Source organism: Cornus florida, unplaced genomic scaffold (genome assembly GCF_030987335.1).
Source record: "Cornus florida cultivar Cherokee Brave unplaced genomic scaffold, ASM3098733v1 CherokeeBrave_3.0.0_Hap2_Chr03, whole genome shotgun sequence".
Taxonomy (NCBI): Eukaryota; Viridiplantae; Streptophyta; class Magnoliopsida; order Cornales; family Cornaceae; genus Cornus; species Cornus florida.
In genome coordinates, this window is record NW_026775573.1 from 1218589 (window position 1) to 1345636 (window position 127048).

The 127048-nt window shown below is 34.8% G+C and overlaps 13 protein-coding genes across 22 annotated transcripts in view; 3 read left to right on the plus strand and 10 right to left on the minus strand.

Moving 5' to 3' along the window:
* Positions 1 to 6104, plus strand: part of LOC132298932 (tubulin gamma-2 chain) — a 12896-nt gene extending 6792 nt beyond the window's left edge. The window contains exons 4-12 of the mRNA XM_059795304.1: positions 1 to 142; positions 2278 to 2331; positions 2408 to 2512; positions 3599 to 3673; positions 3766 to 3810; positions 3950 to 4078; positions 5536 to 5640; positions 5723 to 5796; positions 5890 to 6104. The exon at positions 1 to 142 is cut by the window's left edge and continues 259 nt beyond it. Coding sequence (XP_059651287.1) covers positions 1 to 142; positions 2278 to 2331; positions 2408 to 2512; positions 3599 to 3673; positions 3766 to 3810; positions 3950 to 4078; positions 5536 to 5640; positions 5723 to 5791 — 724 coding nt within the window. The 3' untranslated portion in view covers positions 5792 to 5796; positions 5890 to 6104. The remainder of the gene's footprint in view (positions 143 to 2277; positions 2332 to 2407; positions 2513 to 3598; positions 3674 to 3765; positions 3811 to 3949; positions 4079 to 5535; positions 5641 to 5722; positions 5797 to 5889) is intronic.
* A 1269-nt stretch (positions 6105 to 7373) lies between these two features.
* Positions 7374 to 15300, minus strand: LOC132298933 (mitochondrial carrier protein MTM1-like). Of its 4 annotated transcripts, none has more exons than XM_059795308.1 (11): positions 14675 to 15300; positions 14084 to 14158; positions 13204 to 13329; positions 12328 to 12387; positions 12021 to 12191; positions 11336 to 11435; positions 10495 to 10586; positions 10174 to 10323; positions 9034 to 9089; positions 8572 to 8631; positions 7970 to 8111 (listed from the first exon to the last, which is right to left on the minus strand). In XM_059795308.1, exons 1-10 carry the CDS (start codon positions 14909 to 14911, stop codon positions 8604 to 8606), a joined length of 1095 nt encoding a protein of 364 aa, XP_059651291.1. In that variant the 5' UTR covers positions 14912 to 15300; the 3' UTR covers positions 7970 to 8111; positions 8572 to 8603. The 4 variants fall into 4 exon arrangements, with proteins under 4 accessions (XP_059651289.1, XP_059651288.1, XP_059651291.1 ...); XM_059795307.1 differs by having other exon boundaries at positions 9034 to 9092; positions 14675 to 15299; XM_059795306.1 differs by lacking the exon at positions 8572 to 8631 and having other exon boundaries at positions 7374 to 8111; positions 14675 to 15299.
* Positions 15301 to 16494: 1194 nt separating this feature from the next.
* LOC132298586 (uncharacterized) lies at positions 16495 to 17620 on the minus strand. Of its 2 annotated transcripts, none has more exons than XM_059794986.1 (2): positions 17181 to 17620; positions 16495 to 17093 (listed from the first exon to the last, which is right to left on the minus strand). In XM_059794986.1, the coding sequence occupies exons 1-2, from the start codon at positions 17400 to 17402 to the stop codon at positions 16605 to 16607; spliced, it is 711 nt and encodes a 236-aa protein (XP_059650969.1). In that variant the 5' UTR covers positions 17403 to 17620; the 3' UTR covers positions 16495 to 16604. The 2 variants fall into 2 exon arrangements, with proteins under 2 accessions (XP_059650969.1, XP_059650970.1); XM_059794987.1 differs by having other exon boundaries at positions 16495 to 17075; positions 17181 to 17619.
* A 4290-nt stretch (positions 17621 to 21910) lies between these two features.
* LOC132298587 (ethylene-responsive transcription factor CRF5-like) lies at positions 21911 to 23322 on the minus strand. The gene has a single exon (XM_059794988.1). It carries the CDS (start codon positions 23131 to 23133, stop codon positions 22141 to 22143), a length of 993 nt encoding a protein of 330 aa, XP_059650971.1. The 5' UTR covers positions 23134 to 23322; the 3' UTR covers positions 21911 to 22140.
* A 2448-nt stretch (positions 23323 to 25770) lies between these two features.
* Positions 25771 to 30451, minus strand: LOC132298934 (ubiquitin-conjugating enzyme E2-17 kDa-like). Its single transcript, XM_059795309.1, has 5 exons — positions 30318 to 30451; positions 30131 to 30205; positions 27564 to 27691; positions 26973 to 27077; positions 25771 to 26123 (listed from the first exon to the last, which is right to left on the minus strand). Exons 2-5 carry the CDS (start codon positions 30198 to 30200, stop codon positions 25980 to 25982), a joined length of 447 nt encoding a protein of 148 aa, XP_059651292.1. The 5' UTR covers positions 30201 to 30205; positions 30318 to 30451; the 3' UTR covers positions 25771 to 25979.
* Positions 30452 to 32858: 2407 nt separating this feature from the next.
* LOC132300920 (NDR1/HIN1-like protein 6) lies at positions 32859 to 33704 on the minus strand. Its single transcript, XM_059798227.1, has one exon. The coding sequence runs from the start codon at positions 33561 to 33563 to the stop codon at positions 32859 to 32861; it is 705 nt and encodes a 234-aa protein (XP_059654210.1). The 5' UTR covers positions 33564 to 33704.
* An 888-nt stretch (positions 33705 to 34592) lies between these two features.
* On the plus strand, positions 34593 to 43959 carry LOC132298935 (exosome complex component RRP41 homolog). 3 transcript variants are annotated; one of them, XM_059795310.1, is made up of 14 exons: positions 34593 to 34843; positions 37316 to 37461; positions 37543 to 37631; positions 37754 to 37800; positions 37939 to 37999; positions 39654 to 39692; positions 39758 to 39825; positions 40818 to 40896; positions 41011 to 41047; positions 41240 to 41356; positions 41464 to 41549; positions 42070 to 42159; positions 42346 to 42405; positions 43592 to 43959. In XM_059795310.1, exons 3-13 carry the CDS (start codon positions 37578 to 37580, stop codon positions 42391 to 42393), a joined length of 726 nt encoding a protein of 241 aa, XP_059651293.1. In that variant the 5' UTR covers positions 34593 to 34843; positions 37316 to 37461; positions 37543 to 37577; the 3' UTR covers positions 42394 to 42405; positions 43592 to 43959. The 3 variants fall into 3 exon arrangements, with proteins under 3 accessions (XP_059651293.1, XP_059651294.1, XP_059651295.1); XM_059795311.1 differs by having other exon boundaries at positions 37342 to 37461; XM_059795312.1 differs by lacking the exons at positions 34593 to 34843; positions 37316 to 37461 and having other exon boundaries at positions 39775 to 39825.
* Positions 43960 to 44528: 569 nt separating this feature from the next.
* LOC132298937 (putative glucose-6-phosphate 1-epimerase) lies at positions 44529 to 49460 on the minus strand. Its single transcript, XM_059795313.1, has 8 exons — positions 48596 to 49460; positions 48373 to 48447; positions 47402 to 47458; positions 47147 to 47310; positions 46484 to 46618; positions 46040 to 46142; positions 45395 to 45494; positions 44529 to 45068 (listed from the first exon to the last, which is right to left on the minus strand). Exons 1-8 carry the CDS (start codon positions 48704 to 48706, stop codon positions 44866 to 44868), a joined length of 948 nt encoding a protein of 315 aa, XP_059651296.1. The 5' UTR covers positions 48707 to 49460; the 3' UTR covers positions 44529 to 44865.
* A 1098-nt stretch (positions 49461 to 50558) lies between these two features.
* On the minus strand, positions 50559 to 57294 carry LOC132298938 (common plant regulatory factor 1-like). Of its 2 annotated transcripts, XM_059795316.1 has the most exons (13): positions 56986 to 57294; positions 55963 to 56102; positions 54885 to 55027; positions 54636 to 54680; positions 54398 to 54493; positions 54184 to 54264; positions 53231 to 53391; positions 53003 to 53051; positions 52843 to 52891; positions 52003 to 52250; positions 51563 to 51640; positions 51253 to 51378; positions 50559 to 51141 (listed from the first exon to the last, which is right to left on the minus strand). In XM_059795316.1, the coding sequence occupies exons 3-13, from the start codon at positions 54942 to 54944 to the stop codon at positions 50911 to 50913; spliced, it is 1224 nt and encodes a 407-aa protein (XP_059651299.1). In that variant the 5' UTR covers positions 54945 to 55027; positions 55963 to 56102; positions 56986 to 57294; the 3' UTR covers positions 50559 to 50910. The 2 variants fall into 2 exon arrangements, with proteins under 2 accessions (XP_059651299.1, XP_059651298.1); XM_059795315.1 differs by lacking the exon at positions 55963 to 56102.
* Positions 57295 to 67154: 9860 nt separating this feature from the next.
* On the minus strand, positions 67155 to 68357 carry LOC132300921 (uncharacterized). The gene has a single exon (XM_059798228.1). It carries the CDS (start codon positions 68284 to 68286, stop codon positions 67378 to 67380), a length of 909 nt encoding a protein of 302 aa, XP_059654211.1. The 5' UTR covers positions 68287 to 68357; the 3' UTR covers positions 67155 to 67377.
* Positions 68358 to 71125: 2768 nt separating this feature from the next.
* On the plus strand, positions 71126 to 74540 carry LOC132298940 (uncharacterized). 3 transcript variants are annotated; one of them, XR_009479995.1, is made up of 4 exons: positions 71126 to 71231; positions 71358 to 72131; positions 73592 to 74096; positions 74186 to 74540. XR_009479995.1 is itself a non-coding variant. In XM_059795318.1 (3 exons), exon 2 carries the CDS (start codon positions 71379 to 71381, stop codon positions 72123 to 72125), a length of 747 nt encoding a protein of 248 aa, XP_059651301.1. In that variant the 5' UTR covers positions 71126 to 71231; positions 71358 to 71378; the 3' UTR covers positions 72126 to 72131; positions 73592 to 74540. The 3 variants fall into 3 exon arrangements, 1 of the variants encoding a protein (XP_059651301.1); XR_009479996.1 differs by having other exon boundaries at positions 74254 to 74540; XM_059795318.1 differs by having other exon boundaries at positions 73592 to 74540.
* An 899-nt stretch (positions 74541 to 75439) lies between these two features.
* LOC132298939 (BTB/POZ domain-containing protein POB1) lies at positions 75440 to 84306 on the minus strand. The gene is made up of 6 exons (XM_059795317.1): positions 83881 to 84306; positions 80517 to 80642; positions 79142 to 79263; positions 78979 to 79042; positions 78433 to 78712; positions 75440 to 76569 (listed from the first exon to the last, which is right to left on the minus strand). Exons 1-6 carry the CDS (start codon positions 84125 to 84127, stop codon positions 75756 to 75758), a joined length of 1653 nt encoding a protein of 550 aa, XP_059651300.1. The 5' UTR covers positions 84128 to 84306; the 3' UTR covers positions 75440 to 75755.
* A 29525-nt stretch (positions 84307 to 113831) lies between these two features.
* Positions 113832 to 117393, minus strand: LOC132300922 (uncharacterized). Its single transcript, XM_059798229.1, has 3 exons — positions 117182 to 117393; positions 114156 to 114288; positions 113832 to 113888 (listed from the first exon to the last, which is right to left on the minus strand). Exons 1-3 carry the CDS (start codon positions 117340 to 117342, stop codon positions 113832 to 113834), a joined length of 351 nt encoding a protein of 116 aa, XP_059654212.1. The 5' UTR covers positions 117343 to 117393.
* Between the last annotated feature and the right edge of the window lie 9655 nt (positions 117394 to 127048).

Genomic DNA, 127048 nt, shown 5'->3' on the forward strand with positions numbered 1-127048 from the left:
TGTGATGTCAGCAAGCACAACCACATTACGTTATCCTGGATACATGAACAATGACTTGGTTGGCCTTCTTGCCTCTTTAATTCCAACACCAAGATGCCATTTTCTAATGACAGGATATACACCACTAACAGTGGAGCGCCAGGTAATATATCTGCCTTCACATTCTCCAATTTATAGTTTCTCTTCAGCTAACCATGTGTTGTTTTATTGTTCCAATCTAATCTTGTGATATATGTGTGTGTGTGTGTGTGTGTGTATATATGTATATGTATTCGTATATCTTTGATAAAGATTTAATCTTGTTATATTCTTTATTGGGAGCTTATGAACAATTTGCGTTTCAATGGATATGCATTTTTCTTGTTTATCTTTTTTGGGAGCATGTACTGTTTCATTTTATCAAGTAATCAATACGAAAATGAGGTTTTTTTATTGGCCTGGGCAAAGATATAATTTCTAAGTGTTTTTTCAATTTTATGGAACTTCGGCAATGTCATTGAGATTTGAGACCAGTTAATTAACAACCTCTAATAACATCATCGAATATATAATGCATCTGATTGTTGGATTGCAAAAGCTTATCATTTTTCCTTCCAGAAATGTATTCTGCTTGTCATAGTGGAATAAATGCGAGGAAAGGACTTGTATGACTATAAGTTTTCTTTTATTTCTTAGAATTTGAGTCATTTTACAATGATTTCATTTTTCTTCATATATTGATAAGCTGATGTCTACAACTATGAAGCATGTTCAATTTTGGCCATTCCAGAAATTAGAATGTGACATCCATTGAGCTCAGTACTAATTTGACACTTAACTTTGATCCAAGGCTGTTGAAATCAAGATCCTTTGTTGGAATGGATGATCTTCAGGGCCGGAATGTTTCTGTATTTTAAGAATTCTCGAAAATATACCATGAATAAGTCTAAAGTATAGAAAAAATAAGACAAATATTTGAAATTGGTAACCTTCTGAAAGCTCTTCTAAAACATTAACTTCAAACTAAAGATTTTTATTAGCATGAAAAACATCTATTTGCTTGCACTGATTATGATGGCACATTAAAATATTATAGTTAGTATGAAAATTTTTAATTTCAATATGAAATGATTTTAATTTAGAATCCTCAGAGCACGTTCCATCAAACGATTTTTACCAGAGCCAATAACATAGGGGAGAAAAAGAAAAATGAATCTTTTAGATTTGTGTATATGAGAGATTAATTGGTTTGAAGAACTTACTGAGTTTGAGAGGAATATCAAAGTTGATGACCTGAAACAGTTGCTTTTAGCAAAACTTTTCCCCCCCTTTCCGTTATATATCATAGCAAAATAACCAAGCAAAAGAAACAGAAATTAAAAAACATGAACTCTTACTAGTCAACAGTTGTTATATATCATAGCCTAAAGTAGGTCTTCATCTTCATCCTACAATATTACTTGGCTTGGCCTGAATTTATCAAAAAGGTACACTGCAGTAGTATTATTAAGCTGTATAATAGAATTGTTAGAATCAAAAGTCAGCTTGGGCCGAGGCTACAATCTTAGGGGGATTCTACTGTCCTGTGATTTTGTTTGGGATCTAGATAATTTAGCATTTTTAAATTATAAGATTCGGATCAAGATTTTAAACAACCATGACTAATCTATGCTACATGAACTTGTATCTGTATGTTGCACGTGGGTATATACTTATTCAAAGACTCACAGTAAACTGATGGTTTGTCTTTGTTCTCCTAGAACTTGGTCTCATTTCATTTTGGCACAACCCTGGTTTTGAAACTCGGCAGACTTGTAGTGGACTTGGCCATGTCCGATAGCCACCAATATATCTATTGGAATTGAGTCACATCAGAGTCGTCCGAGTCCCTATGGACTTGGTGAGTCTTTTCTGAATCCCTAAGGACTTAGCCGAGTCAGCACATCTGATGGTGTGTAAGGTTGAGAAAATTTCACTACCACAGTTTCCAAAAATGTTATGTAACACTTGTTGCACCCTACGTCCCTTACACTATGTCCGCTTCTGCGTCCGTAAAGCACCTGCCAAAAAAAAAAAAAAAGAAAGAAGAAGAAAGTTGGTGGAAGCAAACAAGTTTAGTTGACTGAATTGGCTGGTTATGAAAAACTGGCTGAATTTTAAGGTGAACTTAAAAATGATATAAAAATGTCATTGTAGATCTTACTAGTGACTTCTGTTGCTAATTGGCATTATGAAAGGCTGCAACTTTCTGTTGTCACATAAGCTGCAGTCTGATGTAAATATATCTCTTCTTGGCAGGCTAATGTGATTCGTAAGACTACTGTACTAGATGTTATGAGAAGACTTCTTCAGGCAAGAGAAACTGCACTTACAACTTTCTCCTAGGAAGCACTTATAGGCATGATCCTGACATAGGTTTGTTTTGCAGACTAAGAATATCATGGTATCCTCCTACGCTCGAACAAAAGAAGCTAGTCAGGCAAAATACATTTCAATAATGAACATCATTCAAGGAGAAGTGGACCCTACTCAGGTAGTAATTCTATTCTATTCATTATTGTTCTGAAATTTCAAGAGAACGTGTATCCCTCTACTTTAGTTCTTTTACAGTGAACTTATCTCTTACGGGGTCACAGAAGACATGCAAGGTATTAATTTAAATTGGATGAATAGTACTTCATAACATGATTTGCAAAGACACTGCTTTTCTCAGCTGTGTGATTTATTTTCTTGCCAATTTCCAGAATTATTTTTCTTGCCAACTTGTTCTGGAATAGGTTTTAGTACGGTAGTAATCTTCAAATTCAAGTTTTCAATTGTGTGAGTTTTCAGCTTAAAGTGTCATACACCACAGTTTCACTTCCATTAATTCATCACATCATTGCCATTATCTTCTGGTAAATTTATCTGATCATCAGTTTCCTTTTTTTGTTATTTAAGAGAGTTTGTAGTTTCCTTTGCTTTCATGTCCTCCGGCATATGGTTTCACCTTTTTCTTTTCATCTGGGTTCACATGGTCTTCTAAGATTTCTTAATGTGATTATGATATTATGTATGGATGCAACCCTAGATGAAAGGGAGATGACAAAATTAATTTACAGAGGCAACCAGCTGCACGAAACTTATTGTTCTGGAGAGTCTGAACCCAAATTTTCTAGTATTCATTTTCTATATTGAAGGAGTTCAGCAGTCCACGTTAGGCCAAAAATCTCTTAATACTAAGCTTTGGCATTAATTTTTGCCCACTGAATGTTTACAATATTCTAATATTTTAACCATGGGATTGGGCTTTGAATGGTAATAATTTGCAGTCCACTAGAATATGGTACACGGCAAACCTTTAGCCAAACATATTGGGTCAGGTGCACAAATGTTGTTCCTCCTTTTAGCTTTTTATAATATATGGGACTGTAGTTTTTTTCTTTTTCTTTTTCCTTTTAAATGTAGACCAACACATACTCTCTCTCTCTATACACACACCCCTATATTCGGGTAGATTCTCAACAACACATTATGTATCATGTTAATGTGAAGTTGATGTGATTCTTGTTAGAGCGGCAATGTTTGATAATTAACATCAATGGGCTGCATTTTGATACTTAAGTGCTTTTCATATCAGGTTCATGAAAGTTTGCAGAGAATACGTGAAAGAAAGCTTGTTAATTTTATTGAATGGGGCCCTGCAAGCATTCAGGTCGGTCTTGTATGAGTACTTTTATTCAATACATTCTCTATCTCCAAATAATTTGGAGTTTGTGGTATCTTTTGATTTGTTTGCTTTTGCAGGTTGCTCTTTCCAGGAAGTCTCCCTATGTTCAAACTGCCCATAGGGTGAGCTCTTTTTATTCTTGGAAGTTTTACAGGAAATCTGGAAATTGCCTTTTTGTTTGACTTTGGTTGACATTGTTCGATAGTATTTTGTACTTCTAAAATATATGGATGAAAAAAAGTTTATGTTCCATATTATTAGGTTAGTGGTCTTATGCTAGCAAGTCATACTAGTATCCGGCACCTCTTCAGCAAGTGTTTGAGCCAGTATGAGAAGTTGAGAAAGAAGCAAGCCTTTCTTGACAACTACCGGAAGTTTCCAATGTTTGCTGTAAGTTGCCCGCCAATTCTGCCTTTGTTATAATTTCGTTTTAGTTCGTCATTTAACTGAGAACTGCTATCTTGATTAATAGACTGACTTCCATTTCTTCTTCATTGTTTGAACATTCTATGATTATCACACATAAAACAGTATATGATGCATTATATCTTTTTTGCTGAACCTGGTGTGATGTCATTTCAATTTCAATAATATGAATCCCTACTTCTTGTCTTTTATACATTCTCGTGATGTCAATTGTCCATTTTTTTTCTGTCATGAAAAAGTTGATCACGTTACATTGATTTTATATTTACCCCAAGTTTAAATAATATCACTTTGCCACTTTGATGATTTTGTGGGATTCCCGTGTCTTATTATAAGGGGGCCAAACAAACTTCAAACCTGGCCACATGCACCTAACGTGCATGCTTGAGCCCGTATAACATGATTTTAGGGTCATCGGTATTAACAGGAGTGACAAACTTTGTACTAGTACTGATGTTTTCCCTGTAAGGTTCATTTGTAGTACCTTTATTTTACCTTAAGGTGGATGCACATGTTATCAGTTACTCAAAGGATTATTGCTTGAATGGGAGCATACAACTCAAGGTAGAGACAACTAGAGGAATGGCAGTGGTTGGCCCTGGGTCATGAAATTCAAACAGAAGCTCTTAGAAGGGTTGAGATCTCTTCAACCCATTACAACAGGTTGCTTGTCCTTGCATAGTGCTAACAATTGATATGGAGGTTAATCAAGATGTGAAGCCCATATCGAAGATTTTATAGTTTTTATGCACATTGATTATCTATCAAACATGCGCTGTACTTTGCTCATGCTTTGGGAAGTTTTTGGTAACCTTAAGCATAAGTTCTGGAAGACTTTGGGAAGTTTTGATGTCATAGAGCAATTGGAGCCCGAACAAAATAATTATACCCCTAAGACAACACATCAATTGCATTCTCCAATCTACCTGATCCAACTCATATCAGGGGAGGAAATTTTAAGTAGATATCTTACCAAAAGAACGAACTGAACTGTTGGTGGATAGAATGCAGATATAGAATTTGATTGGAAAAAGAAGTTTTACATTGCTGTATTATCAGGTATTTATGATACCTTTAGCTTCCTTAAAGAGAATTTTGTGTTTTTTTTAGGCCGGACCTGTTGAGCAGTGAATTTTTTTATGATAACACAATCTTTTACAACAATATTGTAAATATTTTGAATTATGCCAAGAAATATAACCATGTTTGAAGCTCATGAATCATGATCGAAGACCTGGCCTTGTTTGGTTTCTTTTGTTTCATATAGAAGAAATAAAGACTAGAGCTGATGTTGAAAACTACCCATAGTTTTTGAGCGGCATGTTTATTGTTGTTCTGTGTAGTTGTCCTCTTCTTTTTTTTGGCTGGCCCAGTGTGTGGATTGCCTCAATCTGATATGTTTGATTGTGAAACATGGACAGGATAATGATCTGTCAGAATTGGATGAATCGAGAGACATAATCGAGAGTTTGGTTGACGAATATAAGGCCTGTGAATCCCCAGATTACATCAAATGGGGAATGGAGGTAAATGTTCGAATGTCCCTAAATTCTCCCATCCATGGTTCACCACGGATCTTACTGATGATTTTGTAACTTCTTTATGCAGGATCCGGACCACACTCTAACTGGAGAAGGTAACGCTACAGGAACAATGGATCCAAAATTAACAGTGTGAACCTCGTAAGTTACTATCACTAGCTCTCATGAAGTCACCTTGGCTATATTGGTACTTTCTCATATGAATAAAATAACGCGTATATTGTTTTTCTGCAGGGACTTTATTGACCAAGGAATTGCTTATGTATTGATGCTTTTCGCCCTACTTATTAGTTATTACATGCATACCTCATCCATCCTTTGTATGCCTTTTACTACAAATTCTACGTTTGTTCATCGGATTCTATAATGAGTTCAATGTGTATAAAGCTATAAGTTTTCATTTTGTATTCAATTCGACTTATGTTATGTTATGTTACTGATTTAGTTCACTTTTCTCTTGTCAATTTTATTTGTCTTGGATAGCCGCCTTCTAGTCTGAATTGCTCCACTTGATGTTTTCTTCTTGTTTTATCTTTTAATTAATTTCGTGTCCCATATATGCGTGTATAGGTACTCATTTGAGAAACTCTGCTTATTGATTCACACACAAAGGTTCAAAGTTGTGGCTAAGCTACCACGTCCGGTAGGTTTTGCCATCGAAAGAGCACAAGATTTATTTTGAGATACGCATATGTTGAGCATTTAGTTGGTTTTTAGGTGCAGCAATGATGAATCAATCCATTCACTATAAATATAGTCCAACTCTGTATAGTCAACTATCAAAAATGCTTCATTTAGGCTCCGTTTGGTTAGATGGAAATAAGTTAGAAAAGAAATAGAAAGTGAAAGAAAAGTGAAATGAATGAAAAGAAAAAAAAAATTTCTAGTTTGTATTTGGTTAGCATGAAAATTTATCCAAAAAAATTGTAGAAAAATAATAGTTTGTTAGTTTGGATAGCAAGAAAGTGATTATGCATATCAAAATTACCCTTATGAAGTAAAATGATGAATTATTAAATTTAAATATATAATTGTTTATATTCATTTTTATTATTTATATTTAGAATAAGGCTCTATAATATTTTCTAGGTAAAACTAATTATTAGTTTAAGATAAACAAATTAAAAAAAAAAAAAAAAAATTTGAGACGAAAAGGCAATATTGCTCTTTGGGAGAAAAATTAAATATTTCACCATACATATATATATATATATATACCGGATTATGAATAACTAGAATTGCCACGCCACATAAAACAGAGGATTAAAAAAAAAAAAATTCTATCTAGAAGCAAGATTTATTTTTCATGAATTTGGTTAGTATTAAAGTCTTTGGAGAAAGTTATGATAAAATATAATTTTGTCAATTTAGGTAGGATGAAAGTAAAAATAAAATAATTCTACTTATCAAAATTACCTTTACATCAGTTAAAATTTAAAAAATAAATATTGTGCAATAGATGATAAAAAAAAAATTATAATAAAATAAGGCAACTAATTTTTAAAAGTTGAATTACACATAATTAGAGAGCAGAGACTCAACTAAATATTAATATTTTTTTTCCTTTATTTTTGAACCATACATGGATTACATTAAAAAAGATGCACCTATCCTATTTTATTGAAAGAAAGAAAATTATTGCTTCATAAAAATAGTCGTTGAAAACTTACAAAGTCACAAAAGAAAAAGTTACCCAACAACAAATACAAACAAGTTAGTTAGATAAAATATGAAAGTCAAATAAAATGGACTCCTCTCACGGGAAAATAATATTTTCGTGAAAATTTTTGGGGACAAATAGACAGATGTGGGAAACCAAATTTTCTCTTTCTTTTCTTTTTCCTTCTATCCAAACTCCAAAAAAATTTTAAAATTTTCTCTTTCTTTTCTTTTCTAGTTGATTCCACCTAACCAAACGAAGCCATAACATTAGAGCCAAGAAAACCACATGCATGTTGTTAAGTATGCAATGACAAAAACAAAGTAAAAAATACTTGGGTTTGATTTCTATTTATCAGGGGGGTAGTTTCTAGATTTCTGGTCATCTGTCGTGAAAACTTAAATTTAATCTCAGCAACCGAATCAGATTGGCGGTGCGGACCCGGATTGAATTGCAATGATTTAGTGTCTTCAAATATCTGAACTGAGGCAATATGCCGACTTTGGCCTTGTGAATCCAAATTTTGCTGAATAGGAACTGCAAAATGGTATGTCTGTCTATCTTTGAGATTGTTGATATTCACAATTGTCCAAAAAATAGTTTTCCCCAGAGTGCTGCGCAGGGCACGAGATTTCCAACTGTGATGATCATCTTCTGTTTTTATCATTGTTTTGAGTTTCTGTAATGTATGGCGTACTTGACGACTTCATAAAAGGAGACAACAATCCCGACCGAAGGGCCAGCACGACCAACACGGGGAACAACTCCTGTAAAGAGCCCTTTTATTCCTCCATCCCTGTCGAGTCAGTATTAGCAAACCACACAAGCACAACAGATAAATTAATGACTTTGGCTACCAATGATTGTAGTGATGTGGGAATTACAAGTCTTAATGCCATTTCTCAAACAGTAGCCCAAAAGACAAATATAATATCGAAAAGAGTTGAGCAAGCCAACCGCGTTCATTCATGAGATTCATAGTTGGTGAAAAAAAAAAACATGCTTTTTGGGGGGAGAGACTATTTCACCAATGGAGTCATAAGTTTCTAACATATAATATCAAATCTGCTTCAAAGTAAGGATGAAACTAATGACTGGTGAAACTAATGACTGCACCACTAAGATGGGCAATTACAAAAATGAGGCGAAGACTCATGCCTCAAAGTTCATTCTAGTAGTGCATGATCTTAACATGGAGTTTCCACAAGATAATTATGCTTTGAAACAATCATATGCCACGAGAACAGAGAACTCACACTGGCAAGAGATTTTTTGTAGGACAGGTAGTTCATATACTGATATATCCGGGAGTGTCCCTGAAGTCAGAACAAGGATACAAAATTTAATGCCCAAAGCCACGTACCCAATTTGGTCCCTCTAATGCAGGGTGTCAGGAAGATTTGGTTAATTGCAAATCTAAACCTTGGTCATAAATGCATGAAGCGATTTCCACCCTACTCAAACCGTATCACTAGATAATGTGTGCTATTTGGTACCTACCTGATATACCAGCAGGTTCAGTAGACAGGACCCTCCAAGGAGGTCCATTAAACAATAATCCTCATAAAGAAATCTTAAAATTTTTTTTTTTTTTTTGGAAGTGGTACTCCACTTTTGCAAAGGCCTATGGTTCGAACACAACCAACATGTTAAGTGACCAAAGCCTTACCAGCAACTGATAAATAGTACAAATAACAATTTGAACAGGTTCTACATACCTCCAAATTTCGATCAAGGTCTGTTTTGTGGTCATCTTCAATGCTCGGGCTGGGTCCTTCTAAAATTACAAAAGGAACAACATATTAAGAACCAGAAGGTATAAATAACCAACTAATAACTTTTGCAAGTCAATCCAGTCAATTTCTACGTGTCTAATTATTATAACAATTCCTTGTTGGGTGCTAATTCCACCTATGTCTTACCCAATTAGCATTTCTAGTTTCTCAATCTTTATTATTGATAGGGATCGATATTCACATTAGAAGAATAGAATTATACAATAGATGTCAGTGTTCTAATGGATTCCTTGATAAATATAAAGAAACATACAGTGAATAATATTGGAATCTGTCAGATATTCAATACAAATTACTCAAGAGTCAAGACTCATTTCCAGATAATGATAACAAAGGTATCAAAAATATGGGCTCCTTTTGCCTTCAATACTATACTTGCTGCAAGAAGAATTCATGTATGGAAAATCTGCTGTGCCTTGGGAACCATGACTGATTCCACGACTTGCAGCTGTGCAAATAGAGCACGTGAAATTGGTTGGCTCATGGAAAGTTTGCCCTCATAGATCTCTAGCATTTTCACCAAAAAAAATTGGTATATAGATGCACATGGTGATAACAATATTCTTCTAAGGCACATGATGTGTCATACTGGAAACAACAATTGTTAGATCCTTTACCCCTATGTCATATACCATAGAATGCTCTCAGGTTGACAGATAGCTTCAACAATATTCCTCTTTGGTAACCAAGTTAGGTTCAATATTTTGCAAAAAGGCTCAAAATTGCAAGATGGTATGCACATAGTGGAAAAATGTAGAGGGCCACTCGTTGAATATAAGCTCTCAGAAATCACCTCAATATTCCACATCTGAGTGGGAATTTCATTACATTACATAATTCATTTTTTATTGTACCCATTTTTTTTTTTTCCCCTATTTATATCATTCTTCTTATTCCTTCATATATTTCCCTAGCGGGTGTGCCCGTGTTCGAGTCCCCCCCTCCCCATAGTTTGCCAGGATATAAATTTTTTTTTTTTTAAATGTTTAAATTCATAATATTAAATTATGCAAAACTCAGCCGATATAGATGTTTTAGTGAAGCATGGCTCAGAGAAACAACCTCAATTTGCCGCCGAGTTTTCGCAACATCTAAAGGACATGTTGCAGCTGCTGCAGTGATTCCTGCAAAAAATCCAGCACAGAAGTTTGCACCGACGACATTGGCTGCGCTTGTTTCATCACCCACCCAACGTAAAATTCTTCTCCTGACCTACAAAAAGGAGCAAACAAGATCCATATAGAGTTGGATATTTTTGCTTGAGTATAAATAATAGGATTTAACAAGGACTACATTGAGTAATGACCCTTTGACCTTTTTTAGTAAAATAATGGAAAACCACAATCTATCACTAGAACTGCTTTAGTAGAGATGAAATCTCACCGGCTCAAGGGTTGACCAGCAGATTGCAGAGAATGGGACGTCACGAACAAGTTGTGCTCCAAGGCCGGTCCACAAGATGCGGTAGCTTTGTACTGCCATAAGAAATATGTAATTTAAAACTTGTTAAATCGCTAAAAGTCAGAGAGAAGATAAGTAACCATAATCAATGAGTAGGACTAGGAAAACAGGAAGAAAAAATATTAATAATAATAAGAAAGGAACAAACATGTTTCCGAGAAAGTACAAGAAAATAAATGAGAAAATGTTAGAAGCAGCAGACTTGATGAAAATGGTGTCTTTACTTGTGTACTTTGAAACAAAAGCTACTACTTAACAAAATGTAGATTTAACACCATATTCTGAGCAGTTAAGGATAAAAAAGAAAGAATTAAAATAAAAAAAAATTCCCAAACATGAGCAGCAAAGGACAGGGAAGGATCTAAACAAATATAAAAATGATAAAATATCAGCTGCAAGACAGACTTTATAAATTCTAGACCTCCGCATACTGTTGCCATTGGAAGCTATGCATGGATCTCATGAGGATAATGGGTCTTCCAAAATTGACACTATTTTGCAAATCATAGGTAGTGTTAGCAATCCAACTAGCTTTTCATTAAATCCGCATTGCTTCTCATTTCAGAAGATTCTGATAAAGAATATAAGTTATTAATAAAGAATAAAGGGGCCGTACATTGGAAATATATTGGGAACAAAGGGAAGAAACAAGGCCAATCAATTAGACAACCCAAAGTACACTCATTAATAAATAACAATCAGTTAGGTCATGCATGTGTGCCTTTGAGTGGACAAACCTAGAAATATTAACCAGGCAACTTACAATTTTGAAGGTTGTTTGTGCTTCTAACTGGGGAGATGACCCCCGACAACGTCTTCCATACTCCTGGAGGTTTCTCACCAGTTTGAATCTCTTTAAATGCCTATAATTAAGAAGACTTTGCAATCAGAATCAATAAATTACCTACAAGCTGGTTATCCAACAATATGGTTCTTGCTCGGAATGTACTCAAGTAAGAATGCAAGTACCAAATGTCCGAACCAACTTCATCCAAAATTTAGAAGTCCTACCTTACATATCAGGTATAAATACAAATATAAATCTAAATAAAAAAACTTGTGCAAATTTCTAGTTTAACTAGAAGAGTTGATACAAACAAATATTTTTACCAAGAGAGTGACAAAGTCACCCATTCAACTGATATCACATGTATTTGCTTCCCCAAGCATAACTATGTTTCTGATTCTCATTTTTCACATCGTTGTGAAAATACAATCATTTTCAGACACACTGAATTACCTACACATCAGGTTCTAGATTTATAAGAGATGTCCAACAACAGAATATGTATAACGTTGTTATACCCCAGAGACTTTAAAGTGAATACATTAAACAAATTTGATGCGGAAGAGAAAGACTTATCAAGAATAAACAACCGAGATATGTTACATGATCCAATATCTACTATCATTGTAGTACAAGTCAAAAGATTGAATACATGTAATACCTGCATCCGAGTTCTTGCAAGTTCAACAGGATAACATGTGATACAAGCCAATGAGCGTGCCACTGAGCCGGCAACTAAGGGAACATATGGTGTCAATTTTGGAGTATTCTGGGATGTGAATTCTTCCATCCAGTTGCGGAAAATGTCATAACAAGGCAAGTAGATCCCCACCTGGTTGATTATTTTTTCCATAAATATAAGCATCAATAAAACCCTCATTTAGAAACTGTAAAAACAATTTTTGTATCCCCTCTATGGGTTGGCTAAAACTCTACAAGATCAAGTAATGGACAGAAAAGAGACTTACTGTTGGCACGGCCAACGCTAAACTTGCATTTGTGCCCCTCCAGAGTTTTGTAAATCCTTCCTGCACAATTCCCTCTAGTTAAATACAGGATAACAGTAACGTTATATACATACACATGCAATAACTTCCGTAACGACAGATAGTAATTTAAAAAATGAGGCCCATCTTCCCGTTATTGAAATGGAATTTTTTTTTTTTTGGGGGTGGTGGGGCGGGGTAGGTAAATCACACATGCTGGCTTGTCCCACTGGAGACTCGAATCCCCAACCTTCCATTTGAAGGAGGAGGAGATATCTCTTGGGCTAAGCCTTTCAAGTACCCAACATAATGATGTGAAATAAAAATATCACTGGATGCTTCATGCATTAACAGCCATGACATCTATGCACTTTTCAATTTTCAGTTCATCTACTTGTCCATCTAGTGCAGTGTGGTTTTACAAGGTCACTCCATCTGAAACATCAAATCAGTTCCATATGTATAAGATATAATAGAATTCAGTTTTATATATTCCTTATATTTTGATCTACCTTTAATATGTCTGAAACAGTTCCTCTAGGTTTGAATTTGATGAAAATGAAACATGCCATAAGAATGTGACTCAGAGCAATAAAACTTAGATTGCAAAATCAACTTTCCACAAACCTTTCCTGTCTCTTAGAAATTTAACATTGATGGCAATATTTAATAGATATCTAATTGTATTGAAGTAGATGTTAATAAGCAGCATCCCCAAAAAAAACTCATTTGTGAATTTCTCATATGGTTCTAGATAGAAAGTAAGTCACAGTGGTCAATGGGCTCTTTAAGCATCAAGTTATTTTGCAATCCTAGCATCTCGTGAATAGAAGAATCTAGCTATATTAATTGACCAACCTGACGTATTACTTTGTCGAAGACATCCAGCGTGCCTTTATATCGAGAACAGTTTGAAAAGCTTACTGCTGGTTCAGTACCAAAAACTGCAGTTCTGTGTGGACAACATCTCATATCTGGAAGCATCTAAAACACAATTCCGATGCACAAATTAATCATGGAACTAAGCAAAAGGTATAAAACAAACTCCACTTTTCTAAATCATTCTGTCCAGCCATGCCCATAAATGACCTTGTGCACGCACGATAAACAATAATCATAGTAGGAAACCAATAAAACAGACAAATCGAGAGAACATTAAAAGATAAAACATGAAGGACAAATACTAAAGGCATGTATGAGCACATGCGAGTGGGGATTACCTAACCAATAAACTAACATTGTAGGGAGGAAAATGACATATTGATCAAGAAAATTTAAGAAAGATGGCGACAATTATACATTACAATAATAAAGTTCATGAATTCTGGTAGAATTGAAATTTGGGCCTTATGCAGTATCTACTATCTAGTCATTGTATAGAAGTTGAATGATACAATTTTAAACAACAATGGCAAATTAGACTTCGAGACCTAAATCTCTATATTGAAGATTGAATCCAGTGTAGGTGGTCCACTTATAGTTAAATTGTTTTGGAATAGATCATGTGGTAATGGCAAAATGTTTCCTAGGTAAAATGTTATATCCGAGTGGGTGGACTGCATTAAACTACTAGTAATGTATGTCTTCCAGTACCTTACATTTCTTCCAAGAAATCAACAGAATAATCAATCAGAAATAGCATTAGAAGTACCCTATAACTAATATATTTATATATATATATATATATATATTCAAATAAAGAATCCAGACGCAAGTTACAGAACTACTGTAAACATACCGTGTTTGTTTCAAAACATGCCGTACCACATAAACTGCTATAAGGAACGCCAACAGCCTGTGCTTGCAACCTTGTCTGAAAAAGAAGCACAAAAATTATTCAAATCCATTAGAATTCCATTATCTTGAAGCAGTTTTAGTAGTACACAATAAACTAGACAATTTATATCTCGAGAATTCCACTACTAGTACTACAACAACAAAATAAAGCCTTCTCCAATCACTTGGGAATTATAAGATTCTAAAAATAAATAAAAAATTTGTCAGAGGCAACCATGAAGGATTCAACTGAATTTCATTAGTGATTTCTTGTAAAGATATTCCAATCAAATACTAAGAACGAAAGCAGATAATAAGAACAAAAACAGGACATTAAATTACCATTCCGAGAAGATGAAGAATTGGACTAATCATTACAAATCAAAGTAAATTACATTCCATGATAAACATATAAACTAATTGACAGATCCTAAAATTAACTCAAATTGCATACAAACATCTTCAAATTATGAACATATCAAAAAAATTGGTATTTTCCACAAACATCCAAATTGCATACAAAATTTGAAAAAATGGAGAAAGAAATAAATACCTTGGCAACATCGAGAGGATTAACAAGGACCGCCGAGAGAATCGCAGCACCAGCGGCAGAAAATGCCCTCTCTCCGAAACCCAATTTGAAATCCGATGAAGCCTTAGAATGATGAGATTGGGTTGGAGAGTCGTCGCTGCCCCCTTTCAATTTCGTCTCGGACACAGGCGAAGCGTTTTCAACTCTTGAAGCTGCTGCACTCAACCATGACGGACGACCCTGCCGCGAGCTCACCATTCCCCTCTTTCTCTCTCTAAAACTCTCTCGCCATATATATAAACCGAGATTAGCACTTTAAAATTAAATCTCTGTTTGAAGAATCGGTTATGTTTGATGCTTTGTTAAGCTTATAGAATTAGGAATAGTGAGAATGAATTTGATGAATAGGTTAGGTTCACAATTCAGAAGGTGTGGAGCAGTTTGAAGAAAGAACAGACGGTTATGGATTGATATGGTGTGTGATAGCGTGCGTGTGTGTGTGAGAGAGAGATTGGCCTTTTTCTAGGGCTTTTTCACTTTTCACTTCATTTGCATGGGAGAGAAGAGAACTTGATTCGTGGCGTGGAATTAAGGGCGCCAAATACTAGGAGATTCTTAGAACCAGACATGTATACTGTATACATATAAACTGCTTATATAGATATATACACGTATATGCTCTAATATATTATAGAGAGATATGGATGTGCATGATCCACGTAACATATGCCAGCACTAATCAGCAGACCAGCTGATCGTTCAAGCTATGAACTTCTGTGAAGCTTACAATTTAGTAGGCCCAATTCCTTTTTGGGTTTCTGCTTCAAAAGCCTGGATTTTTTTTTGGCCCAAAAGCAGTGGAAGACAAATGGTTCTGTACAAGGTCTGTCTCTTTTTTCTTTTTTTCCTTTTTCTGGTATGTAAAAATTTTAAGAACTTACATATTCAAGTCACTTGATTGTTTAAATATTTTGTTCTTCATGTTAATGTGAAGAGGAAGTTCTTTCTTTTGGCTCATTCGATTCTTCTATAAACTATTCGATTCTATTAAACCAAGAATCACTTTTGTTCACAAAAAATATTCGTTTTGGAATTGTAATTTGATGTAATTTTGTGGAAAGCAACTGTACACATAGAGAAAAGTTTTTTGTCATTTCTTCTGTTAGCCTACAATGAAAGTCTTTTTTTTCCTTTTGATGTCTAGGATTGGCATATTTTGTTGGGTTAACATTTGCAGGGTAGAGTAGAAATAATGTACTTATTGATGCTAAAGGTTATCTAATCAGTCCTATAGGCAAATCTTAGGATCTCCTCTTATGTGGAGGGGATCTGTGCACCAAAACAGTGCCGTTTACGCTCCAAAGGCATGGAATCTAACACGGTCCTGTATTGGCGCCCCACAAGATACCCTTGGGCTAAAAGACTGTTATCTTATGCTATCTGATTTTGAAAATGGTTGTAATTTTGGCAAGAAGCTATGATCTGTGTTTCTTAGAGCATATGTTATATGATGTTGTTGCTCTGTTGGTCAATAAATGCTGATATTCTTGCTCTGTTGGTTCTTTGATTTGGTTCATTGGATTCTAGAGCTTCTTAGGGTAATGTTGTCTCCTATTCTTTTTTCTTCTGCTGATTAATGCTAAAAAAAAAAAAAACACACACACACACTTCAATCATTAAGTTTCATCTTGTATGGAGTCTTGGAGAGTTGGAAAAATTACAATATTGGGCAGCAGATATTAGCTTTTGTAAGGTAGTACCAACTTCTTGTTGCAACATAACTTTCATCCAAATTCTAAAGACAAACTCACAAGGCATAAACCTCCACCACTCTTCACATGTATAGTTAGCATTTCAAATCTTGTATTTGTGGTGTGTACAAAATACAAATATAGAAGAAAAAACCTTCCATAGACAGACATTTAATTTCTCAAGACAAGTAGTAAACTAATCATCCCCTTCCATAGGAGACATCTAAAGCACTGTTTGGAGCAGTGAATAAAAAATCCTGTTTTCCTCCCATTGTTGAATCCACAATTGAAATAATTTTTCTACGCTCTTCGCCATTTTCTTGCCTGGTTTGATTAAATTTAATAGTTGAGGAAATGCTTGCAATCACAATCAACTTTATGGCAGTTCTGGCCATGCTGTGCCAATTCCATGGATTGATCAAACTCCTAATGCAGCTGAAAAGAGAAGTAGAAATTCTATCATTTCCCAATAAATCGTTCTTTTTCTCCCTTTGCATCTGCAAATTCCAATTAAAAGCAGTTCTTCCATCACCAAAGTATGCATTCAACTCTTCAATTACGCTGTGTGCTCGTCCCCGGTATTGTGTGACCCTTTCCATCAAGATTAATCTGGTTTCCTCCAAATGTGCAAGTGCTGCATACTGATCTTTCATCTGCCATGACTTCAACTTCTGTACATGCAATAGATACTAAAATTATGAAACAGTAAATCATATCCATTTGCAATTAAGTGGACAGAAAATGAAGAATATAATGTTGAGGGGACAAATGAATACCTGTAAAAACACAAGCATGTTCTCAACATCTTTGAGTGAATCTCTAATGGTAATCAATCTATCCCTCTCCTCTTGTGGGGTTTCTTCAATTTCACAATTGCGACCGTGCTGTGAACACAATGTGCAGAAGCTGATGCTGTCCTGGTGTATTATATCACTGATCTTGTCATGCAAAGCCCATGCTCTCTCAGTGAGAATTTGCAGGTTTGTACTCAACTCCATCAAAGCAAAACAATGCCCACCAATCAGAAAAGCCACTTATATTATAGCTTTTGTGCTTTTGCTTTAGTTTTTCTAGCTCATTCCTACTCTTTAATTATTTTTCAGATCTTCCCAGCTTTATCTTTATCTTTGTTGTGGTTGAAATCTTGATACCATTTGGAACAGAAGGCAAGCCTGCCCTTTTGTTATGGTATTCATATAAATTAATCATTTTGGTCTCTTTCTCTTTTATGTGGGCTTGCTTTAAAGGGAAGTTTTATTTGTTACTGTGAATCTTAGCTGTTCACTGCCCCACAACCTCATTCTCATCACATGCACTCATTTGTGTTAAGAGGTAGTACTATCAAAGTTGTGTCTCACCACTAGCCATCAGTTTTGTACAATTGTTTTTGCAACACAGACAATGACCTAATTATATGTTTGATAGCTTTGCATAGCTGTTATGAACATCATGGTTCTTCCAAATTGCAAAAATTGGAACACCATACATTCGATTGCATCATGTTGAGTACTTAGTATCAGATCTATGCAGCCTTACAACCTCTTCGCATACGGATTAAGATTGCTTACATATGATCCTCCCAGATTCCGCAACGCATGAGTCTCGTGCACTGAAGTAACATTTTTATATTGGTATATAAATAAGCCCTTTTATATTTGTATATGAATAAGAGGGTAGCTTAATTTGGTTTGTGATCAAAACAAACTCAGTTATGAGGAATCTAATTCTTCTTTATTCTCTTCTTTCTTCTGAATACTAATGCAATCAAAGTGGAAACACCATTAATATATTTGTATGATTTATGACAACTAGATTTTATACCTTTCTGTCTATGACTCATATGGTGGTTGGGAATCAGAAAAGAGAATAGATTTTGGGGTCCCATAGCAACTAAAATGGTCAGCCAAAGATCTCATCAACAACCTCATAGGTCCTACATGTTCAGAACATGCTACAAATCTGAGTAAATGAAGTTTGTGCTATTTCTCCATCGCAAGCAAGATTACCAAGTCCCGAACTCTGTCCAAATGATTGAAATACAAATAAACTCCAAATCCGGACAGGTTTGCAAGGATTGGTATAAATTGAGTAAATAAAGTTGGCCCTATATCTCCATGCCCAACTAACTACAGCAATTATTTATTTCGTTCACCTGTGAGGGTTCAAATTCATCTGGATTAAGAATCACAAATGTCGTTAAAATAAATTCAACCACTCACCAAAGACTGTAGTCTAGTAGTATTTCTTTAACCTTTCAAATGAGAATTTGAGGATTCTAATCCCAGTAGAGATAAATGGATGAGTAAATTTCTTTTGAAATGCAAAAAAATAATAATAATAATAATAAATCCTCAGGTTCTCAGATTCGAACCTGGGCTTTTAAACGTGGCCCTAGTTGTTGGTCCAAGTCGGTGAGCCAACCTGGGCCTTAAGGTCACGGATTAGCTGGGTTGGGTGAGTGCAGGAGCAAGTCTACTTGCAGTGAAGACCCTACATGTTTGATGTTTCTGACTTTGTGGGGACGTTCTCTGGTGCCTATATGAACTGACCCATAATCAAAAGGAAGATCTAATCTTTCTTTTGACTGACTGGTTGTTCTGCTTTGGGCTACTCAAAAGGCCACAAATATGGCATAACTAAGACTTTTTCTTCTAGTTTATACAGTTCTAGAAAATAAAGGAGCGATAATCCATTTTTAAAAATTCTAAAAATAAAAAGAAAAGTTAAATTTCAATTTACAAGTTAATTTATTAGTCAAACAATGAAAATTAAATTAAATTTTTTACAAATTAAAACAAGTTTAGAGGAGCAAAAAAGTAATTTTATAAAAGAGGGGGTGAGTAAGTTCCTCGCCGATAAAATATATATATATATATATATATATATATATAGTGATGAAAAAGGACCAGCATGTTAGAAGACTAAATCAAATTTTTTGTTGAAGTTTGTGTTTAAATTATCATCTTGTATTTTATGTGTTTCTAGAATTATATATATATATATATATATATATATATACATGTTATGAATTTTATTGTAACCACAAAGAAGTGAGAAAGAATAAGAAGTGATTAAATAGAATGCTATTCAATTAAAGCTCAGAAAATAATATCTCCAAACAGTGAAATGGAATCACTTGTCAAACTGTGGTGGACACAAACCAATCCAATTAAATTATTATTTAAGTTTTCTATAATGTATACCCATATATTTGTTGACACAATTAATATGATATATAATCCATCTATACTTCTATATCTTACTATATATATATATATTTATTTATTTATTTATACTATTCTAAAAATGTAAGAAATTTTTTAATTTTTTAAAAAACAAAATAAATCTTATTAAATACTCTACATTAAATATTTTTTACTAACCATTATTATAGCTGTTAAATGCTACTATTTTGTTTGGAATTTTAAAAAATATCAAATTAATCATTACACCTAAGTATCATTCATTATTATATCGACTAATTTTTAACAATTTTATATCTACATCTACATCTTATGTTTAACTCTTACATGTTTGATGTTTCTGACTTTGTGACTTTGTGGGGACGATCTCTCGTGGCTATATGAACCCATAATCGAAACGAATATCTAATCTCTCTTTTGACTGGTTGTTATGCTTTGTGCTACTCAAAAGGCCACAAATATAGCATAACTATGACCTTTTCTCCTATTGTATACAGTAAAATAAAGGAGCAATAATCAAAATTTAAAATTTCTAAAAATAAAAAAGAAAAGTTAAATTTCAATTTACAAGTTAATTTATTGGTCAAACAATGAAAATTAAAATTGTACAAATTAAGAGTTTCAAGGGGCAAAAAGTAATTTTACAAAGGATATCTACCATTACTTTTATAAATCTATAGAAGTCTGTACCTATTTTCGAGTCAAGCTAAAGGTAAAAATATCTAAAAAATACCATTAAAACAATATGAGAAATACAAAAGAGTGGATTAAGGAAGTGAAAACTGGTCCAATTTGAGGACTAAAACACTGATGATAGAGAAGACGAAGTTTGGAGTGTTGACAGAGGCCAAATTCTTTGTGTTCTTATCCCTTGTGCCTTTGCCACCTCTTTATAGCCCTAAGTCATTCAGGTTGTATATGTTGGGTCTCCGGATAATATGAGTCAAGGTTCATGTTCATTTATAGATCATAATGCCCTAATCCCTATTTTTTCAATTTTGTTGCTAGGTATACGTATCTCCTTGAATGACCTAAACAGAGGGTAGTTGTAAAAGTCTTTTTCTTATTCCCACTGGCCTTAAAGAATCCTTTCATTACTCTTCGTTGTTCATTATCTTGGACATGATGTGGCTTGGACGGATCGAGTTTCAAGGCCCGTTGATCGACATTTTGTGGCCTGATTGGATCGAGATTCAAGACCCGTCAATCCACAATTTGACCTGATCGGAGTTGATCAACAGTTTGTATCCTGGTCGGATCGAGATTCAAGATCCTTCAATCGACAGTTTGTGGCCTAGTCAGATCGAGGTTGAAGGCTGATCGATTTTGCTTTTGCTGAGTTGGATTTCCAATATCAACCGAATGTTGGTCATTCTTTGTTTTTTAATTTTTTTTTAGACAATCACTGAAGTGACGTCAAACGTGGCATAACTACATTCACAAAATCTTATTAATGAATAAAAACATTAGTAATTTTGTTCGTTAGTAAGATTTAATGGTCTTATTAAAAGAAAATTAAAATTATAGAAAAGAAATTTGTTAGAGATAATCTACCATAAAAATAAGAAAAGCATGCAAAGATGTGTCTCATTCTAGACAGCAGAAAGGTTTTGAAAGACTAAACGGATGAAATTCTGCCAAGTCGTCATCATATGCATCATATGACTTTTGTGGCACGCCCTATGTTCCTTAAAACGTGACAAGAAAATCTCACCCCCATCTAACAAATTCATAAATAAATTATTGATTTAACTAACTGAAAAGTAACGAAGCCACTAAATTTCAAACTCTCTAGAATAAAAAAGTCATAATTGAAAGATTCAGACTCGGACCCCCAAAAAGAACTTCACAGTTAAACTCATTTGTTGGAGTTGGTGTACTTTAGTGGTGGTTGCATCAATAAATAGTTTGGTCCAACTTTCTATTTTAGTACGAGGATTCGCATAAATTCTAGATCTATATGTTAAAAATATTTATAATTGCTTTGGTGTGGCCTGTCTTTGAGTTGGCAAAATCGACCCGCATGAATACAGTGGTCCATACTTGGGCACATAAAAGCATACTAGTAATGCTACAACGCCAGAGATAGTAAACTCTCCCTTCTCCCAAATAAATCCGGTCTTCTATTATTTTTTAAAAACATACACTTTGATATATAGAAACACAAGAGTAATGTTACAATGTCGAATCAATTCTGTCAGGAGAAATTGAGAATTCTATCATCGCTACAATTTTTGACATTTTTTAATAAATAATAAAAACAAAAGAGTAATGTTATAATGTCCAATCTCTCTCAGAGGAATCGGGACTTCTATCTTTTTACCATTTCAAAATGCTACAAAATTTTCATATTTTTCAAAATGACTTGTACGACTTCTATCATTTTCCTCAAATACATAATGCTACGAAATTCTTTAACTTGTACGCACATGATCAAAAGGAGTTTAGGATTAAAACTCTGAAAAGCTAAAAAAAATATATATATACATGTACCTAAATTCTTTCCCCAGAACCACTTGAATAACATAATATTTTAAAAGAAATCTTCTACATCCCATTTACAAGAACTCAAATCTCCATCTAAATTCACCAAAGCATCGCAGCAAACTTCGTCCAACGCAATCGGCAATATTGGCAATATTGGAGACCGGAAATCAAAAGGTTCATTCCACAAACATGTATCCAACGGCCAACAGTCATCTGAAAAAATCTTATCTTCCGTAACTTGTTCAAACGATTTCCAATCCTTTTTTATCTCTGTTTCGAAATCCTTTTTTATCTCCGTTTCTATTTCGAAATCCTTTTTTATCTCTGTTTCTTTAACCGACTCTGTTTTTTCAGCAAAATCAATCGGAAGAACAGAAATTGGGGACGATTCCTCGGAATCGCAGTCAGAAATTGGGGCTACATCAATCTCCGGCAATGAAACTTTGGCCGGAGGTTTCGGTTTTACAGTCTCTAGTTTTTCAGTAGGAGCAATCCGAAGAACAGAGGTCGGAGACTGCTTCTCGGAATCATAACCGGAAACTGATTCTACATGAATTTCCGGTAATGAAGGTATGATCGGAGGTTTGATGAAGTTTGTGAGAGCGTCCGGTCCTCGTATTCGAATCGCAGCCTTGTCATAAACCAAAGCGGCCTCTTCAGCAGTGTTGAAGGTGCCTAACCAAACCCTAGCTCGCCGCGACGGATCTCGAATCTCCGCCGCCCATTTCCCCCACGGCCTCTGCCGAACGCCGCGAAACTTTTTGCCGCCATTTGCCAAACACTGCTTGGTTGGTCTCTTAGGACGGTCCGGCCTGATCTTCTTCACACCTCCACTGCGATTTTTGTTTTCTGTTTTGTTGCAACAAGTTTGAATTTTGATCTCAATAACATGCTTCTTCACTATCCTAGTATTATCCTCTTCATCGCTGGATGAATCCGTGGCATCGCCGTCGGCGACGAAAACACGAACAATACGAGGCATTTTGATAACTTTCCGGTGGTCTTTGTATTTGATTCGAGATGAATTGTTTAAATTCATTCCCAAAACGTTTTTGTTACTCACATAAATACGACGTAGTAGTAATTACTATTTTAGAAACGGAATAGAGAGACTAAAATTTCTGAATAACTAAGAGGCTGAAACTTTAGAGAGAGAGAGAGTGGAGAGAGTAGAAGAAATGAGAGAGTAGAGAGAGAAGAGGAAGGTGAAAGGAGAGTTTTGAGCTGAGAGAAAGATGAAATGTTAACAATCACAATTTTATAGGGAGGAATCTCAATTTGTTAATTTCTAATTACTAAAATACCTAATTATATTTTCTTGTCAAACAAGCAACGAAACCTCTTCCAGCTTTTTTTGGGAGTTACAAATCAATCCTAGCCATTCACTTGCCTTAAAATGATTCATCTTCTCTTAGATATATATATATATATATATATATATATACACACACACTAGTAGTAATTACCAACTACTGACTTAAAGAAATAGATATATTTGCTGAGTTGACTCTGTTGGTGGGTTACGTTTGTTATGTACTGAATTTATTTGTTCATACTTGCGCTCCAAGTTCTATTGGATATGAAATTATAGGATAATTTTTAAAGTACTGTCATATATACCACATATTTATTCCATTAGTTAAATTGATTAGATTTGACCAATTTTGACGGATAAACATTCATGTAAAATATTTATTTATTTTCCTTGTAACCAAAAAGTAACCATATACTCTTATATATTTTCTGAGTTGACTCTGTCTGTGAGTTACGTTTGTTGGGTACTGACTTATTTGTTGATACTTGCGCTCCAAGTTGTATTGGATATGAAATTATAGGATAATTTTTAATGTATTGTCATATATACCACATATTTATTCCATTAGTGTATTGCAGGATAATTTTTAATGTATTGTCATATATACCACATATTTTAAATTGATTAGATTTGACCAATTCTGACAGATAAACATTCATTTAAAATATTTGTTTATTTTCATTGTACACAAAAAGTAACCAACATAGTCTGACATGCATTTCTCACACCCGTTTTTCACAATATTATGAATTGACTTTAAAGGAAGTAATTTGTACCGTGTACCGTGTACCGTTTAAATCTTGGGCTCCAAGAAACATCGAGATATGCGTCCAACCAAAACATTCTAGGAAACCAAAAGACCTCTTTTTTGGTCTTCTGTTTTTTTCTGACACTATTTTTCCTTCTCTTCACGTGACTATTCAAAATTTTGATTGTTTACTGGTCAAAGAATATTGTTTCATATAATGATAAAATTTTAATTAGTACATGTTATTTTGATAAGTGATAAAAATTTAATACATACACACAAATTAATTTGTAATTATTCAATTAGTTTGGAAATGAAATGAAAATAGTACACACACACAGATGCATAGCTTTTGAAAATAAAAGGTCCTTCACTTTACAAGAAGCTACTCCAGTTTACAAAATGAAAATTGAGGTCAGCATTGGCAAGTGTAAAATGAGTTGGACAATAGTGGGACGACGGTGGTACATTGAGTCAAAGTCAAAAGACTCAAAATTCTTATAAACCAGACAACTTTCGAGTTTGGTGTTGTTTGTTTGGTCATATGTGGAAGTTCTTGATGGGAGACTACTGAGATAGTGATTTTGATTCATGGACAAATACTGTTGAACAAAAAAGCAAGCAGGAGAATATGCTAATGTCATGATATTAAGATATAAAATGGTAAACCGGTTCAGCATTTGTATGAAATTAAGAACGTGTATTACTCTCTTCACCTACTGTACATTTCATACACTTCACAACTTCAAAACCAAATACACAGATGATCGGCAAAGTATTGACATATATCTTATATACACATACATATATATACACGATCCAATAATTAGGGATTGAAGAAGTGGAATGCCTCACCCTTTTTGTTCCCATCTATTCGAGTGATGTGAAATCTAATTGAGTTTTTGTTCCGGTCTATTCGAGTGATGTGAGACCTAATTCACTGTATCCACTGAATAGAGAGTCTTCGACGAGGAAAAACTATATGAACTGAAGCTCACCATATAACACTAATTTGCTAAATGGTGTAAAATAAAAGATATTGACACTAAAAAAAGTTTTGTTAGCTTTTAATCTTATGTTGAAAATTATTTTAATCATCGTATTAAACTCCTTCAAGTTCAACCAGCCAAAAGCTATCTATACTCCTACTACTAGCACATAGATCCACCAGGTAATAAATAAGAGAATACTAAAGATTAGTGGAGCTCGTTCTCGCTCTCGCTCGGGAGAGCAAGGCATAGATAAAAAGGGTTAGACCCAGCTTCAACTCCTAAAAGAGGTGCTAGCAATAGCTGCAACCTCAATCGTTGGACCTTGACTCCACTTGTGGCCCACGCGGCATTATGCAACAATCAGATAGCAATGCAACTTCTTTTTTTCATGTAGCAATGCAACTACGATGCTAGCATTTTTTATCCTAAAAATCGCGGTATAATAAAGTGAATGTGGCTGTAATGGAGGGATGCTTAGAGAAGCAGGAGCAACACCAAGTGTTATCTCTGACCAAGTAGTTATAATGATTCCACTAAAAATGGTTTTTTTTTTAAAGACTCGGGAGGAAAAGGCTAAAATAGTTCTACCTTTTTTTTTTTGACGAGTTAAAATAGTTCTACTTCTATATACAAACAAGATTAAACATTTTCATGAAACTAACAGTTTACAAATCCCAAATGGTTTTTTAACTACCAATTACCATACAAACAGTCGAAGGAACTATTTTGTCTCTGCAGATGCCAACACCTAGTTCTATTCTACATTTGACCACAGGAGTATAGAGCAGAAAGCACACCATTTTTAAGCGGAGCCCTCAACGCAAAGAACACTAGCCCATGGCATATTTTTGGGTCCAGCTCCTTGCAGTTGTCTCATACTTGGCCCGGTCCGTTTTGTACATTTGAGCAATCTCTGGCACCAGGGGATCATCTGGGTTTGGGTCAGTCAAAAGCGAACAGATCGAGAGCAAAACCTGAAATTGAAACAAGAACACTCTCCACCTTCTTAAGAACAGCAATGATGAAACCAAAGTGAAAGCAATTCACACTTGAATTTAACAGATGACAAACATCCCAAAATTCCATTCTTCAAATAGTTCACAACAAACAGCAGACAGATATGATTCATGATTAATCAGGCCTATCCACAGAAATCTCTTCATAAAAACTACTTAATTAATGTAAGAATGCCTTCACACGCTCATGAATCATCCATCACCTGGAATATTGGCATGGGCTATATACTGGTGCGGCCAAGCACCAGTTTAACTGAGCAATATGTTTCAGTAGACTGCTAAAAAGGCATCTGTTATGTGGGGCAAAAAGTAGTTTCAAAAAATGCAATATCAAGGAGGAGTTGGGGCCCAGCCATGGCAGCCCACAAGATTAGAAAACCAACCCGATTAGAAGACAGGTTACTAGCGAAGTTCTAACTTAGACTGATATGCATTGGTTGAATTTTAATCTATATGATAACTTGGGGAAATATGATGGCATCCCAATTTCCTCGGCCAAGGTCATTTTGGATCCTTACATCATTCAAAACTAATTGTGATAAATGAAAGAAAGCTGATAGGCTAAAAAACAAGAACCTTGGAGATAGTCAGGGAGGGGCTCCACTGCTCCTTTAAGATGTCAAGACAAATACTGCCATTGCTGTTTAACTTAGACTGATATGCATAGGTTGAATTTTAACCTATATGATAACTTGGGGAAATATGATGGCATCCCACTTTCCTTGGCCAAGGTCATTTTGGATCCTTGCATCATTCAAAACTAATTGTGATAGATGAAAGAAAGCTTCAAGGCTTAAAAACAAGAACCTTGGAGATAGTCAGGGCTGGGCTCCACTGCTCCTTCAAGATGTCAAGACAAATACTGCCATTGCTGTTTATATTTGGATGAAAAACCTTGGTCTTGAATGCTACCTGCAAGATCCAACCACAGACAAATTAGATTAGAAATTTGATTCTGAATCATGTACAAGTCTTCAAGGAGAGGTCAGCGTGTGAAAAACTGTACTAGGTAAGCTCTTTCAAAGAGACAATACTACATTTGAACTATTAAAAGTGTTTAAGAAAAAGGAAAGAGGACAAAAAATAAATAAATAAATAAAAGCAACCATAACACAAGATTTTACTGTAAACTTTTTTTTTTTTTTTTGTTAAATTGAAAAGCTTTGTTTCATAAACTTCTCTCAACTAAGATGCAGGCAACCAGTATATTTCCGAGTCTGCAACTACAAGATAGACAGGTGATGACCTGACTTTACTTTCCTTAATTACGGATATAAAGTTCAATTATTTCAAGTTCACATTTCATTTAAGTCAAAATAATAGTATTGACTCTGACCGCAGGTATTCAAGTTTCAAAACATCAACTTCTTCATAGAACAATTCAAATTTATGCCATACCTTTGGGGGTTTGAACGGATAATCAGGAGGAAAATGAATAGAGATTAAAAAGACTCCTCCTGCATAAGGACTCTCTGGGGGACCCATTATTGTTGCTTGCCAGTGAAACATGTCCTCGGCAACAGGGCCTGTTACATACAAATATTACCAGTGAAACATGTCTTCAGCAAAGGAATGGTCATAATACGAAATTTTGTTCAACAACAACAACAAAAATGAATATTCTCTAGTACAAGATTCAATAAACAAATAGATGAGAATGTCATAAGGAATCAAATCATAGTATTGATAAATGGAAGATAAAGTGTATTTGTGTGGTTTTGCGTTATGAAAAGATCCTTATTGCCTAAGATGCCAGGGTACGCAAGCTTAATAATGATAGGTATTTTTCTTTTACTATGTACACCTCTTCTTTCCTTTTTTTTTTTTTTTTCCCCCCTTTTACTTTCTTATTTCAATTAGCCAAAAAGTATCCCAAATAACTCCCTTGCACATACACATCTGTTTTGTAGCCTTTTCCACATCAAAGCAACATAATTTTCCTTTCACCAATCAACAAACACTAGGAATTGTTAGAAAGTATGAATACTCATCCTACGAGTAATAATCATAATTTACTAAGCAAAGTTAAAACTAGTGGCTACACAATGAGTCAATGACACACTACATAAATATTGAACTAAGAGGAATTTAGTAAATGTTCTGTAAATGGCATAGAAGGTATAAGAGAATGACACAGCTTCCTTGGCATTTTTAAGCTGTATGGGTATATATATCAGCAAACGCACAAGCACCAAGCAACATAGCACGATCACAGTCACTTAGCATTTTGGAAGTTTCAAGAACTCTTCACCAATCCCTTAGCATCCATATTTAGGACAGAAAAAAAAAGATGTGCATTATTAGCCTACGGAGGGCGCTGGGAAGGGAAGACAGGAGACAAATCCAATCTTTTGTATTGTTTGGACAATGTTCATTGCTCTCAGACCAATAGCTGAGATCCTGCGATTGTCAGTCCATGTTTTTACCATTACACCAAGCACTGACCCTCATATATATTTAACCGAAAGATAAATAGGAGATATTAATCAGGCCTAGTGATGTGAAGAAATGAAATGGAATGCATGACTGATGAAACCAGCAGCAGCTCAATCATATTCTGAGTTTTGGTCTTTCTTTTAATCCCTACTTAGACACAAAGGGTAATCCACTAAAGGACAGATGTGCGTCCCAGTTTCCTATGAGCAACGGAATCTTTCGTCAATTCAATAAGTCTTTCACAGGGTGAAAGACACCAAATCCTGTATAATTGCATGACCAATCATTAGTAATTCTCCTTTCTCCAAAGTCCAAAGTCAAGGAGAACACTTTGTATAGGTTTAACTTAACAAATCAAACCTAAAAAAACACTATTTTCTTTGGTCACTTAATGAATGTTTTGGTAGGCCCAACAGACCAAGCTAGCACATTTCGAACCACTCTTTTCCTGGTTTTTCTATTTGGTGAACAACTTTATATATATACTGGTCCCACTTTCTGCAAGAAAAACAGGGCATAAATGCTGAATTTCAAACAACGTTAGGTTAGTTTTTCTTTAATCCTAAAAATGTAAAGTCTCATTTTTCCCGGCTGATAATGGCTCCACAAGTAACAGTCCCTTGTAGATCTGAGAGGTCGAACAAATGTCGAATTAGTTTCTTTTTGACACAGCAGCTCTCAGATTACAATTCTGAATTCACGCAAGCACACGAGTATAGCTGAATAAATGAACTATGAAGAATAATAACCTATGCCATTCTAGTATTGGACTATAACAATAGTATTTGGAAATTTGGGCAAATCACAACATCTTCAAAGCATTAAGCTGCAAGATAAAAGTAAACTTTAACCAGTCAAAAGCATTTCTCTTTCTGGATGAAATATTTCCAAATTCTTACAATACCCTTTAGATAAAAATGAAGTAATCTTTTTCCATCAAAATATTTTTCATACATCACATTCTCACATGGAGTGAATGTAAAAATAAATAAATAAAATAAAATAAAATCCAAATTCTTATTGGGATAAAATAAAATAATATTGGCATCAAAATATATTTCATTCATCACATTGTCACGTGGAGTGAATAAGACGCATAGAAATAAATAAATAAAGCAGCTTTACAAATATATAGACTTCCTAATTAATGGAGGACCTCAAATCCTACAACAGCCCTTGCATAAAGCTAATTGAAGAAAAAACCAACCATACAAGGCCATGCAATCTTATCACAAAAATGCAAATCATGCAAATGATTCAGAAGGAAGCTCATAGACCAGAAGAAATCAACCTACACATGCGAAAACACACACACATATATATAGGCATGCATATAGTTCTTTGCAACTTATGTGTCATATATATTTCATTTCACCTAAAATTTCATGCAAAAAGAAAAGCTCAGTAAAACAAATTGAAAGAAGGCGAAATCAAAAACTCCATTACCAAAATCCAAAATCAATAGTACAAAAAATTAAAGTAAATACATATATATGTATATGTATGTGTGTATCTATGTGTGTATATACCGGCGCTGCAAGAGGTAGGAGGATCTTTCTGGAGATCCTTGAGCTCCTTCAAGATCCGTTTCGAAGCCATCCGATCTAATAATGTTCCGAAAAAAAATAGTGTTACAGATCTACGACAATGGCAAACATCAAGAGGAGCTTTTGATCGAAAAAATAGAAGAGGATAAGAGAGCGAAAATGGCCATACCTGGTCTGGTCTGGTCTGGGTACCGGGAGTAGCAAATTGGAGACCTGCTTGGTTTGCTTTGATGCGTCTCGATCCACTTCAGGCGAATCAAATTGGGTCACTGGGATGGGGTCCGCTTACTTGCTTTTATTTTTTATATTTCTTCTTTCAATTTTCTTTTTATCCTTGTAAAAAGTTCATGCATCTAAATTATTCTATGGACCTTCTGGCATCCTCCAAAAGTTAATTAGTAATTGTTTTTCTGTTAAAAGTAGGATAAGTACCACACAATTGGAATTAGGGTAAAGAGAAAAAAAAAATTAAAAAAAAATCTAAATTATTGTTCCTTTGCAAATAAATCATCTAAAACTTTATATTGAAATTTTGGTACTTTTAGACTTCATTTGTTTGGACGTAAAATATTTTTCAGAAAATATTTTTTTTATTTTCTAATGATTGATTGTCCGTAAAATATTTATGAAGAAAAAAAAAATTAAAATTTAAATAATTTATTCATCAATTTTTGACAAGTTATTTTACATGACTCGCGCAATGGACTCGACTTCAACCTCAAAGTAAATCTTTGTCAAATACCGATAAAATAAAAATAAAAGAATATTTTACTTAAAACGAAATATTTTTCGAAAATAATATTTTACGTCGAAATAAACGAAGCCGTAATGCAAAATATTTTACCCTTTATAGTATTTTCTAAAGCACATTTAATTCATGTCTAACATCAATACTGTAGAAATTTTTCAAAAATATGTGTCATTTTGCTTTTATTTTGATGACTCTTTGTTTTTTTATATTTCCTCGTGCAAACATTACTCTAACAAAAGAAAATTTTAAATTAATTATTGGGTAAAGTGTAAAAACTCTCCTACTATATTAAAATAAAAATAAAAAAGTGCATGAAATATCATACTATTTAGTTTGTACATATAAATTCTTATAATTTGAAAGTTTGTAGCAAATTATCAGTTAATTTTGATCAATTTATATAAAATTATCAAAATACCATTAATAAAATTTGTGCATATAAATTATTTTTATTTTTATTTTTGTTTTAAGCACATTTTAAGTATTTCAATCTACAAATTAAACAACTACAAATTGAGTAAACATCCTTATTTGTTCAATTTTAAAAATGCAAGAGGATTTTCTGAAAACCTCTCTACATAATAGAAACATGGCATACATTTGTTAAAGAAAAACACAAAGGGAGTGTATGGGTAAAAATGGTGATCCAAAAACTAAAACTGTTAAATAAATCTACTTCAATGGTATGTCTGATAATTGAATATATGCAAAGCAATTCTTTTAGAAGATACCCACCCTCTTTCGGTAGATAACCACAAGGAAAATAATTAATTACAAAATTGAATTAACAAAAAATCTGATTATATTTAAAAGACAAATAAAATAATAAATAAACTTTAAATACATTAATAGTGTACAACTTGTATGTTATCCCATAGACAAGATAAGTAATGGTATATATACAATCCACATTAGTCTGCTATAGCCTATATGTGATACCCTCCTCACTTTTTTTTCCCTCCTGAATCTTTTTACATGAACAAAAATGTACATATTACAATGAAAAGGAAAATGATATTTGGCCTAATAAAATTCTTGAGACCTTTACAAGGAGTGGATTGTTTAAGATTTTTTTTAGTGTCAATGTGTCAATAACACCTGCCTAATAAGATACATAAAATCAACTATAAATCAAGTATTGTTTAAATATTAGGACCAAATGGGAAAATAAAACCAGCCTTTCTGCATCAATATTCAATAGCCACTTGAATGCATGAACAGGAGTTTCCTCCGCAATAGTATGACTGCACTCATTGCATAGGTATATTGATCCTGAACAAAGAGACAAATACAAATTAAATGGTTGAAAAATGATAACAAAATTATTTTGGGAAGTAAAAATGATTATTTAAACCAACAACAGCCATAAAAATTGACGTTAACTTTACTACTATGGGATAAATAAACTCATATTTCATAATTAGGGTCAAACAACTTAGCTTGCTCGGAATTATAGTAGTCAATTATATACTAAAGTATGTTCCTACAAAAAAAAAAAAAAAAAAAATCAACGCCATACTACAACTACCTTCATATCCTTGAAACAAGAAAGAAAATCTTATAGTTGTTTTCCTTAATATTATTCAGACATGAATATGAAATTTGTAATTGACACTTTTAGACGAATATTCACCGACACTTTTAGTCGAATATTCACCTTTAAAAATCATGTCCAATATTTTAGTTTTATTGTACTATTATTTTAAACAGAGTAAAATGGCAATATAGTGGATATTATTTTATTAAGAAAATAAATAAATATACTGAATAATATAAATATTTAAGAACATTGATGCATTCTGAGAATTTGACTTAGTCCACGTGTGAATATAATGTGTAAACATGTCCGAAGTCCGTCCATGTAACATAAACGAATATTGATTATTGAGCTACAAAATACAAATTTTAAACCCACAAAACCTTAAATTACTATTAGTTAATGTATTGAAAATTAGATTCTTACCAATCCAGCAGAGTTAATTTGCATTTGGGCATGTCACCACTGAAAATCTCCTTCAGTGTCGCCTTACCACATGACACCTTAACCTTCACCGTATCAGAGTTCCACCCGCCCACACCCAACCCAAACATGGTGGAAACCACCGTGGACACCGCCAAGCTCTTGGTCCGGTACCCGGACACCATCTTCGTCGCCGTCCCTGTATCAATCATCATGTTCTTCACCTCAGCCTTGAACCTCAACATGGTCACATTGTTCTTCCCCTGAATGAACCCGGGCACGCTCGCCGTACCCAATTCATAATCCTCAACGCTCATCGTCACCGCAATCCGATCGTAGATCAACCTCAATTCATGATTAGGGTTCTTTGCCTCGACTCCGAGGACGGTTTCGCAGTCGAGGTACGCGCCGTCCGGGTTGTTGGTGATGTTGAACCGCCGGAAATTGAGAGACTTGATGTGGAAGGACGGAAGTTCCGGCTTGAAGAAGAGGTAGACTATGCCGCCGACGACGATGAGGATGAGAATGAGGAAAAGGAGGGAGATGCAGAGGCAGAAACAGCACGTGCGGCAAAAGCTTCTGCGTCGTCGTTTGGGCCGGTACGTGTTTGGGAAGACTCGTCCTGTAGGTGGAGGTTGAACCGGTTGGATAGGGCTTCTGTATCCCGGTGGTCTCTGCAGAACAGGCTGTGTTTGTCCGTGCATTTTAGAACTTAGTATCCTCTTGCAATGAAGGTGAAAATGGGTAATATATGGTAAAAATTTGCAGGAAAATGTCGGAAATGTGATGATGAAATTGAATAAACAGAGACTTTAGGGATTAAAATCGAGAATTGGAGGTGAAAATTTGGCACTTCTTAGTAATTTGTAGGAAATGTGATGATATAATGAAATAAAAAGAGAGAATTTCTGTGATCAAATCAAGAAATAGAGATGAATTTTTTTTTATAACAATTGGAGGGAATAAAAGTTTTTTTTTTTTTGAAAGGGAAATGAAAGTATTGTTAAATGGCAAATTGTTATTGATTAATGAATTGAAATGAGAAGTGATCAATGTTTTGGAAGATATAAACCAAATTCATAAATATATATATGTGTGTGTGTGTGATTTTAATGTGAGAGATTGGATTGGAAATGGCAAGTTACTTGCAGAGGACGTTTGGTGGATCGTGGAAGTGGAAGAAGATGAATGCAGAGACGGAGGGTCGAAGCTACATTACCGGCTTGATTTCTTCAATGGAAGAGAGAATAAGAGATCTATTGGATCCTAAAAATACTGAAATTGCAACCAAACAGAGAGAGAGAGAGAGAGAGAGTTGTTGTTTATGGTAAACTCGTAAGGCAGGGGATGAAAGGAAGGAGTGGTAACAGAAATTCAATTACGAGATCTATGAGCGGTTCGTACATGCTGACATGGCGCCAATTTTTTTGACACTCTGTCTCTATCGAAACTGCTTTTACGGCTTTGCATGTCACTCAATGTATTTTCTCAAGTAAAATGTTAGGTAGGGTATATATTTTTAACCTAGCCATATTTTTTTTTTTTTTTTGGACAGTGATGTGGAGCCTCTTTGACCACCAAACACTACTACGTAACAATTTTCGTCTCACATGGACCGAAAAATTCCAAACTCGTGTGAAGTCCCATAACCTAAAATCCTCAATATGTAGAGGCCCAACCCAACCCAACCCAGAGGTTGTCATATTTGAAGCGGATTGCCTGTGACCCTAGGACTGTTACTATCGTTCCTCGCTCATCATCGCACAGACGGAGAAGAAGCGGCCACCGGCACCAGGGCCGGCCCTGGCCCAAGGCGACCAAGGCGGTCGACTTGGGCCTCAGATTTTAGAGGGCCTCAAATTTTGAGGCCCATAGGGGATGGAAAAAAACATAAAATAAAAATAAGTTAGGGCAAGTTTCAGACGACACAATCTGCTTCGACACTCCGCAGGGCGCAGCCTCCGCTATCGCCTCAGGTGACAAGGTATGTTCATCGTCTCTCCTTTTGCATGAATCGATCTTTTATATATGTTGCTTTCTTTCGAACATCTCAGCATTTGATTTGTTCTAACTTTGGTTCGTTTGATTCGGGCCTTTACCTTTGTTCCAATAGTGAAAAGTAGCTAGGGTTTTGTGTGTGTGTCACTGTGTGTGTGATGGCTATCAAAAGCTGAATGAATATATTATGGTTCTCTTAGTATTTTAATAAATGTGTGCCTTTCTACATGTGTCTTTCATGGCCCTTTTCCTCATAATTTTTTGCATTTTCACTACAGCAGCAACCATAGCCCTTTTTGTCATAATTTTTTGCGTTTTCACATTCAATCCCACGAAAATTAATGATCCCTTCTAGTGGGTTGAGGTAATAATTAACTTTTTCCATCTCTAAATTATGCTCATACTGCCAAATTAAGGGTTTTTTTATTTTTATTTTTATATGAAGATACATACCACCATTATTGATGTTATTTGAAGTTGGCTTAGCTAGAATTTCTGTTAATAATACTGTCAAAGCACTTGCCGTCAGAATGTACAAACACATGGAAATCAAAAGCAGGCTTTAACAAAACAAAAGTTAATGGTTTTTTCTATTAATTTGCACAGGTCTTCTATAGCAATGATCAATCAATCACTGCGGGTAATTGGCTCCCAAAAAAAACACACAAAGTGTAGTGTAATTAATATAAAGAGTGAAAGACAAAACTAGATATGATAGTGGATGCCACATATAACCTAAAAGTCCCACCACTTCTTCGGTACTACAACTTCAGCCTCCTATATATATAGTCACCTCATCTCCACATATTTTTGTCTTCTGTAATCATCATATTTTAGTAGCTATATAAACAATGAATGTAAAAGAAGCTGCAGTTTTCTGTTCTCTAGTAAACTGTTCTCTTCATTTTTTATTTTGTGCCTGTGAAAATTTCGCACTCTTTAATTGATAAATTTATTGTTATTAGTTAGTTGTCTTATGCACACTGCACACATAGTTGTTAAAGGCTCAAGGCGCACAAAAGCACAAAGGCCTCTTGGAGCCTGAGGCGCAAGGCGAGGCGCGTGCCCGACTGAAGCAATGCGCACATTGAAAAAAAAAAAAAAAAAAAAACCACCCAATAAAGATGCAATAGTATATATAAAGATGCAAAAGTCAGCTAAATCAATTATCTTTACATGTTTGATTGTGAGAGTCCACCCATCATCCCCAAAACAGAGGTAAAAAGGGAGCCATTGAAAAGGAACCCCATCCATGGCAAGAGGATTGAAAATGTTAGCAGCTATATTTGGAGCAAAATCCAATTACTAAAAGAATTGCACTGACCAACACAAAAAGCAAACATACCCACATGCTTTAGTGGAACATCAGTACCCTAAAATCAGCAACTAAATGTGCACCATAGACTTCATAAAAATTTAAAAAATGAAAAAGAAAAGCAGAGCTACAACTAGATGAAGAAGAAGAGTAGTATAAAAAAAAAAAAGAAAAAAACATAAGAATCAGAAAGAAGAAGAAGAAGAACAAAAAAAAATATTCTGCCATAGAAGAAGAAGAAGAAGAAGGAGAGAAAAAAAAGAAAGAGAAAAGAAGAGAGAAGAAGAAAGATTTTTGCTGAAGAAGAAGATGAAGAAGGAGAGAGAAAAGAAGAGAGAAGAATCTGCCGAAGAAGAAGAAGAAGAACAAGGAGAGAGAAAAAAAGAGAGAAAAGAAGAGAGAAGAAGAGAACTTACCTGGATTGTTCGTGAGAGAGCAGTCGCAGATTCACTTTGAGTCTTTGAGTCAATCGCAAGCCCTAGCCCCTTCTTTGAGTCTTCTGTCTTCGTCTTTGATTCACTTTCATTTTATTTTTAATTATTTTTCTTTTTTGTTTTGTCTTGTCTTGTCAATTAAAACAATAATATAAGTTATAAACGGTAATAAATATAGCATATCATAAGTTAAAAAGTTATAAAAGTTAATAAAAATAATAAACAAATCTTTTAAAAGAGTCAACTTAAATGAGGAGCGCCTTATTAACGCCTGGAGCCCCTCTCGCCTTTGCATTAGAGGCGCGCGACTATTCTAAAAGCTTCGCCTGAGTCCTTGGCAGGCGCAACTCATGCGCCTGTAGGTGTCTTGGGCACGCGCCTTTGGCACTTTTAACAACTATGACTGCACATGCGCATAATTATTTATTGGTGGTGATAAAAATTTATATTTATTAGTTAGTTGTCTTAAGCACACTGCACAGACGCACAATTATTTATTGGTGGTGATAGATTTATACTTATTAGTTAGTTGTCTTATGCACGCTGTTCAGGCGCACAATTATTTGTTGGTGGTGATAAATTTATAGTTATTAGTTAGTTGTCTTTTGCACAATGCACAAGGGCACAATTATATTAGCTATTGAATTTGAAAACATCGTGTTAAAATTTCGCACTCTTATAATTCTTTTTTGTGTGTGTGAAACTCAAGGGCCTCACATTTGAAAGTTCGCCTAGGGCCTCTCAAAATATTTTGAATCTCAGGGCCGGCCCCGCCGGGAACTAACGTCTAGCTCGGGTTTTTCAAGTTCTAGGGTTGGGGTTTCTTTTCATCTATCTTTTTCCTACTCAATTAAGGTATGCATTATTTTGCGCTATATGTGTTGTGTCGTCGTGTATCATTTACTTCATACCTTCTCAGTCTTCGCTTCAATGCAGGCATATCAACACTCCCTCTCTAGGGTTTTACAGAGATGGAGTTTGTGAGCCCAGAAGGTCTTCGTTTAGATGGACGCCGTCCTATGGAGGTCCTTATTTCCCTTCGTTTTTGAAGTTCTAGTAATATTAGTGACGATGATTTCCTTGCCTTCCATTATCTTTTTCATTCAGCTTTCTTTTCTTTAATTTTATATATGTATATTTCCCACAGATGAGACAGATTCGAGCAGAAATTGGTGCCGTTGCCAAGGCTGATGGGTATTAAATCCTTTGTTCTGCCACCATTGATTTATTAAATCCTTTGTTATGTGCATATAAATATATGTATCTATGTATTTGTATATACCTATTTAAGAAGTTAATTGGGTTTCCATCTGATTTGTGCTGCAATTGTAGTTCTGCTGTTTTCGAGATGGGTAACACCAAAGTCATTGCTGCTGTGTATGGCCCAAGAGAGGTATCCATTAGCTTCATCTAATATGCTCCTCAATTATTAGAAGTAAGATTAGGTAAAGTAAAATTTGGGAATTCTTAGGCTGACTTGTTCTAAGCCACTTAGCTGGACCAAGCAGTGGATTATATTAGAACATTCTATAAACTCTGCGTAAGGGGGTTCAGGAATGATTTACATATATATTTCTTTACAAGTTAGTTTCTTTTTCTTGCTGGTTTCAAATATTCAATGGAATGGAGTATTTAGAATTAGCTTCCACATCAAGTAAGAGTCTATTTTGCCTAGGATGCACTGATGCTCTTTGGAGCAAAATTATTTTTTATTTGAACTTTTTAAGAAAATAATCATTCACAATGATATCGGTTTGAATGGATTATCATGTTCCTTAAGATGTTATGCTGGGAAGATTTTTCACCCAGTTGGTAAAGCTTTATATTGAAAATAATAAGCTACACATATACAAGTGCCTTTCCCTTAGAAAGTTATTTTAGCGAAAGTCATTGTAATTTGTTTAATATTGGATAGGTGAGGCCAGTTTCTTCTATAAAATGTTCCATCAACTTACTTCAGGCATTGGTACTGGTGTTTAATTCTATTGATGTTGGATTGTGGGATGCCTTATTATTGGTATGTCAGTGGTTTTATCATTTGAGTGGTTTCATTGCTAAGACAAACTCTTTATTTGCGAAAATGTCAATATTGTATAAGTGCTATGTTACATGGACTCTTCAAAAGTAGTGAAGTACCCTTATCGGACACATATTGCTCGGACATGTGTATGGGTTAAAAACCATATTCAGTTTATTATATTAATAATTTAAAAGGAGTTTAATGCCTATATTAGATAAAAACATTACTGTACTCTAGAAAATAAAATAAAATAATTAAATAAAATTAATATTTAGCAGTGTCCATGTGTTTGTTTAGATATCTGACACGTCCGACGCATGGATACATACCCGTGTCCGACACACAAACCACCGAGTCCAAGTAACATAGCATAAATGTAAACTGAATTTCCTCTTTATTGAATGCAAATTAATGTATACTGGCCATGATTCAATGGTTGTAAGTTAACTTATCGAAATTCATGTTTTGTACTCTAATGAAAAGTTAGAAGGGTCATTGATGTTGGTCATGCTTATAAGCATGCCAAGTGGGGTGGGTGGGTCGGATGCAGTTCGAACCTTGCATTATTAAAACACAAAAGTATCGCTCTTATACCCCAGGCTATGTTTCAAGTTTGTTAGCTTGGGCTTTTATCATTGGGACCCACTTCTCCCAAATCATAGAGAGCAGAAATTAATATGGAATTGGCTCTGAATTACCAATTCTGAAGATTGTGATGGATTCTCGTATTGAACGACTTCATCACTGAGCTATATTCTTAGGTGTGTTTTTTTTTTTCCTCTCCAGATAGTAATCATTTATAATTGTAACTACTTAGTTATTCCCTGAACAAACAAATCTACATTGATACATAATCATAGATCTACATTGCTACATGTGCTATTGGAAGCATAATTATGCATGCAAGGTGCGGGTATAAATGTGTTTGGTACATTGCATCTTGTCAAGAAGAATAATTTGATGGTTTTTATATCTATTTGAGAAGATGCTTCTTGTTGACACTTTAGTCATTATTCTGTTTTTTCAGGTCCAAAATAGGAGCCAACAACTTAATGATCAGGCACTGGTAATTAGCTATCATTAATTTTCCTGATAATTCTCTTGTCATCTCTGTACTAACACTCTTTTTAGGTCCGCTGTGAGTATAGCATGGCCAATTTTAGCACTGGAGATCGAATGAGAAAACCAAAGGGTGACAGGTTGTTCTCCTTCAATTTGTTCTTTTCCCTTTTGTTCCCCTAAACATTTCACCTCATTTTGTACAATGCTTGTTTCTTATTCTCTTTTGATGAATAATAATCAATTATACTACGAACAAAACACATATGGAGGTGCTATCCATGTACACATGAGGTAGATAGGAGTACCAAAAAGAAGCTTCTTCCAAAATCAACAAATCCTGTTGGAATCTATAAAGAATGTAGATGACCAGGGAACTTCCCTCATATTTAAAGTTGCAATGTGTTAACATCAACTCTTTCCATTTAAATACTGGATTGAACACTTCCTTGAATGCATGCATGTTCCGTACACCATGTCAGACCAACTGCCTCCTATGCCTACCTTCCCTTATTAAAATTCCAATCTCCAAGCCAACAGTAATGGGGTAAAAATTTGTCATTTCCCTGGCTCATTGAACCACAAACAAATCGAAAAGCATGCCCCAACCCTCAACATAAATCTCTGTTAACCTGCATATTAAATTAGTTAACGATTGACAGTCTCCGTCTATAAACTGCACACTAAATCAGCTTTTTTAATTTTTTTTTTCCTCCAGACTTTTCATCGCTCTTCCCCCCACCCAGAAATTAAGACATACACACATATATATCCCTCCTTTTGTTTTTAGACAAAGGCCTATCAACTATTTGGTATTAGTCCTACCTTTTGAACATGGCATGCTCACAATCTTACATATACAGTCATTCTAGATTCCGAATTACATTTCCGTGAAGACTAAGAATTAATGCTCACCAAATCCAGTCTAATTTGTGCCATATGTTATATCAATTATCAGCATAAGAAATGATGGGTTTTTAAATATCTGATTTCAACAAATTATTATTATTATTTTTTAAAAAATAGGGATAATTCGTAGGATTTGAGGAAAAATATGGTTTTAAATCATACATGGGATGATTTTGGTTTGAGGATGTAGTTGCCTTATTTACAACTGTCTCTAATGCTACAGGCGGTCCACAGAGATATCTCTGGTTATTCGCCAGACATTGGAAGCATGCATATTGACCCACCTAATGCCTCGTTCTCAGGTTCTACTAAAACATATTGCAAGACATTGGTTACTTAGCAGGAAATGCTTATTATTATTATTATTATTTTCTTAAAGTCTCTTCCTTTTTCCCTTTTCTTTATGCATTTTGCAGATAGACATTTTTGTTCAGGTTCTCCAAGCCGATGGAGGTAACTTTAAATTCAAATTCTTTTTTATGATGCATATATTTATATTTCTTTCTCTCTGTTTGTGTGTGTGTGTGATCCATACGCCAATGAAAATCTTTTTGCTTCAAATAAATGCATGCTGCTGCTTTACTTCGAGGTAATGAATTACTTCTAAATTGGAGTACCCTGTCCTAACTCTGGAGTTGATTTCAGGAACAAGGTCAGCATGCATAAATGCTGCTACCTTGGCCCTTGCAGATGCTGGAATTCCTATGCGTGATCTTGTTACTTCCTGTAGTGCTGGATACCTTAATAGCACTCCGCTGCTTGGTAATTTACATGTTGTATCTTTGTTTCTTAAATGGACTCCCATGTTTTATGATTACAAATATCGGCAAGGAGGTTATAATAGTTGAGACTTTATATTGAATAAACAGATCTAAACTATGTAGAAGATAGTGCTGGCGGCCCTGATGTCACTGTAGGAATTCTACCTAAGTTGGACAAAGTGACACTTCTTCAGGTTCTTTACTGATCTTCTTTTTTTGTTTATTTTTCACATTTCTTCATATTTTTTCATTTACCACTTTACTTTCAACTCATCTGTGGTAAATGCACAATTCTTGTGGTGGGATGCAGTGTGGTTGTGAATGTTTCCGATCCTGCAAAACAGCTCAGAACCTCTCTCTCACACACACCCATATACCCACACTCTCTCTCTCACAGACACACACACACCACATGACATCTTTTTCCTAGACTATGCATGAGATAAACCCTGCCTAGCTAGCCAGTGATATATACAAATTATTAATTTAAATAAATTTTTTTGAACATGCTGCTATTCTTTCAAATATCTTAACACACTTTCCACAATTTTCATACCACATTGGCCAACACTTTGTGGATATTATATATACTCAACTCAACTAGCCTTTTCCAAACTCCTTGCGTTTAGCTAGTAGGCTATACATGGTTTTATTGATTTAAATTCAGTGAAATTGTTTTTCCTAAATAACACATATTTTGCTTCTTTAATGCAGATGGATGCCAAGTTACCAATGGATATCTTTGAAAACGTAATGCAATTAGCAACAGAAGGATGCAAGGCAATAGCAAATTACATTCGGGAAGTATGAAGACTTCACCTTGTTTTGCTTGTAGTCAGCATGCTTGTGATTTTATCTAGTGTGTTTGTCTTTGAACTATGCTTAGCGGCTTCCATATTTTTGTTCTTGCTGCAAGTTCTTTAGAAGGTGTCATTGTGTGGGTCTTTATCTCTATGGATTTTTAAGGTTTGCTATTGGTTTTATCGGCAGGTATTACTAGAAAACACCAAGCAACTGGAATATCGACGGGGTCTATAGCTTAAACAGAAGGTAGAAACTTGAGGCTTTTTTTCAGTTGTTCTTTAATGAATATTAGATGAGAAAAATACTTCTCTACTGATAACGGCATACTGAACCTCGTTCTCAGTTACCAAAAAGATAGTTAATTTCTAATTCTGTTTAGATAAAGAGGATAGTTCATACTACCTCTTATCTACTGTAGTGTGTCAGTACATACTATTATCAGTTCAAAAAAGCTTCTCCTTTTAACAAAAGGGCAATTACTCAATACTCAGTGTATGTCCAGCTACGCGAGATGCTGATAGAGGCGACCAGAGAGTTAGGTTTAACATGACATTATCTTAATTTTCTATAGCAGGCAAAAACCCTATCAAAAGGCTAGACCTGAGATTCAGATCTATTCTTTGATACTTACAGGTCGTGTTGAAGAAAATATAGCATTTACATCATTCTGTTATGAACAATTTGAAGGGAATGTTGATTAATTTAAAATGTAGCTAGGAATGAGACACAAACCAGCTCTCTTTAAGACGGTTCACGTATCTACAATGCAATAGGAATGCCACCTTCAGGATACAACAAACCAGCCTATAGTTACTGTACCTTCTCAAAGTCTGGAGAAGCAGAAGCTTCACCTAATTACTTATTCTGCTCAAAACTCGAAAAAATATGTAGTGGTAGAATGTGAAGAAATTAGACTAAAGATAACTTGTAGGAAGTTAAAGAGACAGAATACAAGAAATGGAACTTCTGAGAACTGATAGCTTGGCGTGGTGTCGAGGTTGCTCCTGTCATTCGTATGAGTTGAAAGACCCTTGCCTAGTCATGAGGTTCTATTTATAGATGTTATCTGGAAGATTGATTTCAGACCAGAAGCAAAATAATTTCTGAATTTTTAGTTTTGGCATGCTTATTATCTTTCAAAAATCAGATTAACTTTTTTAAAACCCATTGTGAAAAAGCAAAATCTTCTGTGTGGAGGTTATAGAAAGTATTTTTGACACCTTCAAGTCCCCCTCTTCTGCGCACATGGCTAAGTACAAGTCCTTTCATTCAGTAGCGAATTGATTCAGTTTTATATGAACATCTCTTAGTTTTCAATTGGGACATACATATATATGTAAGAAGGTTTAATTTCTTACATTTTTTTTTTTTTTTTAAATTGAAAATTTAAAATATACTAACAGGTAACTAAAACTCGTTATTGTAATTGCAGGGATGCAGTACTGTGCTCTGTTGCCTCTACGAGCAGCTCACCACTGTGCATCCTCGGATCCTCAAATTTTTGTATCTATTTGGGGTCTACCGTCAATTTTTATATCGATTTGGGGTGTACCGTCTTCTCTTAAAGCGCGAAATTTAACTTAAAGAGATGGTTTGCATGGATGGGAGGGTGGTGGGTTATGGATAGCGGTTATGTGGAAAGTCGTTCTAAGCTTGATTTGAAATTGTTGTAGGAAGACACTACCTAGGTTTCAAATTTGGAATACAGAAATTGAATTTTGACGCCAAAATGTGTTTCTTCTTCTCTCTTCTTTTTTATTTGTATTTTCAAATTTAAAGGAAAATTGCTTTTTTCTTTTTCTTTTTCTAGCAATTAAGAGAATGGGGAAAATAAAGCTTCAAGATCTAATATAGGCCCTCAAAGTTGCTCAAAAAGAAGGGTTTGTGGTCCATTTAGACCATAACAAGAGTTTGGTTTTATGTCAATGGAGTGACTGAATACCTCCATCAACTGTCAACAGGTTAGATCCGTATTTGACCATGGCTGTCATCGGATGAGTTTGGATAAATTAAAAGATTAAAATTCAATGTCAGTCATTAAAAATATTAATGTAATTTTTAAATCTGTCACACAAATCAAGAATACAGTTTCGTTTCTTTTATTTATTTTTTCTTCAATAAGGAGGTTACAAAAATCATCCACTAGTTGATATTTGATTCTGCGATAAGATATTGAAATAACAATTTTTGTCCTGGTTAGTTGCAACTTGCAAAACATCATCATTGTTGGTTTAAGAACAAAAATGCAAACTTGAGTTTGAGATGAGAACGTGGTCCCGGACGTCCGACCAATTAACACCCGACACATTAACACAAAGTAAAATAAAACTTACTCCAACACATTTGTAACACTTGACACACATTAACAAAAAGTAAAATAAAACTTATTCGGACACATTTGCTGATGTGGGTGTTGACCGGCTGGGACCATGCAATAGACAGTCATTTTGTGCATATTATACTATAAACAAAAGTAGAGTCATTTTGTACATATAATACTATAAACAAAAGTTGTCTGGTCCATACCTCATATGGGTAAAGCAAACACACCAGACACACACACACACACACACAAAGGGTTGATATCCAGCAGCCATTCTCGAAAAACATTGGCTTCCCATAGACCCAAACTCGATTCCTGTGGCGGTCGAGGTCCTCGTTATGAACTGATCCCAAAGCTGTGATGGTTTTGTCATCCCTCAAAACTCAGCTCCTGTGGCGGTCGAGGTCCTCACTATGATAGCTTGAAGGCACAACTGCAAGTTCCAACCGTCCTGTCCATTCCTCACCCGGCTTCAATATGATAGGTTTCTCGACTGCTGCCCCATCAACGCAAAGCATCTGTTGATACTCTTCGTCTCCAAAATCCACCATGGCTTTTGATCTCTTCTCCCATGGATTCCACACCACTTTGTGAAGGAAAATATAAGAAATGGATAGACAACAAAGCATCAGTGTAATAACTAACATACTATATACAGACAACCAAACACATACATATATGCCTCATCACAGTCCTCAAGGTTGCAGCATAGACATACCAATGAAGTTGTAATGCAATGGCTTACCCCCGATTAAGCTAATTTTTAATAGCGTGCATTGCACACGTCTCATTGTCTCTTTTACTAGTAATTATAGAACTGGCTTGTCTTCTCTATTAGATGTATGGAATGCATACAAGTTCTTCGAGAATTTCTGTACTATGCAAGTTAACAGGAATTCGATGGTATCTTACCCACATCTGGTAGACCTTCCTTTTTTATCACGTAAGTTCGTTTCCTTTCATGATCAAGAACAGCAACAAAATTTGGAGAATGAAGATAAACACGATCAATCTGCAAGAGAAAAAGATTACCTTCTAAACAAGAGCCTTTGATCTACATTATTTGATTTCTTCTTAATCTAAGAACAAAAGCACAAGTCAAGTCTTCTATTTAGAAAGAAACAAAATTAATAAGAAAAGTGAACATTTAAACAAGAACAAAATAAAGATAGGCTGCCACTTAATTTCCATGCATTCCTTGAAAGAATTATGCAGAGACACTTCGTTATGAATAATTTGTATTTCTTTCTTTAACGGTTCTGTCCAATCATAAAGATAGCTACTTTCTTCCTTAAAAGTTTAAAAAATTAATATAAACTGATGAGAAAATCATTATATATATTTCGCTCAAGAATAAATCACTTCACTTCCAATTTCCAACACATTGTCTTAATATTTTCTCATTTTCCCCTGAAAGTCCACAAGACATCTCAAAGTTGTCACCTCTTTCAACTTTGCCGAAGAAATAATGGAGTTTTGCTCATTCATTAATCTAAAGTCTCCATTACAAATACAGTCTTAAACGTCATCCTGCAAATTATATACAAGGTAATTTACCTCATATTCGAAAGTTATGGCGTCTCCCTGTTCTGTAAAACGTTCTCTTTGGCGAAGGTTGTCTAGATAATCGAGTGTTTCCAGCCCTTCTATCCTCACTTCACTGCAGATATAATTAATGTTCATCAAGTCCAAACCATAAATTCAGAATGGCAACATTCACTACTTTTAGAGAGTTAAAACAGGAAACAAATTTTGTCATTGATTAATCCTAGTAGTGCAAAGTTATACATGAAAAATATAAGAGAATAATGTTATTTTAAATTCTCTCTTTGCTTTTACAAATACATTCTCTTAGCAATAGTTATAAAAGATTCACTCTCTCCCTCTCTCTAAATTTAGATTTCTTAATAAAAAAAATAATAATAATAAGGAAAAGGAAAGGAGGAATTTTCATTCTATGCACATGCCAGAAAACAACATTTAAAGGAAAGCACATCATACCTTATGTCAGAGACAGACAAATATGAGTGGTAAGCGAATGAGAAACTAAATGGTTTGCCGTTGATGTTTCTAATGCGCGATATCAAGGTTAAATTTCCATCCGCAGCAAGAGAAACCCTAAGACGAAACTCGAAACTGGAAAAAGTGAACAAGAAAAAAAGAACTCCCATCAGTGACAAATAAACATCTTTATTTACCAAAATAAATATATAAATAAAACATATAAACAGCTTGACATGCCCTAGAATTCACAACTAATGGTCCTGATTTACACTCCACTCCAGAAAGTAAGGGAGAAACAAGAAGAAAGAAAGGAAGAATGAGCTCTGTAAAACATGTACATCAAAACGGAAAAACGGGTTCTGAACCAATAACATATTTAGGTCATAATCAGTCTAAAAGATTCTAAATGGAACAAACAACATTTCATTTTGACTTTGAGCCAATTCAAAGGATATCAGATTCTTCTTAAAGCATCCATCTACAACAGAGAATTGACATAAGAAAAATATGCCCATATAAAGTTGTAAGAAATTAACTTCATTTCAGTATGAAACAGTTCCCATGAAACCGAGTAGAGCACAATGGGCTAGAACATCAATGTATTATTACTTAAATCCTCAAGCATCAACTTCTTGGTACTATTAATTCTTAACGTTATACCTATGTGGCCAACATTTCATATCTTCTTCAGATGGTTTCAGTAGCAAGTCAATGAAGGATTTGCCAAGAGAATCATTTGGATGAAGAGGTGGAGGGTTATCATCAATGGTCCAAATTTTGTTCCTTGCAAATCCATGTTGTTCGAGTGAGTCACAGTTTCCAAACTGCGTAAGCGTTTAGAGAGAAACCATCAGTGAAAATGCAGAAAACCGGTACTCTATTTAGTCAGAATTATAAAGGAAAGACGGATAATACCTGAGGGAAACATACAAGAATTCCTCCCCGTATAGCTTTGGGTGGCTTAAAAAGTGCCTACAATTCATGAAAGAACAGGTAACGTATAATCATTTTATATCTAGCAGCGAAATTGGTATCAACTGTTTAGGAATAGAATCACTACGTGATTGATATTCAGCTTATAAGCCACCTATTAAACTACCTCTTCATGAATAGGTCTCTTTACGGTCATCTAATTTTGCCACTTTACATTGTCTCAAGTTTTACCGCACCTGCTAAGTTCAATTCATACTGCAGGGTGAGGTATGGCCATGCAGGCTGCAGGTAACGTAAGAAGCCATCCAACTCAACAGTAAAAGAACAAACTAACAAAGAGATGATGTAATGTTGCAATGAATGCCACAAGAAGTCGTCCCCTGCTTTCTTTCTGGTCCTAAATGCCACAAGAACGCTCTAATGGCCAAGATTAGTATGTAGTATGCACCACCTCAGATCTTATTAGGAATATACACAACATAGTCCGACTATCATCTACCGCTTTCTAATGAAATTTCAGGTCCTCCTCTAGAAAGAAGCAACACGATGAATTTTGAATCACCTAGGAACAATATGTTATAAACACTTGGTTTTGAGTTACCTAGGAACCACATGTTATAAAAACCACTAAACTGGTTTTGTTCTACTCTTTGATTTATATGTAGTTACTAGTTTGTATTTGATTTTATCTGAAATGGGAATGATTAAATTTCAAGATTTAATCGTTTTCTATATAAACCTAGCCACAAAACCTTTCTACATCGCACACACCACATACTTGTATATTACATTACACAATGTTTTTATTGTTAGTTTGGTATTAGTGTCAACATTAACACTTCATATTTTTATTTAAAATCTTCATGGCAGTTGAGATCTTGATCTTAAATAAGTCGAACATTATAGAACACTACATGGCAACATTACAATGGTGAAATGATCAGAAATCATACCTTACTACTAGTGAATAGGAGTTCTTCGCCTCTATCATTTCTCCAGGAAATGACATGTCCTCCATGTAAGCTAACCTGGATCATCAATGGGGCAAATATTCAGTAAACTAGCCGGAAACCATTTAATATTCCCACAAACATGTTAAACAAGAAAGAAGTACAATTGATGATAGATAGCTGCAAAGGAAAAAAAAAAAACGGAGATGATGAAAAAGGATCGAACCCGGGCTGAAGCACCTCGTGGATTCCGAAGCAGAACCTGCTGAATCCCATTCCAGTCCTCTGTCATTTCAATTGCTGCCCTATGATCCCACACTGCTGCAGAATGACCCATCTCACAAAACACAAACAATAATGGAATTCTGTTTCTCTCCTACCCCTCTCTGTCTCTAACACCAACACACACCCAACGACTAATCAAACCTCACAAACTGACAAACTTGTAACTTTGTGAATCAAAATCAAAACCTTTTTACCAGTTCAACTTCCCAATCTTTACCATAGTCCCTCAGATCCGAAAAAAAAAAAAAAAAAAAACTAATTAATTCCTAAGGGCAATCTTATTCCATAAACCTAAACATTTGCTAACTACAAAGAAATGCTTCAAATTTCTACCTCGGAATTCACTAAGAAAATCCCAGAATTTGCCATTTTTGCATCAGAAAATGACAGATGAAGAACGAAAAAATACTAAAACAAAAAGAAAACTTTAAATGTACTCTTAAACTTTGAGAAGTTTTCCTTACACTCGACTTTTCAATCAAAATTTAAAAGTATAGGAGCCAATTCCCAAATTTGAATCCAACTCTGAAGAGACCCAACAACTACTTTTTAGAAAGCAAAAACTCTCTTTGTAATCACTGAACAGTATAAATAACAAAAGTTTCTGATAAACCCATCTCGATAAATTCAAGCACTTACTGATTGAATTAAAGGTTCAAAGTTCAAACCCCAAAAAAAATGGCCATCCAAGAAAACAAGAAGACAACAAATAAAGAGAAAACTGAAGGAGCTGAAATGTGAAGCAAAAGTGTTATTTGTAGTACATTAATTAGCTTAGATTAAGGTAATCTAGCAGGCAAGATTGTGGAAACATGCGGGGAACCGAATAAATAAATATGAAAATATTATGAGACGAGACGGGAAAATTGATTGTTTTGTATGTTGGTGACGTGGAGATACGTGAAGTCCATGTGAGTGTGACTGTACACACGGTCAAATTATGAAAAACCGAGATTCACACAATTATGAATTTATTCTTAAAAAGAAATTGATATGTTAAATACACAATTAATGAATTATCAACTTCAAAGTAAATGATGAAGGTTGGGTAGAGGAGTATAGCGGTTGCATGAATGATTATGAACTCATAGTTAATCTGGACAAAAGTGGTCTAAATTTGACTTAAAGTGATTTATATTAACGGTTCATTTTGATTGAGTTCATTTTATATTAGTTGGTATGATAGGTTTTGAATCTGGATTTATGGTTAATACGTGTTTTTAAGATTTGACTTGAATTCAAATCCAAATATAAAATCTTACACCATGGGCAGCACCATTTCTTTTTCTTTTTCTTTCTTTTCTTCTCTTTTGAGGTAAGACTGTTAAGAGATTAGAAATTAGTTGTTAGAGACTAGGGGGTGAGACTGCAAGGCTCTAATTCAAATACAGAAACAACCCAATTACTCAGGCAACAGTGACATAAATTTAAATCTTACAAGAGAAATTTACTGGTGCCTCTTTAATAATTTTATTCCAAAAAAATATTGACCTAGATTTTATTTATTTTTTAAATCAAACTACTGAATTATTAATTTGATATGCTTTGAACTTTGTTAAAATGGTTTAAATACTATTATCATCAACATGGATTAATTGGAATAGTCCTAGATGAAATCAAAACATCTCTCATCAGCATTGTAATAATCCACCAGAGCTGATAAAAGAGAGAGATTGTCTCACTGGATCTTTTTAGTCTCGTAGCTGCTGATATCGAGTTACGATATAAATTTAACCTTTTACCAGAATCACCAAAACACAACAAAAATAACCATAGAGTTCAAAACAGTAAAATAATTATATTACCCCTCAAAAGAACTAGGCTTCGCAAAGAGCTTCCATGCGCCATCAGAATAAATAAAAGGAAGCAAAGGAAGGTAATTAAACCAACAATGACAAAAATAATACAAGCAATAAACACAAGGCACAGATTTAAAAAGTAGTTCTGTCCACATACACTCCATAGATTACATGAACCAAATACACAGGTCCTACAGAAATTCTCTGATCTAGATTTCTAAGTCATATCAACTATCGGTGGCCAACCAGGCACTCTGAATCTAACAAAACACCATCTCAGTTCTGCCAAGAGACATCTAGCTACTTCACTAAATTAGTCTTACTTCTTAAATCCGATTTCTGCTATTTCGTTCCTCAGCTACTGTTAGTGACAATTTTGGGCTTGTAATATGCCAAAATTGCATAATTAACTTGAAATTTAAGATGAAAAAGTTCTTCACAATTACAGGTTCCGTGATCAGCCAGCAGCGACAGCATCAGCTCTGGCACTTTTTTCCAGGAGTTGATGGAGCTTCAAGCCAGAGTTTTTCTCCTTTATCTCACTGCCTTCACCAGTTCTATTTGTAGAACCAGAATTGTTGACTCTGGACAGCAGGTTCTCTGTTTTGACAGGCGTGTCACTCTTGTCATTGACCTTGTTCAATATTACCTCTTCGGTTTGTCCTAGTCGAGCAATTTTCAGTTTCTCCTGGGAGTTCAGATTCATTTATAAGCTCCAAGAAGGTATTGGATGAGAAGAATGAGCAAACAATAAGGGATAGAATACGTAATATAATTCAGAAAGCAAATGAGGCTATACCAATAATTTAGCATTTTCAAGCTTCAGTTTCCCTGAATTCTCTGTTAATCGATTAACTTCAGATTTAAGTGTGATGTTCTCAGCAGTTAAGGATTCAACTCTTACAGCAAGTTCTTCAGTCTCAGCCTAGATGTAAAAGTAAAATAAAAATTAAAAAAGGAAAGAAAAAAAAGAGCAAAGAACAAAACACATATATGAGAGTATGCCCATGCCTAGAGTAGAGATAATGACCCAACCTTACTAAGAAGGATTTATGAAAAAAACTACAAATAGATCTAAACCAAACAAGATTTTTACAAATTTCCCATACCTGCTTCCTCAATCTTGATCTTCTTGCAGATTCTCGATTAGACTGTTTCCTTTTCTCACGTTTCAGCTCCCGCTCATCCTGAGCACAAAAGCAAAAGCACAAAATCAGAATGTCAGATCAAAAATAAACAAACACAAAATCAGAAATCAGATTCAAAACAAACAAAAGCTTAAGGCACCATGATACATTTCCAGTTTAAGTATTGAACCCCCTAACAGCATCAATCCAACCGGATCTGACCAAGCTCCAAAATTTTAGTACCAGCAATTAATTCAACTTTTTATATTTCTGCAATTTTCCTCTCAAGAACAATAGTTAATCTTGCGGTGAACAGTCAAGTCCTCAACAGGCTAAAAGCCGATGTTTGTGCATATGCATGCGCACATAATGCGAAAGAGAAAGAAAAGTAACTAAATAAATAGCAAACATGGGCACAATACCGGTAACCAGGCTTCATTTGGGGTCATGGGAGAAGGTTGTGGAACAGTAGTTGGACTTGTCTTTGCATTTGCGCAAGTAGCATTTCTGAGATCCGGTGCTGTGGCCATGCTAGGAGAAAGCACAGTTCCCATCACTTTTCCTGCAACACTAGGAGGAGCTACAGCGACTCCCATCACCTTACCAGAAGTTCCATTTACTTTTCCAGCACGAGTAGGACTGTTCTGTGTTTCAGTCTTCCCATCTCCACCTATTGGTATTAGCAATTGAGCATCAAAGAAGTTAAAAAAATACATTTAAGTAAATAGTTCCAATACTCCACCTGTTACTCTCAAACTTTGCAATCAATGGCATATCAAGAGTTCAGGAAACAACTTTTTATTTATTTATTTATTAAGTCATGTTCATGTCCTCATTTATTCAGTTTGGTAAATTCTAATATTTAGAAAGAAACATTTCTACAGACCTTGCACGAGCTAACTGGAATTCAGAAAAAGAGCACGGCATTGCTACACATAATATTTGTGATGTGTCCCACAGTTATTGGACAATAATATTTGAATACTATAATTGTGTGTAGTATGACAACTGTATTTGTAGTCAAAGTATGTGCAGTGCAAGAGGTCAGTCTTACCATTGCACTAAAAAATACACTTGCCAAAGGCCCATAGCACGCATGCCAACTTGCCAAGTGTGTATGATGCATAGGAAAAGGTTTGATTCCAAAATGAATATTGTTCAATAGCCAGGCGAATTCCATTTTTTAACTAAAAGTCACTTCAGAAAAATAAAATAAAAAATAAAGAAGAAGAAGAAGAAGAAAACAAAAGAATTTTTTTTACCCGCTGTTTGTGTTCCTTCATGATTTCTTTTCCTACCGTTTTGACCCACCTGACACAGATGTGAGATCAAAAGGATTTTATTGAACTGTTTAAAAGTCGGTTCAGATGATGTGAAAATTTTGCTGTGGTACGTGAAAGCATAAGCAGATCAAATCCTTACCCCCGCTGTATTCCCACTACTTCCATCACTGGAACCTTCAGTCTCCTCACTGTTCATATAACATTTAATAGTTAACATCTCTACAAGAGTTCTAAAGGAGAACATGTTGGAGTCATCAGATCTCTTGGAGGGTGGAGACCAAAGATTCCCCATCTCCTAAAGAGTACCATATTGCTCCTCAAACAAGATAGAGACAGATTTTAGAAAAGTGGTGTAAGTTCAACAAACCTCTGAGAGACCCCGTGGTCAGCTCCATCCTCAGCGATGTCAGCATTGCCATTGCCTATTGACATAGAAAGCCCATCAAACCCCTTTAACTTTTTCATCAAGCCCCGATCAGTGTTTTCTGATGTCTTGGCAGATGTTTCAATGCTTGAAGGATTAGCAGCCTACATCACAGCTAATAAATTATAGTTAAAATCTATTATTGTACGCCAATGCAGCTAAGAGGACAAATCATATGTTTTATCTTACCGATACATTTATACTATATTAACTCAGATCCATTAACCGAACATAACAATAAGAATTGAAAGAGTTGTTTGCAGGGGACAATGGAACCCCATGACCATGCGGTTAGAACTATGGGAAAAACCAGAGAACTATTAAAGCCAAATATAATATTCTTACATATAAATTAATTCAAGATTTAAATTACTATGGAAGCACAGACAGAACCTTTTATTGAGAGCTACATTCAAGAATATGATGCACATTGCAGGTAATATAGGAAAGGGTTTATGTTATTATATTACATACAATAATAGGGGAAATGAGCACTGATGTAGGACAACGGAAATGTCAAAATGTTAAATAAATTCCAAGAAGCCCATTCACTTCTCATAGAAGAAGCTGCAACATCCCCTGAACTCGTCTCCAGGACTTTCTAGGATTAGCAGACTTTAGTTTGAGCTGTAATGCAACTCCACCTTGTCATGCTAGTGTCTTGTATTTCGCACAGACAATATGAGCATGTAGAGAGGAAGAGTAGCATGCAGATGGTGAACAAAATATTTTTTATTCGCATCCTAAGAACAAGGAACCTCAGTAAATCCCAGTTTGGCCAACTGGAGATGAGGGATTTATCATTTATGTGTTCAATTCAAAGTAATTAATAGATCCCATCATGTGAAGTAATATCAGTTGTAATGCGAAGTAAAATCCATGTAATGCACACTCACAAGAGGAACTCCAGCATGTGCATAAACACCTCCATGTGCATAGAATGCCGCATAAGGTGCCCCGTAAGGTGGCATCATAGCCTGCAAAAGTAGAGAGTTTCCAGGAACAAATCATTTTGTCAGAGATCCACTGAATCTGTTTGTCACTATACTTGTATGACTCAAAGGTAGATAAGAAATTCAAATGGAGCCTTTGAGCTGCTAGATGACATACCTGTGGCGGTCCCCACATATAAGGGTGAGGGGCATGACCAGATGCATTGGCTGAGTTGAAATATGGTGGTATAGCTATTCTGGGGCCATAATATGCCTGAAGATGTAATGAAACAGCTTGAATTGCTACTACAAATTTCATGAAGAAACAACAACTTAAAGTTTTCTCTTAAAGAGACATGTTTAATCAATTGTACTCATAAGAATAAGAAACCAATATCATGCACAGAGTGAATAACCTGCATGGCTGCCCAATCAGGATACATTTGAACATTTGGTTGATCCTGTTAATACAAAAAGACGAAAGCAATTATCAGCAGCAAACTTCAAGAAGTGACAAAAAAATCATATGTGTGTACTCATGAACTTGTTCAGTTACCCTACAAATATTTTCCTAAAATTGTATGTAAATTTTTCTCATCCATCAAGATCAGGAAGTCCCACATTTTTCATTCTACTAACCAACATGCATAGTTTTCTCAGCTTACCGGCGGAGGTGAGGATGGTTTCTCACGCTTACAAGGCTTTCCTTCTTCACTATTTCCCATGGTTAAGCACCAATCTGGAAACTGTCGATTGATACACAGATGCTGCAGGAAAATACCTCTTTACAGCCGCTTATTCTGTTTTCCTGAAAATACAGTTCGCCACATAAAGTGTAATCAAGTTAATTTGTGACTAGAAAACAAGATTAACAATGAGAAGGAAAAAAAACTCACTATAAAAAATGAGACTAATTTATCATTCAGAAATTGTCTCCAAAATGATGTGATGTTCTCATCATATAATAATAACTGAAGTTAAAATGACATATACTCCCCTATACAGTTCCAGAACAGTAATGGCAACAGGTGGTTACAAACTTATCATTGAGTGGAAATTTGAATAGTCAAACCTAACTGATGACCAGCAGTGTGGTTACTAAGTCTAACAAAGAACATTATTTCGATAACAAGTTTTTCAACAACTAACTGTACAGAATCAATTTCTGAGTGTAGGGAGAGTGAGAAAAGTAACATTCAGTATCTCGCCATCTTCTTTCAGAATCGTACAGAAAGGCATAAAAGGGCATGTTTGGTTCAGTTATTTAGAATCAATTTTCAAAAAATTCTGAAAATAAATCAGTTTTACAACTTAAAAGGACTGTTCTCAAGAATTGTCCTTTTTAACTCCGTTTTTGAGAATATTTCTAATTAAACTGTCAAACTAAATTAATTTTTGAACCGTGTTCTATTTTATTGTTCTCTTAATATAGAGAAATATTGTGCAAAAACTGAATCAAATGGACTTTAGGGAATTATTTTGCTTTTTTTTTTTTTTTTTTTTTTTTTTAATGCAAGGATGGTCTCTTGAACTACCTGGAATACCAGATCCTACTGTACCCAAACCTCACCTTAACTCCCAGCAACCCACTGAATATTTACATATCCCGAGGGTTTAAAATTTCAATCGTTCGATAGCAATAGTAATTATAAGAATCAGCAGATCAAAGCCTACAATCATTTCCTTAAAACCTCGCAACTAAACCCTTTGAGAAAACTTTGGTAAACTTTTTGTGAGCTTCACCTCTCAAATCTAAGAATCATCAGCAGGCAGATAGCATATGAATGAACCCAGAGATGAAGAAATTCCATTGTAATTCTATCTCCAACATGTTCAAAAAAAATTCCTTTGTCCAGAAAGAAAATGTATAATTGATCATAGAGCTGCAAATATAACCTTTTCGTCAGTCGTAATGATCAAGCACAACAAAGAAATTAACTTTCTTATTATTATTATTATTTTTGGTAATTAACATATAAATTAACTTTGCAATAATCAACTCTATAAAGGCCGATTAATCAATGATTTGTTATAATATCTTGCCGATCCTCCAACTATGTAACTCAAAACAGCAAGATCTATATGAACACCCATAATATGTTCAAAAATAAGAAAAGAAAAAAAAAATAAGAAGAAGCTAGAAGGAGGACATTATTGTCTCACCAGCATCCCACCTAACAACAGGAAAATAACGGGCAAATTACGCAGTGTTGTCAATCCAGGAAAAACTATGAGGTAAATGACACAATTATCCTCACAAGTTCACCTAAAGTTTAATTAACAGAAAACTAGAAATTTCAATTTTCTTTTGATTGATAAAGTTGAAATTTTCTTCTAATATATAGTACTATTTTTGTTTTATTATAAACTAATTTAACAGATTATATTTGTCAGAAAACGATGTTTTTAGCCAAAAACACTTTGAATTTTTATAACTCCCCTCTTCTTTTTTCTTTTTCTTTTTAATCACAATCTCGTTCTCCATACGAGGATTTAGATTTGAAGAAAATAAATAGTTCATGAAACAGAGCGAAAAAAAAAAAAAAAACAGCTATAAAAATCATATAAAAACAAACATTCAGAACCAAATCATCAATACATATATATATATATATATATATATATATTAAAAATCAAAGCTTATAGCCGAAACAAAAGAAATTCGAGAGATTAACATGATTTAGACCTCTAAATATACAAATTTCACATACAAATCCGATACTCCAACACTATAATTCAACAAATCAAACTTCAATTAGAACATACCTTCAACTATCGCAACACAGAAGTTCCTCCTCCAAACCTCGAAAACCGAAAAAACAAAATATTAAACAGAGAGGAAATGTGTAAGAGATGAAGATCGAGCTTCGACTATCTTGAATGGTGAAAAAAATGAAACAGAGTACAACCACTAGCTCTAACTTCTCGACTTCTGCATTTTCTCTCTCTAGTTTCTCTCTCTAGAAAACGGTTACAATGGAAAGTGTAGGAATTGCAGAGTTTAGAGAGAGGGAGGGGTGAAGGAGGAAGAGGGAGAGGGAGCGCCAAGGCAACATCCACGTCATGATACACGTGTTCGTACGAAATATGTGTATACACGCATCGTTTGTATATAAGGATGGGCCATCGTGGTTGTTGAGCTGGCCCGTAGATATTCGCGCAGCCCATTTTATTTATTCCAACGTCGAGTCTACCGTACACGTGTCCATTCAAGACTCAATCTACGCGTCCTTGATTGGTGTTACCTTGGCCAACTAATACCACCCGTCGTGTGCCTGACGTGGTCGTTATACCAATTACATAAATAAATAGTAAATAAGAATTTTAAGAATTAACTATATTGAATAGGCCCTTTGCGTTCCGCTACGACCCATTGATCAACTAACTTAATCTTAGTTAATCATATCCTTAAACTCTTATCAAGATTGGTGTGTTGAGAAACTTTTTCATTTTTTTCAACCATCTTTTAAAAATCTAGTGGTCATGAATTTGAAATTTTTTTTTGTCACTTGAAGAATTTTTTTTTTTAATAATATGTTGCATATAAACGACTGCCTATTATAAAATGTTTAATCACATGACAAAAATAAAAAGAAAAGTTTTAATTTTTTCATATTGAGGAGTTATTTTTTTATTTCTAATCTTAGGGACACAATGCATCATATACCATTGCACAGATTGCAACGAGACGGAATTGGGACGGATTTGGTTAAATCCTATTTCTCCTTTATCATACTAACTCCGTTCCTATTCTAAAACGGGTTTGTAATTGTTATACCATCTCCACTTCTATTTCGGTAAACAAAATACTGACTCCGCTCCATGTACTCCGTTTAATTACGGGGTGTGATCGGGGTAGACAGACCCAATGTGTTCAAATTGTATTGATAAATAAATTGACCCAACTTTTGAATTAATAAATAGTGAATATTAATAATATATTAACACACTTTCAGTAAAATAACAAGAGTCTTAAAATTATAAAATATATATTTTATATATAAAAAAAAAATAAAAGATACATATATAATCGGGGCGGGGTCATCACTAAATCCACCCCCGCCTCATACTCGTTTCGAGTTTTTAATTATTTTATTATACCCGTCCCAAATCAACTTAAGGGCTACTAAATTCACCCCACTAGGGGCGGGAGCTGGGCGGAAACCCATCGGTCGGAGAAAATTGCCATTCCTAATAACTTGCGCCTATTTTTAACGGGAAAAAATTTAAAAAAATTAAGTACTTAATGTATAATGATGATATTATATCAATAACTAATTAAATACTTACACATAAGTAAGAAACATGGAATAGTAATTTAACGTTATGTTAGTAATTCGACGTTAAAATAACATCATATACAAAGATGGATTCACTGCACTTACATAAATTAAATTAAAAAACTATTCATTCTTAAATTATTACTCCGTATTCTTTAAATTATTTTTAGCAGGAGATAATATCATGTTAAAGATAAGAAGGCCGAAATGTCAACAGTGCCCTCAGCATACAGTAAAATTGAGGTTTTTCAATCAGTCTATTTGCGTCAATTGGTGTGATTAGGAAGATTGATTAGGCGCATGCTTGTTTGAGAACGTGGATTGAAGTTAATTGGTTTACCTAAAACAGGCAAGATACTTACTTTTGGACTTTTTTACGGTGAGCTAATGGGTTATCGACACCTAATCTAATTCTTTCCAGAAAAATGAAAACGAAGCATGTTGATGACAATGAGATCCAAAATCTCCTTATAGATCTGATTTAGACATTTATTGCAGATTTTTTTGTTTTTTTCATACAAATTCGCGTCATTATGTTATGCTTTACTAGACTTGTTGAGTTGACATCACGAAATGCTAAGGTCAAATACATGTACCAAAATAGAATTTTTAGTTATTCTTAAAAGTAAGCTATTTTGTGGCAACTGGTATAATATATATATATATAATTCAAATAGGATGGGAGGAGTTTGAATTTCCCACAAATTGTGCATGAATTACCTAATAAAAAAATAGCATGATTTTGTATTTTTGATTACACATAAAAAAATAAAAATAAAAATAAAAATCCTGAACGAATAATATTATCACCACCATTATAGATTTAGTTAAACAATTAATTTTGATATGCAAATATGTGTTGGTCTATCCTAATAACACACACAGAGCATAGATAATTAACCATAATTATTTTTGTGATACCGTACCAATGATAAACACATTTTACCCATTTGATTACAGTTCTCTTTTAGATGTTTAAGTACAAAGTAAAATTTTTAAGGAATATTACGTATAAATGGTGCTAATGATTTATATTTATCATTTGATGAAATTAAAATTTCATAATTTTAAAAAAATAAAGATATGAAAAAATACAGTTTATCCTCACTGAAGTACCACTTTTAAGATCATAAGTATAATTTTTTGTGATACATAATGACAAAAAGTGGTACCTATATGCACAATAGTAATACATCTATACCCAAAACAAAAGTAGTATCTGGGTGCACAAAAAATGATACTTATATATCTAAAAGTGATATTTCAACAAGGGTAAACAGTGTTTTCCATATTTACGTCAGCATTTTGGTTAACTTCATTTTTACAAAATTAAGACTTCATTAAATAATAAATATTAGTCATTAATACTATTTATTTGTAATAATTTTTAATTTTTATATATAATTAAATAAATATGTGTGGATAGGAAAAGAAATTGAGAGAGAGGAGAGAGAGAGGGGGGGGCTGTTGGCACCAGTCCACTCTTTCCGAAGCGGAGAGGCACTCCAAGACTGGCGCACCCTTTTTTTGACTCGTCCGCCACACTTTATCCAATCGCGACCGTCCGTTCCAAATTCTGTATCTTCATACTTTAACGATCAAGTCAGCTGAGGACATGTGTGGGCGGACGAGTCAAAAAAAGAGATTGGAGTTTTTTTTTTTTTTGGTTAAAAGAGATTGGAGTTGTGATACACATTTGGAATTATTATTATTATTATTATTATTATTATTAATGGTAAGTGAAAAATAAGGTTTTGGATGTAAAATATTTTTTAAAATTTATTTATTTATTTAATATAATTATTATAATATATTTATAAAAATAAAAATATTAAAATTTAATAAAAATAATTTAAACATTAATTTTCGTCAAATTATTTTACATATTTCACATGATGAATTCAATCTTAATAATAATTTAAATTTTTGTCAGACTCCTAAAAATAAAATAAAATAATATTTTACATCGAAATAAACAAGTATCTTTATATCATTCTTTATTCAAAAAAAAAAAAAAAAAAAAAAAAGAAGAAAAAAAAAAGTGAAATGTTTCTAACCGTAAAACTAATATAATTTTACAACCCATTAAAAAACATTGGGCTATTGAAATTGGTTTAAACAATCAATTTGAAAATCATTTTCCATATAATCAAGTGTATCATCCACGTCACACTCATGGATTTCCTTCAATTGATTGAATCACATGATATCACCAATTAATTATATTTTATCATATAGCTAAAAATATGTTTTTATTATTTATTATTATCTCAAACTACTAAGTACCTACCATATCAAAATATGATAAATGCATATTTATATAAATACTTTTTATACATTCAGAAATTTATTATTTATATTTAAATTTCAAAATACGAAGTATTAATTTCTTAACAACAGTTTAAACATTTGTCAGACACCAATTTATTTATTTATTTATTTATTTATTTATTTTTCCTTCTGAAAAGGATCATGCATTAAATACACATGCTCTTACAAAGTCACTGTATTCTATCACTATCTTCTAGGGTTTATTTATTTTTATGTTTTATCTTCTCTTTTTTTAAATGGTAAAAAAATATTTTAAAAAAATACCGTCCTGATGAGACTTAAACTAACCCTTTTATTTTAGAAAGTGAAAAAGTATTGACAACCCTTAATAATATGTCAACTTTAAATAGTTAATAATATCATGTCAAATATATATATATTTTTTTCCAACTTAAAAAGTTTATTGATGAACTACAACATAATTGAAAAAGGAATGACAAACCTTAGTAATAATATATCAAAATTTAATTAGTCAATAATATCTATACTTACGATTTTATTTGATTGGTCATTTTTTTTCTTTTTCTTAAACATAATTGATGGACTGATGGTGTGACCCTCTTTGTTTGGATAGTTGTTAGTGAAACTATGTTGAGCAATGATGATTGACTTTTTTTAGGTGACTTAACTAAGATCCGGTTTGGTTCCAAGGAAATAGAAGGAAAAGAAAGTAAACAAAAAGGATATAAAATTTTGGATGAAAAAAAAGGGAATTGAAGGATTTGGAGAAATAAATTAGTATTATTATTATTATTTGTTTTCACATTAATAAAAAACACACTCACACACATGTTTGTTCACTTTTACACTCGACCCTTCCTTCTTTTTTAAGATGAAAAAGTTATACCATTATACCATTTGACCGGGATTGGGGATAGATTACAACTTAATGAATTAATTTTGTTATCTTTCAAAAAAAAATGAGAGAAAAGTAAATGAAAGACTACCATTTTTTATAAAACTTTATTAATACTAAATTTATCTGTATTTTTATAAAAGACAAATTTATGAAAATATATAATAAAAAAAATTATTACAATACTTTTATTTTCTCCAAACACTATTATCATTTACTTCATTAATCAATCAAAATATTAAGACTATACTCTCATTTCTTTTCATTTATTCTCTCATAATTAATGTTATCTATTTTTTTTTTTCGATTTATTTCATAGTCTAGGTGGATAAAATTAACTTTTTCTCCTCTTAATATGTCTTTAAAAAAAAAACATTATACATTTTAATCATTTTTGATGTAATAATTCTCAAAAAGTATCTAAAATACATATTTGAAAATGATCTCCACGGACCCACCGGCTTTTGCTGAAGTCGGTGGCTTGTGGTCCAATGCTGACGTGTCCCCAATTACTGGGTTAAAAATAGGCGGGACCCACAGATAGGGAAAGGTTATGTGGCCAGCTCACTAATCACGCCTTGTACCGTTCTAGAGATTCTAATGTGTCATCAAGGAGTTCCACGTGGTCTCACCCACGTTCTACCGTATGATTGGACGATGCAGTAACCTGATATTAAATTTACTAATAAAAGTAAAAAATTATTAAATGATTCTGAATCACAGTAAACTGGTTAAATATATCTTTATGAATTAAAAAAATAATTTTATAAAAATATATTAATAAATTATAAAATTTCATAATTAAAGAGTTTTCATTAAATTAATTTACCAAATATCAAATACACCAATCCCAATTAATAATTTCTCGGGTAAAGTGCAAATAACCCCCCTGTACTATTGACAAATTGCAACTAACCCCCCTAAACTTAAAAAAACCCCCTAAACTATGAATTTGTTGCATTTCAGTCCATTCTGGTGACCGACTTAACCGGAAAAATAAAAAGTCTGAATTGCCCTTATGATTATATATATATATATAAAGAAATAAAATAATAAATAAACATATATATATATATATATATATATATATATTTCTGGTTTTAAACTGAATTTATATATATGTGTTTATATATATATATAACATTGGAGATTGAAGAGAGAGAGAAGCATCAGGCTGGAGATTGAATCATGAAGAAAATGAAGGAAAAAGATGGTGGCGGCGGCGGCGATTATGGTGACGGAAGAGGAGGTAAGTCGGCGATTATGGTGACGATGCGGAGTCGACGCGTCAAAACCCAAATCATCCTCGTCGCCGCTGGGATCTCGCTGCCGTCATCTCCTGCGCCTGCCCCGCCACCGTCTCTTGCGGTGACAGCTGGAACGAGCTCGGATGGTGGAGAGGACCGGCGAGCAAGGTGGGCTGAACGGCAATGGGCTGGTTCGGCCATGGTTAACTCGCGGCGATGGGCTGGTTGCGGCTTAGCTGCACAGCGGCCGAGCTTCGCCTCATCCACCAACCTCCCTGTTCCGATCGGGACGGTCACCCACTTCTCGTTTTCATCGACCCCAAATTACTCCGCAATCATTCTCCACAAGTGCTTCCACTTGAACAGATCGTCGTTGCTGCAATTGAAAGCTTCGTTGCTCGCATACGGATCCATCGCCGCCCATACTAGTGCTCCGCTATCAGACCGGAATTCGACACCACCGAGTAGCAGTTCCATACCCCGAGGGAGAACCAGAGATTGTGATTGAAGGGGGTGATGGCAGTGGGTTAGTGGGGGTTTGGTTTCACGGTGTGTGATGGGTTTGATGGAGAGAAGGTTAGGCTGTGGTTGGTGATGACGGGTGATGGTGGTGGCGGGATTGGGGTGGTGGCTGTGGGTTTGTGTACTGGTTCGATTGGGTTTGGTGGTGTGCCGTTGAGATGCCGATGGAGGTGGTAGTGATGGTGGTGGGTTTGATTTCGTTTAACGGTGTGTTTTGGCATGAGTTCAGGAGGGTTTCGTGGTGGTTATGTTGGTGGTTGCGGACGGTGGTGGTGGTTATGTTGGTGGTTGCAGAAGGTGGTGGTGGTCGTAGACGACGGTGGTGGTGGTTATAGGATAATTTGGTATTTTCATATATAGAAGGGCATTATTGTCCAAAAAACTTAGTTTGTCTGTCGCGTGTGAATCACGCGCTCATTTTTGGACGGCCGGTCACCGGATGGGGTGATCTGCAACTTTTTTGTATAATTTAAGGGATTTTTTGCATTTTTGGTAGTTCAGGAGGTTAGTTGCAAATTTCCCCATAGTTCAGGGGGGTTATTTGCACTTTACCCTAATTTCTCACTAAAAGTTGCATGTGACAAATGGGACTGGTGTGTGTGACGTAAGAACCGAATTGTACCACGTAAGATATAAATAATCTGCGCCGTTGGTTGTGGATGTAAATCGACGGTGATGCGTGATTCACGCCGGAGGGAGAAAGTGACAATGTGAATGGAGGGCTATGACGTGGTGGAATCTTTTTTTTATTTTTAAATGGTGGATTAATCAGACGCCGCGTCGTTTCCGACAAGGTGACGTGTCTTGCGGGCACATGGTTGTTAAGTCAGTAAGTGTACATGGGACCCAGTTGATGTGTACAATAAGCAAAGGTCGAGATCGCATCTGGAGTTTTTGTGTCTCAAAAGTCAATAACAGATTTGCTTTTAATTTAGAGTTTTTTTTTTTTTTTTTTTTCCACAACTAATTCCATTGATGCTCCCCCTATCTCTAATTTTTTTTACAGGTCCAGAATTATGCGTTCCAATTCGACATGCAATTAAGGTCTCGGACCATTAGAATAATTTCTCTCTTAGAATCCTCTTGTTCCGATAAAAAATATTTTTTTAAAAAAATATTTTTTTAATTTTTATTTTTTAGATATTTAGTAAAAATTTACGACAAAATTGAGATCAAGTCCATCAGAAGCATGTAAAATAACTTGTTTAAAATTGATGGATATATTATTTTTGTTAAATTTTAATATTTTTTTTTTCGTAAATATTTTACTGACAACCAAACACCAAAAAATAAAAAAATATTTTACATCTAAACAAACGGATCTTTAATCTCTTCTGCTTTGTTAAAAAAGAAAAGAAAGGAAAGAAGTACACACGATTCAATTAAAGCTCGATTTTAATTTAAACTTATATTTTAAAACTAGTTCGATATAAAAAAGTATCTGAACAATTCATGACTCTACTTGCAAAGACGTTCATGAATAATTATGAACAAGTTTGATAAACAGATCAGTAAACATATCTTATTTAAAAACTTAAATACAGCAAATGAAATGACATGTAAAAGAAAATGTTGGAGGGAATTCGTATGACCAACTTTATTTATATAGGATTAAGGTAAAAATGACGATGAAAGACATGACTTGTTTATTAGGTACTGTTTAGAGTTATAGTTAATTTTCTCTTTACCAATTTTAGAATTAATTATATTCGAGCTTACTTGACATTGGAATTGAAAATAATTAAACGAGCTGAAGCTCATGGAGCCAATAACTCATTTGTGGGCTCAACTTGAGCTTAATCAATTGAAAGTTAATTCGACTCAGTTGCACAATTTTACTTACGCAGTACTTTTTAAAAATACTTTCAGATGCAATTCCAGACTGCAACAAAATTATTTCAAGAATGCAGCAGTTTTACTTCGAAATTACATTCTTGAAATAATGGTACTGTATCATCGGCGTAGCGGTATTGCACATGCACAGTGGAGTACAGTACAAAAATTATACCTGAACAAGAGGATACAGTAAGTTTGATTTATCAGTCATGCATCAAATTGTTTATTCTTTTGCCAAGTCATACATCATTTTTTGCACTGATGAGCCAGAGTGAATCCAATTCTTATTGGGGTTTTCTATGGCAGCTCTAGCTTTAGGGCTGCCATTACTGGGCCCAAACCTGAAATCAATTGGATCTGAATACCGACATAGGACCAACTATGCAACATTGACATCTGTAAGAGGTTCTTATTCCATATTGGTCTGAAATGGGGATCTTGGGATTATAAGGTCAGGTAGGCACTATCATCCAATAATTTAAGTTTTTGGATCTGATAGCTAGTGTCTGAGCAGGCTACGAGTATGAAAGAGTGAAAATGTTAAAGATTCTTATCCTACTTCAAATCCGGATAAAAAGAGTCATGTTCTTATAAGAACGGACAAACAGTATGATCGGGGAATCAACCCTTTTTCTCTTGCCATTCAACTCAACCAAAGGAAAATTTGGAGCACCATAATTGCAGCTTTTCAATATATTACTTTTTTCTTTTTGACTTTTAATGGAATTCATCATATGGTGAGTCATTAATGGAATATTATTATACTACTCCGTACCATACAATTTTGCAAGGTATTTGAAAAATCATTTTATAGTTCATAACATCACCACCAGGCATAATGTACTATTTGGGTTGTCATGTCATGGGCACAATATTCATACACAATTATTAAAACTAGACTTCGAACAACGTGGACTAATGTGACAGCTTGTATTAACGAGCATGTATAGACTATACTTTAATTCCTGTGTTTATGTATGCTACTTCATGGAATTTCAATAGTTATATGTGGTAGACAAACAAATACTTTCTGGTGCTTAATCTTTCACCAGTGATATCAAGCATTTTTTTTTTTTCCTCCGAAAAGTTTAAGAAAACGCACACACGTCCACCATATTTTGTCCTATACTTTGTCCTATCAAGTTTGGAAACTCAACCTCCCTTTAGAGTGCCCATGGGTAATTAATTTTGGTGGAGGTTCATCACGGACCATGCACAAGTATGCTAATATAGATATGCATATTTCTATGGTGAACTAGTATTGATAAAGTTTGGATTATACAGTGTGCTTGATTAAGCATTTGCCCCTCATTCATACTTGTTTATTAGTAAAATATATATATATACAAGTCATGTGTGCCTAATGTAACTCTTTAGAGAAAGCAATGCCCTAACCAACAAATTGTCCAGTGGCTTTTGTTGCACAGAACAAATTCATTTTCTAGACACTCTAACCCCCACTAGTGATTAAGATTTTTTCGTAATATAAGCATGATTATTGAGTTAGAATGGCAGCAATTTGTTATAAAATTTGAGTAGCTTTTCAATACAGTCGCATTCAACAATGTATACCAATTAAGGATTTCCTCACGTGAGACCTCATTTCACACGTCGAGAGATGTAATATAGAGGTACTTCGTCATCTTCCAAAGTAAAACGTTAAGAGTTCAAATTCCTTTACCAAGGACAAAAAAAAATGCCATCTTATAACACTAGTTGCCATGTGAATTTAAGTTGTAAAATGATAGTCCAACAATGTAAATTTCAAGCTCCTTATTTACATTGTACATAACATGAGTTTTGCTTCGAAGGACAAGAGAACCAAGTCACATATGGTACACTATGTACATATATATACAAACATTCATTGAACACACAAAACTTTAATAGAGATTCAACTAGGACAGAACCATATGGAGAATAATTCTGACTTCAGCCCAAATAAAATAAAAATAAAAAATTCATGAGCCCTATCAACCTGATGGCCATAGCAGATGCTATAACTAATGAAAAATTTCACAATTTGCTAACAATTTTCCTATGATCAATCCAAAACTCAAGAAGGAAGCTAGAAGAAAGTGATGAGTCAAGGAATATACTCATTCTCAAGCACTGGTTGTGTTCTAATCCATGTTGCTGAAGGCATTTTACTCATACCAACCCACACTGTCTTCAGTGCTTCACTCATCTGAGACTGTCTCTCCATTTCTCTAATTCTCTTCTTCCTAATCAATTTATATACCAATAAACCAACCAAAACCACCAAAACCAACCCAACAATCCCCACCCCAAAACCAATCACCCACCATTTCCAAAACCTCTCTTTCTTCTTTGAAAACCTATCTTTCTGCTTAGAAGGTGCAGCTGATGGCACGACTACGGCGAAATGGCCTTGACCCTTTGCAATACATACATTTTGCATAGCCATGTCACTTAATTCAACCGAACCATCAGTGCCGAATCTCACACATTTCATTGTCACATTTCTTCTACCTTCTGTCTCTGGAATCCGAGGAAATCGGATTGAAATGGGGTCTCCCATGATGCTTAGTTCAAGCACTGCATTGTCTCTTGCTGTTGAAATCATAGCATCGTAAGTCATGAAGCCAACAACAGGAGTGACAAATGTATAATTAGGCACATTGTAGTAATAAGATGACCAATTGCCTAAGTTTTGATACACCATATCTAGTCTCTTTGGAGCGGGCATAGGTATAATCCTTGGTGGGATATCAAAGGAGCTGAAATTGGCTCCTCTTACCCAAAAACTCGCACTTCTGAGCCGAACAAATGATACTTCTATACCAGAAAAATTTGCAGGGAGACTAATATTGTATAGAATACCTGTATGAGGCTTTTTAATTGCCTTGTATGCATAGTCATGAACAAAATCATCCAAAGAATCTGGATTATGGCTATTCATGGCTTGAATAAATGGCAATCGCGACACGAAAAACATCACCAAAATGATGTACCAGCTTCTCTTGGACCCCATCAACACCAACTTGATTGCCTCCTGGCTCTTTCATGTACAATCCATTTCATGGATTGATCAAAATACCCAAATGCACATGAAAATTGGAGGTTTTAAAAAAACCCACAATTGCATTCAATAATTATTGCACCAAAAGATGTGGTGTAATGAGAAAAAGGATTTGTTTATTAAGGTGAGACAGGGTGTAATATAAAGGTCATATAAAATGCATGGGCATCAAAAGGAGATAATCATGGCTCTGAATGCTTCAAATCTTTGTTGGTTCTGTCGTGACCTTCTTGATATTAAAGGGCTATGAGTTGTTAGGTCCGTCATGAGAGGTCTTCGGTGGTTTTGTTTTTCTATGCAGAAGGGTGCCCTGTTAGCCTGGCACCCAAGAGAAAAAGGAGTCCTTTTTGACTTGTTTTATTGTGCTTTGTATAATTTTCTAGTCATTTATGTCAGTTGGTTTTGGTTGTTTGTGTCATTGTGTGTGTGTGTGTGTGTGTGAGAGAGAGAGAGAGAGAGAGAGTTGTGACAGATGGTACAACACACTGTAGGTTGGGGTAAACCAGGCGCAGATGACGGAGCTGCACAGTTTATGCCTCTAAACAAAAATGACCAGCTTAATTTTAGGCAATTGAATAGGATACTCATTTTAGGACGTCAATGGGCGCACATTGTTATTGATTGAGCATTGTCTTGCCCGCATTAACCCTTGGTAATCAAGAGTATAACTGCACAAGTGGAAAGCCAGAGGGTCATTGTTGTCTTTGTCCGTGAAGAGGGCCACTTAATGTACACTACTAGTCTACTTAAGATTCCGAAGCTGACTTTTTTTTTTTTTGTATTTATAGTATATATATATATATATAGTCGTTATTGGGTATGCTAGTGTGTTATTTGGCAAGTCAATATTCTCTGAAACGGCGTATTAGTCTGCCAATTAGGTGGATTTGGAGAAGAGCGAATCCTCTGTTGCATCGTTTTTAAGTGCTATGCACATAAATCTGTTTTTAATATTATAGTTACATCAATTTCAATACATTATTTCGTGTTTTAATATATATATATATTATTTTGTGTATTAAAATTGTGTTAAAATGTAAAATAAATATATTGAAAACATATATAAACGTGTTGAAAAATGACAACTTGGATCCAACTGTGGGCTCAAAACTCAAAAGTTCAAACTCGAATCAGATTACTATATAGGAAAGCAACCGAAACCTAAGCCTATCCAACTAATTATAAAAGTTGATTTGGAATACGAACAAGCTCTTGGAAAAAATCTCTTGAAAGTTGGTACCAACAAAGGAAAGTCGAATGAAAGATTCTTAGTGAGATGTGGTCCATGCTAAACTTTTCTATTTCACACTATATTTGGCGGAAGGAAGGAGGAGAAGATGAAAGAGGAAATGATTTACGGATGTATTATTCTTTTTTTTTTTTTTTTTTTCTCATTCTGTTTATTCAAAGAAATTCTAAATTTCAAGATACTCATCATGTGGGGAGAAAAAAAGAGTCTACGGTCACTTCAGTTGTGTGTGTTTCTCCGAAAGTAAAGATAAATTTAGAAAAAAGGAAATTAAAAATAAGAATCTTTGACGAACATATTGATCAAGTAATCTGCCTATTAGACTCGTAACACTGTTTCATTAATTGACTAATTTTATTTTTTTTATATTTTATTTTATTGTAGATAGGAGACGTCACATAAAACAGTTTCTATTATATGTAAGCAACCATATAGTGAAACAGATCAAATTAGATGTTCATAACTTCATATGTTATCTTGGTCCAGTGGTCACTGACTCACTGGTAGTGTAGACACATTTAAATCATTTGTGACATGAACACGACATATTTATTTAAAATGTTTAGTTGAATGAATCCTTTTTAGCACGAACAACCATACATTTATCTAAAAAATTTAATTAAAAGAATTAATCAAGTTATAGATGGATTAATCACACAATATCATGACAAAGAGATATAAGTGGCATAACTTCACACACATATTTCATTTTAATTTTTTGTGAAGAACATTATATACAATTGAAGCCAAGTTGTTTGTTTTTTTTTTTACATGAGTTTGATATTGATTCTTGTGAGATTAGGAATTGGGATGCTGCTGAAAATGTTCTTCAGTCCAAATTATTATGAAGACTAAACACTGAATATTTTTGCAGTCGGTCTAAAAAGAACAAAGGAAAATATTTTATGATAAATTTATTAAGTGAATTAGTTTTGTAGCTCTGAATCCTTAATGGTGGAATTCACTTAAAATATATATTTGCAACTGTCTATTTGCTTAAAATGGTGGAAATCCATATACCTATTTGCAACTGTCTTTGTTTTTGTATTTTATTGTCAAATTTATGGTTTCGCATTTTGTTTATATTTTCATGGAATTTGGCAATAAAATATGGTTTCGCATTTTGTTTATATTTTCATGGAATTTGACAATAAAATACAAAACAAAGACGGTTGCAAATAGGCTTTAATTAGTAATATTATGTTACCATTGAATTAATTTATTTTTTTTCATTTATGTAATAGTTGTTATGTGCACTATTTAAGAGTTAAGATATCTATCCTAATAAAACATTTTACTTATGACCATCTCTAATTATTCTCAAATTTAAATAACAGAATTGGGATTTTTGAAGAATATTTTTTTCAATAATTACTTGGTAGATTATGAATGTGTTTTAAGAATTCCACATCACCACCAAAAAAGAAAAATAATAGTCCGTAATTTGTTTTCATATTTAATAAGTCGAAATATTTTGGGCAATCACGTCATATTTAAAACTTGTTGGGCAGTAAACGCAATATGGCTATTTTTTTGGTTCTATTCTTGTGCAGAAAACTAGCGAGAGAGAGATAGAGAGGGGTTTTGCAGGGGTTTCGTAAGAGAAAACTAAACCCTAGCCCTAGCTCACATTTCCACTGCTGCTAAGGTAAAGCAATTCCTGAAAGCATAAAATTTCATCACTGTCGATCAAATTTCAAGAATTTTTTGTATTCATTTGTACGCTTTGTTTGTTTTGAGCTAAAACATTTTCCCAAATCATCTCTCGTTTCAGGCTCAATTGTTGTGGTGAAACATGAATCGAATCACCGATATTGCAAGATCAAAATCACTGAGTTGGTCTGTGGAGTCATTTGCTTGCCAATTTCTTCAACAACGATCCGTGAGTAAAACTGCCAAAGGTAAAGGTAAAGGGACGGGCAAAACGGAAGCGCCACTGAAGCGATCAATCGTTTCTACGAAAAAAGGAGCGGCTGAAAAACCTTCCTCCAAATCTGGAGAATCGAGGAAATCTGAACTTGAACAATTGGTTGATGAATGCTTGAATGCTTCATCACCAGTCAGACACTTGAAGCCTAAAGAAATCGAACGGGAAGCTGAGAGAGAGAAGATGGGGCTACTCAGCAAAGCCCGCAAGTTGGAGATTGAATATTTGAAGAAAAAGAAATCGGAGAAAGATTCTCCGTCGGAAATCATGGGGACTCCTGGTCTTGATCTGATCACATTGGGTTTGGTGGATGCTGATGCGATTCCCAAGTATGAATTGACAATTGAGGATGGCCAGAGGCTGGCCAAGGAGTACAGTCGAGTTTTGATGAGACGCCACAGGGCGAGGCAGGCCGCAGAGACTACATTCTTGAGGTTGAAGAAGGAGGCGATTGAGGCATTGCCTGAGCCTTTGAAAGCTGCAGCTTTGGTTCCAGATCTGGCTCCATTTCCGGTGAATAGATTTATGGCAACACTAACACCACCAATTGAAGGGTACATTGAGAAGGTCAATGAGGCAGCAAAGAAGAACTTTATGAAGGAGAAGCTCAGATGATTGGAGGTTAGGAATTTTATTCTCTCTCTTATGTGAAGTTTATCTGTCTTTTCCTGTGATATCGTGCATTTGTCAAATATGTCATCTAGAGTTTGCCTTTGAAAAATATTTATAACATTGTCTTTTGAGTTTAATGCACTGAAGCATGATTGAAAATTGAACTTCATTGATGAAATTATGACTATAACTTACTAATAAAAGATTGTCAAGACTAAAGGTATTGCTATCAGAGTGTTTAAATGACAATCCTAGATAAATTTTCGAATCTTTTTATGCCCAGCTTATTGGAACTCGGATTTGATTGTTGGAATTTAAATAAAATACCATAAAGTCTGAATATTAAGAAATGTTTTGTAAAATTTGGATTTGGAGTTCAGCCAAAAATTTGGATTTGTACTTCAGTGAATTTTTAGATAAAAAGTTCATAAATATAAAATTTGGAATTGCAAAAGCAGAGGAAACTCATATCAGTTTGCATTTCTAAATTAGCTGCAAAACATATCTTTTAAAGATAGTGCGTTATTGTTTTGACATACTTCACAACAACCAAGCCTTTTTCCACTTATCAGGGTTGGCTACATGAATCCTATGTTTCCGTTCCGTGTTTTGACATACTTCATAAGTTAAATTATCTTCTTAATCAGAACTTGCACAAGTGTATACTAGCCATAAGAACAAATAAAAATCATTGATTGTGAAATGTATATTTGAAATTCGACAAAGAGTTAGGAAGATGTATTTTGAAGAATGAAAGTGAGTAGAGTACAGAGAAGTGAGAGTTCATACCGAACTAAGAGCCTTCGAGCTCTTGAGATTAATGAGGACCTTGGGTTCATATTAAAGTGATGTTTTCCCTTGTTATACATTTATAGCATAGGATGGTGATTGATGTTAAGCTAAAGTTTAGAGAGAACAAAATAGTTTACTGAAAGATGAGGGCTACAGGTGGATTGAAAGAGCTTGCATTTAGTTAGTCATGTGGAAATTCTCTTTTTTGATAGAATCAATCACGTGTTTGCTGTCATACGCAGCAGAAAGCTTTGCTTTAGCCATGGTGATTATTGTTTCTTGAGTGTCCTTTAATTATGATTTTGATGTTGTCCATTACTTTTCTAATACTTCTATTGTAGCTGGTAAAAAATTATATCCGTATTTTCTTATCATTGTGTAATATTTTGAAACCCTTTCTTAGCATTTGCCATGATGTGGTTTTATATCGAGTTTTGGTCCAAACTGCTCCTCAAATGATATTTGAGGGTATCAGTTGCTGTCTTATTTATTTTTAAAATTTTATGGTGTCAAACATTGCTTGATTGAACCAATTATTACTTATTGCCCCAAGGAATAACAATTAATTTTTAATTTGAAAACTTTTATTTTCATGCTTGATTGATCAAAGTGATTATTTACTGTTTTTGTGGTCTTCTTTAATTATATATAAGCTTCTTTCTGTTTTCTTTGTCTAGGTGGAGCAAGTGCTTATAGAGCCAAAGAGTGAATTTTTTTGACCAATAGCGGTTGCTGAGATCTGAATGCTTTGTTAAGTTAAGAAAGAGCATTGAAATGCCTCAAGACTAGTGCAATAATTTTGTGGAATCCAGTACTTTTGGTCTTTCTAGTAATTAGCTTTATGAATTACTTAAAAATATATATATATATATATATTTGTATGGGCTTTACATAACTATGATTATTTTGCTGAACTGGTGTACTGATCACAAATTTCTGTCTGTTGGGAGATATTTGATAATTTTGGAACCTGATGAATTGTATGGCCAAAGGGGTTGGAATTGTTGTGCTGAAAGCCTTTAACAGCTGCTTGGACCTTGAGACATGAGTCTGAGGTTATATAATCTGTCCTCTTTTTTCCCTTGTTGACTGTTCATCATTTTTTATTCTGCGAAATCTCCCCTACCGAGTGCAGAGTTGAATAGGTGCACTCTCTCCCCTACCGAGTGCAGAGTTGAATAGGTGCACTCTCTCCCCGTTCTTTCTCCCTCTCTTACTAAGTATCTCATTAGTATAATGTTGATTCTTTGTCCAATGATGCTGTATGGTAGTGCCAGCGCCTGTGAGCAGTGTGTTCCTAGACTGGTGGCTTAAAAAGCATGTTTCTGCATGTCAACAGGAAGGGCATAGTGAAATTCATCCTTGACGATAGGAGATTTAGTTATTTCGTGCCAAATCTCAAGAACCTTTGATTGCTCGAAGGAGATCCTCTATATTGGCAATGACCGCAATCTGAAGCCTCTATTACAGTTTGTGGATATAGCTAAAGCCCATTTGTGGGTATCTGATATCAATGGGTTTAGTAGAATTGTAGTGTCAGCTTAAGAAGCCACAAATTCAGGTCTGCTGGAAACTTTGTATGCGTTGAATTTTTTCTATTGAAGATCTATGCACTTTTTTTTGCAATGTGGCTTGTGTGGGCAAATGATACTGCAAATTTTTTGAGCTTTTACTGCACATTTCTGCAATGATTGTTATACAACCCAGCAGATGATCAATCTGTGACTGGGTATTAAAACGGGTCACATTAATAATTTCTAATTTCTACACAACATGAATAGATTTCATTCATTAACAAATTGACTGATGTAGTGCATGAGGTTATCCAATCACAAATAGATTTAACCACCAAATTCCACGCATATAAACAAAAGTTCCATTAGATTACCTATAGATTTGAAAATATACTCTGCCCATTGGTGGTCCTTGACCATCAATATCCTAAAATGCATCCAACAAAAAAAATTCAAATGAATTGAGAGGCAAGGCTACTCCCAAAGATTTTTTATGACACTGCTCAAAGGACAACCTCTGCTTATACAACGATACCACCACACAATTGTTAAAATGATGCTAACTAGGAATAGGACTTTGAGATAAAATATGACACTAATTGACCAATATTTTAGAGTAATCTCATCATTGACAAGACCAATGGTCATAAGCCAAGATGATATGCTCTCTTCTATCCAAAGAGGAGGTCGAGTGTTCGAGCCCTGCCAGGGGCAACATCGTATTGCAAGTTGCAGGGAGTGGTATAACTGTAGAAGAAAAGGCGAGACCAACTGATCTGTGACATAATCGGGCAGATCCTGTAGAACCAAACTAACAAAAAACAGAAGCAAAATTATTGTTGGGACATCTTTGCAACATAAGATATGATGTATGTGAATCATCACACCTCGTCATGCAGAACTGAACTAAATATTAAATGGGCTGATGACTGTTGCACACGAGTTTTAGCAAGTACAAACTAAACAAAATGCAACTTCTTAGAAAATAAATCATACAAATTAAACTGCATGGCAAACAAAAATGAATCACAATTAATACATCAAAGTATAATATTGACAATAATCTTTGCATTTCTCAAATTGCATATTACACTGAACCGCGGGTTCAAACAACAGATTACTCCTGATTCCAGGATCCCACCTATATAATTCAGAGCAAAGTTTGGCCCATGAAACAAAAGCAAATGGATAATATTTCAACATATGACCCAGAGAAAAATAACCCTAGATCCTGAACATTAATTGCTCTACTTGTTTCAAGCCAAGGAAAATAAGGTTAGGGATACCTCAAAAGCAAAATAAATTTCCATGGATAGAAAGAGAGGAGTCAGTGCCTAATGGTAAGCTCGGCTCTCAGATGGAGGACACCGTTGATGAAGTAAAGACTATCCTCGGCCATGAATGAAGTCCATGGTATCGCAAATAAGTTTCGGTAACCTACTGCCTTTCCACCAGTGAAAGTGTAGTTACCCTTGTATTTGCTACTGTAGTCCTCTGTAGGTTTTGACCTTGCTGCAAACTCGTAATCAACTGCAAAAGTTACTGATCCCTTTTCCTGCATACCTAGAAAAAGCCCAAAACAATGGAAAGAACTCTGCTGGTCCATGTTACAATGAGCTGACAGGAAGAATCCTTGTCCACCCAAGTGGAATGCTTGAGAATACACCCGTCCCGATGGGAACAAATTTGCGCACTCCTCCCGCTTCAGATCCAGATAGACCACACACTGCTGCCGTGGAAGCTCAAACTCAACCACCTTAACAGGCCGATATTTGTACGCACGTTCCACAAAGCGCCGATTTGTACTGGCAGACTCCTCTGCAGCCAGGGCACGCTGTCGGTGTGGTGCCTCCGCTTTGAAAAAGAGGGCCTCCAACACAACCTTGGATGTGAGCTCATGTTCAAAGTCATTGCAGATTAAAACCTTCTTAAGCTTTCGACAGGTCATATAAGGGAAGCGGATGAATCGAGCAAGGCGGGAACCCAATATTTCTCGCCGCTCCTCCAGTTTTGAGTACTGGCCCCTGGCCCACTTCAGTACAAAGTCATAAACCGCGTCCTCTGATGCCACCTGCAGATCATCACTGGACAAAATTGCCTCAATTCCAGCAAGGGGCAAGCTCATAACCTCATCTTGGAACCTGGCCAAAAGAGTAAACGCTTGTAACTGAACCCATAAATCAGTATATTGCAGTACTAGTTAACTGTATAGGAACTCTAAGGAGAGCAGAAGATCCATCATGCCTTTTCAAGATGTGTAGCTATATGTTGCTGACACTTTCAACCTAACATGAACTACAAGATTTAAAATATTGAACAGTCAACCTCGTCTTACATAATGTTCCATCGCAATGAATGAGGCCAAATCCTATTCCACGAGACAAATAGAGTATGCACTAGCGTGTGATAGATGGTGTGTGGCAAACTAGTGAAAGAGGAAGTAAAAGGTTTCTGTGACCAACTTTGGCATGCTGCATACAATTCATTTGAAATAACATCGCAAGAAACAAAATGTAAGGGAAGCATCCAAATAAATGAGTAGTTATTTTTTGTTGGTCCTAATGATCACTAAGTGGTGTTTGCTTGTTTAATGTCAAAAACCTATGAATCAGAGCTTTCAAGGGCTTATAACAACTGCATTGTGGCTTAAATCATCATACAGGGATAGTATTGTCATTCACCATCTTGCGACACAATTACACAAGGGTTTGAGATAGTACATTGCAGCCACTATACCTGCTCAGGCTATTTTGCTGTGTGCATTGAGGTTCAACACATGAGATTTGGCTACGCAGAAGCATTAGTGTCTTTTCACAGCTGTATTATATGTTTATACATGTGTCCAGATAGCTGCATTGTATTGAACAGCTATGGTTAAACCTGCATTGTGATTTATATAGTCTCAGGACTTGAGGACTTGTATTATGCTGAGAGTGACAAATGGCTGTTACAAGGGCAATTTGGTCTTTCCACATGGAGCTCAGGTGTGTGACACGTTGCAGTGGTCCTAGAGTGATATTGAATGCAATACAATTGCATTGCTTGGAGGCTAAATCTGGATAAGAATACAATTACAGCCTTATCTTTGTGAGGTGTAATTTCTGGTATGCTTGAGGACAAAACAGCTGAGGTGGCAAGGTTATATTGGTCCATTCACATGAAGAATGTCAGAACATTCCCTGAGCAATCATTGGCTTGTTGAAGGAGGACTGGTGTATTAAACTTCACTATGTATACACTGTTATAGAAGTTTTAGGGTTTAGGCCTTTGTTGAATAACCCTAAAAGTAACCTGCATTGCTATACACTCCAGAGCTTCAAATGAGCAAAGTTTTCTGAGGTTTTTTATGATGATCCAAACCAGAAAACTGCACTGAATCAAGCCTTGTTGCTATGCTAACCATGGAGAATGAGCTGTTGTCAAAGCTGCTAGTGCAAGGGCTGGATTGAAGGGTGATATTGAGCTAGAGGTTGCTATGGTGCCTTGTGAAGGTTGAGTCGGGTATATTTGAGCTATTTGCATTTGAACTACACATTGCTGCAAATGAATTTCTACACGCTGACCTGTGTTTTGGCCTATTTTCTGGTTTAGTCTTGTGATTCATGCTATAGAGGCAAGTTTGGTGTGACAATATATTTGATAAATAGAACTAATCTTATACTAGTATATAATAAAAGACATTATTTGATTCTCAAAAGCAAAAGACGAAAAACCCACAGAAAAATAGTGGAGAAAAATGGAGAAGCACTTCCTAACCGCAATTAATACCATAGACAAGTTTGCTAGTTTGTACTTCTAAGCCACGAAGAAAATGGTACAGATAAAGGAAAAATTAATTGGTTGTCTTTGTAACAGGCAGCAAAATAAATATTAAAAAAAAAAAAAAAAAAAAAAAAAAAACAATATGACAATTGTATCAATCAATATTATAGATAATGATAAAAAACTGCGAAGTGTCAAATTTCAAGCTAAAAGGATATGATACATGTGAAAGAAGAGATTACTTGGTTATATCTTTGTAACGGGCAGCGAGAAACTGCTTTGCTGCGTCAGTCAATGGCTGAACTGCTTCAGCCATTAAAACACCGGAAGGAAGCTCCAGATATAGCAACGCAGACTCAGGTGTCATGGGCAAATTCCGCAAGAGTCGGCTGCAATACCTCATGCATGAAGCAACCTCAAATTTGTCAGCAGCCATCAGCACATCCAGCAAAGCAGGAGCGGTAGTTGTAGCTAAGGTATTGCTATACATAAAATTTAAGAGCTCCATGAAGGCAGCTTCCTCTGTACCAAGAAAGTATAATTATTGTAATCTGACTACAATTGTTACATTCCAATGGAACATTTATGACCTAAACTGTACTCAAATACCACAAAAGAGTATGTTTCAAACAAAAAACAAAATACTAATTTCAGGAGTCTAGTCATGAAAAAGGTCAAAAGACCATGTTCAAGTTCAAATTTGAGAGTCCTCCAAACCAAAAACACTTTTAACAAAGTTAAAAGACCACTAAAGAAAGTAGAAGCTTATAAATGTTAATTAATAATACCTGAGGCATTAATACGTAGGGTTACATGTCGCTGCTCTGATTCCTTCATCCCATTTGAGAAGAGCTAAATTACAAGATATAAAGAAAAGTAAGGAAAAAATTATCAAGTGATTTTACAAAGAGATTAAATAACACCAACATACAGAAATATAATGAACTTTACCTTATAGAAAAATGGACTTTTCGCTGCCAAAATCGGAGAGCTAATGTGTAAAGTTTTAACTCTCAAAACTGTAGAACAATCCATGCTCCAGTTTGAGTCATTGCTATTTGCAGCTTCATCTCCTACAAAGAGTAATATGCCAGCATGAAATTGGTGCTGGACAAAATATACCATGCAACAAGAGTTGACAACAGCATGCTATAAGAGGCAGCATACTAACAACTTCTCAATGAAAAAGGAAAAAGTAACTGATTTTGGTTCAACCACACAACTAGCACAGTGGACAAACTTAAAGCTTTTTGGTACAAAATTGTGCAAAAAAAAATTTCACCAAATCTGATATACAAGAAAAAAAACAACAATAATAAACAAATAGATATTTTTTTTAAAAAAAAATAATCACTTAATCATGTTTCCCAGACATGTGCCATAAATAGCTTTTTTTTTTTAGTTACTAAAAAGAGACTAAGAATTCACTTTATTATTTATTGCCCTAAATTTTTAAGGGTTATGGAAAAAATAAAAGACAGCAGTTTTAGGATGTTCACAGAATGTCATGCATCCTACCCCTTGCATCCGCAGCATCTTTCTGCTTCATCAGTGATATGCATTAGCTACATCATGTTATATTCAATTAGCCCTGCTGATGCCACCGATAATGCAAACAGTATGGAATTACAACATATGCCAGAAGCTTCAGCTCTCTATTATGTCTTTTTCTTCTTTCATTCCCCTTTATTTCCTTCTTCAATCTACCATTCATCTAAACTCCTCTCAGGCCAGGCTTTCTTTGGGAAATCTTTTTACCTGAAGTGAATTTTTGCCTTTCAGGTGTATCCAAGTGACTACTTTTAAGCAATTGAATTTTGCTGCATAAAATATAGTCTTGATTGCCACATCAACTCTAACCTACTATTTGGGACAATAGTATGAGGGTTTACCATGTCCTTTTCGTAGGTATTAATTTAGCATTTACAGTTTTGTTATGCTGTATATTTGTGATCCAGCTTGGTTGGGGTACTGAAATCTCATAGAGATCACCTCCACAAAAATTTGACACACAGAATAGCCTAGTAACTTAATGGTGCATAAAGGCCTTACATATAATTCAATGGCAGGGAAAAAAAGTTTATTTTGCCAACCAAAAGAGTTGGATTTTAGGTTCATCTGAGCTATGTAGCCGACACATTTCAATGTTCACGTTTCATTTTCTTTTCCTTTTTTTTCACTCAACCACTCATTGTAAAAAACATTGTCCTGTCTTTCCAGAATAGTTGGAGGAAAATAATAAATAAATATATAATTTTCACATTCCTACTAATATCTAAAACAAAATTCAAACATGAAAAAGCTTGACTTGAAACCATTCCAACACCTGAAGGTGATTCTTCAATCATTGCAACGGCTTCCTCATCTTGATTTTCATAGCCCACACCGTCATCAGCATCAGGCTGATTACAATTCAAAATCTGCTCCTCGGGGCATGCAGAAATATCCACAGCTGCAAACAAATAGCGAAAGTCATTCAGTTCATTAACATCAGTATAACTACCTATATGGGCATAATAAAGTTTCCTGTGCACAAAGCAATCAGAATCCCAGTTCCCTTTTTTTTTTTTTTTTTTAATAAGTCTCTCTCTCTCACACACACACACACTTGTGTTTCATTGGGGACTCAAACCCCAAATCTTCCAGTTGGGAAAAGGAGGAGATACCACTTGAGTGAAGCCCTTGGATCAAAATCCCAATCCACAAAAAAATAAAAAAACAAAACAACTAAGGAATAGCTATAAATTTATTATATTTTGAGATCAAACATGAAACAAAAATTTTTAATGGAACAAAAAAAGGTTTTTTTCTTCCCCTAATAATTAATAAATGATTGTGATCAGATAGTCTGTGTTAACTGGACTCCTTTTCCTCATAACGTAACCATGTTGACACGACACAAGATGGGTATGGGATATGTGTCCAACACACTCACCCAGATAGTGCACAAGAATCCTCTATACTTGATGATAGAAGAAGAAGAAAAGCTCAAATATGATACCGAAGAAGGGTTAACTACTTCTGATATTAATGGAATCTCTCTTTTTTCAACATATTCCAATCCTATTTCAATCATTATGTAGTACATTTTAAAGAATAATAGCATCATGCTTTATACTTTTATGTATTATATTATATTTTTAAGTGCCCAAGGCGTGTCCACATACCCGTATCCAGGTTTTGGATGCATTTCATGTCGAGTCCAAACTAGTCGTTAAAGACTAGCCTCCAAAAAAGCTCCAAGCTCGTCAAGGCTTAGCTAAAGCGCCTCCACCTAGTACACGTCAGGCCCCCTCAGTCAGTCAGGCTCCAATAAGCCCTCCTCAAGCTTAAGCTTTTTAGTAGGCTCCAGGCTCCAAAAAACGCGCTTTTTTATTTTTTTAGTCATTTATTTCATATCATTTTCCTTTTTATTTAATGACTAGTAAATTAAAATGTTCAACATCATATCATGATCATACTTGATGGATCTCATTGTTCAAACATATAAAATATTTAACAAAATTGATAACTTTACCCACTACTTATATTAATTGCATTTTGTGCTTGATTCTGAATATTTATGATAAATATGTTTACGATTTGCATTGTTAAAGTTTTTAATTGTTTCAGATTCGTAATCAGATTTAATTTGGTTAATGTTAATGTATATGCATACGAAAGGACTTATGAGCATTAATTTACCTGATCCTCTTAGTTGACATGTCAAAAATTCTATTATTATTTGTGTAACATATCTTGAATTGTTTCGATTGTACATTGATTTTACTGAATACATTTGCATATAAAAAGATATAAGTATGTTGAATTACCTAATCCATTGAATTGATATGTTTAAAAAATTCCTTATCTTAGGTTGACAAGTTTGTGTTGTATAGTTTAATGATCCTTTATATACTTATAATTAATATGCATTATTACACAAGCACCTTACTTCGATCAAGCGCATATCTTATATTGCGCCTAGCACTTAGGCTCTCATATCTATGCATGTATCGAGTCACATATCAAAAATTCTATTATTATATGTGTCACATATCTTGAATTGTTTCGATTGTACATTGATTTTACTGAATACATTTGCATATAAAAAGATATATGTATGTTGAATTACCTAATCCATTGAATTGATATGTTTAAAAAATTCCTTATCTTAGGTTGACAAGTTTGTGTTGTACAGTTTAATTCCTTTATATACTTATAATTAATATGCATTATTACACAAGCACCTTACTTCGATCAAGCTCATGTCTTATATTGCGCCTAGCACTTAGGCTCTCGTATCTATGCATGTATCAAGTCCAGATAACATAGGCTATAGTATAGCCAAGGTAACAAATACACTCTCAATATGAAACTGCACATGCCAAAAATTACCACTGCACCAGGCACCCAAGTGTATAAACTATGAACAAGTGTGCTGGGGAGGGAGAGAAAGAGAGATTGCCTCAATTTGATCTTCAAATTCCTTCTCTTGACACTAATTAACTCCATGTTGGCCATAATGTTATGCTTGCATTGCATCATATGCTACACAAAGTTTTGCATTAACCCTCGTTGGCAATGAGGGTGGACTACACCGAGAACAGTTTTAAAGTCTATCAAAGACAGGAAGGTCCCAAAATCCATTAGATGCGCATGAGTGACGACCGCTATAGATAGCTACCACTACATCAAGGCTGTTATGGAACACAACAGCCAGCCCACAGTGGGTCACAACATTCAAATTTTCCAATTTAACCCAAATTTAATTTTCTTAATAAAATTTGAAAAAACCTTCATAAATATTAACTATCAACTTTAACCTTTAAGGAGGAGAAATAAACAAGGATTGAGATTAGATTTTAAAGCAAAATCTAGTTATTTTGCTATGGAGTGACAAAATTTAGAACATTCAAGATTATATACAAAAAAAACTAATCTTGAATGTTCTATCCAGGACAAAAATATAGTGGGTGTGAATGTGTGATTGCTTGAAGTTACGGGGGAAAATTTTTTTTGTTCTACGCCCTCACCATTTGCTTCATGCACATAACCAAGATTCCAAATAACATAAATTTTCCTAAGCCATGTAACTTCTAAAATTAAAGGTGCACTTGACATACAAAAATGGCTCTCTTGAGTAATATGCCATCAAAAACCTCACCCTTCAAATTAAGCTAAATTTAAACAACAAAAGCCAAATTGCAATCAAAAGAATGAGATAGTTCTAAACGTTTCATCAAACTTCTCCAACATTGCTTTCCAATATATAACAATAGGTTTGTTTATAGTGCAACTGGAACCTCCCAAAATTACATCACTTTAAATGTTCGCGGGGTCTGTTTGTTTGTTTCTTTGCTTGTTCGTTTTTTAAAAACTAACCTTGACCAGACCAAACAATTTTGGATTAGGATTAATTAAATTTAACTATAATTTATATTTTCCCAACTCAATATAGTATAAATTTTCAAAATCCAAGAATGAATTTCTTAATTTCCGTACAATTTATCACCAACACATCATCAACAGCAACATCAAAATCAAGAAATTTGCAATTCCTTTTTACATACAAAAACTCAAATAAAAAAAAAGTCATAAAAACCTTCAATTTCAAACACAAGATAGGATAACAGATGATCTTTTAAAAAAACACTTAATATATAATATAGGTATATATATGAAATGGGTATATATGCACAAAAACAAACCATTTCCCTTCTTGATATCTTCTCTCCTCCGCTTACGATTACTTGCCCAATCTGCGAGACTATGACAACCCTCACCGTCGGATTGGGTATCCAGCGACTCGGCCATGATCTCGATCCGAAGAACCCTGTCCGAGAAGTTGCTATCGTTAAAAGCGAACCCAAAGTCGCCGTCACCGCCATCTTTAGGTGAATAGTCCGACTCCATCACCGTTCTTGGATCGAATAGATCCAAACCCGTCTCCCTCATTTTCTCTCTCTGAAACCCCTCTGTCTCAATAAGAATGAAAAGATGGCTAATAAACCCTAGTTTATTACGTTATCCAAGGGGAAGAGCGGACATTTAAATGAGAGAGAGAGCGGAGGAGAGAAGGAGAGAAGAAGGAACTAAACTGTGCAGATTTCTGATAATTTTGGTGTCTTTATAAAACAACACTCTTTTTTTTTTCTTCTGTTTGTTATTTTTATTTATTTATTTCCGAAATGAAATAAAGTAAGTTAAGTAACAGGGTCTACGAAAAAATGGCAATGAAAAGGGTAAATATGAGATAAATTGGCTTTATAACGGTCATATTCGAGCGACTGAACACGTGCTCGCCAAGCACGCCAGCAGAAAAACATTTTAAACTTCTAACAAATTTTAATTTCACAAATAACACTAATTTTAACTAGTTTGTCAATGCATGTCTGAATTCTAAAATATTTATTCCTGTATTAATTTATAGTTATTAATAGTTTTTTATATGAGAATTAAAATTGCCCCCTCCCAACAAGCCCCTCCCAACAAATGTGTATATATATATAAGAATAATACTTTTATCTAAGATATGGCCTAATAAATTTAAAATAAGTGTTCAAAAACAAAAAAATTTATATATAATTTTCAATGGTGATTACTGATTTTGTATAGAAAAATTAATGTTGACCTTTTTTATTTTTAGTTATCTATCTATAATAATTGAAGGCGCTTTGAGAATGAAAAACTTGTTATTCTTTCAAAATCTTTAATCTTACTTTTGAAAATTTAAATTTAATAAAAAAAAAGTGCCGCAATCCTTGTAACAACGTATTATTTCTATGTTTATATGTATGTATGTGTGTGTGTATATATATATATATATATAATAGATACCCATATGCGTATATAAATTATTTTGTATGATTTAAAGAGAATAAAAAGAGTGGTGGATACTTGGACAGCCTCATTTATCTTAAAACAATTTTCTATCTTTATTTTCTTGTATTATTATAGACATGCTTTAAAAAATGTTTATTAAAAATGCATCCATAATTTTTTTTGTTATAATTATTTTCTTTTATTTTTTAAATTTAATTTTATATTACTACTTCGGACCCCAAATAAAAATTTCTTGCTCCCATGTCTGAGTTGCCTTTTGTAAGTCGATTAATGAGGCTTTGAATAATAGTCCAACAACAATAAAAGTAATTTAAAAGTATTTCATTTTCAACATGAAAGTTGGAAAATGATAGTTAGTCCATCATTCTAATAGAATTATTGGCCAAAGTATCATCTCTGCCTTTGGGTTCCATATAGAGGGATCTAGTCTTCTAGATGGTCCCTTCTGTAACATTCACGGTGTTAGATGTATTAAATTCAATTTTTCAGCCACGGTGTTAGATGTATTAAATTCAATTTTTCAACCAGAATGTTAGACCTAAGTACCATAACTTGTAGAAGTTTAAATTTTTTGAAAAGAATATATACACTTTGAGATCTGAATTTGAAAGAGTAATGATATTTAAAATGTTCTGAAGTGACTTTAACTAAAAACCTACTTCAATGCATTTAATGGTTATAAGGAATTTTGTGATATTATTAATTGTAAATATAATATTTGAATGATATTTGTTGTAAATAGAATATTGGTCAAATACTGTAAAGTAAGAAATTATTAATTAGGCCAGCTAGTTATGTGCGTGTACTCTCTCCTATAAAAGAACCTGTATAAACTTATGAATTGTGTGCTAATATAGAGAAAATGTTTATTCCATATTTCTTTTGATGCAGAAAATTCAATGGTGGTGACTTGGCTTGTGAACTCCATGGACGAGGATATTAGCTCCAACTATATGTGCTATTCCACGGCCAAGGAGCTCTAGGACAACGTGAATCAGATGTACTCTGATTTGGGAAATCAGTCTCAGATCTACGAATTGACTCTAAAACTTGGTGAGATTTGGCAGGGAGATGACTCGATCACCAAGTATTTCAATTCATTGAAGCGCCTTTGGTAGGACATGGATCTGTTCAATGATTATGAATGGAAATCCACTGAAGATGTCAATCGCTACAAACGGACGTGGAGGCTCATCGCATTTACAAATTCCTTGTTGGGCTCAATGTGGAATTTGATAAAGTACGAGGACGGATTATTGGCAGGACTCCATTTCCTCCAGTTGGTGAAGTGTTTGCTGAGGTTCGAAGAGAAAAGAGCCGCAGACATGTAATGTTGGGGAGAAGACTACCAACGGACCTATTGAGAGTTCTGTCCTTATTGTTGCAGAGACTGCTGCTAATAAAACAGTCAATTTTTAGCGAAAAACTGAAGAGAAGCCACGGATCTGGTGCCACTTTTGCAACAAACCGCGCCATACTCGGGAGAATTGCTGAAAAATCCATGGAAAACCAGCGAATTAGAAGAGTAGCAAGCCTAGTGACAGAAATAGGCCTGCGGTTCCTACTGCTAATGAAGCTGAGACAAGTCCTTTAAGCAAAGAGCAGATGGATCACCTTCTAAAGCTGCTGAAATTTAATTCCTCATCTGGTATTCCTAGTGTTTCTCTTGCACAAACAGGTAGTGCACTTAATGCCCTTTCTTGTTGTTTAAATTATATTCCGTGGATCACCGATTCTGGAGCCTCTGATCATATAACCAGCCTTTCCAATCTTTTTAGCACTTACTCACCATGTTTTGGCCCTGAAAAAAATTAGAATTGCAGATGGTAATTTCTCACCTATTGCAGGAAAAGATTTGATAAAATTATCCGAGGATATAGATCTTAAATCTGTTCTCCATGTCCCTAAACTAGCCTGTAACCTTTTGTCTGTGAGTAAACTAACCAAATAATCTAATTGTCGTGTAATTTTTTGTGATTTTTACTGTGAATTTCAGGACCGGAACTCGGGGAAGAAGATTGGCAATGCTAAGATAATAGATGGACTTTACTACTTTGATGGAGACTTCTCCAGTAATAAAAAGGCGCAGGGCCTTAGTAGTGTTAGTTCTAACTCTGTTTATGAACAAATAATGTTTTGGCATTTAAGACTAGGACATCCTAACTTTCCATATCTTAAACATTTGTTTCCTACTTTATTTAAAGGTTTGGATTGTTCATCGTTCTATTATGAAAGTTGTTGCTTATCTAAGAGTCATCGTACTACTTATTTGCCAACACCTTATACTTCTTCAAAACCATTTTATTTAATACATAGTGATATTTGGGGACATTCAAAAGTCACTACTATTTCTAGGAAAAAATGGTTTATTACTTTTATAGATGATCATACCCTTTTATGTTGGGTTTATTTGATGAATGAAAAGTTTGAGGTTGAAATTTTTTTTAAGAATTTATACACAATGGTTGAAACTCAGTTTCAAGCAAAAAATAGCATTTTTCACACCGATAATAGAACCGAGTATTTTAATGAAATTTTGAGGAGTTTTTTGAAAGAAAATGGTATCCATCATCAGTCTACATATGTGGATACCCCTCAACAAAATAGAATTGCTGAAAGAAAAAATAAACATTTACTTGAAGTGGCTCGTGCTATAATGTTTTTAATGAATGTTCCAAAATATCTTTTGGGTGAAGCTGTTTTAACAGCTTCGTATTTGATTAATAGAATGCCTTCACGTGTTTTAAAATATAGTATGCCATTAGAATGTTTCAAAAGAGTTTTTCCATTATCAATGATATACTTGGATTTACCTCTAAAGGTTTTTGGTTGCATAGCTGTAACGACCCACTCCACCACATGGTATGATATTGTCCGCTTTGGGCCTGAGCCCTCACGGTTTTGCTCTTGGGCTTTACTCCAAAAGGCTTCATACCAATTGGAGTGACACACCTACATATAAGTACTTCACCTTTCCCTTACCCAAGTGATATGGGATTGTGCACCTGTAGCTCGCCAGTGTGGTAGCTTGTCAGTATCTCGCACCCGCCTACGGCACACCCGCCCACAAGGTCGTCACAATCCACCCCCTTTGAGGCCCGACGTCCCCGTTGGCACACTTCCGGCTGGGTTAAGCTCTGATACCATTTGTAACGACCAACTCCACCAAATGGTATGATATTGTTCGCTTTGGGCCTGAGCCCTCACGGTTTTGCTCTTGGGCTTTACCCAAAAGGCCTCATACCAATTGGAGTGACACACCTACATATAAGCACTTCACCTTTCCTTTACCAAAGCGATATGGGATTGGACACCTGTAGCTCGCCAGTGTGGTAGTCTGTCAGTGTCTCGCACCCGTCCATGGCACACCAGCCCACAAGGTAGTCACAATAGCTTTTGTTCATATACCCAATAATACTCGGCCCAAACTTGATCCTCGAGCTAAAAAATGTGTTTTCATAAGGTATGCTTTTAATCAAAAGGGATATACATGTTATAATCCCCAAACAAGAAAATTTTATGTAAGTATGGATGTCTCTTTCTTTGAAAATAAATCTTACTTTCTGAAAAATTATCTTCAGGGGGAGAATGAGGTGATGGAAGAAAATTTTTGGGATTTATTTCCTACTCCTTTACCAAATGTGATTTTGACTTCTTCATTTCATCCTACTGTTATTCCCGAAATTCAAAGTCAGGAACAATGTGATAAAACTAATGAAAACAATGAAGGGAATCCTAGTCATATAGTGCCAAACATTACTGTATCTGAAACAGGGGAAGAATCACTACAACCGGGCACTAAAGTTCCCAAAACTGAGCCTCTGGTTTATACTCAGAGAATACCTTATCAAAAGAGTCAAAGTCAACCTACTCATATTGGAAATGATCAATCTTAACCTTCGGGAACTGGACCTCCAAATATCACAGGTAATTCTGTTCCTAACTCACCTTCAATTCCTATTGTTTCTCCTAACCAATAACCATAAGACCTTGATATTCCTATAGCTGTTAGGAAAGGTATTCGAATCAAATATGCAAATCCAAAATATCCCATTGCCAAATACCTTTCTTGTGAAAAACTCTCTCATACTCATAGGGCTTTTATGATACCACTCGGATCCGAGACGCGGGTTGATCAGGCCCAGGCCCAAACCCGAGGGATATCAAACAATCAATATGTCAAACGAACACGAAATACAAAATGAATTTAAGAAACAATAGTTTAAGCTGAAAGAAAACTAAATATAAAAACCTTTAATATTAAATATACTTAAATCCCAATAATCCAAAACCTCCATAAGTTAACAACTTGGGAATCCATCTCTAGTGGACCCCTAAAAACCAAACTGAAATGAAAGTAAACTGAAGATAAAATCCAAATCAAATATCTGGAAGGAAGTCCTACATCGTCGGTAGAATAGAAGATCGTCTCTGCCCAGTACGAACAAGCTCAAGCCTGGAACAAACGTACACCTGGAAAATAGGAGTGGGTTAGGCCCACGGACAAGTTCTAACCTACTACAATCCAAGCAGAGACTCGATACGCATATGCACTCTAACCAACCCAACAATAACTATATAAGTCGTGTGTATATATATATATATATATATATATATATATATATATATATATCCACACTATGGACTCTCGCTGGATTATGATACGGGTCTCAACCTGAGTAGAAGGCAACATGCAAAACGCACCTGAGTGGGCATGACTACCTAAGCCTAACAGGGTACACCACAACCAGCATAGCCAGCTACACATCCTACTGCATATACGCTCCCTAACCGTCGACTCTGAGACTCAAGGTCATGTCACGGTACCATAATAATATATTTAAAATCCGTTCATAACCATCCATAATAAATCTAGTAAGTCGTTCAGTTTATTCAACTATACAGACTTAACATAGATAACCAGTAATCCAGCTAGTCATTCAGCTTGTGCAGCTTCTTTGACTTAGCCTAAATATAAGTAAGATTTATTTTTAATCCATTCCCTTATTCCATATAGATAAGATATAGCAATTTTGAGCCAATCCAAACCTAGTATGTCACCGTCCCATACCGGTACATACAATCCAATCCATCCGGCAGTTGATAGAATAAATAAAAATATAACTATCAACCAATCCATACATTCCACAATTGACAATAAAACATTAAGTACAAATATCAGTTGTTCCATATTAAGCATGATAAAATAATTGTCAATTAACAAGTTTAATCCATACTATTCTGAAATGTCCATTAATTGATACTACAGGTCATACATGTAAACCAATTAATTCTAATCAACCAAAACAGAATATAAATGTTCATAGGTTTATTTTTAGTAATTCTAGAACATGGCTAACTGCAAATCATCACTAAGAACTTTAATGCCAAAGCTTAAACATCTTGCAGTTCCTCCCATCCAAACTGTAACCAACTTAGGGCCAAATAAGCATACTAAACCATTTAAATCCACACGCTTATTTTATAACATTGGGATAGGTTTAAATGAGAATTTTATTGCTAAGAACTGCTATTCTAAATGTTAAGCAATTCTGCATCATTTCATAACAAAAACACAGTAAACTGATTAATTAAGCATTGTCCACTGTCGTATTAAAACAAAGTTATTTTATTTTGCATAAATCTTCTCTCAAGGATTTTAATCAAGCTTAGACCACCTTTAAACACCTTAGTATAGCTTCCAATAGAAACTGAAAATTCCAAAATCCAAGTTCTGTAGCCCACACAGTCGCAGAAAAATAAAAAAAACGCACACCTGAGGGAAGAGCCTGCTCTTCCCATCTTGGAACCGGCTCTACTAGAAGAAGAGCCTGCTCTACTTAAAAGTAGAGCCGGCTCTACTTAAAAGTAGAGCCTGTTTTTCGTCCGGAAGAGCCTGCTCTTTAAAACAGTGAGCCGTCTCTCTCTCTGTTCTTCATCGTTTTCAATTCCGGTGAGTTTCTGATGAACTGACCTTCATACCTAGGGTTCCCAAGTGTTTAAATCAGGTTCCAACTTATTCCAGAATCCACTAAATTCATTGTTCAGTTACTAAAATCAATTAAAGCATGAATTTTGCATCAAGAGTTTAATACGAGCAGTTTATGCCTTCCCGAACCCCAATTATTTTAACATACCAAACTTGCAAACTAAATTAATTCCAGTGGTTCCCAACATGGTATAAAACTAATAAAAATCATTACTCATCAACTTATATGATTTTAAACAGAAATAACGCAACGAAAAATTTAATACAAACATTAAACAACTTGAACACACATCCAGTTTTAAGCATTTAAAACATGCAATCCAGTTCAGTTTTTTAATTCTTATTAAATCCTGGAATTGTATCAGTCATGCAAAGAACACGAGCCTAAGGGAAAGAGATAGGTTAGAACTTGCCTTTAGGTCTCAGTTTGAAACCTTGCACCGTTGCTTCCTAAATTCTCCGGCAAACTCCGACTACTGTATGTCTTCCTCTGTTCTCTCTCTCTGCCTCCACCGACGTGTTTAAGTTCTAAACCCCTAGGTAAAACCTTAATGTATATATTTAAAGGATTAAGGTTACCCTAATTCTAGTCCTAATACCATACAGAAAACTAAGTCGGCTAAAGAAAAAAATAAAACAAAACCCTAAGTTCAATTAACGAAAAACAGAAAAATAAAATACAATTTAATAATTAATTAATTAATTCACAAAACCACCATTAAACAAATAAAAACAAATAAAGTCACACTTAATCAACAAATTCACAACTAAATAAATAAAAACATAATTTAAATAATTAAATAAATTCCAGAACTATCCTTGTTAAATTAGGGATATTACATTCTTCCCCCTTAACAACAGGAATTCCGTCCTCGCAATTCGCTTTTACCTTCTTCCCAAAATTTAGGAAACTGCGAGCAAATGACATCCTCCCATTCCCAAGCAGACTCAGCCTCATTGTGATGACTCCACTGGACACGAACCAAAGGGATAACCTTGTTATGAAGGATTTGATCCCGACAGTCGACAATACGACACGGTGACTCCAAATAAGTGGCATCCGTCTGTAACTCAATCACTCCAACATCGATATGCTGATATCTATCCTCATAGCGCAGAAATTTTCGCAACATGGACACATGAAAACATTGTGTACACGATCCAAAGTATCCACAAGTGCAAACCAATAAGCAACAGCTCTAACTCGATCCGTAACCATGAATGGACCGACAAATCGCGGTGACAACGTCCCTTTCTTCCCAAAGCGCACAACACCTTTCATAGATGACACTTTGAGTAGAACCTGATCTCCAACCCTAAACTCCAAAGCATGAGTACGACGATCGGCATAACTCTTTTGCCTACTCTGAGCAGTACGCATGTGGTCTCGAATAAGAGCAATCTTCTCAGAAGTATCCTTAATAGACTCAGGACCCAAGAATCTGCTCTCACCAACCTCCATCCAACAAACAGGCAATCGACACGGGCGACCGTACAACGCCTCAAATGGTGCCATCACAATAGTCTTTTGAAAACTATTGGTATAAGCAAACTTCACCAGCGGTAAGTAACCCTCCCAGTGGCCCTTGAAATAAAAAACACACGACCTAAGTGTATTCTCTACGATCTAATTCACCCTCTTAATCTGTCTATCCGTCTGAGGATGATAAGCAGTACCAAGGTGTAATTCAGTACCCAAAGCCTGCTGAAAACTCTTCCAGAATCTGCATACAAAACTCGAATCCCCGTCCGATATAATAGATAATGGAATTCCATGTAGCTTTACAATCTCTAAAATGTAAAGTCTCGCCAACTGCTCCGAAGTGAAGTCAGTGCGAAAAGGTAAGAAATGAGCTGATTTCGTCAGTCTGTCCATGATAACCCAAATGGAATTGTGATCTTTGAAGGAATTTGGTAATCCTTCCACAAAATCCATAGAAATGCTCTCCTATTTCCACTACGGTATCGGTAGTAGCTGTAGAGCTCCCGGCGGCCTCTGATGATCAATCTTGACCATCTGACATGTACTACCTCGTGAGACAAAAAGAGCAATGTCCCTCTTCATACCTACCCACCAAAATTGCCGTTTCATATCCTGATACATCTTGTCTCCTCCTGAATGAACAGAAAACTCAGAATGTCGAGTCTCAGTCATCACATCCTTCCTCAAATCATCTGCAGTAGGTACCAATAAATGACCCTTGAACCTCAAGCCTCCGTCAGTCCCAACATGGTAAAATGGAACCTCCCCAGAAGCTATCTCTGCAACTTTGTCGATACACTGCTGATCGGTGAGTTGCGCTTGCAAAACTTTGCGAATGATGGCAGGTGTAACCATCATCCAAGCCATAAAAATCTCCATCAACTCATCTATATTCCTCAAAGCATTCCACTCAGTGGTGAATAAGGCAGAAAGACTACCAACAGGTCGGCGATTGAGTGCATCCGCCACCACATCCGCTTTCCCTGGATGATACTGTATAGAAAAGTGATAGTCTTTCACAAACTCCAACCACCTGCGCTGTCTCATATTCAGCTCCCGCTGAGTGAACAAGTACTGCAGACTCTTGTGATCACTAAATAATCTGAAGAACTCACCCAATAGATAATGCCTCCAAATACGTAAGGCAAAGACCACTGCTGCCAACTCCAATTCATGCGTTGGATAATTAAGCTCATGAGGCTTAAGCTTCCGAGATCCATAAGAAATCGGTCGCTCCTCTTGCATCAAAACACATCCAAGACCCTGCAAAGAAGCATTTGTATAGACTAGATACTCTATCTCGTTCTGTGGAGTAGCCAGAACCAGTGCAAAAGTTAACTTAGTCTTCAGCACATCAAAAGCTCGCTGACAGTGTTCATCCCACACGAACTGTACACCCTTTTTAGTTAGGTGCGTGAGTGGTCCAGCTATCTTAGAGAACCCCTGGATGAACCTCCGATAATATCCCGCTAACCCGAGGAAACTCCAAATCTCGGTAGGTGAAGTAGGCTGTCCCCACTCAACCACGGCTGAAACATTGGCTGGATCTACTGCTATCCCCCTTTCGGACACCACGTGACCCAGAAACTTCACTTCCCGCCGCCAAAATTCACACTTCTCGAACTTGGCAAATAACTGATATTCAAGAAGCGTCTGCAATACTATACGAAGATGTCTCGCATGATCGTTGTGATACCCCTCGAATCCGAGACACGGGTTGATCAGGCTCAGGCCCAAACCCGAGGGAATATCAAACAATTAATATTTTATAATGAACACGGAATACAAAATAAATTAAGAAATGAAATTAAAGCTGGAAGGAACTAAAAATAGAATCCGCAAAATATTATAATTATTAAAATCCATCAAACCCAAACTCCAAAACTCCGTCAGTTTACAACTTGGGAATCCATCTCTAGTGGACCCCTATTAAACATCCAAAGGGAAGATAGAACAACTGTAATAAACGTCCAGAAATAAAACTATAGAGAGAGTCCTACATCGTTGGAAGAGTGAATAGAGACCTCTGCTCAGCACGAACACGTCTAAGCCTGGAACTGTCGTGTACCTGAAAAATAGAAGTGGGTCAGGCCCACGCGCAAGTTCTATACTACTACAATCCAAACAGAGGCCCGATACGCATGTACATCCTAAACAATTCAACAATAGCTAATAATCCGTAAATATATATATAGTCACACTAAAGGACTCTCACTGGACTACAGGTCGGTCTCAACCTGAATAGAGGTAACATGCTAAAACGCACACGAAGTGGGCATATGTACCTATACCTAAACAGGGTACACCTCCAACCATCGTAGCCAGCTACACATCCCGATGCATATACGCTCCCTAGCCATCGGTCCTAAGGCTCAAGCTCATACCGAGGCACCATAATAGTACATATATAAAATCCATCCAAAATCCCTGGTATTGCCGCTCAACAAGTAGTTGCCATGACAATACAAATCCACGGGACTTAACTTTTAGTTAATCCCATCCTTATTCCAAGTAGGTGCGTAATGGTATTGTTTTAAAAACCAAACACATCCTTAGTATGCCACCGTCCCATACCGGTGCCTACTTTCCAATCCTCCAGTAGTCAATAATACCAATAAATCAAGTATATATGAACTAAATTCCAACATCCAAACATTCAATGTTAGCAGTGATAAAATAAGCATTGATAAACAGGGTCACAACAACAACATATACATGCCCAATTTAAGTTGTTCCCTTTAGTCTGATATAAAGACAGAATTAATTAACTTCCATTAACACCTTACAAATGACATACAGATATGTAGGGTATGTATCACAAAATCCTAACCTCCACAGTTGATACTAACTGTGATAATGTAAGCATCAAAACAATATTCACAGTATGTAGATATGCTCAAATTATATTGTTCCACAAAACCGATCTAGTGTTAAACTCAAATCCTCCTAGTATTTAAGTTCCAACAGTTGCTATTACAGAAGTTAAGATAGCTATCATCTAGACCCATCCTTCCAATAATTTATACTAGCAGTGGTAAGGAAAAACGTGAACCACAGAACCACAATGCATCCACAAACATGCTTAGTCTAGGTTGAACAATCATACAACACTACTGTAACTACCAGTTTCATAGCAAAACAGATATCATTTTAGTTTGGTTTAATCTTCATTAATCCTGGAATCATTTAAGAGTGCAAAGAGTATGAAGCCTAAGGGAAAGAGTACGGATAGAATCTTGCCTCAGAAACTTTTGTTCAAAGTTTCAACGTCGTCTTCTTAAAAAAATCCCGGCGAGTTCCAAAACCCGGTTACTGTTCATGGGTACGAAACACTATTCCTGAACTCAAAATCTGATCTCCACCGTTCAGATTGTGCGACACTGAGTCATGAACCTATCCTCCAAATTTTAGCTTGATCGGACCACGGACGAAGCGGGATCGGATGTTTGATGAAATCTGGGCAGAATGGAAAAAAACCCTATGCGACCCGGTTACTATTCATGAGTACGAATCACTATTCCCGAGGTCAAACTCTGATCTTCACCGTTGAGATTGTGTGTCACTGAGTCATGAACCTCTCCTCCAAAATTCAGCTCGATCGGACAACGGACGAAGCGGGATCGGATGTTTGATGAAATCTGGGCAGAATGGAAAAAACCTGTGTGACCCAGTTACTGTTCACGAGTACGAATCACTGTTTCCGAGGTCAAACTCTGATCTCCACCGTTCAGATTGTGTGTCACTGAGTCATGAACCTCTCCTCCAAAATTTAGCTCGATCGGACCACGGACGAAGCAGGATCGGATGTTTGATGAAATCTGAGCAGAATGGAAAAACTGCGTTTTTCCTTCTCCACTTCCACAAAACGTGTGTTTTGTTTAAAAAAAACCCTACACAGACGTCTACCTTATACTTATAGAGTTTTCCTAAACCCTAGGTTCATTTAAGTCCAACTCACAATCCTAACCGGCCCATCCAATTAACGTAGAAACCTACGACAGCTATAATATAAAACCCTAATTTATACTGTAATTAAAACCCTAGTTAGATGTATTTACCTAATTAACCTATTCACCATTAAATACTTAACAAATAATCTAATTGAACAAAATAATAATTAGTAAACCCAATTAAACCAAATAAGACACACATAAAATAAGACACACATAGAATAATTAAACCAATTACACTTAAACCATTAACGCCAATTAAATAATTAAAACACTAACAAGTAATTCCAATCAAATAACTAAACCAATTACACTTAAACCATTAATGCCAATTAAATAATTAAAACACTAACAAGTAATTCCACTCAAATAACTAAAAATAAATATCATTTAAATAAATTAAATTACCACAAAAGAAAACAATTAAGCACCTAATAAAAAAATAATGACACATAATCAAATAAAATGCACTTAAATAATAAATTAAATACCATTAAATACCAGGAATATTCTTTTTAAAATTAGGGGTATTACAATTGTCTTTCGACCGAGAATGGATCAAGATATCATCAATAAAAACAATAACAAATTGATCCAAATAAGCCCTGAAGACTCTGTTCATTAGGTCCATGAACACTGCGGGTGCATTAGTCGTCCCTAACGGCATGACACGGAACTCATAAGATCCATATTTTGTAAGAAATGTGGTCTTAGAAACATCCTTCTCCCTAACCCTCAACTGATGATATCCAGAACGCAGATCAATCTTGGAGAAGTATGTGGCTCCCCTTAACTAATCAAATAGATCATCAATCCTGAGTAAAAGATACTTGTTACAAATCGTAACCTTGTTCAACTCCCTGTAGTCTATACACAGGCGAATCGAACCATCCGTCTTTTTCACAATTAACACTGGTGCTCCCCAGGGTGAAGTACTCCTGCAACTGAAACCCTGGCTGAGTAGCTACTGAATCTGATTCCTCAGCTCACGCCTTTCCACTGGTGCCATCCTATAAGGTGCCCTAGCAATAGGCGTAGTGCCTGGAGCTAAGTTAGTCCCAAAGTCAATCTCGCGACTCGGCGGCAACCTTGGAATCTCCTGAAATATATCCGGGAAATCCTGTACAATTGGTATGTTATCCAAAGATATAGTAATCCCCTCCTCCGTCTCCTACTTTACCCGAAACAAATAGGTTCTATTGTCCGCGCTAGAGCGTGGCATAGCAACGACATAAAATATCTTGACCAGGTATGGTGAACACAATAGACCTTTCCAACACAAATAACTTGAGCATGGTAGTGATATCCAATCCATCTCAAGTATTACGTCATATGTGTGCATGTCCAGGACCAAAAGATTTGTTAGAAATCTGAGTCTACCAATATCTAGTGTCACAGGCCCATCCTCCTATGTAAAATGGTGGTATTGCCAAAAAGGTGTAGAAATACCCTGAGGTCTATTGCATAAATGTGTCACCAACCTAAATCCCAACGGTTCAAAACACGTAACGTCGCTCTATTTTGAGAATCTTCCTTCTATACTAAACCTACCATATTGAGTTTACACAAGTTCCTTTATAACTCCTTGGTAATCATCCTATTGCAAAACAATGAACCTATAAGCAAAACTTTGTTTGCTTGCCCAAAACCAATCAGCCTACTATGACTGACTTCCTTTCCTTATCACAACGTACACATTCCAATACAGTTTAATAAAACCATTCATGTATACATCACAACACAACTTCCAATAAACAAAATTGAGATAGCCAAAACCACAAGTTTACTTTATTAAGAACTTTTCAAACCAAAATTGTCAAACAAATAAACGTAAGGTGTTCTTTAACATAATCCTAATGGACGTGATTAAATCCATACTACCTTCTTACTAATACCTCCTCCACTACTAGTAATTAAAAGTACTCTTAAAAGAGCAGTCATCCTTGAACTCCGGTGCCCTCCATCTCGGATGCTCCGGTATCTCTTCCATCCTGATCTTCTTCGGGGTCTTCCTCTCTGCTTGGCTCAGCTTCAAGCACCACCGAAGTTGTGTTAGGTCCACAGTATGGTGGCTAATCCCGCACACAAGAAACCTTCCTTGACTTGTATTCCGATGCAACGCCTATTGGAATCAACTCCTTGGTCTCCAATTTCACCTTCTTGGTCGGCCTTCGTAGGGGAATTACTGGAGTAACCTTCCTCGGCCTTGGGCCCTTCTTTGTTTTCATCGCGGCCCTCATCCTCTTCATAGTGCCAAACATTCTTCAATTACAGAATACAATTGACATCAGTACTTTCTAAACGAACCGTGAAGGAATTCAATGAATCCTAAACTTAAGCTCTAAATAAGAGAAAACGCTACGCGGAAATCTTAAACGATAGAATCCTAGAGACACTTGAACCTGGAGTGCTCTGATACCAACTGTGATACCCCTCAGATCCGAGACGCAGGTTGATCAGGCCCAGGCCCAAACCCAAGGGATATCAAACAATTAATATGTCAAACGAACACGAAATACAAAATGAATTTAAGAAACAATAGTTTAAGCTGAAAGAAAACTAAATATAAAAACCTTTAATATTAAATATACTTAAATCCCAATAATCCAAAACCTCCATAAGTTAACAACTCGGGAATCCATCTCTAGTAGACCCCTAAAAACCAAACTGAAATGAAAGTAAACTGAAGAAAAAATCCAAATCAAATATCTGGAAGGAAGTCCTACATCGTCGGTAGAATGGAAGATCGTCTCCGCCTAGCACGAACAAGCTCAAGTCTGGAACTGACGTACACCTGGAAAATAGGAGTGGGTCAGGCCCACGGATAAGTTCTAACCTACTACAATCCAAGCAGAGACTTGATACGCATATGCACTCTAACCAACCCAACAATAACTATATAAGTCGTGTATATATATATATATATATATATATATATATATATATATATATATCCACACTATGGACTCTCGCTGGACTATGATACGGGTCTCAACCTGAGTAGAAGGCAACATGCAAAACGCACCTGAGTGGGCATGACTACCTAAGCCTAACAGGGTACACCACAACCAGCATAGCCAGCTACGCATCCTACTGCATATAAGCTCCCTAATCGTCGACTCTGAGACTCAAACTCATGTCACGATACCATAATAGTATATTTAAAATCCGTTCATAACTATCTATAATAAATCTAGTAAGTCGTTCAGTTTATTCAACTGCACAGACTTAACATAGATAACCAGTAATCCAGCTAGTCATTCAGCTTGTGCAGCTTCTTTGACTTAGCCTAAATATAAGTAGGATTTATTTTTAATCCATTCCCTTATTCCGTATAGGTAGGATATAGCAATTTTGAGCCAATCCAAACCTAGTATGTCACCGTCCCATACCGGTGCATACAATCCAATCCATCCGGCAGTTGATAGAATAAATAAAAATATAACTATCAACCAATCCATACATTCCACAATTGACAATAAAACATTAAGTACAAATATCAGTTGTTCCATATTAAGCATGATAAAATAATTGTCAATTAACAAGCTTAATCTATACTACTCTGAAATGTCCATTAATTGATACTACAGGTTATACATGTAAACCAATTAATTCTAATCAACCAAAACAGAATATAAATGTTCATAGGTTTATTTTTAGTAATTCTGGAACATGGCTAACTGCAAATCATCACTAAGAATTTTAATACCAAAGCTTAAACATCTTGCAGTTCCTCCCATCCAAACTGTAAACCAACTTAGGGCCAAATAAGCACACTAAACCATTTAAATCCACACGCTTATTTTATAACATTGGGATAGGTTTAATTGAGAATTTTATTGGTAAGAACTGCTATTCTAAGTGTTAAGCAATTTTGCATCCTTTCATAACAAAAACACAGTAAACTGATTAATTAAGCATTGTCCACTGTCGTATTAAAACAAAGTTGTTTTATTTTGAATAAATCTTCTCTCAAGGATTTTAATCAAGCTTAGACCACCTTTAAACACCTTAGTATAGCTTCCAACAGAAACTAAAAATTCCAAAATCCAAGTTCTGTAGCCCACACAGTCGCAGAAAAATAAAAAAAAACGCACACCCGAGGGAAGAGCCTGCTCTTCCCATCTTGGAGCCAGCTCTACTAGAAGAAGAGCCTGCTCCAAGACCCCTAGAGCCGGCTCTACTTAAAAGTAGAGCCTGCTCTTCGTCCGGAAGAGCCTGCTCTTTAAAACAGTGAGCCGTCTCTCTCTCTGTTCTTCATCGTTTTCAATTCCGGTGAGTTTCTGATGAACTGACCTTCATACCTAGGGTTCCTAATTGTTTAAATCAGGTTCCAACTTATTCTAGAATCCACTAAATTCATTGTTCAGTTACTAAAATCAATTAAAGCATGAATTTTGCATCAAGAGTTTAATACGAGCAGTTTATGCCTTCCCGAACCCCAATTGTTTTAACACACCAAACTTGCAAACTAAATTAATTCCAGTGGTTCCCAACATGGTATAAAACTAATAAAAATCATTACTCATCAACTTATATGATTTTAAACAGAAATAACGCAATGAAAAATTTAATACAAACATTAAACAACTTGAACACACATCCAGTTTTAAACATTTAAAACATGCAATCCAGTTCAGCTTTTTAATTCTTATTAAATCCTGGAATTGTATCAGTCGTGCAAAGAACACGAGCCGAAGGGAAAGAGATAGGTTAGAACTTGCCTTTAGGTCTCAGTTTGAAACCTTGCACCGTTGCTTCCTAAATTCTCCGGCAAACTCCGACTACTTTAAGCCTTCCTCTGTTCTCTCTTTCTGCCTCCACCGACGTGTTTAAGTTCTAAACCCCTAGGTAAAACCTTAATGTATATATTTAAAGGATTAAGGTTACCCTAATTCTAGTCCTAATACCATACAGAAAACTAAGTCGGCTAAAGAAAAAAATAAAACAAAACCCTAAGTTCAATTAACGAAAAGCAGAAAAATAAAATACAATTTAATAATTAATTAATTAATTCACAAAACCACCACTAAACAAATAAAAACAAATAAAGTCACACTTGATCAACAAATTCACAACTAAATAAATAAAAACACAATTTAAATAATTAAATAAATTCCAGAACTATCCTTGTTAAATTAGGGGTATTACAGCTTTTGCCTCAAAAATCTTACATTTGTTTGTCCCAAGAAACATTCAGGAAGCTCTTGATGATCCGAATTGGAAGTTAGCAGTGATGGAAGAGATGAATGCTCTTAGAAGAAGTGGTACTTGGGAGATAGTTGATTTACCTAAGGAGAAAAGAACAGTAGGCTACAAGTGGGTTTTTACTGTGAAATGTAAAGATGATGGTAGTATAGAGAGGTACAAGGCAAGACCAGTATCAAAAGGGTTCACCCAGACCTATGGAATTGATTATCAGGAAACTTTTGCTCTTGTAGTCAAGATAAACTCAATCAGAATTTTGTTATCTTTGGCTGTGAATTTCAGCTGGCCATTACACCAGTTAGATGTAAAAAAAAATGCCTTTTTAAATGGAGATCTTGAGGAGGAGGTCTTTATGAATCTACCACCTGGGTTTGAGGGAAAATTGGAACCTAATAAAGTCTGTAGATTGAAAAAATCTTTATATGGTCTCAAATAGTCCCCTAGAGCTGGCTACTATCAGAGCCATGCTGACCATACCATGTTCTACAAACACAGTAAAGAAGGCAATGTTGCAGTGTTAATTGTCTATGAGGATGATATAGTCTTGACAGGTAATGACAATGAAGAATTGGAGAGACTGAAAATGTAATACCCCTAATTTTAAAAAGGATATTCCTGGTATTTAATGGTATTTAATTTGTTATTTAAGTGCATTTTATTTGATTATGTGTCATTATTTTCTTTATTAGGTGCTTAATTGTTTTCTTTTGTGGTGATTTAATTTATTTAAATGATATTTATTTTTAGTTATTTGATTGGAATTACTTGTTAGTGTTTTAATTATTTAATTGGCATTAATGGTTTAAGTGTAATTGGTTTAGTTATTTAATTGGAATTACTTGTTAGTGTTTTAATTATTTAATTGGCATTAATGGTTTAAGTGTAATTGGTTTAATTATTCTATGTGTGTCTTATTTTATGTGTGTCTATTTAGTTTAATTGGGTTTGCTAATTATTATTTTGTTCAATTAGATTATTTGTTAAGTATTTAATGGTGAATAGGGTAATTAGGTAAATACATCTAACTAGGGTTTTAATTACAGTATAAATTAGGGTTTTATATTATAGCCGTCGTAGGTTTCTACGTTAATTGGATGGGCCGGTTAGAATTTTGAGTTGGACTTAAATGAACTTAGGGTTTAGGAAAACTCTATAAGTATAAGGTAGACGTCTGTGTAGGGGTTTTTTAAACAAAACACACGTTTTGTGGAAGTGGAGAAGGAAAAACGCAGTTTTTCACATTTTGCCAAGGTTTGATCAAAGCTCCGATCCCGCTTCGTCCGTGGTCCGATCGAGCTAAATTTTGGAGGAGAGGTTCACGACTCAGTGATGCACAATCTGAACGGTGAAGATCAGAGTTTGATCTCAGGAACAGTGATTCGTACTCGTGAACAGTAACTGGGTCGCACAGGTTTTTTCCATTCTGCCCAGATTTCATCAAACATCCGATCCCGCTTCGTCCGTGGTCCGATCGAGCTGAAATTTAAAGGATCGGTTCAGACCTCAGTGTCTCACAATCTGAACGGTGGAGATCAGATTTTGAGTTCGGGAACAGTGATTCGTACTCGTGAACAGTAACTGGGTCGCACAAGTTTTTTTTTCCATTCTGCCCAGATTTCATCAAACATCCAATCCTGCTTCGTCCGTGGTCCGATCGAGCTGAAATTTGGAGGATAGGTTCATGACTCAGTGTCACACAATCTGAACGGTGGAGATCAGATTTTGAGTTCAGGAATAGTGTTTCGTATCCGTGAACAGTAACCGGGTTTTGGAACTCGCCGGGATTTTTTAATAAGACAACGTTGAAACTTTGAACAAAAGTTTCTGAGGCAAGATTCTATCCTTACTCTTTCCCTTAGGCTTCATACTCTTTGCACTCTTAAATGATTCCAGGATTTATGAAGATTAAACCAAACTAAAATGATATCTGTTTTGCTATGAAACTGGTAGTTACAGTAGTGTTGTATGCTTGTTCAACCTAGACTAAGCATGTTTGTGGATGCATTGTGGTTCTGTGGTTCACGTTTTTCCTTACCACTGCTAGTATAAGTTATTGGAAGGATGGGTCTAGATGATAGCTATCTTAACTTCTATAATAGCAACTGTTGGAACTTAAATACTAGGAGGATTTGAGTTTAACACTAGATCGGTTTTGTAGAACGCTATAATTTGAGCATGTCTACATACATACTATGAATATTATTTTGATGCTTACATTATCACAGTTAGTATCAACTGTGGAGGTTAGGATTTTGTGATACATACCCTACATATCTGTATGTCATTTGTAAGGTGTTAAATGGAAGTTTTAATTAATTCTGTCTTTATATCAGACTAAAGGGAACAACTTAAATTGGGCATGTATATGTTGTTGTTGTGACCCTGTTTATCAATGCTTATTTTATCACTGCTAACATTGAATGTTGGATGTTGAAATTTAGTTGATATATACTTGATTTAATGATATTATTGACTACTGGAGGATTGGAAAGTAGGCACTGGTATGGGACGGTGGCATACTAAGGATGGGTTTGGTTTTTAAAACAATACCATTACGCACCTACTTGGAATAAGGATGGGATTAACTAAAAGTTAAGTCCCGTGGATTTGTATTGTCATGGCAACTACTTGTTGAGCGGCAATACCAGGGATTTTGGATGGATTTTATATATGTACTGTTATGGTGCCTCGGTATGAGCTTGAGCCTCAGGACTGATGGCTAGGGAGCGTATATGCATCGGGATGTGTAGCTGGTTACGATGGTTGGAGGTGTACCCTGTTTAGGTATAGGTACATATGCCCACTTCGTGTGCGTTTTAGCATGTTACCTCTATTCAGGTTGAGACCGACCTGTAGTCCAGTGATAGTCCTTTAGTGTGACTATATATATATTTACGGATTATTAGCTATTGTTGAATTGTTTAGGATGTACATGCGTATCGGGCCTCTGTTTGGATTGTAGTAGTATAGAACTTGCGCGTGGGCCTGACCCACTTCTATTTTTCAGGTACACGACAGTTCCAGGCTTAGACGTGTTCGTGCTGAGTAGAGGTCTCTATTCACTTTTCCGACGATGTAGGGCTCTCTCTATAGTTTTATTTCTGGACGTTTATTACAGTTGTTCTATCTTCCGTTTGGATGTTTAATAGGGGTCCACTAGAGATGGATTCCCAAGTTGTAAACTGATGGAGTTTTGGAGTTTGGGTTTGATGGATTTTAATAATTATATTATTTTGCGGGTTCTATTTTTAGTTCCTTCCAGCTTTAATTTCATATCTTAATTTATTTTGTATTCCGTGTTCATTATAAAATATTAATTGTTTGATATTCCCTCGGGTTTGGGCCTGGGCCTGATCAACCCGTGTCTTGGATCCGAGGGGTATCTCAGAAAAAGAGACTTGCAGCTGACTTTGAGATCAAGGATTTGGGTGCATTAAAATACTTTCTTGGAATGGAGTTTGTTAGATCCAAAGAAAGTATATTTGTGAATCAATGTAAATATGTTCTTAATTTACTTAGGGAGACAGGTCTGCTAGGATGTAAACCAGCCGAGGCACTTATTGAGCCCAACCTTAAGCTACAGCCTTCTAAAGATGAAGAAGTTATGAATAGAGAATAGTATCAAAGACTTGTTGGAAGACTAATCTACTTGTCACATACACGTTCAGATATAGCTTTTGTAGTCAGCATGGTTAGCCAGTTTATGCATTCACCTGGACGAGAACATTTTGATGCAGTTTGTAGAATTCTTAAATACCTAAAGGGGACCCCTGGAAGAGGTCTGCTGTTAAAAAACCGTAGGTACTTGCAAGTTGAAGCCTATACTGAAGCGGATTGGGCTGGGAATGCTATTGATAGACGGTCAACTTCTGGCTACTGCACCTTTGTTGGAGGTAACCTTGTCACCTGGAGGAGTAAAAAACAGAATGTAGTAGCAAGAAGCAGCGCAGAGGCCGAGTTTAGATTAGTTGCTCATGGAATTTGTAAGGTGTTATGGATTAAGAGACTATTGGATGAACTAAAGGTCTCTAATCCGTTGCCTATAAAATTGTACTGTGACAATAAAACTGCTATTTCGATCGCTCACAATCTAGTGCTTCATGACAGAACAAAGCACGTGGAGGTAGACAAACATTTCATCAAGGAAAATCTCGAAAAAGGATTGATCTGTATGCCGTACATCCCTACTATCGAGCAAGTTGCAGAAGTGCTTACAAAGGGACTTCCTACAAGACAGTTCGACAGACTAATCAGTAAGCTGGCTATGGAGGATATCTTCAAACCAACTTGAGGGGGAGTGTTGAAAATGAAAGATTCGGTAGTAATACTAACAAATATTATTAACTGTAAATATTATATTTGGAGGATATTTGGTGTAAATAGAACATTGGTCAAATGCTGTAAATTAGGAAATTATTAATTAGGCCAGCTAGTTATGTGCGTGTATTATCTCCTATAAAGAGAACCCGTGTAAACTTGTGAATTGTGTGCTAATACAGAGAAAATGTTTATTCCATATTTTTTTCCTTTCAAGTTTATATTGGACCTGACTATCCATTTAGAAAATTATTTTTTATTTGAGTATTTAATAGAAGGTGAAGCCCACCACTAACACAAGTGGGGTCCACTAATTTTTCTCAAATTTCAAATTGAAGTATAATTTCATATTTATTTTAGTTGCTGTGAAACTTGAATCCACAGACTACCTCACATTCTCTATCCAACATGGGGTTGCAAATAAACCAAATAGTTTGAGTATGTTCAAGTTCAATACATTCATTTGTGAGTTTAGCTCGAACTCATAATGAGTTCAAAAGGTTGAGTTAGCCTTAGCTTGTCATTATTTTCAAACACTCGAACTTGGTTAGGGGTCGTGTTCAAGATTGTTTTGATTAGTTCATGATCTTACATGCGCTTACATTAATCTATGTTTATGAACTTATACAAGGCTATATTTATGAACGCGTTTATAAGCCTATATGAGCTTGTTTTTATATATAGATACAACCTTATACGAATTTATGTTTATGATGAGTCAAGACTAATGTTGTTCAGGATCGATTTATTTACTAAACGAGTCTGAAAATCTAACTCAAACTAAACTCAATTGTTAAGTGAATGAGTCCGAAGTAAACCTTAAATGAGTTGAATATGAATTGTTCATGAACAATTCTATATTAATTTATTTTCATAATATTATGAAGTAATGCCTCCATGAAAAGTGTTTGCAACTCTTAACTTCCTACAACATTTTTGGGTGCATCATGGTCGTTATGGGAAGCAAACCACTCAAATTGTTCATTTATGACCCTGAGGTTCAATGTTGTGAACAGTCAACCTTGAGGAATTTTCCATCTCTTCGTTCGTCCATCTTTTTTATTTGTTTTATTTTTTAACCTTGTTAAGAAATAAATTTGTCTTTACGAAAATTTGAACCATCGATTTTGATGACTTGATCACAATAAAATAAAATTTTTATCAATGATTTTTTTTTAAAAAAATTATCTTTACGGTACTTGTTGAGGGTAGGTCTTAACACAATGGTAAGAGTGATTTATTTTATAAAATAAAATAAAAAAAATTATATTTAACTTCTCGATCTAACTAGCACTGTTCATTTGCATATAAATTTTTTTTGCTCGGTTGCAACATTAGTTAAGTTTACACACATGAAATCACGATTATATTGGAACCATTACAAATTTTTTTGACTTGGTGTACTTACTATATATGATTGTATTGCAGTCAGTCAAATTCATGAAGCTGGATGTATCTAAACTATTCTCTTCCAATTTCAAGAATTAATAGAATTACTAGTAGTTTGGCTGTGATTGAACCAAACCCAACGCAAAGGACAAAGACTTGACTGAGTCCCTAGGTCCAGTATGAAATTAGATCATTATTATGTGGTGCCATCTTATAAATTAAAAGTGTTAAAGAGCATCTATTCAAAGTAATTAGTTCACACCTACCCAAAATATCAATTTATAATATCTATGGTTACAAGTGGTGGTGCTTTGACCACCCAAAACGAGGAAATACAATGACGTTAACTTGGTTGGGTACCACATCTTTAAGTCGGCTAAAACAAGTATTATTATGAAAAATAAAAGTCACATTTTAAGTCTCACCATCATGGATTAGGCCACCAAATCATACCCAGTCAATTGTGTATCTTCAAATGTGTGTGGCTCCTAAAGTACAAAACACTAGGATGACAAAAAGGGAAAATAACAACGACAATACTACTAAATACTATAATTATAATATGGATGAAAGTTTTTAGCTGAATAGAGTCAAATAGTTTATTTTTAAGTGTTGGGTAACTTGGGTTTATGATTTGTAGGGCGATATTAGTCATGGTGTAATGAATTCGGTTGAATATCGATGGAAATCGTTTGTACTAATCGGTTTATAAAGGTATTTAACAGTATTGGACTCTTAAAAAAAAGTTACGAACCGACAAATACATCGCGTATCGGCCAATACAACGAGCTATAGTTTCACTGTATAAACTATTATCATTGATGGTCTTATTAATGGCCTGGTGCATTTGGCCCAACACTTTGGCTAGACGCATTGACCTATAACAATCGTTTTTTTAGCAGAGGACTCTGGTATTCTAGCCCAATGCAATCAGTTGTGTACTCAGCCCAACACTTGGCCTAGGCAGATAAGGGCATGTTTGGTACGCGTTTTATTTTTGATGTTTTGTTTTAAGTTGAAACAAAATAAGTATTTTGTTATAAAGTATTTTAAATAGTAATCGAAAATATGTTTGGTAAATTTTATTTTATTTTTACTGTTCACCTGCTACAGTACCGGACAAAAACAAAAAATCAAAAACAAAACGCATACAAAATAGGCCCTAAGTAGTCATATTTCACATATAAAAAATATATTTATGGTGAATTAGTGTCATATAATTTAAAAACAAAAGATCATGGTTTATATTTTAATAATATTAGTCACATTATTAGATATATGAGTCACATTACACAAAGCTCTTTTGTAAATCAAATTTCCAAACTATTGGAGAATACTAGATCTTGAGGATGAGGATTTTGTTCAGCCCACTCATTTTCAAGCATCAAATCAATTGAAGTTTTTGGCCTTTGAATACCTAATACGAAGTAAAAGTTTCAAGGTACGTTGCATTTGGATTCATGTAATTACAATGAAGAATGACCTAAATTCAATCCTATAACGATTATATTATATTATAACTTAGTCTTGGAAATTAGCAAGATTGAAGGAATAATACGAGCTTTAGTGGATTTCAACAAAAATGGTAAATATCTTCAAAATTAAACAAGGTATAAACAACTTACCTGTTTTTTCAGTAGGGTTCGATAGGTCACACTTACCTAAATAAAATTTACCTTATATTTTATGATGAGATTTGACTTGTTTTAGGGAAACGATAGTTGCACTGTTCTTCTTCTTTTAAATAAAAAATGAAAAAATGAAAAAAATAATAATAATAACAAAAAAGTCCTCGACTGATTAATATATTATCATTTATTTATAATACCGTAATTACCCTTTTCGTTATAAACTTGAAAAAAAAAAAAAATTAGAGTGCAATCTTGAAAAATGAAACTGAGAATATGGTCTCCCATTTTATCAGTTTCATTATAAGTTATAGACAATCAATAATAATAAAGTCCAACCCCAGTATACAATTGGGAAAAAACCTGAAGGAAGCTTAATGAAATATATATCAAAATATTAATGTGTTAATGATTTTGAAAATTATGCTAATTTGAAATCCAATTCATTAATGGAACAAAAATTGTAATTTTATTGTACAGTTGCTACTTTCCAAAAATTACAAATTCAGCCTTTATCATTACAGATTGTACATAATTCTGATTTACATTGTACCGCATATCTCTCATATACAACATATAAACGGTCTCATATACACATAATTTGAGGCTGGACATGAAATCTTGCATCTGATTGCACCTTGTAAAGCATATTTGCATTGCGAAGATCCCAATAAGCATCCATGGCTGAATGGTTAAAGCGCCCAACTCATACTTCGCGAACACTCACTAGAAGGTCCCGTCTTTCCTGTACAGGATAGAAGTCCAAAAAATGAACTACAAAAACACAAAACCAGTAAAGTAGTCGTAGTGTTTTTCTTTGAATTGAGTTACCTTGAAAAAGTAGCAAAAAAATTAATAAAGAAACAGAGAATGTAGCTGCTAAAACCAACATGTTCAACAATTGATACCCTTTCCCAATTCGGCCTATAGATTATTAATATATACTGCTTGGCATATATATTGCAATAAGGAGACATGATGCCTAATGGATACAAAGAAAGAATACAAATCTCATCCTTCCTTCCCCTTCTTTTTTGTTTACGGGACTCAAATTTAAAAGTTAATACTCCAAATTACATAGATAAAGATAGACCATCCACCATCGATTATTAAATTAAGAATACTATAATAGAAAGAAATGATAATTTCTTATTTTAACCATGCCAATAAACATTTTTAATTCATCAAATAGTAAGTCATGATTGTTTGCTAGTGCTGATGACGCATTCAAATTCTAATGCTTGTTGGACCACCCTATTGGAGATGAATCATATATATCCTAGATGCTATGTGTACATTACAAAAAAATAAAACAAAATAAAAGGCATGATTATTTAATTAGATCAGTAACTACAAACAGCTTATCTGCCATAACTGTACTTATATATATATATATATATATGTGCATATGTGCATATAACTATATATATAGACAAAACATCAAGGCGTGCATGTTTGAGGGGAGCCTAGGAGCTCCCTTCACCCCAGAGCCAGAAAGACGAAAGTAACCTCGTCTCCCAGTTCATGCTCACCCTTAGCCTGCGCGCTTTCGCCGTTGTGCACCCAGTCCCAGGGGTATTCATGAACTAGCAGCCGCGGAATACCTTCATTTCTTTCCAGGTTGGAGCGGCAGAGAGCTCCCATAACCCCCTTCACAACATTCATTTATGTTTACAAAATAAAACAAAAAAAAAAAATATGAGAGGAGAGAGACAGAAACAGTGTGTGTGTGTGTGAGAGAGAGAGAGAGAGAGAGAGAGAAACTTAATGTATTGAAACCAAATGCAGAATTGGTTGGTTTTGGAAGAGGGCATGAGGGGGCTTATATAGGGTGATAAATGAGTGCAGACGTAATCTGGGCCATTAAATTTGAAAGATGCGAAATTAATAGAAAATCTGAGAATGGGATTTTCTGGTTTTGAAATCTGAAATATTTCTACATTCACCAGTGATTTTAGTGGTAAAAAGCATCTTTTCTCATTGTTTTACATTTAATGGCTTATTGGTAGCTATACCCACTTGGCTTTCTATGATTAATTGGCCTCTCACATATATATACTTGATTATGCAATGCTCATCCACTTTAGTTCGCTGTGAGCATCTTTAAAAAAGCTTTATGCATTTATGGTTTATTGGTCATAATTATTATATATACTTATTTATTATTGGTCATAATTATTTATATATACTTATATATAACAAAGTGGTATAGTGGGTTCCAAGCATTAGTGATGATTTTTCCAGTATGCTGCTTAGTGGTCGTGTTACCATTTGATTGGGTAAACTTACCGTCAACAGTTTGTAGTAACTAATTGGGTTGTTTTGGTATTCTTTAATTATACCAGAAAAGAAAAAGGAACTGTCCGAGAATTCAAAATGATAGTGACATCACTGCCTTTAGGGTTCCTTTTATGCCGTTTGAAAGTTTTTGCTTTTATAAAAATTATTGAGAAAAAATTCTAATATTTACGTCTTTTTTAAAAAAAATTCTTTTATATTGGGATGAAGAACAACTACCACCACTGAATCCACTGATGAAAATTTCAAAATAGTTTACTTCCCAAACTTGTTGGAATGATTTTATTTTTTATTTTCCGAATAATTAGAATTTGTAACAATAGTAAAACACTCATTTCTCTTTTAGTTCTAACATTCCGTGGATTCGAAAAATAGATGAAAGAGAAAAGGAGATGGATAAATGATGCATCTTTAAAGAAGTAATGTTTTCCTCACTTTTTATTTGATTTCATGAAATGAATAGCAAAAAAGATTGAGGGGGGTGAGAGAGATATATATATATATATATATATATATATATATATATATATATATATATTTGGTTTAAAAGATGGGAACAAGAGTTTTTGTATATATTTTTTCAATATAGCATTATTATACATGTGAGAAAATTTCAATAGGGCTTAACTTGTAAGGAATTAAAGGTTATTACTACATATTTGAAGTGTACCTTTCTTCTTTTTTTATTTATTTATTTTTTCTTAAAATTATTATTACATATTTGTAGTGTACAATTTTTTTTTCTCTCCCTCCTCTCTTTCCGTCCAATTTTGAGGGGATAAAAACCTTTCGAAGGCATTAGTTAAGAGGAATGTTTCATCCTGTTACTTCCTATGTCTTTTTGCTTTCTTCCAAACAAATAAGGGAAGTTTCTTCCATTTCTTCCACCGATCATTTCTTCCATCTTTTCATCCATCAAGACATGGTATAAATACACAATACTTTTAAAATGAAATGATATAAGTATCCCAAACTCATAAATAAAAAAATCAAGAATTAGGGGTAAATTTGTTATTATGTTTAATATATATATATTTATATATTTATACATTTTGTTATGTTCGATAGGCTGACTTAGCCGTTCAAGAGAGTTTAACCTGTCTAAGGCCACACGTGAACTTGGAAAGGTCTAAGTTCGGAACAATTTGGTTAAAAGGCCTATTAATAATTGTGTATAAATTAACGAGAAATCATTATCACTAACGACTTTTATAGCAATACAGATCAAAATTCTCCTCATTCGAGCTAATTGTCCAAATAGCCTTTTTATAAGTAAGAAGTATGAGATCATCTTGTGTTGTATCACAGTGAACGACTTTGATAATTCCCATGCAATTACTTTACATATGAGCGCTCTACTATAACCACCCATATAGTATAGCACCATTTGTATGGCAGAGAATCCACTCATTATAAGCATATCATTGCTGAACTTGGAACAATAAGTAATTTTGTACAAGGATGCATCACTTGCTTTTTGGGAATTGGATTGCTTTATTGTTGGGAGGCATAAATTTGAATAAAGCTCCAGCCAATAACCATACTCATAAAGTAGTGATTCGGCTTACGTTTGATTCTGCTTTTATATGAATTATTGTTTGTGTGCCTTTCATTCTTTCCAAGCCACAAAGATCACTCTCTTTATTATCATTATATTTATATGATTACAACTGTTTAACGAATCAAACTGCTGTTGAATGTTGTCTCCTTCGGAACATTCATTCACCAATTATATGACATGAGCTAAAGCTCAACCAGCAAGGTTCAACTAGGTCATTCTCATAAATGGTATATATAATATAAAGCATTATACATCTATTTTTATACATCTTTTTTGTAAGCATAAAGTCAAAAGTGACCTGAAACATAATACTTCTTAATATGCTAATAATGGAAGCTGATGTCAATAAAAGGTACAAATAAGTGCCAAGCAATAAGGATCAATTCTGGTGCAGGAAAAAAAATTCTAAAGCGAATTCTTAATTCAAAAGTGATTCTTTGTGGAAGAACATGTACTGCATAACATGTATTGGGATCTAAATCCTCCCTATTACCGATATCCTAGTACAGATTCAACCACGCACCGTCCTACATCACTCAATAATCAAGACGACGACGTTTGAAACTTCAAATTTCACCACTTATAACGGTGAAATTCTTGTAGTAGTGAAATTTGTTCAATCATATTATAAGGAGTGAAATTTCAAAGTAAATGTGATGAAAGGGTAAGCCATCGGTGAAAGAAAGAAAAAAATAGAAAAAAAAAAAACGAGGTTGATGGGAGAGAATTTAAGTCCCATTTACATATGTACTTCACCATATGATCATCCATGACGCACTCACCATTGAGAAATTACACAGCTGCTAATATACTTGAACACTGCTTTTCTCTAATTGCCAGAAAAATATCGATACTAGAACACCCGAGGGGCTATAGATTTCTGTTGACTTGTATGAACAATGAACTACCACCATCCAACTTCTCGAACAGTTCTGCTGAAGGCGGTTGCTTCTTGCGGTAGCTCACAAAGGAACATGCTCACTTTTGGCATTTTCAGAAGGGTTCGTAAAGACCCAACAAGTGCCCATCAACACCGCGCATGGCTGCAACCTGCCAGAGCCAATATATAATGAGGCTTCTTCAGAATTTCCAGTTAAAGATGGGATATGTAGTATAACTTGATAGAATCAGTGGAATATCCTCTAGAATTACACTATTAACTATAACGAAAGACAAGCCGTTAACAATCATCTCTTGAACATTATGTATTTTGGGAATGTTTAGTATCCTAGTGAGTGGCAACTGCTATATATAATTGCTCAATAAGAGAAAATTGATGTTTCCACAAACTATGCAACTCGGAAGTTGGGTCTTTACCTTACCATGGATCTCATATTTGATGGGACCATCCAGCTCTGCACCTAAAGCCATTAGTCTTGACACTGTAGTGTGAATGTCAGTCACCGTAAAGGACAAGAGCGACGAGTGTTCCTTCTGCGTGGCATGTTCACTGTAAAGTTAGGATTAGCAGCTACTTCAGATCAATTATATTCCAATCCAGTCACAGATAAGGAAAACAAATGTCTAACATTCCAACATATGACCAAAGGCAACATACTAAACAACCCACGTAACAGAATAGGAACAGGAAACATAATGGCATTTTCAGGGGCAGAATGTAAATAAGTATCTGTCAAAATTAGTTGATTGGTTAGCCTCATATCAGGAGAAAGGCAAAGGGAAAATATTGAGTAAAATTGTATATAAAAAAAACACTATGGGGAAATACCGAGTAAAGGTGTATAAAAAATAACGCTACTTCTACCCAAATGGAGAACTAAGTAATAAAGCTCAAGTCACACATGGCTTCCATCATTAAGAGGGCTTTATGCAAAGCTGTTTCAATATTTAAAGATATATTTTCGAGTCACATGCCAGAATATCTGCCAGGCGTAACAAAGAAACCATAGTGGTCCAAGATTGTGGGATGCTTTCAGCCATGTCAAACAACTCAAGCACGAGGACAGTACACTGATGTGAGGTGTGGTCTCACTCTCCGGCAAGGCTTTATAAGAAAGGAACTTGGATTGTTAGAAACTGTGAGAACCATCTAAACTTATATTGAAACTTTGGGAGAGTGAATTTTTTTTCAGAATAATGCTGGAGAAACCTTCAAATCAATCTGTCAATAATATCATCCAATCATAGTAATGGCAAAAACATCCATCCGACTAGGAACATTTAGCTATGGTTATCTATAGAAATGCCATGTGCTCATTTATACCTATTGCCAACTGATGCATCATCTCCGGGCTTAGAACTAGATGATATTTCAACATAGATATAGATTGAAAAGAACTTACTTCTAAAACTTCCCAGATAATAAAGGTGCCATTAAGTATTGATAATGTTGAAGACATGATTAAACTGCTACTAATCATGTAAATAAACCACTAATAAAAACAATGTATAATTTTTATTTTCCTTATTATTGTTTGTTGTTTGTAACAGTCTAGTTGGTTCATCAAAATAAATCATCCCAATAAGCTTACTCATGGGGATCATCTAGAGCAGAACATAAACTGAAAGCAAAAACACATTTCACGTCTTTATCAAAATATTTTTGCTTCTCACTTCGGGCAACTAGCAATAATTTTCTAGGGACATTCCAAAAATCTGTTTCATGTAGTTTGGCGAGGAAATTTTGAGTCGGGGGTACAATTGATCGTAAATTATGAGATTGAATCTCTTTCCCTTCGAGGGAACATATTAATTGTAGAGAAAGTGGAACTTGCACAATGAGTGCAAATCCCTCCTTTGATATCATTTGAATATAAAAATTCTTCTTGTGCCAAAAAAAAATAATTTTGGTTAGAATCATCAGCAGAAATAAGCAGATGATTATGTTGATACATTCAAGTGATTAAACATTTTACAATTAGAAAGCTCGATTTATTGTCATAACCTTCATTTTCCAACAAAATCAATCTATTTAAACCATGATCATGAGCAAGTGCATTTATATACTCCTGAAATAAGTGTATTCCTCCACTTGAAATTAGATTTGAACCAAAGGAAGAGGATTTTGGGGGTTATCAAAAGATACATAGTTCGATGCAGTCAAAACAAGGTATTATAGTAAAAAAAGAATAGACACCTCGGAGAGAGGTAAACTTAAACAAGTATTCTATCAAGCATAAAATATTCATATTTTATAAAAGAAAAGGTATAAAATATTCATAGCCCCACTTCCAGTTTCCATCCTTTCAACGTCATATCTATATTTCTTGGTCATACTAATGATTACTTCACTAATCTTAGTAATGGTCCTGCATTCTCAACTAAAGAAGGAGCTTCCTTCAATATTTTAAATACAATTTAAAATAAGTTGAAACAAAAAGTAACTATTTCTAGAAGCAGAAACTTTAAAACAAGGTGTGAAATTAAGGGGGAGAAAGGGAAGGAAATTTAATTTTAATATTTTAATTTTGTCCATGTGAGAACCCCCCTAGAGGGAATTATTTGGTGCAATGGTAAAGGCTCAGGCCACTAAGAATGAGAACGTGGATACAGAGACAAAGTTTGAATCATCCTTAGCACAGAGAGTGTGCAAGGCGGATAGTATCTACACAGTGGAGCAAGTCATGACAATCTAGCTCTCCTAGCACCTCAATTAACAATGACTAATACTGAGTAATGGCTCCTTTTTTTTTGGATCTGTTGTGAATCTGTTATGGATTCGGAAATCACTAATTATACAAAGAAAAAATAAATGTTGGGTTTCCATTCGTTCAATGACCATGGTAATAACTCAAATACGATGCTGCCCTTTAACAATGAATAAACTAAAAAAAGGGCTAGCTCAGTGCACGAGGGCCCTGCCATTTCGGGGCCTGGGGAGGGTTACACATACGCAATCTTACTTACATTTGCATGTAGAGGCTATTTCTAGTTTCGAAAGTGTGACCTCTGGGTCATAATGGAGCACGGTTGCGCCAAGGCCCACTAACAATGTCTAAATATAATTAGCTTCAAAGTTGACATCTTTAAATCCACTAACAAATAGTATTATTGAGAATTATAAGAATTAAAAAATTTCAAGAAATAATTGTATGATGATAATGAATACGAATAAACACCCAATTCTATTGATCATTGTTTGTGGGAAAATTGGAAATCAGATAAGCTTTTATGCATCATGTTGAAACTGTAATAAATTAGGTATAACTCACTTGTGTAGAGCACACATAATAATACACAATTTATACCATTAAATCCATTATTTTGCTTTTATTTATGGAAAATGAAACCAAAACCAAAGATGGAGAAAAGGGTATCAAATAACAGAAAAAAAATGATTCGAACACATATAAGAAAGAGGATCTAGATAGAGAAAGACAGACCTGTTGGACTGTAAGAGGGCGAGTTTAAGGGGACCAGATTGGAGTTCAGCCCAACGAAGAGAGCAGACATTGATGGTGAAGTCCAAGCCCTCTGAGTATAACCGAGCCGCTTTTGGGACGTCCTTGTGTAATTGTAGCATCCACCTAAACGAAGCCGCCATCTTCTTCAGTCTCTCTTCTTTTTCTCCACCTCCCTCTCTAGAAAATCTCTTTTCAATTCAAACCAGAGAGACCCGTCTATTCCTAGCTTGCCATTACAAACTGTACGACGCCGTTTTAGACATTTTTCTAAAGGACTTTTAGGGTATGTTTGGTACGGTGGATTTGAAGGGGGAGGATAACATTAGTTACGAAGGAAAGGGAAGGGAAGGATTATTTTAACCCTCCATTGTGTTTGGTTAGTCAATGAAGGAAAAGAAAGGATAATAATTATGTTTGGGAGAAGAAAGAAAAGGGAATGATAATAATAAATTTACTATTATACCTTTATTATATATATATATATATATATATATATATATATATAATGGGGATGGAGGCGAGAATGGAAAGAAATTTTTTTTTTTTGCAGGTATAATATATATATATATATATAATAAAAGGAAAGAAACAAGAAAAGGAAAGAAAAATTTCTTTCTTGAACAAGAGCGATCCAGATCCGGCTGTAGCACCTTCGTTCTTGAAGGTTCCGATCCAGGGCAAATCATTTCAGCCTTCCCAATCTCGGCCTCCATCTCTATTATCGTTCTCAACTCTCTCTCTCTCTCTCTCTACAAGATTCAGAAGTTCAAAACCCAAACCCATATATTTCAGTTTATCTTTCTGTCTGCAAGAATCAAAAATTCAAAACCCGTATCAGTATATCAGATTGTTCAGAAAATCAAAACCCATATCTTTCAAGTTTCCATCGTCGCTGTTCCAGTTCGGGTTCGCCATCGCCGCTGTTCCAGTTCGGGTTCGCCGTTGCCCGCCGTCTCTCCATTCTTTCTGCAACTGCTATCTTGTATGTATATTGATTTGAGGGTAAAATTGGCATCATCAACCATTACCTTCCCTTTCCTTCCATTTCCTCCCATTTTTGGGAGGTTAAACAAATCACTGTGGAAGGCTATGCATAACCCTCCAAACCCTTCCCTTTCCTTCCCTTCTCTTCCACCCATTTTACCCAAACACAGTTTTTTAGTCACCCTCCATCACCTTCCCTTCCCTTTCCTCCCATTTCTACTCTACCAAACTGAGCCTTAAGGCCCGTGAGCTACTACTACATTAAATATCCAGTGATATAGCCCATTGGATTACATACATCAAGTCGATGGTTGTGTGAGAGCTTAAAGCAGGGATGGAGACATGACTATGATATGAAATAGGCTCGGAAATGGGACACGGATGCATAAAAATAATAATAATTTTTTTATTAATACAATTATGAATGAAATCACTAGTTATTATTATTATTTTTTGTTTTTTTAACATTGAATCCCATTTTTTTGTAAAATATAATTACAAAATTATCTTGTTGTATTCAAGTGTTTAAAATGTATTATTATTGTGTCTCAACTATATTGACGTAACATATCGTTATACTAAGAAGAAACTGTTGTTGGAGGTGCTTTCTAGATTATAATGTTTTTCAAAATTGAAAGAACAAAACTATAGTGGAGGCTACTAAGGCACTAGAACTAGATGTCTTCAATAGTGCAAAGAAGGCATGCTTTCATGTGTAAACCAATGGCATAGACACAGATACAAATGCTAACACTTGATTATCGCATTAAATGTCAATCATTCTTGAAATATACAAATGCTAATACTTTGCTCAAGATATATAAAATTTACTTGCATAATTTCTTAGTCCGCGTGAACATGACTGTCAATATTTTCTCTCACGCTTTGCATTATTGACAACTATCCGTTGATGAACATTTCTGTCTATCTATTTTTTATTTATTTATTTTAGTTAGTATTCACACACACATGTCTTCACTGAGGTTCAAATCCCTAACCTCTCCTTGAGAAGTAGAAGCTTGATACCTGTAATACCCCGATAATTTTAAAAGATTTATTAATTAGGATTAATTATTTTATTTTATTTTTCAATGATTTATTTTATTTTATTAAGTTATATTTCGTGATTATGTATGACCCAAGAGAGTTAATTATGGTTTCTTTATTTTCTAGAAATGTTCTGTAATTTTCTGAAATTTTTCTGATATTTTTAGGAATTTATTAGGATTTATTTTCCTATTATTTGTTAGGAAAATAATTATATATATATATATATACTAGGTAACTGGCTCATGTGGAGCGGCGGCACAATAAAGAATTGATCCAGTGATAATAGGGTGTATACGCCAATTAGGACCATTTGATTAATTAAACTTATGTGAATTGATATGGTGCATCGCGGCGCATAAAAGTTTGGTGCGCAGGTGTATCTGGACCATAGAAGTGGTCTGGTCAACTATGGGATTATTTGGTGTATTGCAGACCATGAGAAGATGGTGCACTCGCTGATCTGGACCTTAGATCTATTATAGTTAATAGAAAATAATCTAGTGTGAGCGTGTTCATTTGCGCACTCATTTATGACCATTGGATGCGGCATAAAGGAAGTGATGGATTCAGTGTGGTGAGCTCACGGTAGCTGAAAGAGCTTAGCCAATACCAGCACACAAGGAGGCTTGAATCCAGCGCGTGCAAGTGCATAGTAAGCACGTGGGCGCGCGTGGGAAACTATGTTGGCCTAATTCGACACTAGAAATTAAAACGGTCATAACTTAGTCATTTTAAATCGAAATTGGGTCATTCTTGAGCTCAAATTTAAGGATTTTTCGTCTTCTTTCCAATGGTACCAATTTCATTATCAGATTCCCATCCTACTAGGAGATATTTATGTTTTAGTGAGAAAGTGTCGGAAAACTATTTAAACCAATATGGAGTATTTAAAGGAAACTATTTCTCACATATTTAGTTGCACTAATTTGTGTAAATATAATAAATTAATAATTTGTTATGGAAGGAAGTGTATATATATATATATATATATATATAATTATTATATATATGTGTATATATAATTTAATTTGTCTATGAGTTGTATGGAAGGATGAATATATATATATATATATATATATATATATGTATGTATGTATGTATGTATATTGATTTTAAATAATCAATGATTATTAAAGAAGGTGTTAAACACATATATACATTAAATAACATATGTGTAGGTATATATATATATAAATCATTTAAGATGATTAATATTATCATTTTTATTTGGCATATCTTAATAGGCTGGTTGTTAAATTAATGATATGCGTATAATATGCATGTGATGGCTATGTATGATTTAGCGCATTGTTAATTTTAAAGTTAATTCATGGTTAAAGTGTGGGCATGGATGAATTGTCAAATGATTAAATATATTACCTAAATATTTGTATGAATAGAATACATATATGGAAAGTATGGATGAATTGCTAATTAAATGTATGAATAAATATACCTGTGGAGGCATGGTTGAATTGCCAATGTATAAATATACATACACGGAGGCATGGTTGAATTGTCAATGTATAAATAAATATACTTATGGAGGCATGGTTGAATTGCCAATATATAAATAAAAATATTTACAATGGCATGGTTGATTTGCCAAAGCATAATTACGTTGTTATGTGTTAGATGATTAAAATATCATCTATGGTTGTTGTATGTATGGATTGGATTTGGGTTAGATATTCTTAAATGAGAATAGTTTAGTACTTACTGGTTAGTGTATTATTTTACATTAATAAAATAATATTGGGGAAAACGTGGATGATTTGTCAAAACTTGGATTTTGGATATGTGATTTAAACAATTAAAATCATTATCAGGTTGGGATTAAATAAAGTATTTCTTTTATTATAATTTGTTGTTTAAATGATTAAACAACTGACTAGGATGAGATTAAGGTCAAAGGAGTTTTTATAAAATGAAATGGTAGATTGGTCTAGGTATGAATATTATTTTAATAATTATTTAATAGGTATGGAAATTTAATAAACCTATTAATGGATGTGATTAGTATAGTATATATAATTATATATAGACATGTATATCGTGTTTTATTAAAGTTAAAACTTTATTAGGTTTGGTTTTGATCAGAGATGATCTGCTTATTGGTTTTCAGAGGCCTGGTAGAGTGAACTTGCTCGTAGGGTTTAACCCACGATTTATTTTTCAGGTTATTAGAGGTTCCAGTCTCGAGGTTGAGGATCCGCAGCTGGGAGACTGTCATTCGTCTATTCATCTTGTGTACTTTTAAATAGTATTGGATTATTGGATAATGTTTTAAGGGGTCCTTGAGTTATGGGATTTCCGAATTGTAATTGTTGGAGAATCATTAAGTAATATTTATTTATTAATTTTCTTCAGCGGTTTATTTATTCTTTATTATTCATCTTTGTATTCTGTGCTTGTTAAATACTTAAATTGTTTTGATATCCCTTGATTTTATACGCGGACTTGATCAATCCGTGTTCCAAAATTACGGGGTATTACAATACCGCTAGACTACTGGTCTGTTGGTATCTCTTTTGCAGTCTGTTTAAATAACTTTCTCTTGGAAAATCATTTATAGTCCGACAGTGATCAACTCCGATTGATTTGATCTGAGTGCAATCAGTCAAATTTTGTCCAACTATCAGACTCCTTATCATGACTCTTCAAGAAATCACTGACCCCAACTCATTTGATCATTTGTATGATGGGTAGTGTGGAGCCTGATAGATTCTGTACATCAAGCCCTAACTCCGTGGATTCCAAATTTTTTGGAGGGTATTTTGATAATTTCTACACTTGTTATGGCTGCTATAGCTCTGAATTTTGGGTGAACCAAGAAAATCTGTGTATTCATATTGTGTGTGTGTTTGATCTATTTCTTGTGTTTTCTGTTTGATTTCGCAACAAAAGTCAATTCCATAGACAAAAACAACCAATGAACCAACCACTATTTCTGCAGCATGATCTGAGAACCATTCTCAAATATATCACACCAAATTAGCGAAGTGACAATATAGTTACTTATGCATACTAGGGAGTACTTAAAAGGGTAGAAGATATATATACTATGCTACAGATTAAGAATGTTTCAGAGTCCAATAAATGTCCATATGTAACATGCACGAAACCCTGTTAGAAAATGAATGACTGTATAGACTAGCTAGTCAATTACTGTCACTTGTATCAAAATGCAACTCACTTGTTTATGATCTGGATATAAACAAATGAGTTCGACTTGAATTATCATCGAATCAAATTGAAAAACCAGTAAGATGAGCCAAGGCTAGAAAGCATTTTCATTTACAGATGTGATTCTAAATTACAAATAGTACTAGGACTTAATATTTTTTTAGCTAGGTAAGCACGTAACAAAAAATACATAGTTTCATTTACAGATGTGATTCTAAATTACAAAGGAAAAAATAAATTACTAGCTACACTGAAATTACTGAAACGTCATTCCAAATTCAGCTAGAAGGATCTTGGCAATATTCACATACCAGAAGTTGGCTGTCAGAAGCTTGATGGTGCAGGCAAACAACAGTTGAATCAACCTAAAAGGAACCTTTAAATGCTTTTGAGCGATAATGCCGGCCCTCTAACCTTGCTTCAAGCAGCTTTGCTCTCAAGGTATTCTCTTTTATTCCCCTGGACAATTTTGAAGTAGATTCAGATACCTCAGGAGCTGGAGATATGAATCTTGACACCCACTGTTGCACTGGACTAGCATGACCTGGAATTGCTGGCTGATTACAAGAACTTTCCATGCATTTACTCTCAGTATGCAGTTTTCCGCCTTCCAGTGATGAGCAATATCTCCTTGTTGTTTGGAATCACCATTGTTGTACCTTCCACTCAAACCGATCAGGCTTTTCCCCACCAAAGCGATCCTTGTCAGACTTGTATTTAAGGGAACGCACCTCTTGTTCATAATCTCTTATTCCTTTAGCAAACTCATCACACAAGTCTTCCAACAATATTCTTGCTTTTTTCTCTCTTCCACGTTCTTTCAAAACAGCAGAGAAGGAAGATTTCGTTTCGGATAGTTCTCGAGCTAGCTTTCGTTGAAGGCTTTCTGATTGCTTTCTTAAGGTCCTGTCTTTCCTGTACAGCATAGAAGTCGAAAATGAACTACAAAAACACAAAATAAGTACTTGTAGCGTTTTCTTTGAATTGAGTTACAGGAGCAACAAAATTAATAAAGAAACAGTAGCTGCTAAAACCAACATGTTCAACAATTGATACCCTTTCCCAATTGGCATTTATGTTAGTTGTAATAAAGACACATGATGCTTAATGGATACAAAGAAAGAATAGACTCAAACCTTGACGTGAAAGTTAAAAGTTAATACTCAAAATTACAGAGATAAAGGTAGACCATTAAGAATTTCATTCTTCATGCACCATCATCGATTATTAACCATGCATGCCAAAAAAAGAGAATGAATAAACATTTTTTATTTTTATTTTTTCAAGAAAAAGAGAATACAAACATGACCCAATGCCTTTTTACCTCTTGGGTAATCTTCAAATTCATCAAATAGTAAGTGCTAATGACGCATTCAAATTCTAATGCTTGTTTTGGACCACCCTATTGGAGATGAATCACATCCTAGATGCTAGGTGTACATTACAAAAAATAAAACAAAATAAAAAGCATGTACTATTATGATTATTTAATTAGATCAGCAACTACTAACAGCTTATCAGCCATAACTGTGTTTATATATATATATATATATATATATATATCTGCATATAACTATATATATAGACAAACCATCAAGGCATGCATGCATGTTTGAGAGGAGCTTAGGAGCTCCCTTCACCCCAGAGCCAGAAAGACGAAAGTAACCTCGTCTCCCAGTTCATGCACACCCTTAGCCTGCGCGCTTTGGCCATTCTGCACCCAGTCCCAGGGGTATTCATGAACTAGCAGCCGCGGAATACATTCATTTCTTTCCAGGATGGAGCGGCAGAGAGCTCCCATAACCCCCCTTCACAACATTCATTCATCTTTACAAAAAAAAAAATGAGAGAGAGAGAGAGAGAGAGAAAGAGTGTGTGACTGTGTGTGTGTGTGAGAGAGAGAGAGGGAAACTTAATGTATTGAAACCAAATGCAGAATTGGTTGGTTTTGGGAGAGGGCATGAGGGGGGGCTTATATAGGGTGAGAAATGAGTGTTGATGTAATCTGGTCCATTAAATTTGAAAGATGCGAAATTAATAGCAAATCTGAGAATGGGATTTTCTAGTTCTGGAAAATCTGAAATATCTCTGCATTCACCAGTGATTTTAGTGCTAAAAAGCATCTTTTTCTCATTGCTTTACATTTTATGGCTTATTGGTAGCTATACCCACTTGGCTTTCTATGATTAATTGGTCTGTCACATATACATACTTGATCATGCAATGCTCATCGATTTTAGTGCTCTCTTAGCATCTTTAAAAAAGCTTTATGCATTTATGGTTTATTGGTCATAATTATTATATATTATTATTGGTCATAATTATTTATATATGCTTATATATAACAAAGCGGTCATTCTAATCTATATAAATCATCCTCGTGGTACAGTGGGTTCCATGCATTAGTGATGATTTTTCCGGTATGCTGCTTGGTGGTTGTATTATAATTAAGACTGTAAATCAACCGAGATGTTTATGAATAATTTGGACTCGGTTTGGGCTTGACTCGCTAGTAAATGAGTCGAGAGTTTGAACAACATTAGGCTCAGCTCATATAAGCTCGTGAACAGGGCTCGACAAGGCTGGGGCTCGCTATATATATATATATATAATATAATATAAAATATAATATATAATAAGTGACACATTAAAAAATATAACTCGAACCCAAGACTTGGTCATGAAAGAATTTAACTCGTAACACTCCTATCAGGCTACCACTAATCCACTCTGTGTCTTCAAAGTACAACATTGATTAATATATACTAATATACATGTACTAAATAGATTACCAAAGACAATTTTAACAGAATCAATAACTATATTACAATTTTTTTAAGCAATATCGGTAGAAATGATAATTATTTTAAATTAATAATTTACATATTAAAAGCTAAATACCACAAGAATAATATCAAATAAACTAATATTGGAGAATCATCATCATGTTGATCTAAAGCTAAACACCACAATTTTGTTTTTATTATAAAATATATTTCTTATTTTCTTTTTATAACTTTAATTGGGTTAAATAGTAAAGGGAGGGTCCAACAAATTGTTGTCCTCGCCTTTCTTTGTCCTCGTCGTTCTTTGTCATCGTCCGTCCTCTCTGTTTGCTGTCCTCGCCAGGTTTTTTATAATTACAATGATAGTTTCATAAAGTTTTTAGCATTGATTTATTATAATCACAATGATGGAGCATGAAATCATTAATTTTTTATAATTACAATGATGGTATCTAAAAGTTTTTAGCATTGATTTATTATAATTACAATGATGGAGTATAAAATCATTGATTTTTTTGTGGAATATTTATTAATTTTGAGAAGTAAAAAAAAATTTCACGAGCCAAGCCCTAGCTGAGCCCGAGCTTTTAAAATTAAAATGAGCCCGAGCCCAAGCTCAATTTTCTGAGCTCGTCACGAGCCGAGCCCAAGCCCGAGCAAACTCCATAAACAAACGATCCGAGCCCGAGCAGATCCATGCTTGACTCGACTCGGTTCATTTGCAGCCCTAATTACAATTTGATTGGGTAAACTTGTTGTTGTAGTAACTAATTAAGTTATTTTTGGTATATATTCTTTAATTATTCTCAGTTTTTACCAGAAAAGAAAAAGGAGCTCTCTGGGAATTCAAAATGATAGTGACATCACTGCCTTTTATGCAGCTTGAAAGTTTTTGCTTTTATAAAAAAAAAATAGAAAAAATTCTAATATTTATGTCTGTTATCAAAAAAAAAAAAAACTTTTATGATGGGCTGAAGTACAGCTACCACCACTGATGAAAATTTCAAATTAGTTTACTTCTCAAACTTATTGGAACGATTTTATTTTTTATTTTCCGAATAATTAGAATTAATATCAATAGGAATAAGGGAGCCGATACACTCATTTTCCTTTTAGTTCTAACACTCTGTTTGATTGAAGTGACGGAAAAATAGATAGGAAGAAAAAATGAGATGGATAGATGATGCATTTTTAAATGAGTAATATTTTCTTTACATTTTATTTGGTTTAATGAAATGGATAGCTGAAAAGATGGGTAATATATATGTGTATTGATTTAAAAGATGGGAACAAGAGTTTTTATACATCTGTTTTTCACTTAAGCATGCTTATACATGTGAGGATTTCAAAAGGGCGTAACTTGTAAGTAATTAAAGGTTAAAGGTTAAAATTATTATTACATATTTGAAGTGTAATTTTTTTTTTCTCTTAAAATTATTATTACATATTTGTAGTGTACTTTTTTTTTTTTTTTTCCTCCTCATCCTCTCTTTCGGTCCAATTTTGAACGAATAAAAAACTTTTCAAAAGCATGAGTTAACGGATACTTATGCTTGATCCCTCATTTCTTGCTTTCTTCAAAACAAATAATGGAAGTTTCATCCTTCGCATAAATGCACGCTACTTTTAAAGTGAAATGATATAAATATTCCTAACTCATAAATAAAAAAAATCTAGAATTAGGGATATATAGGGAGTTTATCATGTCTAAAGTCACATGTGAACTTCAGAAGATCTAAGTCCAGGGCAATTTGGTTAAAAGCCCTATTAATAATTGTGTATAAATTTACGAGAAATCATTGATCACTAACATGAGGTTTTTATAGCACTACGGATCAAA

What these genes read in the sequence shown, in the direction of transcription:
- LOC132298933 (XM_059795305.1), bottom strand. Translation starts at nt 14,911, where the DNA reads ATGGTGAGCTCGCGGCAGGGTCGTCCGTCATGGTTGAGTGCAGCAGCT. An exon ending in GCTGGTCAACCCTTGAGCCG is followed by an intron (nt 10,324 to 10,494) that starts GTGAGATTTCAT and finishes TCCTTTTTGTAG; the next exon opens with GTCAGGAGAAGAATTTTACG. An exon ending in ACCTTGATCGAAATTTGGAG is followed by an intron (nt 8,112 to 9,033) that starts GTATGTAGAACC and finishes CTGACTCGACAG; the next exon opens with GGATGGAGGAATAAAAGGGC.
- LOC132298586 (XM_059794986.1), bottom strand. Translation starts at nt 17,402, where the DNA reads ATGGAGTTGAGTACAAACCTGCAAATTCTCACTGAGAGAGCATGGGCT. An exon ending in ACATGCTTGTGTTTTTACAG is followed by an intron (nt 17,094 to 17,180) that starts GTATTCATTTGT and finishes TCATAATTTTAG; the next exon opens with TATCTATTGCATGTACAGAA.
- LOC132298587 (XM_059794988.1), bottom strand. Translation starts at nt 23,133, where the DNA reads ATGAATTTAAACAATTCATCTCGAATCAAATACAAAGACCACCGGAAA.
- LOC132298934 (XM_059795309.1), bottom strand. Translation starts at nt 30,200, where the DNA reads ATGGCTTCGAAACGGATCTTGAAGGAGCTCAAGGATCTCCAGAAAGAT. An exon ending in TCCTACCTCTTGCAGCGCCG is followed by an intron (nt 27,692 to 30,130) that starts GTATATACACAC and finishes TGTATGTAACAG; the next exon opens with GCCCTGTTGCCGAGGACATG. An exon ending in ATCCGTTCAAACCCCCAAAG is followed by an intron (nt 27,078 to 27,563) that starts GTATGGCATAAA and finishes TGGATCTTGCAG; the next exon opens with GTAGCATTCAAGACCAAGGT.
- LOC132300920 (XM_059798227.1), bottom strand. Translation starts at nt 33,563, where the DNA reads ATGCACGGACAAACACAGCCTGTTCTGCAGAGACCACCGGGATACAGA.
- LOC132298935 (XM_059795310.1), top strand. Translation starts at nt 37,578, where the DNA reads ATGGAGTTTGTGAGCCCAGAAGGTCTTCGTTTAGATGGACGCCGTCCT. An exon ending in AACTTAATGATCAGGCACTG is followed by an intron (nt 39,693 to 39,757) that starts GTAATTAGCTAT and finishes CACTCTTTTTAG; the next exon opens with GTCCGCTGTGAGTATAGCAT. An exon ending in GGTTCTCCAAGCCGATGGAG is followed by an intron (nt 41,048 to 41,239) that starts GTAACTTTAAAT and finishes AGTTGATTTCAG; the next exon opens with GAACAAGGTCAGCATGCATA.
- LOC132298937 (XM_059795313.1), bottom strand. Translation starts at nt 48,706, where the DNA reads ATGGGTCATTCTGCAGCAGTGTGGGATCATAGGGCAGCAATTGAAATG. An exon ending in ATGAAATGTTGGCCACATAG is followed by an intron (nt 46,619 to 47,146) that starts GTATAACGTTAA and finishes CACTTTTTCCAG; the next exon opens with TTTCGAGTTTCGTCTTAGGG. An exon ending in GGAAGGTCTACCAGATGTGG is followed by an intron (nt 45,069 to 45,394) that starts GTAAGATACCAT and finishes TCCTTCACAAAG; the next exon opens with TGGTGTGGAATCCATGGGAG.
- LOC132298938 (XM_059795315.1), bottom strand. Translation starts at nt 54,944, where the DNA reads ATGGGAAATAGTGAAGAAGGAAAGCCTTGTAAGCGTGAGAAACCATCC. An exon ending in GACCACGGGGTCTCTCAGAG is followed by an intron (nt 53,052 to 53,230) that starts GTTTGTTGAACT and finishes TTATATGAACAG; the next exon opens with TGAGGAGACTGAAGGTTCCA. An exon ending in TGAAGGAACACAAACAGCGG is followed by an intron (nt 52,251 to 52,842) that starts GTAAAAAAAATT and finishes TAATACCAATAG; the next exon opens with GTGGAGATGGGAAGACTGAA.
- LOC132300921 (XM_059798228.1), bottom strand. Translation starts at nt 68,286, where the DNA reads ATGGGGTCCAAGAGAAGCTGGTACATCATTTTGGTGATGTTTTTCGTG.
- LOC132298940 (XM_059795318.1), top strand. Translation starts at nt 71,379, where the DNA reads ATGAATCGAATCACCGATATTGCAAGATCAAAATCACTGAGTTGGTCT.
- LOC132298939 (XM_059795317.1), bottom strand. Translation starts at nt 84,127, where the DNA reads ATGAGGGAGACGGGTTTGGATCTATTCGATCCAAGAACGGTGATGGAG. An exon ending in AGATATCAAGAAGGGAAATG is followed by an intron (nt 80,643 to 83,880) that starts GTTTGTTTTTGT and finishes ATTTGTTTGCAG; the next exon opens with CTGTGGATATTTCTGCATGC. An exon ending in GATTGAAGAATCACCTTCAG is followed by an intron (nt 79,264 to 80,516) that starts GTGTTGGAATGG and finishes TACTCTTTGTAG; the next exon opens with GAGATGAAGCTGCAAATAGC.
- LOC132300922 (XM_059798229.1), bottom strand. Translation starts at nt 117,342, where the DNA reads ATGGCGGCTTCGTTTAGGTGGATGCTACAATTACACAAGGACGTCCCA. An exon ending in GCCCTCTTACAGTCCAACAG is followed by an intron (nt 114,289 to 117,181) that starts GTCTGTCTTTCT and finishes CTAACTTTACAG; the next exon opens with TGAACATGCCACGCAGAAGG. An exon ending in AATATGAGATCCATGGTAAG is followed by an intron (nt 113,889 to 114,155) that starts GTAAAGACCCAA and finishes TGGCTCTGGCAG; the next exon opens with GTTGCAGCCATGCGCGGTGT.